At 34.7% G+C, this 144,179-nt stretch overlaps 1 protein-coding gene across 2 annotated transcripts; it reads left to right on the top strand.

The window, feature by feature from the left end:
• Nucleotides 1–23,316: 23,316 nt before the first annotated feature.
• On the top strand, nt 23,317–140,713 carry LOC149944020 (gamma-aminobutyric acid receptor alpha-like). Of its 2 annotated transcripts, XM_090174845.1 has the most exons (10): nt 23,317–23,694; nt 76,830–76,937; nt 82,807–82,925; nt 104,262–104,329; nt 116,665–116,885; nt 119,640–119,722; nt 121,953–122,087; nt 125,011–125,163; nt 128,889–129,292; nt 139,791–140,713. In XM_090174845.1, the coding sequence occupies exons 2-10, from the start codon at nt 76,861–76,863 to the stop codon at nt 140,112–140,114; spliced, it is 1,584 nt and encodes a 527-aa protein (XP_090030971.1). In that variant the 5' UTR covers nt 23,317–23,694; nt 76,830–76,860; the 3' UTR covers nt 140,115–140,713. The 2 variants fall into 2 exon arrangements, with proteins under 2 accessions (XP_090030971.1, XP_090030972.1); XM_090174846.1 differs by lacking the exons at nt 23,317–23,694; nt 76,830–76,937 and adding an exon at nt 80,421–80,739.
• The last annotated feature ends 3,466 nt before the right edge of the window (nt 140,714–144,179 follow it).

The following is a 144,179-nucleotide window of genomic DNA, read 5'->3' as shown; positions in this document are numbered from 1 at the left end:
GTGGATATGTCTTAGGTATTTCTTTGGGATAACGTGTAAATATCTTGGGAATTTCATGGGAAAAACGTATGATTTTATTTGGAAAACCATGGGAACACCTAGGGGATTTCTTGGGAATACTCTGGGAATTTCTTGGAAAAACCATGGGAACACCTAGGGCATTTCTTGAGGGTACTTTGGGAATGTCTTTGCCAAACCTTGCAAATACCTTTGAAAAACCTTGGTAATTTCTTGAGAATTTCTGTACGAAACCGTGGAAATATCTTTGGAAAACCTTGGGAATATCTTTGGAAAACCTTGGGAATATCTTTGGAAAACCTTGGGAATATCTTTGGAAAACCTTGGGAATATCTTTGGAAAACCTTGGGAATATCTTTGGAAAACCTTGGGAATATCTTTGGAAAACCTTGGGAATATCTTTGGAAAACCTTGGGAATATCTTTGGGATTTTCTCGGGTATTTGTCTTAAGAATATCTTAATAAGTGCTTAGGAAAAAAGTGCCAAACTTCCCAATATTTCCCAAAACAATATCTTACGAAATTCCATAGAATTTCCCTTTACAAATTATTAAGAATTCTTAAGAAAGTTTTTGTTAGGGTTATTGAGAGAGGGCTACTTTCAAACACCCTAGTTAAAAGCTGGTTCCTAATTAACTGTTTTTCGATGCGACCTCGGCTTTTAAAGTCACTGAAACGATAGGAACGCCACTTTAATTGATATAATAAAAAGTCACCTACCAGTATTTGTTTACAATAAGCTTGTTTGTTATTTTAGAATAATATTTAATAATAAAAGTATATTAATTGTTATTAACTTTCGCATAAAGTAATTCTTTGGGAAATACTAACAATCACCAAAGAAAGTATTTCACACATTTATCTGAAAATCTCAAGGAATCTCTCCCAAGTCATTCCGTAAACGTTCTGTAGTATCCTAAACGAAAACTTTAACCATATTCATTAGAAAACCTTAAGGTATGCCTCCAAACCAATTCTTAAGACACTCTTAATAAAATTGTTGGTTCATTTTTACCTTAAAAACGTTAAAGAATTGCTGTTTAAGGAAGCTGAAGAATTGCTTAAGAAACTCTAACGAGCATATTCCCTTCAAAAACGTAGGAAACCATACTGGGTATTTTTCCTTAAATATTTTAGAGGATTTATCTGTATAGTTTCTCAAGGATTCTTTCAGAAAATGTATGTGAATATTCTCTTTAAAAATTCAAATAATTGAATTTATTATTATTTAAACTTTCTTAAGAATATTTTAAAGATTTCTTTCGAATATTTCCTTTGATTAAGGTTCCTTAGACCCTCCTAAATCTCCATACGGTTTTCTTAAGAGGTCTTAAGAACGTTTTTGTGAGGGCTAAATTAAGAAGTGATATCTTTTCCCCCTTACCAGAATAAAGAAGGGGAATGTTTTCCACCTTACATGGTTAAAGAAGGGAAATGTTTCCCCTTACCTGTATAAAGAAGGGAAATGTTTAACCCCTTACCTGGATAAAGAAAGAAAATGATTTCCCCTTACCTGGATAAGGACTTCAGGGAAATGTTTTTCCCTTACCTGGATATAAATTTAAATGTTTTCCACCTTAACTGGATAAAGAAGTGAAATATTTTCCCCTTACCTGGATAAGGACTTCAGGGAAATGTTTTTCCCTTACCTGGATATAAATTTAAATGTTTTCCACCTTACCTGGATAAAGAAGTGAAATATTTTCCCCTTACCCGGATAAAGACGAGAAATGTTTTCCCCCTTACCTGGATAAACAAGGGAAATGTTTCCCTCTTACCTGGATAAAGAAGGGAAATGTTTCCCCTCACCTGGATAAAGAAGGGAAATGTTTTCCCCCTTACGTAGATTAAGAATTTAAATGTTTTCCACCTTACCTGGATAAAGAAGGGAAATGTTTTCCCCCTTACCTGGATAAAGAAGGGAAATAATTTCCCCTTACCTGGATAAAGAAGGGAAATGTTTTCCCCTTACCTGGATAAAGAAGGGAAATGTTTTCCCCTTACCTGGATAAGAACGCATTGTAACCCGGCCACCTTAATTAATGGCTTCAAAAAGTCGCTTGATGACTTAGGCCTAGGGTGGTGCCTTGGGTATTAGCCTAGCTGATTATTATTATTATTATTATTATGTTTTACCCCTGGAAAAAAGAGAGAAATGTAGAAAATATGTTACCATTACCGCCCATTCCCGACCACAAAAATTCTATTCTCTTCCCATTTCCATCCAAATCTCCTCATTACCGACCATTCCATTCCCGTGAATTTTCAATTAAATCCATTCTCATTCCATTCCTGTCAACATTTTATCATTCATTCCCATTTCCATTCCATTAAAATTCGCTAGATGACTTTGGCCTAAGGTGGTGCCTTAGGTATTAGCCTAGCTCATTATTTTTTCCCCTTAATTCCCAATTTTCCCGTTCCCTAAGCAAATAATTTCGAAACGAAACGGGAAATGAAATGAAACCTTTTCCCTCTGCCTGCCATCTCTCACCTCTGGACTTTGCCAGTCGCACGCAAAGAAGACTTCGCCACCGTGGGGAAAGAGGGGAAGTCAGTGAGTGTCACACGAGAGCCTCTATGAGTTAACGGCGCAAAGATCCTATGAAAAAAGAATCACTCCCGTATTAATGGAATATTTACATTGGATTCGCCCATTACTCTCATAACAAAATTATATTAAGGGGGACGAAAACTCACAAGGAGAGTACCCGAGGTGTTTGTCGCCGATTTGGTTAGAGGTCGGCGTTCTGTTAACTTTTATCCGTGGATGAAATAAGCTCGGCGATGTTTAAATAATAATAACCAATTGTTGAATAATAATTGTAAAATGTTTAAATAATCGAAAGTGGATAAAGCCTATTATTTAAACAAAACAAACAATTATTTAAATAAATACCACTTTTATTCAAATAAATGCCTGGTTGCGTAAAAAACATAATTAAATAAGTTAAAATGATATTCTTTTTACCAACTTTTGTTAAATAAATCGGAAATTTTGTGGATAATGAATAAACAATTACGAGCACTAGATTTGATTCAAAGTCGGGCGTAATGTAGACCTATATGAGATATGAAATTTCCCAAAAGGAGACGTTGCACTACCCATTCGATTTACCATGGCCACCGAAAACGTTTTTGACCACTTAAAACAAAAATTTTCCATTTAAAAAAGCATGGGATTTTCCCGGTATCACCTACGAATTTTTTTTTTTAAATTGAAAATCACAAAATGGGTAATTTCTAAAATGTTTGTGTAGAATAAATAAAAAATCATATTTTGGTTTTAAGTGGTCAAAAAGAGTGCAAATTCAAATTTTAAATCTGAATGTATTTTACCCGATGCAAAGCACCATGATGAAAACCTTTCAAATTGGAAACATTTCTTTAAATCCATTGACCCTCGAGATAAACTTTGATTAACCTTGTACCATGAGTTAAAGGTCATCCGAGTTTACAAATTATTTGAGTGATTAGCCCTTCAACCATGTTTTCATCACGACCTTCATGTTTTGTCTAAAGGGGAAACCGTTTTCTAATTGAAAGCAAGTTTGTATCTCTAATGGTTCTCGAGATAAATTTCAAATAACCTTGAAGATATGGTTCAAGGTCATGGAAATTTCCGTTTTCAAGTGACCCCTGCACGTTCTACGTATCCTGCAGGTTTCAATTTCCCAACTTAAATACATTTGGAGTTATTGGTATTGCATCGTTTTTTTAGTTAACACCCTGTATAGTAAGCTTCTGAGGATAATAAAGATTCAAACATAAGGTGGAATGAAAAGTTATCCAAGAATTTCTAAATTTACGTTTTTAATCTCAAATTCAAAAAGTTTTAATCCAGACAGTGTTACTTGTTTCCATAAATGAACATAATAAACTTTTATTCGAAGTAACCCCTAAAGATTTGAACGTCGCCCTTAAATCTTAACCTTTGACCGCCATCCTTTCGCTGTTGGAGGAGGGAGATGGCGCACCCTTTTAGGCTTTTATTAAATCCTCGGCACCCATTTGAGGCGCCAGCTTAGTTCTCGGCGGGTTTAATTTGGGAAAAGAGACAGCTTGGGAAATCATCAGCGACTCTTATTTCATTCGATCTACGGTTCCCAACTGGCCCAGTTGAATAGGAGAACGCCGAAAATTGGAGCGGCTACAATACGTCCCAGATTCCAAATATAATGCACTTTTTAACACTTCACTAACTTCCGGAAAATCAGAGAATGGTATTAAGCTCTTCAATGAAAGTTCCCTGCTAATAGGATTAAACTGACTAATTTTAGCAATAATTCCAGTTGAAAGATTATACAGAGAGAAATTAAAGTAAGAAATTTTAGTTGTAGTATTACGCCAATGATCCTTTTTACTTTCAGCATAAGTACCATAAGTATGACACTACTGTTAATTGGAATATGATAAAATTATAAATAGAAATGAAATTACATTTTTAATATTTTCTTCGTAGTTTTTCCTTACAGAATAAGTAACATACTACCATCAAGTATAACACTATTGTTAATTGGAAGATGATAAAATTATAAATAGAAATGAAAATTATATTTAAAATATGTTTTGTAGTTTTTCCTTTCAGCATCAGGTAACACAAGTATGACACTACTGTTAATTGGAATATGATAAAATTATCAATAAAAATAAAAATTACATTTTGAACTTTTTCTTCATAGTTTTTCCTTACAGCATAAGTACCACACTACCATCAAGTATGACACTAGTTTTAATTGTGAGAGGATAAAATAATCAATAGAAATATCAATTACATTTTAAATATTTTTGTAGATTTTCCTTACAGCATAAGTAACATAAGTATGACACTAGTGTTAATTGGAATATGATAAAATTATAAATAGTAATTAAAATAACATTTTAGTTAGTAGATATATACAATACAATATAATAAAAAGTATATATATATATATATATATATATTTAGAATAGAATAGAATGTTGTTTATTGTGCTATAAGACAGTACATAATTATACCAACAAGTTACAACACATTATATAATATACACTTTAGAAGTAAAAAATAACATTAACATTAAAATTTAAATTACGAATTATTTTTCAACAGGTCATTAAAAATAGGTATATTGAGTGTTAAAAAAAACAATTATAATAATAATAATACAGTTGCACCACGTCTTCCAGAACAATAAATGTACACAAAAGTCGTATAATTATAAAACTGAAAAAAAAAAAAAAATATATATATATATATATATATATATACATTTTAACAAATACATTTTTAAGCTTTAATAATAATACTGATAATCAGCTAAGCTAATACCCAAGGTACCACACAGGCCTAAGTGCACTAGGGACTGTGAATCCAATTACCGGTGGCCGGATTATCTTGAGTAGGAGGGAGGGTGGTGGAAAGCAAGGCAAGCCACGCCAAGCTTTCGCCAAGTTAGGAGGAATAGAAGCTCCTACTGACTATTCACCCTAAAAAAACCATCATCAGCACTCCTAGTGGCGAGAAAATGAACTTCGTTGATCGACCACCGAACGCCCTACTTTAAACTCCCATTAAATCCGTAGGTGGGAAAAAATACCTGTTTATATGGCACCGGCATTTGAAACTGCACTGTCTCATAGAAGCGACTACATCGAGCCCACTATTAGGCTAAATTGGAATTTAAACGCGTTTCTCTACCCTACTTTGATATGGAGCGACAGAATAAGCCTAAAGCGAGGTGTCGTTATGGAAAGCTACGAAATTTTATGAGCCGTTTGTAAAGGCGGGCTAGCGCCGTTGATTTATTCGCTTATACGGAAAATTCTCCATATAGTTTCCCAGAAACTTTTTCATTAAGAGGGGGCGTTTATTTGGTGCTTGGAATAGCCCCCCCCCCCATACACCCACGCCACTATCTTAGGACTCTTTCTATTGGTCGTCCAACTTTTCTAGAAGCTTCGAATGGTTTTGCATATATAAACGTATTTGGCAACGTGGGATGAATTGGCTATGAAAACTACCTATTGACAAGTGTGAGTGACTCGAAATATATTGTAAACCGGTTGGTGTCAGTTGTAGTTGGTCAGGAAGTTTTAATCTTTTCACGATGAATGTCTATATTTAAAGGTAATTTATTTTTTGATTTGAAGCAGTTCTCTTGATATTTTATATTTTTTCTATGTTTTTTAAAGTTTTTTATTGCTTTAAACGTAGAATTCTTTTTATTGCCTATTCGAATAATTTTTGATCTTATCTTTAATGTAAACTAAAATTTAAATTAAATCAAAAGTTCTGAAATTTAATTTTAAATTAAGTTGATGCACCTTACATTAGCATTGCTAGGGTATCTATTTTATACATTTTATAAATTGATTGAGGTACGATTTAAATTAATGATTTTTCTAATCAGGTGATTTCCAATCAAATCAAATTAATTTAAAAATTTGATATAGTTTGCCTTAAATCTCCATTGCTACAGAATCTATTTTATACATTTCATAAATTGATTGCAGTATGATTTAAATTAAAGATTTTTAAATCAAGTGATATTTAAAACAAATCAAATTCAAATAATATTAATTTAAATATTTGATAAATTTGGTCTGCCTTAAATTCAAATTCAAAACCAATTAATTTAAATATTTGATAACTTTCGTCTGCCTTAAATTTAAATTCCAATCAAATTAATTTAGATATTTGATACATTACTTCTGCCCTATATTTAAATTCAAATAAAATTAATTTCATTATTTGATATATTTCTTTTGCCCTAAATTTAAATTCAAATAAAATAAATTTAAATATTTAATATATTTCCTCAAACCAAATTAATAGGAATGTTAGAAAGAATGCTTTGAGTAATCGACGACTGCACACCGTAAGTAATTAGAAGGTAAAAGGAAGTCAATAACAAGCCTAATTCCGAAACTGACAAGAAGAGGTGTTTCCAAACATTTTGTTTTTCGTAAACATTTAAACACACAAAAAATACTTTGATATAAAAATAGTACTTGTACCTTTCCAGGAACTCCAAACTTCGAGGACGCGTGAAAATAAAATGTCCCTGGAAAAAGAAATTTCAAGCGATTCCCTGTTCATCGGAGCACTCCATAAAGCAGTCACTATTCAATTTTATCGAAGTAGAAATTCTTTCTATTCCCGGACGGAAAAAGATGTCCCAAACACCATCATAGGGTCCCTCTCCGGCAGTGGTTTTAATTGGCTATAGCCGGTTTTTTTCGGTTAAAACTGGCTAAAATATAAACAGTACCTTTTACTTATGTGAGTAGAAATTGTCTGCAGTTATTGTCGTAAATAAGAAACTAAACCAATAAAGCGAAATAACTATATAAAATAACTTAATTCTTTTGATTTCCTCGGGAAATTCCCCCTAGTTTTTGTGTATGACAGAAACGAGGCAACGAACTTTGGAACTTTAAAGCTACTGAAAAACTGGTAAAAGTAAACCGGTTTCTAAATATGAAACAAAAAATAAACTAAATTTCTATATACAAACTTAATTTACTAAATTATTCATATTGTAATTTTAAAAAAAAAAAGCCACAAAAATCTGTATTTTTTCAAGTGGCTATAACCGGATTTAAACAGGTGGCTATAACCGGTATGGCTGGTTCTATGCCCACCCTGCTCTCCGGGACAGTTTGATCTGACGCCAGCCATAGTATCCCCAAGAAATAAGGGTCCTTCTACCGAAAGGTCTTCATCTTCCATTTGTTGCTAAGTTAAGATGCGCCACGACACACTCGTCGGCCCCTTATCGCGGCTGGGGTCCTCTAGCGGTAACCCGAGGTAATAAACTAGCTGGCTAGTGGGAGGCGTGTGAAATGTGTCCATTGTCCGAGTTTGACCACTGGTCGTATTTTGGAAGCGCTTCATCGCTTTCCTACAATCATCCCATCCGTGTCCAACTTCGGTTTCGCCTTTTTAGATGTATATTGTAGATAAAGATATAATGTGTGGGTCGAACTCGCGGTTGATATCGGAAAATGTGATATCTTTGGACGAGTTATTTTTCACAGGTCTAGGGTAGTCTCCATTTCGAAAATTTATTTCTTAAATTCAATATTTAATAATAATTATAATACGTTTATTCAGCTGTTTTTTTTTTTTACTTTTTGCATACTATTCCGGTTGGCCAAGTCGGAATGTCGACTTTCAGCCTTGCTTGTTTATACATTTACAATACTTATCATACCATTAAAAGATCAAAAATAAATAATAAAAATACAATGTATAATTACAGAACTAGTTAAAGAAGAAAAGAGAACAACGATTACCGATTTACATCAATATGTTAGTGAAGTAGAATTTTCCGTAATTAATGTTCTAGGCATTGTTTTAAAACTCATTAAAAGTAATATTTGAGGGCGGATTGAGTGCATTATATAATTTGGGGGCAATATAAAATACAGAGTTTAGTTTTGAAGTTGTTCGCGCACTAGGTACTGTACTTCCAAAATATATATTTTCCGCGTGAAATACCTCGATAGATGACCAAATACAAATGGGTTATACATATACGATTTATAAAGCATTTGTATATTAATATTAAGCACTGAAATTTGTAGATGTGGTAAATATTTAGAATATTATTTTCAAACCATATAGCTGTATGAGTTAGTGGAGGTCTATTTTCAATACTCTTTTTTGAAGAATATGTAATATATTTAGATTACTTACTGATACTTACTTACTAATAATAAATGGGAGTAAATAAAGGCATAGTAAAATTGTTTGCAGGCTACGCCCTATTATATAATTACCAAAGGCCATTTTTTTAGAGATGCTATTAACATGAATGGTCCATTTTAGGTGAGGGCATAAGTGGTGAGGGTCATACTGGACTATACTCGAGGTTAACGGAAATAGAGAGTGTAGGGAGCTGTTGGCTCCCGTGGCATCCTCCTACGCATTGTAACCCGGCCACCTGAATTAATGGCTTTAAAAGTCGCTTGATGACTTGGGCCTAAGCTGGTGCTTTACGTATTAGCCTAGCTGCTTATTATCAATGTTACCCGAGACAACTAATGCATTTAACATTAATAACCATCCGAGTAACTTCATGATCTGCTCAATAGATGTCCTTAGTGTTCTTCCGTTTTTTAAAGACGCAATTTTCAAATAAGAGCACCGCAGATAACAAAATTATCTCGCAACTTACGGACTCAAGCTCGCGCCGAAAAATCATCGTGTTAATTTACGTAGAAAAATTAAACGTTTTCTGACCAATCGTTACTCCTTGGTTGTAAAATATTTTGAAACAGGGTTGCCATGATCTTTTAATGTAGAAGCGGTTGTTATTACAAATGACGGTGGTTAAGGTTATGTTTTAAGTTTTAGGGTAAGTTAAGTTAGAAGAAACCACCTATGGACTATGAGAAGGATGATAAAATACGTGAAAAAGTAGATAAGTCCATAATTAAAAGGGATAATATAGCTAAATCCTAAACAAATTTGAAGAAAATTAAAAACTTACTAATAACTCGTACCGATAGGTCTTCGAGCAACGCGAAACTCGGATCAAATAGATCTTCGAGTAATAAACTAAATTAAAAATAAATAAAATAGCCAGAAATTCCAACGGTAGACCGGTTTCGTTCTATTTGGAACTCATCAGTACCGTGCGGGAAATCTGGCTGGCAACTATCAAATCGAAAAGAGAAACTAAGCCTAAACATTAAAATTTAATTTTCTTCAAATTTGTTTAGGATTTAGCTATATTATCCCTTTTAATTATGGACTTATCTACTTTTTCACGTATTTTAAGTTTTAGGGAATTGTTTTACAATCCCTTTCAAGCTCTAACTTCATTTTAGTGGCAGACATTAAATTTCACCTAACTCTAATCTAATAATATTTCTCACAGACTATATTTCGGGCGGAGGCCGAGAAATCTCCGCCTTTGGTAGTGGTCGAAGCATAGATAAAATAACTTCGTATATAGATAGGAAACGTCAATGGGGCAAACTGACTCTCACGAGATTGCCAGTTGACTGTGTTCTCAAGAGCGTAGAACGTATTGAGGAATTTGAGGTCTTCAAATATATAAGAAATAGCGTTTAAAACAAACTTGAAATCATTACTGAATGCTATTTCTTTAAATTTGCTCTCAGTTCAAGAAAAAAGTACCTTGAATACATATAGCTCGCTTAAGCCTTTGCAATTGGGATTGCGCTACACCAAGGTTCTAGTACGGACTTCGTGTAGTGCGAACTTCACCAAATAATATTATTCAGGTGCCGCCACCAGATGTCGGCCAAAATTCTGGCGTCACTTCTATAACATGAAGTTTCCTATCTATATACGAAGTTATTTTATCTATGGGTCGAAGGTAACAGTCACTTGAGAAGAACAGATCATGGCTGCGTTCAGTAACTCTCAACGAAGTATCTGAAAAATTATTTTCGTTGTGACCGTTTCTAGTGACGTAGGATCTTGTTGAAACTTGAACGCTTTTTACGCTTGTTGTAAATTTTTTTTAATACTGTCTGTTGCGGCGTTTGCAGCTAGCCTTACTCCGTGCTGCGACGTCACGTGACCGTTGAGCAACGGATAAACCTGCTCGAAAAACGATGACTCAACGGACAGGTAACATGACATCAAAACCGGAAGTCAAAAAACCCGTTCAGTAAAAAACTGCTGACCGTTGAGCTCAGCGCTGAGCTTTTTTAGAGTTACTGAACGCAGCCATTGATATACTGAACTAGGGTGTTTTTTTAAAGGATTTATTTTTATTTTAAGGGAGATTCTACTAGAGTTAAAATTATATTGTCAAGCACACGACTGTAGGGGTTAATTCGACCATTCCAACGTCGTCGTTATCCTGACAGCTAGGAGCAACAAACACAGCACCCCACCTAAAAAGAACGCTACCCATCAAAGGTCGTGCATTTTCTTGTGTACATTTTTCATTGGCTAGACGCTTTAGTATCTGCTGTCGTCCCCCCCCCCCCGCCCGTAAAACGTTCAGCGTAGAGGCTCGTCCAATGAAATTTGTACACAACACCAGTGCTTCCACTTTGAGGGTATTTTACCACGAGAGGGATTTTTTTCGAGATTGAGGGTAATTTGTAAAATGAGGGTATTTTGAACATTTCATGGGAAATTTAAGGGTATTTAAAAATTTTTTAAATAATCTACCATGAAATATAATTTCCCTTTTTGACAAAGTGTTACTAAGCTGGCCGTAAGTGGAAAACTGGTTTTGCTTATGTCGAGACCTTTTTAAGTTATTTCTCTGTTGTCAGCTTTGCCGATTGGAGCAGACAAAAATATTGTTTTCATCCCTTAGTAAGCGAATTAATATGAGTGTCTTTTTCTTTGTAAAAAATAAAGAAAAAACTGCGATAATTTAACTACATTTTTTAAATCGTTGTTTTTTATAGGAATTTTCAGGGTATTTTTAAATTTAAAATGGGTAAAAGTGGGTATTTTATTGTTTGATTCTTGTGGGAATTTTAAGGGTATTTTTGAAATTTGGAACGGGTAAAAGTGGGTATTTTTCAGCTTATGTCTAGGTAAAATAATCTTTGGGAAGTGGAAGCACTGCACAACACTGCGTTAGCGTGTTTACAAGCTAGCTGCGCTTTCCTTGTGTTTGTTGCTCCTAACTGACAGTACAAACTAGGATAAATAATAGTAGTTCCTACCTGGATATATCACTATATAGTCCCGCGTGCTAAGTTTGTTTGTTACGGGTTCTGCCTTGTAGAAGGCTACGTGTTACGGGAGTTTCGGAAATTCTCTGTTAACTTCGCCGAAGCGGTGCTGCTGTCGCTAAAGCTATTTGCTGGTCAGATTTTTTTCCAAGCGATATATCCAGGTAGAAACTACTATTATTAATCCCAGGTACAAATAAATACATTCTTGATAGATAATTTTACGTAAAGTTTCCAAAAATTCAAATACTTAAACGTGTAATTCTAACCGAATTCTTAAAAACTAGCTGAGAAAATTCCTCATTTTGGATGCTTAAAAATTGGTTTATTTCCTTATTTAAAATACGGTATAATCTGCGACTCAGCCATTAGTTTAAGTGGAATTTTAGAACATAATTTTCCAAGGTAATGGGCATCAGTGGCGACTACGTTTCCAATCTTTTTCTTCTTTGATATGTCTTTAACTTATAGCTAGATATCCTTCGTGTCTAATGTCTTGGAAAACTTTTAAATATTTATGGGAAAAGGGTTCGCATTTTATTTAGCATAATACGTAGATTACCTCTTCGAACTATAATCATTGGATTAAATAGCAAGCTATAACTATAAGCCATTAGGATATCTCGCATTTGCTTAATAGCGAGGCTTTGCACCCCACGTTACGAATGGGAAAGTCTTTACTTTATGTAAATTTAACTTGACAGTGCTGGAAAAGTATCTATAAAGTTCGGGTACAAACTTCGACACAGCTTTACTTAACCTCTCTTATATTTAACTATATTTTGTTTTGTATTTTTAGAATTTGACATATTTTATTTTGTCTATCTATAATAATAACAATTAGCTAGGTTAATATACCCCAGGCACCACCCTAGGCCCAAGTCAGCTATAGCGGTTTTAATGTATTTAATTTAGGTGGCCGGGTTACAATGCGTAGCAGGGTGGTGGCAAGCCCTTCATGCCACGTGAGCCAACAGCTTCCTACACTAACTATTACCGTTAACCTCAACAAGTTTTTATGGAAAGAGGAAATCAAAGAACTTGGGGGGAAACACCTTTGACCAAAGCGACGCACTAACAATGTAAAATAATTATCCCTAGTTACTGGAATATAATAGGCGCTAGCATAAATTCTTCATGTCTTGTTCAACTTGTTAAAAAGTTCCACGCGCGCTTTAATATTTTAGCGTAAAAGGCTCGCGCATTTTTTTTATTTCAGGGAGCACGCGCGAAATCGCTCGAGCCCATTTACGCTAAAATATCAAGACGCGCGTGGAACTTTTAAACAAGTTGAATAAGACATAAATAGAGTAATATGTTAGTGTCTAATTAAGATGACTCTTTAATGACTGATTTCAAAATTCCGTTTTTGCTCTTGATAGTACCTTTACTTTAAGAGGTACAGTAGGCATATTTACCTATTTTCATACCCTAAAATGGCGGCATATTTTCACGCTCAAAATTAATTTTAATATCCACCAATTTTGAGCTTAACACAATAAGCGAGTTTCAATAACCGCAAGACCATCTATCGGATTTAAAAATATCTATTAGAATGGTACTTGCCACAACAAAGAGAACCTTAGCTGACGTCATAGGTCAACGAGGTCCCGCTGAGGTATAACGTCCAAGCATGGACCAAGAATGTAAGGGGACTCACTGTTCCCGATATTTGGACACGGTAAGCGTGGCCTAAATCTGAAGGCTTACTGAGGTACACCAGCCATTTTGTAGCGCCTCAAGAATTCTGTTCTACTATCAACTAAGATAGGAATCCATACATTTACTTCGAATGCTTATCGCGGCAGATTTTCGTCACTATGTTAACTTAACAAACAACAACGTGAGAGGGGAGCGCGCGCAGAGGGGATTATTTATCTCGTAGGCGGGGCCAAAGCCGTCAGAGTGATCTTACCATACGCGATACGCTAGGATAAGCATTCCAAGTAGAGGTATGGATTCCTGACTACGAGGATCTAAGTCGGGGCTTAGGCGACAGTACGCGCGAGAAAGTTACGTTAGGCTTAGTTCATTATTTTTTTTAAGTTTAAGAATTATATGGATTAAAGTGAATTTGATTAAAAAATAAGCCATATGCGGCTCACTGTTTATATTTATTTAACACAATGTTTAATTACCACTACTTAAACTTTTAAAGAACCAATTTAAAAAAAGGTCTAAGTCTAACTAAGCCTAATCATTTAACCTCCAACAACGGCGCCATTTTGTCAAAATTGAACGTGAACGATCCAGCTTCTCTACGAAACTACGTCGGAAATCGACTTCAGCGACGCCAAGTTTGTCCACATTGAACTAAAATAAAACGTGATTTTCCTATTCCCAGTATTCACGCGTGCTTTTTAAAGCCCGAACAATTAATACCCTTAGTATCTTGGTCCATGGTCAAAGTTTAGTTGCGCGTGTGTCAGATATTATTGGAACTCGCTTAAATATTTCAATTATTATAATTGTATTATTAAAATAAAGCGCTACTGAAAAGGGCAACTTGATCATTTCAATAGAAGTAAGCTCTGTAAAATCCGATAAACAATAGGGGGAAACGGTGAAACAAGCGATAGAAGAAAAAACAATCACCCCACTAATGAGTGCAAACCGAATTTGAGAGAAACGTGCTTCGCCAACCTAAGTCCCGGTAGGAATTCCACGTAATATCCTTTATATCCGACTTTGAAAGTTACCCTACTTTCCACGCGTTCGTTTGTGTTCTTTTTCTCAACCGGAGTTGACTCTTTTTATTCCTTTTCGTTCCTTTAAAAGGAATCTTTTATTTCATCGATACCCGAGAATTTTCTCAACAGAATTGAGACCTAAGGTTGAAAGAGATGGGAAACGCGTGAGTATACTGTGAGTGTATTTCGCGAGTTTCGTAGGTTAAGGCCTAGTTTTCACTAGGCCAAAAACGTCACCATGGTTAGCTTCGACGCAAAAAATCCCCGTTAGGCCTAATACAATATTTTTGCGTCCGCCCTCACCGTCTTCGCGTTTCTGTACTAGTGAAAACCAGCCCTTATCCGCCAGTAGCGGAAGAATCAATTTCAAAGCTATATTCAAAAACGCCACGACGGTTATCTTCGACGCAAAAAATTCCCGTTAGGCCTAATACTTTATTTTTGCGTCCGCCCTCGTCGTCTTCGCGTTTCTGTACTAGTGAAAACCAGCCCTTATCCGCCAGTAGCGGAAGAATCAATTTCATAGCTATATTAAAAAACGCCATGGCGGTTAGCTTCGACGCAAAAAAATCCCCGTTAGGCCTAATACAATATTTTTGCGTCCGCCCTCACCGTCTTCGCGTTTCTGTACTAGTGAAAACCAGCCCTTATCCGCCAGTAGCGGAAGAATCAATTTCAAAGCTATATTCAAAAACGCCACGACGGTTATCTTCGGCGCAAAAAATTCCCGTTAGGCCTAATACTTTATTTTTGCGTCCGCCCTCTCCGTTTTCGGTTTTCTGTCCTAGTGAAAACCAGCCCTTATCCGCCAGTAGCGGAAGAATCAATTTCATAGCTATATTAAAAAACGCCATGGCGGTTAGCTTCGACGCAAAAAAATCCCCGTTAGGCCTAATACAATATTTTTGCGTCCGCCCTCACCGTCTTCGCGTTTCTGTACTAGTGAAAACCAGCCCTTATCCGCCAGTAGCGGAAGAATCAATTTCAAAGCTATATTCAAAAACGCCACGACGGTTATCTTCGGCGCAAAAAATCCCCGTTAGGCCTAATACAATATTTTTGCGTCCGCCCTCACCGTCTTCGCGTTTCTGTACTAGTGAAAACCAGACCTTATCCGCCAGTAGCGGAAGAATTAATTTCATAGCTATATTCAAAAACGCCATGGCTGGCGGTTAGCTTCGCCGCAAAAAAACACCGTTAGGCCTAATACAATATTTTCGCGTCCGCCCTCTCCGTTTTCGGTTTTCTCTCCTTGTGAAAACCAGACCTTATCCGCCAGTAGCGGAAGAATCAATTTCATAGCTATATTCAAAAACGTATTTAGGATACTGAAAACATTCGAGTCTACCCAAACATTAACAAAGGCCTCAAGAGGGGTCCGAAAGCTCTCTTTCATACGGGCATTTTACTCTAGACTCAAAATCAATGTTAGCTGAGACAACTAAATTTGTCGGCATTTAAAATTAACTTCATTATCTGATCAATAGATAGCCTCAGTCCGTGGCTGCGTTCAATAACTATCAACGAAGTATCAGAAAAAATATTTTCGTTGAGACCGTAGGATCTTGTTGAACACTATTTACCTTGTTGTAAATTTTGTAAAATATCGTCTGTGGCGGTGTCTGCAGCTAGCCTTACTCCGAGCTGCGACGTCACGTGACCGTTGAGCAATGGAAAACCTGCTCGACAGCCGATGACTTTGTTGCTCAACGGACGGGCAACGTGATGTCAAAACCGGAAGTCAAAGAACCCGTTCAGTAAAAAACCGTTGACCGTTGAGCTCAGCGATAAGTCAGCGCTGGGATTTTTTAGAGTTACTGAACGCATCCCGAAACAGCTATCATTAGTTGGTGGCGTCATCTACCGCAAGCTAGCGGTGACAATAATTTAACTAGAGGCGCTATCTACCACTAGCGTGAACAGAGTATAAGCAGACGATATTTAAAAATATATTTTCTTTATAATATAGATGACGCCACCGACTAATAGTAGATGTGAGCGTCGATACATGATTTCAAGAATGTGTTCCTCGAGACCCAAGCCACAGCCGATGAAAATTGTGGCTCTAGAAGTACCGTATTCCCAACTCAATGGTTGAAACATTAGCTGTTTTCTGTCAAATCTTTACACAGTGTTCCAGAGACCCCAAATTTTGGAATAGATTCCACGATTGATAATGCTGAGATATTTTTACATATTATGGTTCAGTACACTGCGACCCCTGGTGGTGGAACTAGCTTACGTGAAGGTAATTTCAGCTTCTTAGGTATATTCAATCCCACTGCACAAACCTCTTTCGTTTTTTAAAGGCGCAATGGACACTTCAATAAAAGATACTCGGTTTTTACTCCCCTCTCCAAATTCATCTGGGAAGGAACTATTTCCGGTCGGTCGGTTAAACGGTTAGAATGGCTATCCAAAAAGTCATATTTAAGCCAATTGGAGACGCGTTTTTGCCCTCATGAGAATTTTAAGAAACGCGTCGGCTCACATACCAATGTTAATTTTCGATAACATATTTTAAGGTAAAATATATAATGTTACTAAATCTAAGAATAAGAAGATACTATTATTATTATTATCATCCTCTTATGGTATAAATAATTAAAATTATACGGAATATTTTTATATTACCAGGCAATTTTAAGGCTTCTCGTGCTTCTCGTGGAGGCAGAGTTAATTCATTTCGTATAAAATTATCTTTCGGAAAAAGATGAAAACTAAACGTATTACTTTTGCAGTACGGTATGCAACAAGTGTTTCCTTTTAACCAGGTAACCATTTTTGGCATGTTAAGGCTTAGCAAAAAACCGATGTTACGTTCGAGAAAAGTTTCCAGCTTTCTAATATTTCAACAAGCACTATTTAAAGGCCTAGGTTTTCTTCTGCCTGTCACCCTTTAAATTAGGCCAACATGTTCAGCGGTTGGCCTACCACCAGGGTATTTGTACTCCACTAAGTTAATTTAAAGGGTGACAGGCAGAAGAAAACCTAGGCCTTTAAATAGTAACATATGAGTCCTGGCTGTCGGAAATATTACTTCTTGGCAATTTCTGGGAAGATGTTTTATTTAAGCGCCTATTTTCAAATAAGAGCATCCACATATAAAACATTATCTCGAAACTTACGGACTTTACACTAAAGCTATAAAATGATCATCAATAATGAAGACAGTCTGCTACCAGGTTACCCATTTCACTGCGGATAGATTTAGATTTCTAATTAATAAAGAGTTTAATCTGGTTTATTGTTTGTTCGGAACGAAATGGAATGGTAACAATTAAGATAGATACAAGGTTTTCCCACCTACTCTGATTTCAGTTGAAATCTATAGTAAATCGACTATCGTCATCTGTTGAAACGTAGCCAAACCACAATATCACAGATGACAATCTTTAGTGTCGCGAAAGCCTTAGGCCTTTGGTTTTATTGGTACAGAAGGTAAACAGTGGGAGCAGCCAATATCCGAAAACTAATTTCGGTTGTATACAAATGTCTAAATGTTTAACAACGATCTCTCCAATTACATACTCTAACTATACTTAGTAAGCAAAAATCAGCGTGTTAAATTAACATTAAAATTAACCGTTTAAAATTTATGAAACATTTACGAGTCAAGTTTCCGTCTAGGTTCGAGGTAGATTTCAGAACGGACGAGTTTCGCTCCAAAGCGCGGATTGGAACACCGCTTCAAAATGTGCCTTGCGATTTTATATAGAAAATCCATATTTTCACAATGTGATAGTTCCACTATTTTGTTCAGCGATTCTGCACAATTGCCACCACGAACACGCTTATCAATTTGATTATTCAAATTTAATTAGATTACCGACCAACTTCCGTCGAAACTAAGACAGTTCACTTTTAATTTTTACATTCGAAGTGCATTTATCTTAAAGATATAATATTTCCTACTAACTTTGTTAGAAAGCCTCCTAAGATTGAGCATAATTTGGCCAAGTTTGAAAAGCATTCGGCCAAGTTTGAACAGAAATGGACCAACGTTGATTAGAAACTCTCCTATAACTAAGCAGCAATTGGCAAAGTTTGAACAGAAGCCGATCAACTTTGGTTAGAAACTCTCCTAAAACTGAGCAGCAATTGGCCAAGTTTGAACAGAAGCCGATCAACTTTGGTTAGAAACTCTCCTAAAACTAAGCAGCAATTGGCAAAGTTTGAACAGAAGCCGATCAACTTTGGTTAGAAACTCTCCTAAAACTGAGCAGCAATTGGCCAAGTTTGAACAGAAGCCGATCAACTTTGGTTAGAAACTCTCCTAAAACTGAGTAGTAAATGGCCAAGTTTGAGCAGAAGCCGATAAACTTTGGTTAGAAACTCTCCTATAACTGAGTAGTAAATGGCCAAGTTTGAACAGAAGCCGATCAACTTTGGTTAGAAACTCTCCTATAACTGAGTAGTAAATGGCCAAGTTTGAACAGAAGCCGATCAACTTTGGTTAGAAACTCTCCTAAAACTAAGCAGCAATTGGCAAAGTTTGAACAGAAGCCGATCAACTTTGGTTAGAAACTCTCCTAAAACTGAGCAGCAATTGGCCAAGTTTGAACAGAAGCCGATCAACTTTGGTTAGAAACTCTCCTAAAACTGAGTAGTAAATGGCCAAGTTTGAGCAGAAGCCGATAAACTTTGGTTAGAAACTCTCCTATAACTGAGTAGTAAATGGCCAAGTTTGAACAGAAGCCGATCAACTTTGGTTAGAAACTCTCCTATAACTGAGTAGTAAATGGCCAAGTTTGAACAGAAGCCGATCAACTTTGGTTAGAAACTCTCCTAAAACTGAGCAGCAATTGGCCAAGTTTGAACAGAAGCCGATCAACTTTGGTTAGAAACTCTCCTATAACTAAGCAGCAATTGGCCAAGTTTGGACAGAAGCCGATCAACTTTTATCAATAAGTGTTCGAAGAATGAGAATAATTTTTATTATCAAACTTGAATAGAACACTAAAACTACTGATCACTAAGGTCTTGTTGGGAGAGTTTGTCGATAGCAATTATAACGTTATAGTGTTCTTTAAATGATGGTTAGCCAATCGTCAAGAGCGAGGGTTCCGAAAATTTCGAGATTTCTTTTGAGATTAGATATTTCGAAGATATGCCACATCTTCCACACTATTTACATGATAGTAAAATGATAAAATGAGGGATTATAATAACGTGATAATTAATATTGGTTATCGCACGTAGCAGTGCTTCCACCTGTAGGGAATTTCTCCCTTTTGTAGGGAATTTTCGACTTTCAAAATTTAAGAATGGAATAGATACTTAAATTAAACATCTTCAAGGAAATTGCCAAGAAGTAGTATTTCCAAAAGTCAGGACCTGCAAGTCACTGTTTATATAGTGTTTGTTGAAATAATGGAAACTTTACACTCTTAAAAAAGGGTGTTTTAATGGTATATTAAGGGTGTAATATCTGTAAAAAAACACTCTTTAATGTTAATTTAATCGCCCTAAAGGGATTTTTATTGTCCCAAATTAAAAACTTGAAAAGGTGTATAAAGGGTGTTATATTACCCCGTAAATTGAGTGATTTAACATCTGGTAAGGGTGTAGCTCCCTTAAGGCAGTAGTTTAGAACCTTAAAGGGAGTAGTTATAAAACTTTAAAGGGAGTATTATAGAACCCTTAAGGGAGTATTGTAGAACCCTGAAGGGAGTCGTTTGGTACCCTAAAAGGAGTAGTCTTGTACCCTAGAGGGAGTAGATAATAACCCTGAAGGGAATAGTTTTATACCACAAACTGTTAACAAAGGAACCAAAACGGAGGACATAAGCACCCCAAACAGTGTAAATAAACACCCTAGCAGGAAAACTGCTTTTTAAGGTGTAGAATAACATCCTTTATAAACCTCTTAAGGTGTTAAATATGGGACAAGAAAACACCCTTAAAGGTTTGAAAAGAAACTTTTTTTTAAGAGTGTACACTTGTACAGTATGCAACAAGTGTTTCTTATTAACCAGGTAGCTTTTTTTCGCATATTAAGCCTTAGAGATTTGTGTGTAATGCGCCCACGTACAGTGTAGCCGATGCCGCCGCTGCCATATTCGAGGGGTAAGACACTCTGCGAACTCGGTGTACACTGCCGTACGTTTGACAGTGCTAAATGGAACTCGCGAACTCTTGAAAATATGTACCTTTAACCAAAGATAATTTAAACTCGTACCCTAGATTCGAAATCACTCTCTCGCGCGTTGCCGATAGCGTTTACCCACTTCCCGCCGGAACTCAGAAAAAATTCGCTCCATGGTTTGCGCCTTACCGCAACCAATGGAGCCCGATTTTTCTGAGGTCACGTGCCGGAAAAGGGTAAACGCTTCGTAACAAAACCGTCAATGGGAAAGCTCTCAGTATTCGAATCTAAGGTACGAGATTAAATTATCTTTGCTTTAATAGTGCTCTATGCACGAACTCGGTGTACAGATTATCTGAGACTGTCTTACCTCTCGGCCATATTCTACATGTTTAACTCTTCAATAATTTAGTCTAGAATGGTCAGTGATATGTCAATCAAATCATAATTATAAATGGTTAAAATCGAAACCCAAGAAGATAATTATATTCCCTTTTTTGTGGATTTTGACGTGTTTCGCCTTAAAATCTACATACGTTTTTTAAATTTAGACCGATTTGGTTGAATATTATATTTTTAGTTAGTACTGATCATTTCTGAACAACGTTTTCGTTTGTATTAAGAAATTTTAATTTAAAGTGAGATTTCTGGCCAATTCGCGGGACCCCACAACCAGCGTACACACTATTGTCATATTTGAATTTCATGCCAATTGATACAGGCGCCATCTAGTGAGGCCCGGACTGGCCAGGTCGGCTGGTCGGCGATTTCCGAAGGAACCCGGTTCAAAGGGGCCCCAAATTGCTTATAATAAATTTATCCTTAAGGTCCTTCAGACGCATTTGACCTTTCAAATTAATATGCACGTACAATCTAGTACACTGTAAACGTTATTTGTTGTCCTAAAAACCATTTAGATTTTTATTCCATACCCCCACACCACCCGGTAAGGGGGCCCCTCTTCAGTCTCTAGTCGAGGGCTCCCAAAGGAGCCAGTCTGGGCCTGCATCCAGCTCGTTCACGTTTCGCTACCTTATTTCCAAAACCAGTTAACTTGAAAAATTCATTTTCGATAAAATTTCTCTTGGATTTATTAAGTTAATGCACAAGATGATTGGAAATTGGTTCAAATTGAAATTTAATATTTAAAATATAGTTAATACATCCGAGGGTATTGTGTGCACTTTAATGAACCTCACTACGTCACTGCCGTGACATCTGGTTTTGGTACAGAGCCGGATACAACTGCAATATAAGCGAATATAACATCCATCACGTTGAATTATAGCAGATTTTTTTATGTACTATATAGTTTAATCTTTGAGTTTTTCGTAATATAAGAAAATATGAATGCTATGGAATAGGTTATTTCAATATTTCGAATTTACCGTTTTTTAATAGATTAAATTACAATTATCTTTCTAGACTCAGATCAGTGATTTTTTCGTCTGTTAGGATATGAAAAATGGAATACATTAAGATGAGTGTTTGTTTGTATATATTTATGTTTGTCCGATATAGGAATCTACAGATTTCAACTTAGGTCGACTACATTTGGCATACTATCTCAGGGTACCCTAACTGCGGTTTTCGACGGTTACGGTCGGCAAAACAACTTTAATTAATTAAATTCATTTAATAATTAGGTATATCCGCTATATACAAGATACCACACTTTGGTCTTATCCAAAATACCGAGTTACTTTATTCTTTAGGTATACACACGCAAAAAGCTTAAATTATTGCAATTGTTTTTAAAAGCCTTCTTCTATAGACACTAGGCCGTATAATAAAAGGCAAATTATTATGTAATCAACGTATAATTGGTTAATATTGTCATTAACCCGTTGGTTATATTGGGTACGGTGACATGCGTGGAGACACTTATTGTATCGTTCTATTAATGTGGTTAACGTGCTGTAAAATCCTCGTTGGCATTGGTTCTATAGTTAACAAGATACATGTAGCTATATTTCCACGGGTAATATCAGAGATTCATTACTGGTGCTGTTATCCTGAGTATATGAATTATAATTATAAATAATTATTCCACGTGAAATATCGGATACCTCTGCTACGCGGCTAAACAACTTTATTTAATTGCTTTAGTTTATTAATTAGGTATATCCACTACATGCTAGATACTATACTTTGGTCTTACTTGTTAGTCAAAAGACCGTGTTTGTTAATTTGATGTAGGCTTTATCCCTATTAATACAAATAGCCATATTTCCCCGGAAATTTCGGGGTACCCCAGCTAGTATTGTGTAAAATACAAAAGAAAAGACACGTTTGTGTTAGTCGAGTTCCTCAATAACTAGATCGGTCTATCTCCAGGGTAACATTGAACATATGGATACCAATCTCGCGGTGAATCATAACGTTTCTGGAAAAATTGAGTTTTAAAATAGTCCCAAATCCTCTAGTTTCGGTCGTCTTGACAACACGTCCGTAAATCAAAATTTGTTCTTGAAATTCCCACTTTCGTATTAAGATTACGGACGATTCGACATAAATAATCATTCTCCGTTGATCGCTCCCCCCAAATAACGTTTATTTCCATCCTTTTCGTCGCAAGAATAAGAATATATACGCTTTCCTTTTGTCAACTTGTAGAATGGAGAATCCGACGCGCGGGTGGGACGGCTCTATCGTTCACCCCCTCCTATTGGAAAGTAAGGAGAGTAGTGGCACGCGGGGCTCCCCCTAGAAACTGATCAATCGGACGGAGCGTTACGAAACGCCGCCTGTCGGGATCGGGGAGTACTATTTTCTCCTCCCCGCTTCCGGACCACCCCCCCCGCGGCTCTCTTGGTCGCTTAGCGTAGTTGTTTAGTTTTAACCCCCGGTGCAGACCAACGTCCGAAACGGGGGCTCTGTCGCCGCTAGACCCAAATTATTCCACATTTCTCGAATAAACACTAGTTGAACGCGGCTCAGTTCGGGAAGTCTCCACTCTCGTTCGAGACTCATTAAGAAGGAACCTTCTCCGAGTTTTGACAACTGGGCGAAAAGATCGCGACAGGGCTGCGAAAGGGGGAAGGAACGTGCCAATATTCTTTGCTCGGACACTGTTTCGGAGATGAGTTCCAGTTATTCGCGGCTTTCCATTCCGATACGCCAGAACGACTCAGTCACGATGATAAATTGTCAGCGACCGCGGAAGAGTTTGAGCGACGAATTGCACGAGCGACGGATTAAATGTCCTTGTTTCTAACCTCACGTTCGTCTTACAGAAAGGTAAAGTAGCTTGTTTTGGTTTTGGGTGACAATTAATTACTTTCAAGCGTAACTACAAAATGATAGCTTTCTCTTACTTTCTTTAATTGGACTTTAGATCTTTATTAGAACTTTGAACCAACGTATGGTGGGTAAATTAGACGTTAGGGGCGGGAAAATACGGTTTTTTCGTGCAGAGTTCCCGTCCTGTTATTTTGGTGTAATGAGTGTGCTAACATGGCGCGTTCACAAATAAGAAATTGATTAAAATATGATAGGAAGATCAATAATTATATGGATTTCTAAATTTTAACAACTTTTATGATTGGTAAAATATAATAACTTTAAAAGTAAATCTTCACAAATAAGAAATTCATTAAAATATGCTAGTAAAAAGAATGATTATATGGACTACTAAATTAAATAACTTTTTTGACTGATAAATTTTAACAAATTTTATGACTGATAAAATATAATAACTTTAAAAGTAATTGTATTTAACTAGCCACAAGTGTATGTCATTGTAAATCTTCACAAATAAGAAATTGATTAAAATATGATAGGAAGATCAATGATAATAATAATATCTTTATTTACGTTGTCTACCTTCAGACATCTAGTTATTATATTTTCATTGGCCAAGTCAGAGATGACTTTTAGGCCCCATACCACCTTTGGTAGTTAAAAAATAAAAAACTTGAACAAACAAGAAAAACTTAAAAACTTAATAACTTAATAAAGGAAAAAAAAAGAAAAAAAATTATAGATACAAAGATATACAGTTTTATATATGTATTAGATATTCATTAGTTAGCCGTTATATGGATTGCTAAATTTTAACAACTTTTATGACTGATAAAATATAATAACTTTAAAAGTAATTGCATTTAACCAGCCACGAGTTTCTGTCATTGTAAATCTTCACAAATAAGAAATTGATTAAAATATGCCAGTAAAAACAATGATTATATGGACTACTAAATTAAATAACTTTTATGACTGATAAATTTTAACATCTTTTAGGACTGGTAAAATATAATAACTTTAAAAGTAATTACATTTAACCAGCCACGAGTTTCTGTCATTGTAAATCTTCACAAATAAGAAATGCATTAAAATATGCTAGTAAAAACAATGATTATATGGACTACTAAATTAAATAACTTTTTTTGACTGATAAATTTTAACATCTTTTATGACTAGCAAAATATAATAGCTTTAAAAGTAATTACATTTAACCATCCACAAGTTTCTGTCATTGTAAATCTTCACAAATAAGAAATTCATTAAAATATGCTAGTAAAAACAATGATTATATGAACTACTAAATTAAATAACTTTTTTGACTGATAAATTTTAACATCTTTTAGGACTGGTAAAATATAATAACTTTAAAAGTAATTGCATTTAACTAGCGATAAGTTTCTGTCATTATAAATCTTCCTTTCATTGGTTTATTATCAAAATAACGATTTATGGAACTGAATAAACTATGGAAGCTTGTATTGCAAAACAATTTCTATTTTAATTTACCGCAATTATCCTTAAGATTAGGAATTACGAGCACTAATATTCCTCGCGTATAAAACCAGTCGGGCAAACCCATAAACTCCCGCTTAAATTATAGCCAATAAAACCGTTACGTTAAGGACATAAAACGGAAGACAATAAAACGTATCATACACAAGTTCATTATGCAAATAACCCCCGCGATCCGATTTAAAACAATCTCTCCATTAAACTTCCCCCGTTACAAAATCGATACGGTATTTCTCCGGAACGATAAATATTAAATTCCAGATACTAATTCGCGAAACAAACATTGCTGTTATACTTTCCCCGAGTGAAGACTAATGTTTAAGAAGTCATAAAAGTACTGGCAATATCGCACGCGACACCCATAGGCCTATAGTAAGTCCCAAAAGTAATTCGCCGTGCTGGATTTCTTATTAGAATCCGTTTCTTTTTCGGAACTATTCTTTCTCTGAGAAAAGGAAATATACGCTCGAAAATGAAATACCTCTATTGTCCGCCGAATAGGTGACAAAAAAAGTGGGAGAAATAAAACTTAGACGCGGTTTTTTTACTAGCGCTAACACTTGGACTTTTGTCGGTGGTAGGGAATGGAGGGTTTCTAGAAGGGGCAGTGCTACCGTACAATCAATTTCGTATTTATTTGAAAGGAATTGTTTTTTTTTCGATTAAAGGTTTGCTTTCACTGGGACAAAGTGTCGACACAAAAAATTGTATTAGTCCTCACAGAGATTTTTTGCGTCGATGCAAAAAATATATTAGGTATAAGCCTTGGTTTTTACTAGCACGCGAAACGGCACGTCAGTGACGTCACTTAACTTTGGGGCGTACCAACGTTTCAAAGACCGTAAAGAAAAATGCCTTATGACGCTCACTAGTGGAAACCAAGCATTAGGCCTAACGAAGTTTTTTTACGTCGACGCAAAACAAATGTGTTAAGCTTGCTTTGCACTAGCGCTTAACGAAGTGTCGCTCTACTTTGGGACGTACAAACGTTTTTAGGCGCGATAAAAAAATAACATTATTACGTGCACTAGTGGAAACTAAGGCTTAGGTCTAAGCCTTGGTTTCCACTAGCACGCGGAACGGCACGTCACTCAACTTTCGGGCGTACTAACGTTTCAAAGACCGTAAAGAAAAATGCATTTGGACGCTCGCTAGTGGAAACCAAGCTCAACAGAGATTTTTGCGTCGACGAAAAAAGATGTATTAAGGCTAAAGCTTGGATCTCACTAGCGCGCACAATGGCTAATATTACTAGCGATTTAACGAGTGTAAAGAAAAATACATTATTAAGGGCGATAGTGGAAGCCAAGGCTAAAGCTTATATTCCATCGAGCACATTACAGTGCGTTACTCAACTTTGTCATGCACAAATGTTTTTACACACGTTAAGAAGAATATATTACTGATCGCTAAGTGGAATCTAAGTTTTAAGGGACTACGATAGAATGTACAACCAATCACCTTCCACTAAACTCGGAACAACACCCGCAGGACAGGCGCACGCATCGGAATTTGGCCTAAAACAGTACGAATAGAAGCTTCTACAGAATTTTCATCCTAAAAGCGAATCAACAGCGCTCCTGGTGCCAAAAACATGAAATTATTTGATCCAACATCGACCTTTATACAGGGTGGAAGCCTGAGCCGTGGTCCAGCCTTGGTACTTCTCCTAGTACACCAGAGTGCTGCGGGTCGAACACGTCTACAGGCGCTGGTAGGCCAAAAATAGACCAATGGGATAATTGGAAGCGCATCTTTATCCAATCGCCCGAAAAAGCATTGGGAAGATTATCTCATTGGTCTATTTTTAGACTAGGAAAAGTACCGAGGGTGGACCACGGCTGAGGCTTCCAATTATCCCTTTGGTCTATTTTTGGCCTACCAGCGCCTGTAGAAGTGTTCCACCCGCAGCACTCTGGTGTACTAGGAGAAGTACTGAGGCTAGACCACGGCTGAGGCTTCCACCCTGTATTCCTTTTAAAGGCACGACGAACTGACGTCACGTGCTACCTCTCCGTGGAAGAGTGTTTAATATCGACCGTTAAATAATGATCAGAATGACAGGATCGAAGGGTGGGGAGAAGGACCTTACAGAACTATTTCGTGTATATCTCGCCTTCGTTTAATACTGAAAAAAGGTCTGGGCTGTCCTTCCGTCTTACATCGGTTTCTTGTAAAAAGGGGAGGAGTCCTTTTCTTCATTTTGGACTTTTTCTTTCTGAACCCTGCCTGGAACTTTTGCCTACTCCGCATTTTTTCCGCTTTTGGGATGACGATGAAGAGATGAACTTCTTTTAATAACGAAGCTTCCTACTGGCCCTCTTTTCTTACTTTCCTTTTTAAAGGACGAAAGTAAAGAGGAATTTTTTAATTCATAGGACCTTGTCTGCTTTCTAAATTGTACACGATAATCGTAAAATAATATGGTGATCTTTTGGGGGGAGTTCATCCACTTTACTTTATTGAACCGAAATTCCAAATTGTTTCCGGGTTGTTTCTAATTAAAATATAAACTTGGTTTCGCGCCAAAATGTGCCACATTTTGTACAAATCATGACTGGAAATATTGACATCATGTTTCTTTTTAACTAAAGCCCAGTTCACACTATACAATTAATTGGGCCACTCATGGACAGTAAATTAAGAGGACAGGTTTTCGATACCCTTCCACAGAGCATTTTATTTCTCGCCGCGTATCAATCAGCTCGAGAGACTCCGAGGGAGTCTTGCAAGGTCGTTTGTACCACGTGATCTTAAAATTTCAAAATGGCAATCTAATGCAGTTGATATTGTTACGTAATTTTTTGCGCTTTATATTTTAGTTATTTTTAATTTTAGTTTTTTAATTAAAAAAACTATCAACTGATATTTATTATATCATATTTAATCTATAAAAACGAGAAAAAATACCCTTTGGCGTAAAAATGTACTTCGTGTTTATCCTTTTTCTTTTTTCGAACAGTATCGTCCACTCTTAGCGATACTTGTTTTTTTCAAATAACCTTGGCCGACTCCCTTAGTGTGATTGGTTTACGGGGGCTAAAAACCAGGTATTTTACCGATCCTCTAAAATCTACTATCCATGGGCCACTTAATTGAAACCAACTGATTGTAAGCAAGAAAATTGTACAAGTTTGAACAGAAAAAGTTGGAACAATGGTGACAATTTTTCTGTTCACACTATTCAATTTTCTCGCTTACAATTAGTTGGATTCAATTAAGTGGCCCAAGTAATTATATAGTGTGAACTGGGCTTTAGTTACTATTTTAGGCAGGAATCCATACCTCTACTTTGAATGCTTATCCTACCGTAGCACGTAAGGTAATATTACTCTGACGGCTTTGGCCCCGCCTACGAGAAAACAAATCCCCTCTGTGTGAAAATCTATCACGATTAGCAATTCAAGTAGAAGTATGGATTCCTGTTTTTAGTTATAGTCCGGAAAGTGGTAGTGTTTATTATAATTTGTTGTCAGTTTTTGAGTTTTTTGTATTTAGCTAAGGTAATCTATATGAAAATTTCCGATTTATTTAACAAAAGTTGGTAAAAAGAATATCATTTTAACTTATCAAAAGTCAAAATTTCAGCCAGAGATTCCAACAGTAGACCGGTTTCGCCGTTTTGGGGCTCATTAGTACTGTGTAGGAACTCTGGCTTTACTCGGAAATCTGCCGATATCAGTAAAACTAATATACATTCAGAGTGCCCTATATGTGAGCAGTCCATTGCAACTTATAGTGAAATTCTTCACCAGTTATAGCAAGGTGGTCGCTACTCTTTTGATATAATTATCTTAACGTTGGAATTCAACGGAAGCCCGAGCGTAAAAGATGTCTGCTGAATAGCGACCGCCATGCAATAATATTCACTATAAGTTGCAATGGACTGCTCATATATAGGGCACTCTGAATGTATATTTCATTTTAACTTATTTAATTATGTTTTTTTACGCAACTAAGTATTTATTTGAATAAAAATGGCATTTATTTAAATAATTGTTTGTTTTGTTTAAATAATAGGCTTATCCACTTTCGATTATTTAAACATTTTACAATTATTATTCAACAATTGGTTATTTAATTAAATATTATTTAAACATCGCCGCACTTATTTCATCCACGGATAAAAGTTAACCGAACGCCGACCTCTACAAGTTTCGTTGGTGATTTTTGAAGAACGGTATGTTTTTGTAACTCCAAATATTTGCGTTCAATAATTTTTGTATATATCCTTTTTATTACACGACACTAAACATGTCAAAATGAAGTATTGGAAATCACGTAAAATGATAATGGAAATTATATTGAACAATTACTGGACATATTGTCGAAATGCTTCTAGAAATCACGACGTTAAATGTCTAAAATAACATCGAAAGATTATGGAAGATCACGTCAAAAAATTACTTCAAATAACGCCAAAAAATGCCTTTAAATAACGCCGCAAAATAACTTCAAATAACGCCAAAAATAATTTTAAAAAATGCCTAAAAATGACTCCAAATAATGTTGGAAAAAACGACTTCGAATAACGTTAAAAAATGACTTTAAAAAACGCCTAAAAATTACTTAACAAATAAAGTCGGAAAAAACGACTTCGAATAACGTTAAATATATGTGGGGTGGCGGAGTGGTTAGCACTTTCACCTCGCAGCAAGAAGAGCCGGGTTCGATCCCAGCTTGTGGTGAAAATTCGGAACAACTCCTAGTTTGGGGGTTTTCCCTCGAGTTCTTCGGTTTCCCCTTTGATAAAAACTTGTTTATGTTAACGTTAATAGTGAGTGTAGGGAGCTGTTGGCTCGCGTGGCTTGAAGGGCTCTCCACTACCCTCCTACGCATTGTAACCCGGCCACCTGAATTAATGGCTTTAAAAGTCGCTTGATGACTTAGGCCTAAGGTGGTGCCTTGGGTATTAGCATAGCTGATTGCTATTTACTTAAAAAAACCCGAAAAATTACTTCAAATAACGTCGGAAAAACGAATCTCTTCCATTGCGCTGAATCCCATTCGACCGAACCCAATCCCATTCGACCGAAGAAGCCGCACTTTGGCGGATTTAGGATTCGGTCTAATGGCATTTTCCCATTCGACCGAAAAACTCGCACTTCTCCGGGTTTCAGCACCGCATGCAGTGTTACCTAACCTAACCAGGCAATTTTTAAAGTGGTCAACTCATTTGCCCACTACCACCACAATTTCCTTTCCTTTCCTAAGACTAAAAAATACAAAACCCGCCTGTGGGCCAATTTCATCAAAAACATTGCCGGAATTCGGTCGAATGGGATTCGGCGCAATGGGAAGATACCAGAAAACCGACTTTGAACAACGTCAAAAAAGTACTTCAAAAAACGTCGAAAAATGACTTTAAAAAACGTCGAAAAATGACTTCGAATAACACCGAAAAATGACTTCAAATAACGTCGAATGGTTACTGGAAATAATTTGGAAAAATGACTTCGAATAACACCGAAAAATGACTTCAAATAACGTCGAATGGTTACTGGAAATAATTTGGAAAAATGACTTCGAATAACGTCGAATGGTTACTGGAAATAATTTGGAAAAGTTACTTCGAATAACGTCGAATGGTTACTGGAAATAATTTGGAAAAATGACTTCAAATAACGTCGAATGGTTACTGGAAATAATTTGGAAAAATGACTTCAAATAACGTCGAATGGTTACTGGAAATAATTTGGAAAAATGACTTCGAATAACGTCGAATGGTTACTGGAAATAATTTGGAAAAATGACTTCGAATAACGTCGAATGGTTACTGGAAATAATTTGGAAAAATGACTTCGAATAACGTCGAATGGTTACTGGAAATAATTTGGAAAAATGACTTCGAATAACGTCGAATGGTTTCTGGAAATAATTTGGAAAAATGACTTCGAATAACGTCGAATGGTTACTGGAAATAATTTGGAAAAATGACTTCAAATAACGTCGAATGGTTACTGGAAATAATTTGGAAAAATGACTTCGAATAACGTCGAATGGTTACTGGAAATAATTTGGAAAAATGACTTCGAATAACGTCGAATGGTTACTGGAAATAAAGTGGAAAATGACTTCGAATAACGTCGAATGGTTACTGGAAATAAAGTGGAAAAATGACTTCAAATAACACCGAAAAATGACTTCAAATAACGTCGAATGGTTACTGGAAATAAAGTGGAAAAATGACTTCGAATAACACCGAAAATGACTTCAAATAACGTGACTTAACGTCGAATGGTTACTGGAAATAAAGTGGAAAAATAACTTCAAATAACACCGAAAAATGACTTCAAATAATGTCGAATGGTTACTGGAAATAAAGTGGAAAAATGACTTCAAATAACACCGAATTATGACTTCAAATAACGTTGAATGGTTACTGGAAATAATTTGAAAAAATGACTTCAAATAACACCGAAAAATGACTTCAAATAACGTCGAAAGACGACTTCAAATAACGTTGAAATTTATTGGAAATAACACCGAAAAATTATAGGAAAACACGTCCAAACATCTTTGGAAATTATATCGAAAAATTGTGATAAATTAATGGAAAGCACATAATGTTTCAAAGCTCTTCAATCTGGTGCCCAAATTGTTTCGTTACTCGATAATAAGAACGTTCTAAGTTGCTGTCCTATATCGATATACAACCAGTCCAACGATTTTAAATATAAGGCACGAGTTTTAATTCCTTTTGGGAGATAAACTTGGCGGTTCTACAGCTCGCAGGAGAAGCTCCCCCTTATTAACTCCCAATAACCGTGACATAGCTGGGGCTATTTTTAAACCCGTTCCGCCGACGTCAAACACAGCCTCCCACCTCCCCGTCTTGTCGTCAAGTAGACTGCTATCCGATATCTGTCTATAATCTGGCCAATCAACGGGCGTCTTAAATTCCAACAAACTGTTTAAAAGTACAACCATCGAGACTATTTGCATATTTCGAAGCTTCTATTTCGACGTATTATATTACGCGAAAGTTGGACCGAGGCTTAGGGTATCTTGGAAGACGCAAAAAATATCGCTTAACAACTCACGATAATCCGGGCATTTTTTACCAAATCGCGCTTATATCAGGCTCGTCAGTTTAGGTTGGCGTAGCTTTTACCAACTGTCCACCTTTGGGCGTTAGTGTCGACCAGCGGACCAAGGCTTAGGACGTCCTAGACGTTTGGAGAGCGCTGATGTGACACGCCCTTAGACGAGGATCCTTAAGGTTGTTGGAACCACCTTCCTCGAGGTCTTAAAGCCCGATTAAGTGTAGATGGCGGCACTACGCCTATCGTTCTCGCTTAGGCAAAAAGATTCTTCCGGGGTATTATGGCTGGATATCGGACCGGGTTTTGGATTCCCGTATTTGCTCAATATTAGCCATATTTAAGACCCGGGCTTTGTAATATTTTCGCACTACTTTTACGTGTCGAAAGATTTATGACGTGGGTGTTTCTTAGATTGCACGAGAGAGGGCGGGGCTTAAGCAACTGACAAAAATACAAATGGAAATAAGCGAGTTTCAATAACCTCACCGCCATCTTTCGGCTTTAAACGTAACTATTAGGATAGTACTTGTCACAACAATGGGAAGCTTAAACTGAAGTCATAGGTCACAGAGGTCACGCTGAGGTTTGACGCCCATCCTCGTCTGCAATTTCGCCTAACTGTGCAGGAGTCAGATATTTTTGAAACTCGCCTATTCAATGCGTTTTTCGTGCACGTTTAAGGTGCATGTTTAATTTGAAGGTGCAGTGTCGTTTGAATTTAAGTAATTTCTAGTGTTGTAAGTCGGAAAAGTTTCCGGCAAATGACCGAGGTCTTTTTTCCGGAAATTTTCCGTATTTTTCCGAAAAAATGAAAAAAGGTTTCATTCCATGATTAGACTAATATATTGTTTGCAATTTTAAATACAGCGGCATTTTCGCCTCATTGTTTCGAATCTAATAGTAAAACTAAACATCTAGACTAGTTTAAACTGATTAACAATGTAACACTATTAATGTTTTGTAGTATGTTTACTGTTATTAGACATTTTATATCGATAAAAAGTTTAAAATATTAAAAACACTTAAAAAGTAATTTATGTTTAAATTTTTTATTTTTCCGATTTGCGGAAAATTTTCCGCATTTTATTTTTCCGGAAAATTAAAAAAACTAGTAATTTCCCATGGAAGTCACCAGTATTTGATTAGTTGGATCAGTTATCATTTGAAAGTCGGTCGAGTTTTACAAATGATTCTGCGGCCCTAAACGTTTTCCCAAAAAGTATGTTACAGAATTTAACAGCAAACAATGGTATATTAATTCTTGGCTACAAAATGGCTCTGTGTTCTACTCCACCAAGAATGTATGTATATTATATCAACTAGGCTAGGATAGGCTAATACCCAAGGCACCACCCTAGCGCCAAGTCATCTGGTGACTTTTATTGTGTTTAATTCAGGTGGCCGGTTTACAACGCGTAGGAGGGTGGTGGCAAGCCCTTCATGCCACGCGAGCCAACAGCTATATATTAACTATTACCGTTAACCTCTCAGCCTACACAGAGAGAGAGAGCCTTTCGATCGTATCGGAGTGTCTGCCAGACCCCTTTACCAGAAAAAGGGAGAAAAGATTAAACCAGGTGGGCGTGGTTTTTCTTCCAGAGAGGTCACGTGTTTGTGTTAGTTTTATTGTACTCTTAAGGGGGAAGACTAAGTGGCCATTGTCTACTTTCGCGCTATTTCAAGCTGAGCTCTTTTAATTTTGTATTTTAACTTATAAAATTAATATTTAAGTGTAGAACAGCTTCTTGTTTAGTGACTAAAATAATTTGTACAATTTTAAATTTAAAAGTAATTAAGTTATTACGTTTTAATTCAAACCCCCGGAGCTAATCAAGTTGGGCAAGCGCCCAAACTACCCTTTAGTTAGGACCTTATATCTCGTTAACTATAAATATTAGAATTATCAAAATTATTTTAAGCACTAGAGGAAGGTTTAGCCTAATAAGAAAAATATAATTCAATTATGTAATTGTTAAAACAGAAACGTTCAGCTTGAACGAAAAAGAGGCTTTTACGGTATTCTTCCCCCTTAAAGACAAGAGCGCTTGATTTATTTTAATTTTAGAAGCAATTTATATTAAAGAATTGAACAGCGCGTGCGAACTAAAATACCACTTTTATAATGTTTTACTACATATTATATTATAGAAAGAGCTATTCTCTGTTCTCGTGTATACATTCTTGACTCCAACTAACTATGCGAAATATAAAAATTGAGCTGCGTATGGATATTTACCGCATTTTCTAGATGTAATATGTTTTGTTCTTACGAAAAATATTTTCAAAAATCAGGCGGATTCTGATTCAAGCAAATAGCGTTAAGCTGGACAAGGTCAGTTCTCTTACCCAAGAAATATGTTATTAATTACTGGTCTAATATATTAAAGGCCTGCTATAATGAAATTAGAAGTGATAATCGATTGATATGATTAATTTTTTTTTAATCATTTATAATTGTATCTGGTAATACCCCCGTAGTTAATATAAGCATGTGTCAGAATTTATAGCCCGGTGTACCGGTAAGATTTAAACCACACCACCGGAGGTCTATCATCAGAATGCCCTACGCCAGCGTCCACAAGCCCGGACAGGTGACAAAACCAGCATGGGTAGTAGAACCCTACTACAGACGGTCGCACCCTCGACGCAAGCCGCTCAACCCAGCAGAAGGTGCAGCAATGGTTCGACCAGCTCGCCACTTCACACACAGCAGTGGGATAGAGAGCGGATGCTCTAGCAACTCCGGCCAACACCCCACCTAGAAAGGCAGGGAGCCAAGCCCATTGGAAAGAGCTCCTAAAGGGGAACAACGAGCACACAGCAGCCCAAGTAACCCGGCACAGCTGGCACCGGAGATCCCGGTGGACTCCAAAAGGCCGGGAAACAGGGCCGCCGTGCCCTCATACGGAGGCTCGCCGCCCCAGTATCCAGCCCACACCTGACCGAAGTCGGAGGTGGAGATAGGACCATTTGGACGGAGCTAACATCTCCCAGTGCGCCACCGCCCTTATGGGTGACAAGAGCCGGACCCCGACTCCCCGGTAAAGCCACCAGTTATTGCACACCCCGACCCCTGGAGGGCCAGTTAATATACGCAGCAAACGCAATAGCATCAGAGATTAAATAGAGCTTCATTTAACGCCATTAGAGGTAGATTTTTAAATACCCAAATACCAGATGACGCCAACAGTGTGAAACGTCAAAATTTTCTATTAGCTAAAAATATTAATATGTTCGTGTTCCTTTTCGAGCAGATTTTCGTTCTGATTTGATCGTTTAAGATAGTGTTGAAAGTTTTTTAAAAAAAAGCAAATAATAATAATTTATTCCCTTCTCAACAAAAGATTTAAACTGCCGCCATCTATCATAAATAACAGCATGAAACTATAACCTCTAATTAATGCACTATCAACGTTACTTAACACAATAAATGGTAACTGTAAATCGAGGGATCGGTCTTTAAAAATATATAAATCCGGCAAGAAATCCAGAAATCCGGCAAGAAATCCGACGGAAAATCTCGAAATTCGGCAAGAAATCCAGAAATCCAACGGAAAATCTTGAAATCCCACAAGAAATCCGACGGAAAATCTCGAAATTCGGCAAGAAATCCAGAAATCCAACGGAAAATCTCAAAATCCAGCCATAAATCCAGAAATCCGACGGAAAGTCTCGAAATCCGGCCAGAAATCCAGAAATTCCACTGAAAATCTCGAAATCCGGCCAGAAATCCAAAAATCCGACCGAAAATCTCGAAATCCGGCAAGAAATCCAGAAATCCGACGGAAAACCTCGAAATCCGGCCAGAAATCCAGAAATCCAAAAATCCGATGGAAAATCTCGAAATCGGCAAGAAATCCAGAAATCCGACGGAAAACCTCGAAATCCGGCCAGAAATCCAGAAATCCAAAAATCCGACGGAAAATCTCGAAATCCGGCAAGAAATCCAGAAATCCAAAAATCCGACGGAAAACCTCGAAATCCGGCCAGAAATCCAGAAATCCAAAAATCCGACGGAATATCTCGAAATCCGGCAAGAATTCCAGAAATCCGACGGAAAATCTCGATATCCGGCCATAAATCCAGAAATTCGATGCCAAATCTCGAAATCCGAAGGTAAATTTTGAAATCCGTAAAGAAATCCAGAAATCTGAAGGGAAATCTCAAAATAACTAAATCCCGAAATCCGGGACAAAAGTTAAGAAAATCGAAATCCAGCAAGAAATCTTGAAATCAAGCGTAAAATCCCGGATTCCAAAATCCCGTACACATTTTGTTGTGATTGCCAGACCTATCGCTGTAAACGTAGATCAGAATTGTTAACGCATAACCAAATGTAATCGATCTAAATTTAAGAAAACTTGTTACGCAAAAAGTTGTAAGCCACAAAAATGGACAATACCCAAGTTTTAGGTTCTCGATCGCCAAATTAAATATTGTGATATCGATGACATTTACTTTATTATCGATAATACCATAAGCTTATCATTAGGTCCCCATAAGTAAAGGTCTACCATAGGGGCCCATGGTAACGGCGTCAGTAGCCTAGCCAGGATTTCATTTCGGAGAGGGCACACAATGAAACAAGTGGGTCACGTGACCCAAATAATAGTCTTACACGATTCCCGCGTCCTCTCCCCAGCCATTTCGCGGTACAGCTCTACCCCAGCGCCAGTCTAGACGTAGTGACGATTCCCGCGTCCTCTCTTTCTCTCTACCGTGCCGTGTCATGCCTACGGCGGCGGCGGCGGCGGCGGCGGACGCCGGACAACGGAGCGAGACCAGGAGTATTACTAAGAGCCTATACGGCTAGTGTAAGACTAAAAAAGGAAAACAAAAAATAAAAAATTGTACATACAACCATACGTTTCGGGGGGGGGCACTTGCCCCCTGTGATCCCCCGAAACATATGGTTGTATGAGCCCCCCCTGGCTACGCCACTGAACGGCGTTGTCATGGAGAGAAGAAAATGAACGTACGACGATAGGGCAGTAGCGACATCTTCTTTTTTTAAATTTCTACTTCTAAAATATTCTCTTATTTGGTAGAGCAGCCACGCTCGGGTTGATAAATGCCACACAAAACGCGTCTAAATCTCACATTTGGAAAATAAATACCTTCAGAAACACCACTCTTATTTCTAAAAACCAGTTTTCTATTCTGATGAATCATTTTGCAAAGATCGGTGTTAATTTTAAGTTTGAAAGTTATAAAATTGCGAATAAGCCTTGGCTACGGTGCTAAGGGCTCGCGGCGCAGATTTATCCCGCGTGGTTCTAAGTTTAAAAACGGCTTGCGTGCGTTCATAATGTATTTCGCGAAATTATTTTCAGAAATGCATAGTTGAGGACGTAGCCACTAGGAGGGGCAGATTTTGAATACCTACCTTTTAATAACGGGTATGTGGTCGTCAAAAATTTGGCCTAGACCTTTGCTTATGGGGACCTTATGATAGGCTTATGATAATACCATTTTAACAATAGCTGTTGAAGATATGTGTACAATACGACAGCGGTGAGTTACGTTGGGATTGTGTAAAATTAATATCGAACAAAGTTTTACGGTTTCTAAGATAATTGAATTTGGGGAAAGCGTTCTCCAATCTTTTTTTTTTTGCTAGCGTAACCGAAACACTAAAGGCTGGTTCACACGGGCAGTGTTTTCCTGATTTTCTCAATTTTCTCGTTTTACCACCTTTTTCCGTTGTTCTGGCGCTCGGGAACACGACTGTACACACGGACAAAATTAAACGGATTTTATCACAGCGAGCGCTGCCGGGGAATGATAAAACGGATAACCTTTTTTTGAGGGGCGTTGGGCTCGACCAGTCAGCGAGCGTTATGCCGTCACGTGGTAGACGCAAAAATTCTTAAGCCTATTTTTAAAGAATTTCAAAATCCCGTGACAGCGAAACGCTCGCTGATTAGTCGAGCTCAAAGTGCTTCAGAAAACCGGGAAAAAAAGTAGAGATATTTCAACATTTTTTTCTCCGTTTTCTCGTTTACCGGCAGCGCTGACGGCGGAAAAATCCGTTAAATTTTGTCCGTGTGTACAGTCGTTTTCCCGTGCGCCAGAACAACGGGAAAGGGTGGTAAAACGAGAAAATAGAGAAAATCAGGAAAACACTGCCCGTGTGAACCAGCCTTAACACCCCAGAACAAGAGTTTTTTGTCACTTGAACTGGTCTCGAATTTTTTTGCGATGTTCTTCAAAAACGTTCTTGAAGTTGTAGTAATTCGTGGCGTTCCACCAGAGGGGGCGTCAATCCAGCGCGCGTTGCGAGATGAGTATTTTTTCTGTTGACTTCTTTCTTGATAAATGTCGAGGGGATTTCGGGGAGATTTTGTCCCGGATTTCGACTTAAATTCTCTTCGATTGCTCCTTGACTAGTTTCGGCCGTTCGCCCCAAATGAAAACTGCTTATGTTGCCTTTGAAGGGCCAAAATGAAGAAAAAAATGGAAGAGGCTAAGAACTCTCGAAATTAGTTGAGTCTTTTGATATTTTTTACAATCAAATTGTTCAACTTGGGATTCTTTAAGTGACCAAAGTTTTTTTTATGTAAAATGTTCTTTTTATTAATTAAATTTCGGAATTTTTTGATGAGATATATTTTGGGGTATTCCATATTTATTGAACGGAAGCCACTAATAAACTTGATAAAAGTTTGGTTTAACCATTAAAAAAGTTTCTATCCAATCTCTCTGAAATCGTTTAAAGCTCCAAATAGGATTAATGGGGTTCTAAAGCCTTTAAAGTGTTCTATAGAAAAATTGGTATTAGCTTAAATTTGAAATGAAATAATTAAAAAATTCTGATTAAATTCTATTAAATTCTCAAAGAGCCATTAAGAAAATATTACTTTAGAAATTAAGAAAATATTATTTTAGAAATTAGGAAAATATTACTTTAGAAATTAAGAAAATATTACTTTATAAATTAAGAAAATATTACTTTAGAAATTAAGAAAGTATTACTTTAGAAATTAAGAAAGTATTACTTTAGAAATTAAGAAAGTATTACTTTAGAAATTAAGAAAGTATTACTTTAGAAATTAAGAAAGTATTACTTTAGAAATTAAGAAAGTATTACTTTAGAAATTAAGAAAGTATTACTTTAGAAATTAAGAAAGTATTACTTTAGAAATTAAGAAAGTATTACTTTAGAAATTAAGAAAGTATTACTTTAGAAATTAAGAAAGTATTACTTTAGAAATTAAGAAAATATTACTTTAGAAATTAAGAAAATATTACTTTGAAATTAAGAAAGTATTACTTTAGAAATTAAGAAAGTATTACTTTAGAAATTAAGAAAGTATTACTTTAGAAATTAAGAAAGTATTACTTTAGAAATTAAGAAAGTATTACTTTAGAAATTAAGAAAATATGACTTTAGAAATTAAGAAAGTATTACTTTAGAAATTAAGAAAGTATTACTTTAGAAATTAAGAAAGTATTACTTTAGAAATTAAGAAAGTATTACTTTAGAAATTAAGAAAAGATCTACAAGAATTTTAAAGAAAATAAATTAAATGTTTATATAAACTCTTCTTTACGACTAAAAGAAAACTTTCAAGACTTTTATAGAAACTATGCTATGGAATCTATAGAAACATCTTAAACTTTTCTAAAGATATTCTAAAAACCTTTTTTAGAAAAAAAAAATCCCATTTGCTAAAGGCAAAATGTTGACTATACATCCTAAAGAATTTTATCACAATTTATCTACTAACGTCCTATAAAATCGCTTTATACAAAAGTCTGTGGAAAGGTTTTGTAATGGAACTTTCCCCAATTTTAAAGAAAATAGTTTATTTCAAAATTTAATCCCAAAAAAAGACAAATTCGTATTTTAAATGTTTATTTTTTTTAAAGTAATGGTTTCTTGTAAATTTATCAAAACTTTCGTAAAGCTCAATTCCACATTTGAATTAAAGTATAATTATTCATTTTAGAAGTACATAATTTCAAAATACACTTCGATGAAAAAAAATTGTTTTTTAAATTAGTATATCAGTACAAAACAAGTTTAATTTTTAAATATTTCATCAAATGGCTTAGTAATAAACTCGCCAAATAAATGATGCGGTGTACCATAAGTCTATAACATTGTTCCATAAGTTTGTCACTTTGGATAATATTTCACTGGGAGCTAGTAACGGAGGGACGTCATCACAAGGAGAAAATCTCCCCCTAACGAGGCGCTGTCAAAGGCAAGCAAGCGGACGCAAAACAGCGACGAAGCCCGTAATGCAGTCTGTCTTGTGAATAGCTCTCAGTAAAACTTTTACATGGGAAGAATAGGAAGTGTCACACTTATGTAAAAATATTATACACTTATGGGTGTACTCAAAGATCTTCCTGCAAAGAAACTTGGCCTTTATTTTTTTAATGATTCTGTTACGGCGCTGTCTCTTACTTTGACAAGGCTAAAAGCTCGTAGCTAGGAGCAACAAACACAGCACCCCCCACACAAGGAGAACTCAACCCGTCAAAAGTCGTGTATTTTCTTGTGTACAGTTTTCATTAGTTAGATGCTTTAGCGCCTGCTGCCGTCGGAAGGAGTAAATCCGGAAATGGTCTTCCCCCCGCCCGTAAAACATTCAGCGTAAAGGCTCGTCCAATGAAATTTGTACACAACACTGCATTAGCGTGTTTAAAGGTTAGCTGCGTTCTCCTTGTGTTTGGGGCTCCAAGGTGATAGAGTCACGAGGGATTTAGGATTTTCTAGCGCGTGTAAATCGCGCGTGCTAAGATTGTATTATTTGAGCTCTGATTTGTTGACGTAAGAGAAACATTTTATACTTATATTTTTTGTTAAATTTCTGTTATAGAAATGTCTATTACAGCTAGGAGCAACAAACACAAAAAGAACGCAGCTAGCCTTTAAACACGCTAACGCAGTGTTGAGTACAATTTTCATTGGACGAGCCTTTACGCTGAACGTTTTACGGAAATGGGGAAGACAATTTCCGAATTTTCCCCTTCCGACGGCAGCAGGCGCTGAAACGTCTAACCAATGAAAATTGTACACTAGAAAATCCTCGACTTTTGAAGGGTTGTGTTCTCCTTGTGTGGGGTGCTGTGTTTGTTGCACCTAAATTACAATTTGACTGTAAATTTTCGTCTATTGGAAACTTTATAAAGCTTACGAAAGTAGACGTTTCACGTTTTACGCTTACTTATCTCGTAAGATATAGTGTACAAATTTCTGATTCTAGTTAATATAGAACCTTATTTGGGTTCATTGTTATCTAGTAAATCATTGCCGTTTTTGGGTAAATATGACTTTGGGTGAATTAGTGGAAAATTAATTCCCAGTCTTTAATTGGAAATAGGGCAATTTCTCCACGTAAATTCAAAGATGGTCATTTTCAGCTTGAGTGTATTGAACTATAAACAGCGAAATACGGCCCCAAAGATATACTTGCCGAAGTAAGCAGTAACTTTGATCGCGCCCTTGTTAACACTTGTCATTAAAATCCTCTGTATTGGAAACTATGCGGGTGCCGTTTAGTCTATTGGCAAGCGGGAATTCACTACTCATTCCCTGTCCAGGTGCTTTCTCCAAATAGAATTATCTATTCCGACTATTCGGGCGCTAGCTACCTCGTTAACGGTCGCCGCCTGTGGACAAATTGGCTTATGAAACTTCGCGTGACAGTTCGTATTACGCGATATTGTTCCAGGCTATTCCCGTTTTGGACAAGGCCCGGTTACGCAGTCATCCTTCTACGACATTAACATAAAGGCGAGCCCCCGAAATGAATTCTTGTCGCTGACAGTAGTCGGTTAGCCCGATGCACGCGTAAAAACGCATTAACAAAAGATTTTCCTGAAGGAGTATTTTTTATAACTTTGCATTGCAAATACAACGCAAAATTTTGTCGGCGGGTAATAGGAGCTCGTATTCAACAAATATTTGGGGAATTCGCCATTTTGGATTCCTATGCTAATTCAAGCTCTTTAGTTAAGCCTTTGCTATCAACTCAACGCTTTGTAGAAAATTTTATTCGACTTCTCGCTGACATTCGGTAAAGAAATCGCATTTCGAAGTTTATTTGTCGGCGCTTTTCGGGGGTGTTTGTTTGCGTTGATTTTGTTTATTTATTTGGCTCTATTTTGTTATAGTGTCGACTGGCTATTAAGTATTTCTGATATAAATTAAAACTGTATAGATGTGTTTGGAAAACGACGATTTTGGATGACAGATCCTTATTCACTGGAGATTTTATTCTGAACCATTTTATAAAAGTTTGTTTTGTGCTTTGACAAAACCCCCAGTGGACAGTGTTGTTAAAAACGTTATGTCCGTGCCAAAATTTAAGTCGCTACTAACTAAGATTTATTTCTGTTTCGAGTCCCAAATTATCTTAAAATGGGGTATTCATTCTGAATCTAGTAACGTCAATTTATTAAGCATTTATTGTTGTAAGATTTTACTTCTAGGTGGCACTTCTATCTCACGCTCGGTAGCACGTTTTAAGTCGGAGAAACGTTTCTAATGAAATTTTAATTTAAAAAACGAGATTAATGCGGGGCCCTCAGAAGTTCTATAATTCCTATAAAATCCAATATTTTCAAAAATGTCCTATAACCGCGGGGCAGCTCACACCCCCGTATGATTAAATCGTGATTGGATTAGATTAAAAATAAATCTGTAGCTTTGGCTGTACAAAGATTAAAAATGATTTAATCATGATTATTATTTTTATTAACATCTTATATTTTTAGCCAATTCCCAAAAAGTCCTATAAAATCCTATAATTTTGATATTTTGCCCAATTCAAATCCCACCACTCAAAATTGCTAGATTTAGCTATAGGATAAATTCCTATACAAAGTCATTAAAGTTTATACTTTTGTTATTGTTAACATGGTTAGCTACTAGTATATTTTTGCGATAAAATAGTTAAACAGTTTCTATTTATCAAGTGAAAACCTAAGATTTATTTCACTAAATATAGGCTTTGTTTTTAAATGCATAAAGTTAGTAAATGAAATAGCATAAATAGTCCTATAAAATCCTATAATTTTGAAAAAATATTCCTATAAAATCCTATAATTTTGAAAAAATATTCCTATAAAATCCTATAATTTTGAAAAAATATTCCTATAAAATCCAATAATTTTGAAAAAATATTCCTATAAAATCCTTTAATTTTGAAAAAATATTCCTATAAAATCCTATAATTTTGAAAAAATAGTCCTATAAAATCCAATAATTTTGAAAAAATATTCCTATAAAATCCTATAATTTTGAAAAAATAGTCCTATAAAATCCTATATTTTTAGAAATATAATCCTATTTTTCCCATAAAAAATTGAAGATTTGAGTGGTGGCTATGTTAATGTTTTATGAACCGTTCAGGCTAGGGATTTTGGTTAATGCCTTCCAAAAGCGCCACTATTAATTAAAATAGTAATAGTAATAATAGGATGCTCCAGCTAGATTAACTAAACTACTTAATAATAAAAATAGTTTAAATCAACATAGCTCCGCTATAGGGCAAAAAGTAAAAACAACACTAAACAATTTAAATTACAGTATGTCCGAAATAAAATGATAAAACAAGTGATAAAACAACGATAAAATTGGTAAGCAAATGATAATAATAATAATAACCAGCTAGGCTAATACCCAAGGCACCACCTTAGGCCTAAGTCATCAAGCGACTTTAAAAGCCATTAACTCAGGCGGCTGGTTTAACCCAAAATAATATTAAACTCACTTGGCAATCAAATGCACGTGAAGAACAATGGTGATTTTAGACTCACAGCACAGTGGCGTAGCCAGGATTTTGTTTCGGGGGGGAGGGGCACATCATTGAAAAAAAAAGTAAAAAAATAAAAATATTTGAACGTACGAACCTACGTTTCGGGGGGGGGCTGGGCCCCCTGTGCCCCCCCCCCTGGCTACTCCACTGTCACAGCCTGTCTTGGATATTCTCGGAGCCTACTTGTCTATATCGAGGTGGTGCAACTCTGTGTTAATTCGATGGAGAAGGTGAACACGTGTCTGCCGTCGAGTTTAAGACTTAAAAAGGCCACTTCGGTCGCGAAGTCTGTTTTTAAACATGAAGAACTTTTATGAGTTTCCGGGAAAACGGTGCAGCCCTTACTGGTTACCCGTACGTTCTATTTTTGAATGCACAATAATAGTATCATCGATTTAAGATTCACCCGCACACTTTACGAGGAGTCATAAACTAGCCAGGGTTCAATCATATGGTAGCCTTACAACCAGGGTTTTTTTTAAGAAATTCGTAGACCCTCAGCGCTAAGACCTTTGTAGGCCCTATTTCTAAGAAGAAATTTATTAAATAATTTTTTTTTTCATTCTCATAGAATTTCGTAGGCCCATTCAAACCTTCATAGGCCCATTGTGCCCATTGGATAAAACGGCCCTGCCTACAACATTGTTTTCAGAAGTAAATGAATAGGCAAAAGTACAAGTGGAACGAGGCGAGCGTGCGTCGCGCACCGTTATTAAATAGAAACATGAAACCCCATAGTGTCAGCGCCGGCCCTAGGGTAGAGCAAGTGGAGCGGTCGCTCTAGGCGCCACGACAGCGGCCAGGTGGAAAGGGGCGCCAAAATTCCCTTTGAGAATTTAAATATCGCCGAACTTATTTTATCCATGGATAAAAGCAGAAGAAAATAGGGGAAGTACGTATCTGTAGCTTTGAGCCGTAGAAGTCGTCGTGTGACCCACGAAAACGCCTTTTTACGCATAATAAACCAAACTGAAAAAGTAGTCCTACTTTTGTTTTGATTCAACACGGCTATAATCGACGAAAGCAAATACGCCTTAGCTCAAATAGCAGAGAATGAGAAGGGCAATATGTTACAATTGTTCAATTTAAGAAAAATGACTTTTTAAACGATGTATTCATCCGCGATTTCCCGCCAAACCGTTTTGGCGCGAAAATTCGTGAAAAGTGACGCCTTTCCAAAGCTGACTAGAAGCGTACTTCCCCCTATTTTCTTCTGATAAAAGTTAATCGAACGCCGACCTCTAATTGTAGAGTTGTAAGTCGGAAAAAATTTCCCGAAAATGACCGAGGTATTATTACGAAAAAATTAAAAAAGGTTTCATTCCATGATTAGACTAATATATTGTTTGCAAATTTAAATAAAGCGGCATTTTCACCTAATTTTCTCGGATCCAAATGTAAAACTAAACCTCTAGACTAGTTTAAACTGATTAACAATGTAACACTATTTATGTTATGTAGTATGTTTACTGATATTAGACATTTTATATCGAAAAAAAGTTTGAAACATTAAAAACCGTTAAAAAGTAATTTATGTTTAAATTTTTTTTTTCCGATTTTCGGAAAATTTTCTGGAAATTTTTCGGCATTTTATTTTTCCGGAAAATTAACAACTCTATCGTATTGTAAGCCATTTACTTGAATTCAGTGGCGTAGCCAAGGGGGGCACAGGGGGCACGTTCCCCCCCGAAACGTATGGTTGTATGTACAATTTGTTTATTTTTTGTTTTACTTTTTTGCATTGTGTGCCCTCCCCGAAACCAAATCCTGGCTACGCTACTGCTTGAATTACTGACAACCAAGTTTGAAAACAGATTCCTTAGGCTTAAACTTATGAAAAGATAATTTATTTCTTTAGAGGCACTTGCTTTATTATTACAATGAAACATAAAGGAATTTATTTTTGAAATTTTTCTCTATTTTGCTTATGGAAGACGCTACACTGACGCCATACATAAGCAGTGGCGAACGCCATCTAGACTCTTTTTGGTCAATAGTATAAATATTATATCATTTACTACATCTATATAAAAGCACTGGGAGCAGCCGTAGAATTCAACTAGCCGGGACTACCCAGTTAATACTATATATAATTTTATAGTATATACGATATTATATTAGTTTACTATTTACTATATGCTATATAATTTTATTATGATGATTATATTACCTTCCATAAAATTGGCCAATTTTCTAGTTCGTTATTTTAGACTAAAGGCCCCGAACAGCCTTTTTATATAGGGTTAAATTCCATAAAAATAGAACAGAGTTTCGTACAAAACCTGTCAACTTGAACGGGCTTCACAAATCGAACTCGAGGCTTCAACGGCCTTATACATACTTTAAGAGGCCTTCTCAAAATCTACGTCACCTTCCGAAAACCCCGCCCACATTTTGAAACCTTTCAAATAAGGCGTCATTCCATCTCCAAACACCTTTAAGAGGAGGGCCTGACCGGCAATTTTTCTCTCAAAACCCGTTCATTTTCCGCCGCCAACGAAAGAAGAACTCTTTTAATTTAAGGACCAACTAGTCACGGAAGGGAACCAGAGGGGGGCTGTATTTCCCCCCGAAATTACCCATAAGGCAAATTGGGCCGTTATTTTTATAAACGGGCGCAAAAAAGCGCTTTCGATCGCTAGAAGGCGCTTTCTCTTAAGCCGCGTTCACACTTGCCCCTTAAATCGCTTCGCTTAGATAACTAGTTTTCGAAACCAGCGTGAGAAATCGCTTCGTGTTGGTTCGGGAAGCAACTCGTCCAAGTCGGTTCGCTTAGAATCGCTTTCAAAACAACAAGTCAAATTTATCGTATTTTCCAAAATAATGGGAATAAAACTCTAAATAATGTCCAATAATATTACTGTATGTATAGTAATTGAGTGGCTTGCGTCGGGGGTGCGACCATCAGTAGTAGGGGACTACTACCCATGCTGGCTTTGTCACCTGTCCGGGCTTGTGGACGTCGGCGTAGGGCATAATGATGATAGACCTCCGGTGGTGTGGTTTCAATCTTACCGGTACACCGGGCTATAAATCTGATGCATGTATGTATAGTAAAACATGATTAACTAATTGTTTTGGGATACATTTTAGTATTTTCAAAATTCTAGTCATAATTTGAAATGGCGTTAAGCCTTGGCTATAAGCGAACCGGGGTGAAGCGTTTTCGCACCTGTGAACCCAGAGTTATCGTCGGCGGCCAAAACTGGCATATAAATCGACCTAAACTGGGTTTTAGGCTCTAGTGTGAACGTGGCTTTCTCGACCCGTCCATTACGTCAGAGTTCTTACCTTCTGTCCGCTGAGTCTGCGGCGCGGGGAAAAACGCGTCTTCGGCAATGAACCCGCTATCATTTTGACACCATAATGAGCGGCAGATCGAGCAAAAAAGGTTTTCGTGGGAGGATGATGCCAATCCTGAAAAGTACTTTCACCCCTTCTCCGATAAGACTCTGAGAGGCTGTAATCTTCTCTTTACATCTCTTTCTGCCGCCCCGATCCCACCCTCGTTCCCCCGGTCCTAGTTGGCAGCGTCATCCACGGGGGGTTACCCTTAACCTCGCATCGTAAGGTACTGTTAGTTGGTCCTGTCAATGGATCAGCCGTTTTTGTTATGGTTGCGGGATCTACGGAGCATCATCTTCGACGTAACTCGTATTAAAAGCTAACGCTACCTGTCATAAGAGAATCTAGGGGCACATTTATTAAGGGAATGACTCTAAGTTTATAACTGGTCGTTTTAAATTTAAAACTGATTATTAATATTACTAAATCTGTAGAAATAATAATAACCAGTTAGGATGATACCAAGGTACCGTTTTAGGCCTAGGTCATCAAGCGACTTTTTATGCCATTAAAGGGGAACGGTCAAGCTTTAACAAGTTAAATAGCCCTATAACCCATTAAAAACTAAAATATATGGCGAAAACCGCATAAAAAAATATTGAGTAGTTAATTTTTAATAAAATAAAGAAATTTCGGGAAATCGAAAAGCGCGCGTCTGCCGCGACACCTGGTGAGAAGTCGGCGAGACAGAAAAACAACGTAAAAGCGCGCGCTACTGAAGACTAGAAAAATATGTTTCGCACGCGTGGCGCGTTCCAGTTATAAGAGACCTAAGCTTAAATTGCGCGATTTTAAAAGTTAGGGTTGTTCGCAAATCGTTCATACGGGGTTAGGGGCGCTGGCGGCAGCCCCTAAGATGGCGGCGAAAATTCAAACCCAAACACCTGGCGTTATTTTTCGTTTCAACTTTTTGGGCCAAAAGCTATTTTTTCAAGACAAAAAAAAGGTACGTTTTAGTATATTGATCGTCTATTAATCTTTTGATACGGAAATAAGACCATTTTTGGAAAAGCTTGGCCGTTCCACTTTAATTCAGCTGGCCGGGTTACAATGCGTAGGAGGGTGGTGGCAAGCCCTGCATGCCACGCGCCACAACAGCTCCCTACACTCACTATTACCATTAACCTCAAAATGTTTTTAAGCTATTACTTTTTCAAGACTTTTGAAGGGTCACATCTGAGTTTCAATTTTACTAATTTATCGCGTTAGCTTTTCTTTTTTTCTTTTTTTAATTTATTGATGCACATTTTGGTTACAGAAATTTAGTTTTTACATATTGCATCATCTCAAGTCCACATGAACAATATTGTTCGTGCGTGGTTGAGATCTATTACTTTTTATTATTAGGTTATATATTAACACAAGTTACATCAACATAATACTATATCTGAGGTATCCAGCAAAATATACAAATTATCTATGCCTATATCGATTAACCATTGAATAATCTTGGATTTAAAAATTGTTAATGAGTGAGGTTATACATTTCTGACCTATTGTTTTATTTAATCTTTCATAGCTAACATTTCCCGTTTATTCCCATTCGACCGAAATCCCATTCGACCGAATCCCATTCGACCGAAAGAATTTTAAAATGTAGGTATTTTATTTATAAGGTATGTACTATCGAAGATCCATGTTTATGTTAGGTTAGGTTAGGTTAGGTTATGTTAGGTTAGGTTAGGTTAGGTTAGGTTAGAGTTGGTTAAGTTTACTATTTCAGTTTTGGTTCAGTTACTTTTCTTGACTAGGTGAAGATAAAAATATAATTCATGCTCATTACAAAAGACAATTTATATAGCAGCGTTCGGTCGAATGGGACACATAAAAACCGCACGTTTCGGCGGAATTCGGTCGACTGGGACACCTCAAAAACCGCCTTCGGTCGAATGGGATTTCGGTCGAATGGGACTAAAGCAACATTTCCTATTTCAACGTTTCTAGTATTATAAGGGTTTGTATATAATATCGAGTTTCTATTTTTATATACATAAATTAATATTTCCTTAGCGTACAGTTGTCTGACCGAAAAAACTTCAAATTTAATATATAATGTCAGGCGATTCTCCATAGGGTTAGTTTTAAGGCAGATACGTATAATTTTTCTTTGCATAATTTCTAATGGTTCTACTATTGAAATATACGTGCCTCCCCAACTTAAAAATCCATAAAATAATACTGATTGAACTAAAGCGTAATACACTATCTTTAACCAGTGTATCGTTAGAAAATTACGCGATGAATAGAATTTGTAAAGACATCTCCTAAGTTTTGTAATACGAAAATTTATATGACTTTTCCACTTTAAGTAACGATCTATAGTTATACCTAAATATCTTATTTCATATACTCTCTCTAATTTCACGCAATTATTTGAACAAGTAATACAATCATCGGTATCATGAATTAAAATCTCGCAATTTACATTATTTACAGTGATACTTGCGAAATAAATATATTTCGTTTTATTTATGTTTAGTGTCAACAAGTTTGTATTCAATATTTTATGTATAATTGATATACTATTTTGGGCTTTGGTAAATACCTCAGTCCAGGAATTGCCTTCACACAGTATAGATGTATCGTCAGTGAAAGATATCAACAAGCCCTGGAGATCTATGTTACATACGTCGTTCATATACAGGGTGTTAACTAAAAAACGATACAGAGCCAATTACTCCAAATGTGTTTTATGTAAGAATTTGAAATTTGCAGGTTACATAGAGGGTGCAGGGGGACAAATGACAATGAAAATTTCCATGACCTTGAGCCAGGTCTTCAAGGTCATTCAAATTTTATCTCGAGAACCATTAGGATAAGAAGAATGGTTCCAATTTGAAACGTGTTCTACGTTTCATTTTAAGTCTAAACAGTTTGACCCAATCTAATGTAACCAATGGGAAGCCGAGAAACGTTAGACCAAAAACCATAAGGTCGTGTGTGGTATTCTAATAAAGACACGACATTTAAGGGCTTATAAATCGAAAACTACCAGATCTAATGGATTAAAATTAGTCGTGACTGAGTGGGGGAATTAGAAATTTGCATTTTATGATGACCTTGAAACATTAGTTCAAGGTCATTAAAATTTTATCTCGAGAACGATTAGGATTAGGAGAATGGTTCCAATTAGAAAAATGCCCGAGGTAAATAAACCAATAAAACTCAAAAATAAACGTTAATTAACTGATTTAAGACGTTCCAAGTATTTTATTAACTTTTTTTAGTTAAATGTTTTAAACACAAAAGAAAATAAATAAGTAGTTGAAATAAATAATCAACTAATAAACGTAAGAATTATTTACAAATAATTTAAATAAATAAATAATGAAAAAACTGAAGATTAACTTTCAAATAATAATGAACATAACAATGATAATGTAGTGTTTTAAGCTGCCTTAAATTCTAGACTTATTTATGAAGTGTTCAAAAATAGCTCCATTGGTTACTACGCATGCTTGCGCTCGTGTGACCACTGAGTTCATCGTATTTACCTCGGGTAAAAGGTAATTTGACTTAAAAAACATTGGCGGGCATTTTTATAATGGAACCATTCTCCTAATCCAAATGGTTCTCGAGATAAATTTTGAATGACCTTGAACTAATAAGTAACAAATTTCTAACTCCCTCACTCAGTTTAGAGTGTCACGACAATTTTGATCCATTAGATCTGGTAGTTTTCGATTTATAAGCCCTTAAATATTGTGTCTTTATTAGAATACCACACACGACCTTATGGATTTTGGTCTAACATTTTTCAGCTTCCCATTGGTCACATTAGATCGGGTCAAAACGGTTTAGACTTAAAATTAAACGTAGAACACATTTCTAATTGGAACCATTCTTCTAATCCTAATGGTTCTCGAGATAAAATTTGAATGACCTTGAAGACCTGGTTCAAAGTCATTAAAATTTTCATTGTCATTTGTCCCCCTGCACCCTCTATGTAACCTGCAAATTTCAAATTGTTACATAAAACACATTTTGAGTAATTGGCTCTGTATCGTTTTTTAGTTAGCACCCTGTATACCAGAAATAGTATAGGACCAAGTACAGTTCCTCGAGGAATTCCGTAGGTTAATAATCTAGGGTCACTTAAAGTGTTGGATACCTTAACAACCATTTCTCTATTCCTTAAATAAGATTCAAACCATTTCAAAGGAATACCCCTCACACCAGCTTTCTCTAATTTTTGTAATAATATAGGGTGACTAACCGTATCAAATGCCTTCTTCAAGTCTAAAAAAATCCCAATAGCTTTCTTACTTTTATCTATTGAATTATATAAATATCTTGTAACTTCTAACATTGCATCATTTGTGTTTAAATTTTTCCTAAAGCCATATTGGTTTTTTGAAAAAAAGTTAATATTATCTAGAAATTTTATCAATTGTTTTTTAATATGTTTTTCAATAATTTTAGATAAATTACTCAATATAGTTATCGGCCTATAGTTCTCATATTTAGTTTTATTTCCGGATTTAAAAATAGGTACTATTATGGATTTTTTTAAGATATTAGGAAATATTCCCGGTGATAGAGATAGGTTAGTAATATGGGCTATAGGTTTAGATATAAAATGTTTCAAATTTTTTAAAGTTTTAATTCTAATATCATCATGAAATTTCGATGTTAGATTTTTAAGACTCAAAATACATTCTTCGATGTCCTTCGCTATAACTGGTGTGAAAAATAAACTTTTATCCTGGTTTGGTATACTCTTACTCCGGAAACAGTGCTGGGGAAAATGCCAGGATATGATTGGAAGCTAGGAGCAACAAACACAAGGAGAACGCAGCTAGCCTTTAAACACGCTAACGAAGGGTTGTGTACGAATTTCATTGGACGAGTGTCACGAGCCTTTACGATGAACGTTTTACGGGCGGGGGGAAGACAATTTCCGAATTTTCCCCTTCCGACGGCAGCAGGCGCTAAAGCGTCTAGCGAATGAAAAACGTACACAAGAAAATCCACGACTTTTGACGGGTTGCGTTCTCCTTGTGTGGGGTGCTGTGTTTGTTGCTCCTAGTTGGAAGTATCTGCTATCAAGGTCGAGATTTCCATATTTTTACTAGTTATTTTTATTTGAAGATTTTAGAATATTTTGGGGATCACCCTTTTGAATGTTGATATCACAATTTACTAAAATCGACCATTTGGGCACCTCTGCCTTGTACAGTTCCAGTTGGTGTAGAAGTTCTTTTATTTTTCTGTTTACACTCTCAATGCTAATTTTCAATAGAATACAATCTTTTTATTTATGTTTCAATTTTTTATTTTTCTGATAAAAACAAATATTAGCATTCCATTTAGTTTCTACTCCATTTAATGTTGTATTTGAAATTAGTCATTTTTAAAAAATGTACTCATTTTGTTTTAAATTTAAATTTCATAATATCACTTTGAATTTTTTTATCTTGATTAGTGTTAGTAAATCAAGTTTATTATTATTTTCAGTGCATTGATTAAATTGAGCGGCAAACACAATAAAATATTTTAATTGAAATGTGTTGAGTTTTGTGTCAACGCACACTGAGCAGAGCCACTAAAGAGTGAATAAACTGACTACGTAATACAATTCCAACTAGTAATTTATTATTGAAGTTAAAAACATTATGTACAAAATTATTTACAATAATTAAGTTAATAAGTGAGCGACATTACTATTGAAAATGCAGAAGCTGAATGACCCTCCGACTATTACGGCGGTGACGTTTTATAGTAATGCCTTATCTTGTTAAAAAACAAACTAAACATATTAGATAAGATAACGCATGTTATGAAAACAATATATCTTCATTGTTTACTTCAACAAAATGCAAAGTATTATGCAAGTATTATTCTAAGAGTAGTGAAATAAATAAATTAAAATCTTATTAAATAAATCAAGTGATTAAAAAAAGAATTATCAATAATGTAATTTATATTAATAATGTAATTATTATCAATAATGTAATTTATATTAATTATGTATTTTAAAACTAATTTGAGCACATAATATTTCCTTTACAGAACTTTAATCGATTAAATTGAAAAGCAAGTACAATAATTTAAGTATTAACAGTATGTTAAATTGTTCTTTTGAAATCATATTAAATATATCAGATATATATGCATTTTACATTTTAATATCTGGAATAAAGGTGTATTGTGGTGATACCAAACAATATTTAATAAATGAATTTATTATTATTATCAATCATACATCCAATTAAAATCAATCAAAAACATCAATTATATTTCCTTTACAGAATTAAAATCCAAGTTGTGGGTGTCCCGGACGGACCCCCAAAAAACGCACTCTGTGTTGTTATTTGATCTACTAGCTCCTATTAATATTTAAATAGGGAGTACTTGATTAAACCCCATCCAGATCCTTACACACAAAGGACCCGGAACATCCCCTTTCACCTAGTCTAATATAATGCGGAAATAACAAAGAAAAAGAACATAACGGAACTATAGTGTTCGCAATGCGTAGTGTTTTTGCAGCAAATAACGGAGGTTGCTTGCTTCTAAGCTGCTTAGCTTTTCTTATGAATAATGGAAATCTATAATTACTCGAAGAATATCTTTTTTCGCGGACCATCAAACAATTTGATTGAATATATGGCAAGCCCTTACTATTGTATCGTGGACACCTTTAGTTTGTAGTTTTGATTAAGGCGGGGATGGTGGTACATTCAGCGGCCATTATATTAGAGTATTGAACTGACGCTGGACTATAAAGGAAGAAATGAATAGGTTCAGGTGCCATTTTCTCTTTATGGCGATATGACAAATGAATTGTACTACCAATACAATGGATTTCAAACTTGTACGCGTATATTCCGGGGTTACTGACCAGACAATACTTTTACAGGTAATTCATTACTATCGTAAGTCGATAATTTATTTATAATTAATTTCAGTAATTAGCCTATACTAAAATGAATATTAGCACGTGATTAACGTGTTGCCACAACCTACCGAGACAATACTTCTACTATCATTAGAAATCTTTAAAATAATAATTTATCTGAACGATAAATATTTTCCGTAATTTTCTAATATTAAATTGAATATTAGCACGTAGTTAAAGTGTTGCAAAGTTTCACATAATGACAAAATAAATAAACAACAAACTAAAAATATTGAAGTAGTCCGTATATTTCCAATAGAAAACGTTTCTTTGAACTTTCTAGTAACGTTTATCAAGGCTTCACAAGTCATTAGCTTAGCTAATTATTATTATTATTATTATTATTAGCATTATCATTATTAGTGTACTTAAAGTTATCTTATAAAGTTCCACCAAAATATTTCTATAGAAAAAAACCAGACTTTTCTAACGTTTTAAATTTCTATAGCAAATTTTAAGATTATTCTATAGAAATATTACATAAAAATCTATAGCAAATGTTAGGATTATTCTTAGTATTCTGTAAAAATATTACATACATTTCTATAGCAAATATTAAGATTATTCAATTAGAATTTTTATAGCAAATATTAAGATTATTCAATTAGAATTTTTATAGCAAATATTAAGATTATTCAATTAGAATTTTTATAGCAAATATTAAGATTATTCAATTAGAATGTTTATAGCAAATATTAAGATTATTCAATTAGAATTTTTATAGCAAATATTAAGATTATTCAATTAGAATTTTTATAGCAAATATTAAGATTATTCAATTAGAATTTTTATAGCAAATATTAAGATTATTCAATTAGAATTTTTATAGCAAATATTAAGATTATTCAATTAGAATTTTTATAGCAAATATTAAGATTATTCAATTAGAATTTTTATAGCAAATATTAAGATTATTCGATTAGAATTTCTATAGCAATCATACAGGGGTTAAATTTTAATACCATTTTATCGTATTTATATTATGTCCAAAGATATTCGCAATTTCAGTCACAATATTCAAATAAATATTTATTTAGTTATAGTTAGGGATAATAAACTTTAAAGCAATTTTATAACCAGGTGACTATTTTTAAAGGTTTCTGCCGTTTGATGGCGCTCAAATGTTTCCCGAAAGAAAATTTACCCAGTATACCTTGCAATTTATGCTATCGCCTATTCCTTCTCTTTGAAATTCCTATAGAAAATAAAGAATTTATTCTATAGAATTTCTATATAAATTTCTCAATCCGTTACCTTCAAATAACTCTATATTAAAAATTTCAATATTATATAGAATAGATTGAACAAAAACAAAGTTTCTATAGAATTTTTACGCTACTTTGGTCTCCCGGCGCATCCAAATTCGATACCTCTCTCGGACTTCTCCCAAATCCTTTACATAAAGATTAAAGCTTCAAAATGGGCCATTTTGGGGATCTTGGGCGCCTTGGGGGGTGCGTGGCGAGTATGTAGCCCCTCGGGACCGGCACTGGCGCACCAACACCGGCGTGGACACTAGAACGTTCGTCTTCAGTACGCGATATCATAAAGTTGAGATGGAATATCGGTTATATTTCCCGGCAAACTGCCATATTTCTTAACATTTATTACACGTTTTCGATTTGGGTTGCGAGCCCAAAAATATACAGAAAAAAAATCCTTTAAAGATACGAAATCGAAATATAGACCTATTTTCTTTTGAAGAAGAGCTAAGCCTTGTATGATAAATATATCTAAATTTCCCTTTGCGAAACCTTATTTTACGTCACTTTTTACCATAGGAAATTTAAGTTGAGAGGAGTGACCCTTCCAAGTAACATCCATTAGCGAAAGAGCGGGGACTTTTGGAACTGTCAAAAGTTTATATTTTTATTCATTGATGGAATTATTAAATTAATTTGTATCCCTTTCCTTTGGGTATTATTTATGAAATTTTAAGAGACTGATAAATGGACTGCTGATATAATTGTTTCTGTGCTAACGAAGGCTATATTTCTAGGTTTAAGAGTTGTATATTCTGTGCTTTTGTTTACTTGTCATAAATTATCAGCTTGGAACGTCTTGAAATAAATGGTTTTGTGACATATATCTTGGAATATAAGGAATGTTTTGACACGATTTGGGGAAGAATTTCTAATAAAGTTATGACCAGATTATATTTTGAATATTAGTTTTGGGAAATTTAATTTTTACATATTTCTTAATAAACTCTCACGTAAAGAGCAAAACCTAGATTTATTGTGATTTTCAAAATCTTTGTTTAGAACAGAGTGTTTTTTAAACTTCTATAAACTAAATCGATTCTGATAATAATTTTTATTTAAATATTTTTTATTTTAAAAGGCATATTCTTATATTATTAACTAACCTGAAATCCATTAATTTCCAAATGTGAAAATCTAAGAAAATAAAAATCTAAGCTATTATAATTTTATATAACTTTTCTTTCAAAAAATTTCTTTTGTACGTAATATTCCGTATGTTGGTAAATTTTCTAATTAAAAAATCATCAATCCTAACCAGAAAATCATGAATTTTAAGAAAATAACCAATGAAATAAACTCTAATTATTATAAAAGTACATTTATCCAAAAACAATGTTTTTGTTCGTAATATATTGCTACATTTTTCGAATGAAAATAGCATATTATTTTATAATATTAGCTAAAAATTAAGGAAACAAATTGAATAATATCTTGTAATTTTAAAATTAAATCTTTTAAAAAATACAATATTTGTACGTAATATACTATTGGTTGATAATTTTTAAATTAAAAAGCGTGTTTATCATCGTTATTCATAAAAATTTATTAATTTAGATATATTTAAGTATAGGGAAAAAATCATAAGATTCTAGACTATTTAAATAATTTATCATTTTAATACTTAAACTGACTGTAGATTTCTTTCCATTACAACGTTAAGCCAGGTAAACAATCGTTGCTAGAGTGGTTAATTTTCCGGAAAAATTAAATGCGGAAAAATTTCCTTAAAATTATGGAAAATTTTCCACAAATCGGAAAAATATAAAATTGAAACATATATTAATTTTATTCTAGACTAGACTGGATTTTGGATTCGACAAAAGGAGGCGAAAAGGCCTCGAAATTTAAATTTGCTATCAATATTAGGCTAATCATGGAATGAAAACCCATTTTTCTTTTTTGTTTTCGGAAAAATACGGAAATTTTCTGTAAAAAAGGCCCCAGTAATTTTCCGAAAACTTTCCGACTTACATAATTGTGGTTTCCTTAGAGGAAATACAATCGCCAAATAAACCATTAAACAAATCCGATGGAACGATATTGCATCATTAATAGTCCGTCTAAAAATAGGGGCTTTTAGAGGCGCTAATCACAGGATAGTAATCCAAAGTTAACAAGCCAAGGAACCCCCGAGAGCGTATTTAAAATCTCCCAAATGAAGATATTAGAAATTCTCGAACGTGTATCGCGTCTTATTAAGCATGAATACAACGTCGGTTCAGATGACCTATCACGTATACCTGCCTTTATTAAGTCTGCTCGTCTAAAGAATTAAGAAGCTTCTCCTGGCTGCAGTATCGTGTGATGGGAAAATTTGCCATATTGATTCGTCTGGCCGTATAATTTTAACGAGCCTAGCTATCGGATCATTTAGCGTGTAGTTTTCTTCCGCAGTCTTCCCCGTAATTAGGTGCAGCTATAAAATGTCAGGGAGCTCATAGCCAGCGATAATAAACTAGATATAAGCCTTGCTTAGGATTTATTTTTGCGTATGCCTGTTTTTACGAGCCATTTGACGCTTCATTGGTTTAAATTAATTTATATCACCCGTTTAGGGTTTTACATTTTAAACCCGTGAAGATATTTTCATATTTTGTTAATGTGTTTGTTTCATTTTGACACTTTTTTTTAAAGTGATGGGCATTTTTTGTAAAACTGGCGTTCAAGCTCGATCGTTTTTTAAGTTTTCGCTCTTTTTTTGAGCGGTAAAATTTTCGCTCATCTCTTGTCGCTCTTTTTTGAGCGGTAACATTTTCGCTCATCTCTTGTCGCTCTTTTTTGAGCGGTAAAATTTTCGCTCATTTCTCGTCGCTCTTTTTTGAGCGGTAACATTTTCGCTCATCTCTTGTCGCTCTTTTTTGAGCGGTAAAATTTTCGCTCATTTCTCATCGCTCTTTTTTGAGCGGTAAAATATTCGCTCATCTCTTGTCGCTCTTTTTTGAGCGGTAAAATTTTCGCTCATTTCTGGTCGCTCATTTTGAGCGCTAAAATTTCCGTTCATCTCATTTTCGTTTTTAGCTCAATTGAAATTTAGTTAAAAAGGGGTACACTTTTAGGTTCAGAACAGGCTAAAGTATACAGTACTATTTTTCGGAAAGCATTTCACACCAAATATGTGTTACATCAAGCCGACTTATGCACTAAGACAGAACTGGAGTAAAAATGACTTCATATGACTCTACACTTGCTACTCTACCTCGAAAAGTATCTAGCTGTTGTATTTTCATATTTTCGTAAATTACCCATATCTACCGAATAAGTCGATTTCTTTATGTACATGTACAGAATTTAAATAAGTTATTGAAAATAATTTTTGGAATGTCAAATACCGAATTTTCCGTATTTTCCGAAAAAAAAGGTTTCATTCCATCATTAGTCTAATATTGTTTGCAAATTTAAATAAAGCGGAATTTTCGCCTCTTTTTTCGAATCTAAAAGTAAAACTTAACCTTTAGACTAGTTTAAACTGATTAACAATGTAACACTATTAATGTTTTGTAATATGTTTACTGTTAATAGACATTTTATATCGATAAAAAGTCTTAAAAAAAATTAAAAACCCTTTAAAAGGAATTTGTGTTTAGTTTTTTCATTTTTCTGATTTGCGGAAAAGTTTCCGCAATTTGGAAAATTTTCCGGAAATTTTTCCGCATTCTATTATCCGGAAAATTAACAACACTAATTTGTTTTGGAAATATATGTAAACTGGTTTTTAACGTAATTAGTGCCAATCACGGCAGCTTCTATTCAACATAGTGGTAGGAATACGAAGTTCGTGGATCCGCCAGAACTAAACGAAACTTTTATACTCCCTTTAAAGCCAAGTAATTCGACACATGTTACACCCGTACTCAACCATCGTAACTAACGAGAAATATCTTCAAATCTGAGGAAACTTTGAACGTTTTCAACCCTTAGGCGTCCTCAGAATATACCGTGTATCGGATACGGTCTCATTTAAGAAGAGTTTTTAAAAGTGGATACTCCTCCAGAACAACTTTCAGTTTTCTATCATTTCGAAGTTGGAAGCTGCAAACCTACGTCCATTTCAACTTTAAAGCACACAAAGTATGGCGATAAGAATTTGCGCGAACCTTAGGAGGAAAATTTATCTATATATATATATATATATATATATAGGATTCGCAAACTCTTTTTTGAAACCGAAAAGGAAAATAACTTGTTAGTCGAGACTTCCTTTTGGCATATCCCAGAGGGACATTTTACTCTTCACGTATAGAAGGGGAAATATCTTATATAGAGGAGAGGTTACCAATTTACAATTTCGGGGTTTTCCGAAACGCGGAGGAGAAGCTAGCGACTTCATTAACTAAATCTGTGATAGCGAATAGGCTTAAATCTTTCGAGAATGCATTACCTTACCGGTTTGCCATCTATAACGTCGAGAAGCGAAACACGCAACTACAAATCCAATTATTCGATTTCGAAAGAAAATGAAAGAAATAAGGAAAAACAACAAACGAAATAAACGGAAGAAGATAAGATAAAATAGCAACAATGGCGGGCTAGTCTCGATGTTGGGCGAATTTGGGAAATGAATGAAAAAGAAATAAGAAATAAATTTAGGGGACCCATTTCTTGACGTTTCCCCGCAAACCGTTATCTTATTATTTTTAAAAGTAAAACGAACTTTCGATTCCTCCGAGTATTGCGTTTTTAAATGTCACGAATTCTGATAAGTTTTATCATTGCTTCTTCCCTTATTTTTCGCTGTTAACCCACATTTATATCCCGAAGGAAATAATTTTAATTATTTTTTGCATATCGGTGTCTCTAGGGTTAAGACGATAATTCGTAATTTTTAATTTCACTTGTAGTTGATTATACACAAAGTTTAATTTGATTAATATCCGAAGGGCTAGCCGCTTAAGAACTGTGGTGTACAAAAAAAAGCGAAAAAAAATAAATAATTAGTTTTGAGAATCTAGAAATTGAAGAAATCTTGAGAAATAAGAAAAATATAGAAAATATTTCTGCTTATTCTGTACATCCTAAATATCGGAAATGCTACGTATATTGAAAAATCGTAAATATCAGATATTTTGAAAAACATCAGAAATATTTGGTAAATATTGGAAATATCACATATATTGAAAAACATCGGAAATATTTGGGAAATATTGGAAATATCACATATATTGAAAAACATCAGAAATGTTTGGGAAATATTGGAAATATCACATATATTGAAAAACATCAGAAATATTTGGGAAATATTGGAAATATCACATATATTGAAAAACATCAGAAATATTTGGGAAATATTGGAAATATCACATATATTGAAAAACATCAGAAATATTTGGGAAATATTGGAAATATCACATATATTGAAAAACATCAGAAATATTTGGGAAATATTGGAAATATCACATATATTGAAAAACATCAGAAATATTTGGGAAATATTGGAAATATCACATATATTGAAAAACATCAGAAATGTTTGGGAAATATTGGAAATATCACATATATTGAAAAACATCGGAAATGTTTGGGAAATATTGGAAATATCACATATATTGAAAAACATCCGAAATGTTTGGGAAATATTGGAAATATCACATATATTGAAAAACATCAGAAATGTTTGGGAAATATTGGAAATATCACATATATTGAAAAACAACAGAAATATTTGGGAAATATTGGAAATATCACATATATTGAAAAACATCAGAAATATTTGGGAAATATTGGAAATATCACATATATTGAAAAACATCAGAAATATTTGGGAAATATTGGAAATATCACATATATTGAAAAACATCAGAAATGTTTGGGAAATATTGGAAATATCACATATATTGAAAAACATCGGAAATGTTTGGGAAATATTGGAAATATCACATATATTGAAAAACATCCGAAATGTTTGGGAAATATTGGAAATATCACATATATTGAAAAACATCAGAAATGTTTGGGAAATATTGGAAATATCACATATATTGAAAAACATCAGAAATATTTGGTAAATATCGGAAATATCGACAGCATTTGTGAAATATCGGAAATATCGACAGCATTTGGGAAATATCGGAAATATCGACAGCATTTGGGAAATATCGGAAATATCGACAGCATTTGGGAAATATCGGAAATATCGACAGCATTTGGGAAATATCGGAAATATCGACAGCATTTGGGAAATATCGACAGCATTTGTGAAATATCGGAAATATCGACAGCATTTGGGAAATATCTGAAATATCGACAGCATTTCAGAAATATCGGAAGCATTTAAGAATATTTGAAAAATATTGGAAATATTTGAGATATATTGTAATATATCTCAGGAAAACCAATGGAATATTAAAAATATTAATAAATAAGAAATCTGGTGTCCATTTTTCGAAGTCACTAACACCTCAGTAATATGAATTAACCGGTGCGTTTTTATATAAACCATATGTATTTTATTTAAACTATTTAAACCGTAAAAATTGTGTAATGTATGAAATAGATATAATTGAAATAAAGTTTCAAATGACATTTCAAAATTAAAATTACCCAAAAGTGATACGACCTTGATTGATTGAATGAGCCTAAATTTTCCCGTCGTATTAAATTTTCGCCTTTTTTTTATAAAATTGAGCATTTCCTATTCGTGCATTTGAGTCGGCGGAAATCGCGTTGAATGGTGAAATTGGCAGCTAGGGTTCTTTTGAAAATGCTGTTTACGATTGAAACCTTTTGCTAGGCGCGTAAAATAGCAGCTAGACGAAGTTCCCAACGCAAACACGGAAATAGCTCCTACATCGCTTTATCAAAACCGTTCACTCCGCGTGAAAGCTTTAAGATTTCAATGCCGTTTATACCTGTACACTCATTTCAAAGGCCTTTAAATAAGTATATTATGACATTTTCCACCGGCAGATTTGGCTTATACATTGCGAATCTTACTGGGATGGATTTTCCAGGAATGGAAAATGTTATTTAATTTTAATTGAGTCGAGCGATGACTTGGTTCTTTAACGCCACTGTAAAACTATCGAATACTAATATTTCAATTTCAATTTTAAATAGTCAGTATAAATTTAACAAGGAGACATCCCGAAGTGTAACCCACCGATTGGGTTCAAACTCGGGGGATTGGTAGACCTTCATATAACTTGAAAAATCCTAAAGGGAATTTATTCAATGGGCAACCGTTTTGCCATGGCAACGAAAAAAAAATTTGACAACACAAAATATAAAATTTTCCCGTTGAAAATAGCATGGTATTTTGACCTCACATTGATCAAAAGTTGATCAGTTTTGATGTTATTTTTTTGTAAATTTTTATCTATTTTTTCTATTTTTTGGCTTTTTCGAAATTTTGAAATTTGTTAAAATTTTTCACAGGGGGGTCCTAGGAATCGGTCAGAATCCCATGTTATTTTCAATTGGAAAATTTCTATTTGTTGTTGTCAAAACATTTTTCGTTGCCATGGCAAAACGGTTGCCCATTGAATAAATTCCCTTTAGGATTTTTCAAGTTACATGAAGGTCTACCAATCCCCCGAGTTTGAACCAAATCGGTGGGTTACACTTCGGGATGTCTCCTTGTAAGTGTTGTCGATAATGTATTTCTTTCTACTTACTGAGAATTTGTCCCCTAGAGGGCAGGAAATACGTCACCGGAGGGCGCTTCAATCGCGTCGGAAGAATTCAGTTTTAAGGAACCAATGAAATACCGGGATGGCTTGATTTTTCTTTTTTGGGAAGCAGCTGATGTTTGGAGTATCAGGAGGGATGGGGGCAACGTTAAAATCGTCGAAAATTTTATCCTCAAGTTTAAATATAATCTTGATATTATTTTAAAGCAAACGTTATATTTTCTTTAGCACTGTAATAGTTTTGCTTGTCTCCCCATACCGCCGATTTCCCATTTGACTGAATCCTACAATTTTGGGGGATTTAAAATAAATTTACGTGGAACTTTTAATATGCAATAATTAAATATCATTTTATTCACCCTAATCTAACCTAACCCAACCTAACCTAACCCCACCCAACTTAACCAAACCTTAGACAACCCAACTTAACCCAACCCTACCCCACCAAATCTTACCTTACCTAAACAAACCTAACCTTACCCAATCAAACCCAACCCCACCTAACCTAACCAAACCCAACAACCAAATTAACCAACCTTACACAACTTTACCCAACCTAACTCAACCCAAAACACCCAACTTAACCCAACCTAACTCAACCCAAACCCCAACCTAACCCAACCTTACCCAACCTAACCCAACCCAACACCCAAATTAACCAAATCTAACCGAATCTTACCCAACCTTACCTAATAAAAACCACCCGAACCCAACCGAACCATACACAACCTAACCAGACAAAACCCAACCCAACCTAGACCAACCTAACCCAACCCAACCCAACCCAACCTTACCTAATAAAAACCAACCCAACCCAACCGAACTATACCCAACCTTACCCAACAAAACCCAACCCAACCTAGACCAACCTAACCAAAGCTAAATCAACCTTACCTAATCCAACCCAACACGCAACTTAACCGAACCTTACCTAAACCTAACCCAACCCAACCCAATCTAACCTAACCTAACCCAACCTACTTCAACCTTAGCAAACCTAACCCAACCCAACACCCAACTAAACCCAACCTTACCCCACCCTAGCAAACCTAACCTAAAACAACACCCAACTCAACCCAATCTTACCCAACCTTACTCAACCAAACCTAACCCAACCCAACCCAACCTAACCTAACATTACCTTACAATATACCCTAAACCAAACCCATATCCTAACCCTAACTAATAGGGATATTTTATCTTTAAAATATTGGATATTTATTCATTCGGTTGAATGGGACCACGCCAACTTCGTGCTACGCCACTAGGGAGAACACCAATAGTTTTAGAAAATCAATAAATAACGTTTTTCGGGCCGTACTATTTTTTCTTGAAAAATCACAGGGAGCCTGTGAAGTTACACAGAGAATAACATAAGCAAAGCGAGGAATTGGATACCGAGGCAGTGTCATAATTTTGTACACCTGTTACTGATTCTGTAATTTTAAGTTATTAATCTATTATATTTTTTGGGGATTTCCGTTGATTTAGCACCATTTTTCGGTATTATATCAACTGATTTAATTCAATTTTTCGGTAATATATCAACTGAATTAGCCCACTTTTTCGGTATTATATCAATTTATTTAGGCCAATTTTATCAATTGCTATCTGTACACTTTCTAGTTATATATCAACTGATATCTATAAATATATCAAAACAGTTTTGGTATTATTCATTGATTTCTCCAAAACGTTAGCTAATATCCACGGTTTTTTTTCAGTATTGGGTAATATTCAATGATTTATCCCAATTTTGGGTAATATTTAATATATTTTCCTATTTTAGGCAATGCATTTATCCCAATTTTAGGAAAAATTCATAGATTTATTCCAATTTTGGGTAATATTTAATATATTTTCCTATTTTAGGCAATGCATTTATCCCAATTTTAGGAAAAATTCATAAATTTATTCCAATTTTGGGTAATATTTAATGATTTATCCCAATTTTTGGTAGTTTCCAATGATTTTCCCAATTTTTGGTAATATCCAATGATTTTCCCAAATTTACGTAATATCCAGTGATTTATCCCAATTTTAAGTATTATTCATTGATGTATCCCAATTTTAAGAAATATCCAGTGATTTATTCCAATTTTCAGTGATTTCCACTTTTTAAATTCAGTATTTCGTTGATTAACACGGATTTATCCTAATTTTTCCTTGAATTTCATTGATTACCTACGTATTCCACATGGGATTTTATAAATGTTTACCCTTTCGATGGATGAATTTTAAATAAGAAATCCCTTAACAAAACCAAATGGTCTTAGCCAAAACCGAAGCTATATTTATTAATATAAAAACATACTCCGTTTAAACTGTCACAGTTCCTAATACATCCCCGTTCTTAATTGGAGTGAAAATCGAGACTTATTTAAGGTTGCTATATTTTAGTTTTAGTTTTAAATAGGTTAGCAAAAATAAGACTTTTTTGAAACTTCCACAGTCCCAAATTCAGCTTTATTTTAGATTTATTTAAGCTATGTGAGATTCAGATCTTTAAATAAGACTCCTTATAGCAATTAATTAAGTTTAATTTAAGTCTGATATTCCTCCGCTAAATTTAGTCTTATTTAAGATGGAAAATAAGGCTTGTTGAAAATTTAATTTAAGCGTATATTACTAATGTGATTTTAAACTTATTGCTAACTGCAAATATAATATTAATTTTAGTCTCAATTTAAACTGCGAAATAATGCATATTGTATTCTCAATTTGAACTGCGAAATAATGCATATTGTATTCTCAATTTGAACTGCAAAAATAATACATATTTTAGTATCAATATAAACTGCAAAAATAATAGTAATCCTGATCTTAATTTAACTTGTAGAGGTTAACGCTAATAGTTAGTGTAGGGAGCTGTTGGCTCGCGTGGCATGAGGGCTTGCCACCACCCTCCTACGTATTGTAACCCGGCCACCTGTTTAAGGCATTAAAAGTCGCTAGATGACTTGGGCCTAAGGTGGTGCCTTGGGTATTAGCCTAGCTGATTATTATTATTATTATTATTATTATTTAAACTGTAATTAAATTTTAATCTTTTTTAGATTTTAGCTTTAAATCTATAGAGTGCTAGCAGTTGATGCGTTTTTAAAAGTTAGTGACGTCACAGCCGTAGCTTCCGTAGTGGTTGTCATGAAAACTCACGTTTTTTCTCAATAGACATTTAACATTGGTGACGTCGCAGGGTTTCAAGCTGCTGGCACTCTATAGATGTGTGTGTTAACAACTAGAAAGTATTATTTTAAGGTTTATAAGGATATTTTACACTGCGTATTTAATTTCATCTAGGTTATTAAGGCTGTATTTTTAAACCGAATTCGAGACTCGTTTTGATCTTAATTTTTAAGATGTATGATTTCATGAAATATTAATTTTACAGTCATATAGGCCTACAAGTCTTATTTTACACTTGATTTGAACGGAAATGTAGTTGAAAACCAGTCATATTACAAAGCTAATTAAGTTTTTTTTTAGAGTAAAAGTTGGTCTTTAAAATTATGACTTATTTAAGACTTAAATAAACCTAATATAAGTTATATTTAAATATTACAAAAATTTTGTGTTGATATTTTACCTCTACTACTTTTTGTCTTAAATAAAACTTAATCCTATTTTATCGTTACTACAGCATAGTGCTCGGCATTCGATTAATTTGTATCCATGAATAAAATAAGCTCGGCGATATTTAAATAATATTTATTTAAATAACCAATAGTTGAATAAAAATTGTATAATGTTTAAATAATCGAAAGTGAATAAGCCTATTAATTAAATAAAATAAACAATTATTTAAATAAATGCCACTTTTATTCAAACAAATGCTTGGTTGCGTAAAAAACGTAATTAAATAAGTTAAAATGATATTCTTTTTACCGACGTTTTTTAAATAAATCGGAAATTTTTTGGATAATGAATAAACAATTCCGAGCACTACTACAGCCTAAAATAAGTATCATGTTTTTGTAATTAGCGATACATCATATTATCCTTGTAATATTAATATGTTTGTAGCTGGGTAATGATAGTACTGACCTAATATAGTTTGAGCAAACATTTGAAAGGCAAAGCAATCACGAATCTCGTCTCATCCCATTAAAAGCCATTCGAACGAAATCAACAAGCGTCTATAAGCGTTCGCGAAGAATGGGATCGTTGAGAATGATGTACGGGCAATACGTCACTCGTGCATTAAATCGTCGCGCCCCCACGCGGATAATGTCGGAGATAGATAACGGTGGGCGTTGGAATTTCCACCTCCCTTTAAACAATTAAAGCTCGGCCAGGGTAATTCCGAAATCCTGTCCGGAATTCCTCGTTTTTTCCGCTTCCTTAGAACCAGACACGGCGGCCGAGGCTTAGGCAAAGGCCCGGGTTATTTAGCTATCCCGACCAAGGGTTAACTTCAACGCTAGCCTTACGTCGAAACACGCGGACGGTACCGGGTTTCCCGGCTTCGATCGTAGCGTGGGCTGAGTCGAAAGCATTACGCGGAACACAGTCGTCTTTCAAAGTCAAATATATTAGGCGGCGCGACTTCTCTGGACGGATGCAATCACGGCGGTTCGCGGGCTTTCTGTTTGTAATTAGGACGCGTCGACCGATGACCACCAGGCCCTCTTCAATATCGTTTGAAAGTCAAATTTCCCTTCTCCCCCGTTCTCCGATTCCGTTTTCATTCTACGGTCGAGTGGCTATACAGGGGCAGTTTCTTGGCAGGAAATGACTTTATTTGGTTTTAACTAAAAGCACCATCGCTCCGACACCCTTTATTTGGCCCGCCTTCTTAGACAACTTCGATACTCTTCCCTCTGGTTTCTCTTCAAACGCCTTCTATCAGTCGCGTGTCGTCTTTTTAATGGCTCCATCTGACGGGGTCTTTTGCTAATGTGTCTCGCCAATTTTCGTTTCAACTTTATGTAAATTGTTGTGGAAAGTAACCAAAAAAAGTGGTTTTATTCATGGGGTTTATTTTATTTTAATTAGGGTAATGACTTTTATACTGTCTTTTTTTGGGTTACTTTAAGTTATGCAAGGGTTTGGCTCTAGTGCCCCCCCCCCCCACCCTCACCAATCCACCACCCGTTTACCTCTAGATCCCCACCCACTAACGACTCGTCCCCAACAATTAAAGACAGGTCGCCTGCCAATTTAACCCTAACCTCCGAACAATAAAATATTGGTGCCCCACCACTTTCGCTTTATAGCCAGTGCCGGCCCAAGGCAGGTTTTGGGATGGCACCCCCTTGCTTGTCCCTAAAATATATTTTTTCTCCTTTATTTTCAGTTCGCCCTACATGATAGGGCCGGCCAGTGGCGTAAACAAGGCGGGGGGGGTTTCCGGGTCCAGACCCCTTCTTGGACCTACCTTTGACTGTACTAAATTTTCACCCCCTTCTCGACCCCCCTATTAACATTCACATACTTCTACCCCTCCCTTGACGATTTATTGGCTACGCCACTGGGGTCAGCCCTGTTTATAGCCTCACCCATGAAATTCTGTTGCGTCCCCAACTTAACCCTAATCTCCTATACCCATGAAATACAAGTGCCCCACACAATAAATTTTAATCCCACCTATGTAATCCTGTTCCCTTACCCGTTTAACTCTATGGCCCCACCCAGGAAGTACTGATCCACATTATTTTAACGCTAATCTCCCACCCATAACATACTGGTGCCCCACCCGTTTAACCCTAATCTCCCACAAATTAAATACTGGTCCCCCACCCGTTTAACTCTAATCTCCCAACAATTAAATACAGGTGCCCCAAATGTTTTTACCTTAATCTCCCACCCATGAAAAATGGTTTTCTCCCGTTTCACTTTATAGCCTCACCCATGAAATGCTGGTCCCGCATCCGTTTAACCTTAATCTTCCACCTCACCCATGAAATACTGGTTCCCCACCCGTTTAACATTAATCTCCCACCTCACCCATGAAATACTGGTCCCCACCCGTTTGACATTAATATCCCACCTCACCCATGAAATACTGGTTCCCCACCCGTTTAACCTTAATCTTCCACCTCACCCATAAAATACTGGTTCTCCACCCGTTTAACCTTAATCTCCCACCTCACCCATGAAATACTGGTTCCCCACCCGTTTAACCTTAATATCCCACCTCACCCATGAAATACTGGTTCCCCACCCGTTTAACCTTAATCTTCCAACTCACCCATGAAATACTGGTTCCCCACCCGTTTAACCTTAATCTTCCACCTCACCCATGAAATACTGGTTCCCTACCCGTTTAACCTTAATCTTCCACCTCACCCATAAAATACTGGTTCCCCACCCGTTTAACCTTAATCTCCCACCTCCCCCATGAAATACTGGTTCCCCACCCGTTTAACCTTAATCTTCCACCTCCCCCATGAAATACTGGTTCCCCACCCGTTTAACCTTAATCTTCCACCTCCCCCATGAAATACTGGTTCCCCACCCGTTTAACCTTAATCTTCCACCTCACCCATGAAATACTGGTTCCCCACCCGTTTAACCTTAATCTTCCACCTCACCCATGAAATACTGGTTCCCCACCCGTTTAACCTTAATCTTCCACCTCACCCATAAAATACTGGTCCCAACCCGTTTAACCTTAATCTTCCACCTCACCCATGAAATACTGGTTCCCCACCCGTTTAACCTTAATCTTCCACCTCACCCATGAAATACTGGTTCCCCACCCGTTTAACCTTAATCTTCCACCTCACCCATGAAATACTGGTTCCCCACCCGTTTAACCTTAATCTTCCACCTCACCCATAAAATACTGGTTCCCCACCTGTTAAACCTTAATCTCCCACCTCACCCTAGAAATACTGGTTTCCCACCCGCTTAACCTTAATCTTCCACCTCACCCATGAAATACTGGTTCCCCACCCGTTTAACCTTAATCTTCCACCTCACCCATGAAATACTGGTTCCCCACCTGTTAAACCTTAATCTCCCACCTCGCCCATGAAATACTGGTTCCCCACCCGTTTAACCTTAATCTTCCACCTCACCCATTTAACTCTAGTTCCCCACCCGTTAAAGACTGGTTTCCCACCTGTTTAACTCTAGCCCCCCACCCAGGAAATACTGGTTCTTCCGCCTGTTAAATATTGGTCCTAACCCTTTAACTCTAATCGCGACCCATATAACTCTAATCTCCCACCCGTCCCCACCCACTTAACTCTAGCCCCCACCCATGAAATATTGGTCCCCCACCCATTTAACTCAAATCGCCACGCGTGTAACTCTAATCGCCACCAGTGTAGCTCTAGTCCCGAACGCATTTAAAACAATCCCACCACTTTTACACTTACAAGATGCAGAAATCTGAATTTCAACATATAAAAAGGGGAAACTTATTTTTTATATAATTGATTTTTTTTTTCGCTTGTACTTTAAAAAAATCTGCGAAATAAAAAGTGTTTTCACGCATCAATCCATTTTCTCGAAATTTCCGGCGAATTTCTTATTTTTCACCACCTTTGAGGTCGAACACTGGTCAACAGCTTCGGCGACAGTGGTTGGGTTTTTGGCCGTTTCTTTCAGTGTCCGAAAATCCCTTGACCAGCAGCTGGTCGCTTTGGATTGACAATACATACACTGGTTGGCCCTCCGAGCTAGCAACAAAATCGGGAAATCCATTTGCGACTTCCTAGAGAATCTTTCCCCTTTTCTTGCCCACTTTTTTCGCGTCTCCTTTTACGCGAAGAAAAGGATGTGCTACTTGGTAAACGATGCAGTAGCGCCATCTATGGAGTAATAATTCCATTAGAAAACCCATATGAACAGCGACTGGACCAGTACGCTTTAGAGAATGGATGTTATTCCGATGCTCTCGCCTGCTTGAACGAAAATAACGTCAATAGTGAACCATATTGGGAAAAATGTTTGTAGCTTATATTTTGTGTTAAGTTCAATTGTATCTTGAAAGAAATTATTTTACCACCTCTTCTTCTAGATGGCGTTAGTAGTAGCATATGTAGCATATCATAAAATATGTATAGAGGAATTTCTTAAAATTAGGTAATGCTCATGACGATGGAAAAATTTATTAACAATTTTTACAATTTAAAATTAAGGCATAATAGTTGAAACGTTGTGTCTTAAGCCTGTATTATGGCTTAATTTTAAATTTTAAAAAATGTTAATAAATTTTCCAATCGTAACGAGTATTACCTAATTTTATTTAATTCCTCTATACATATGTTATGATATGCTACATATGCTACTACTAACGCCATCTAGAAGAAAAGCTGGTAAAAGTGTTCCTTACAAGATACAGCTGAACTTAACACAAAATATAAGCAGCAAAAATATTTCCCAATATGGTTCACAATTTACGGAACACATAATAAATGGACTGCAAATATAAAATTATTATATTACATGCGCTATTGAAAAGGTTACCATGGAAACAAAATCAAAAGGTACGAGCTAAACTACAGATTGTCAACGTGTGCAAAATCCATTTCACTAACTTCCGTTTAACTTCTATAAAGTTGATGACGTAATTTACGTCATATCCCGCGGACAAGGTTTCATTAAAGACAATATACTTATGGCAAACTTATGTGTATTTATGTTACATTTGGTAGTAGCCAAACACTGGTAGTTGATTTCTCCTTGAACTTCAGTGCTTTGCATGTGGATCCCTCCAGGCGCAGAGTAAATGTTAGTCGGTCATAACAAGTTGGGCAGGCCAAATTACACTTTGGAGAACATTATATATATCTAACCTGTAAAATAAATGTTACTTCTACAATATATCAATTTATATTGTAAGATAACAAAGCGTAAAATAAATTTTTCATATGTAGTAAAAATCTAGTTTTATCTACAATAGGCTTCTTGCGTAGTCTAAATTTTGGTCATAAGTATCGCCTGGAATTGAATATATGAAAGATGTCTGCTACTTCAAAATTATCTCTTCGCAACAGCTGAAAGTTCAACCGGAAAACATCGCAGATGACTTCTGAATTTATCTCCATACACATATTAAGTTGACGGATATTACGGCAGATGGCGTTATATTTCCTAAGCTCGAACCTTATACGTAACTGACCATTTAAACGTTGTAGTATATTCTTAATAATATTCTAATTTAGCACTTCATTGTTGGAAACGTTATTCTTCATTTTAGTTGATTACGTGCTACAAATCTTATAAATTTAAAAAACGCGTAAACTTCAAATTATGAATTGAAGGATTTTTTGGGGTTCGCTTAGCACCGATAAAAAAATCAAAAAAGCAAAAGTTGAGATCAGGCAAAAAATATAAGTCGAAATTAATGAATAATTTATAACGGGGATCCGTTTCTATTTCCGATAAGATTTCCTTCGGAAAACTTGGTTCTTGTCCTACTTTTGCAGAGCGAGTGGGATAGAAGCAATTTAGGCCTAATATATCGAGGTCAGGGGTCTTTCGCTCCACCCCCCTTCCCCCTCTAATTCTCTTTCTCGTTGTTGCCTTAAGAATAGAATTTGGAGACTGATAGAGATATGTTTGACTAGAAGTGGAATATTCCTGCAAATTCTCGCTCCGTTCCGGATGTCGCTATAAGCGGGACAATGTATCTGAGTTGGGTCTTTGTGTGATAGATTGGCGCGGGTTTCGATTGGCGTATAAACGTGATCCGTGGGACGATTGAACAGGGATTGCTTTCATTGTTAAGGACATTAATTGCTTTACTATATAGCTAAGGGTTCATAATACCAAGTATGTATTCAGCTGGTGAAGTGATTCCCGGAAGAAAAACCACGCCCCTCCTAATCATTCGTCCCTTTCTCCCGATAAGGGGCGGGGCAGATGGCGAGTTCACTCTCCGTGTAGGTCACATATTATTCGGTTTCCCCTTCCATAAAAACTTGTTGAGGTTAACGGTAATAGTGAGTGTACTGAGCTGTCGGTTCGCGTGGCATGAAGGGCTTGCCACCACCCTCCTACGCATTGTAACCCGGCCACCTGAATTAATGGATTTAAAAGTCACTTGATGACTTAGGCTTAAGGTTGGGCCTTGGGTATTAGCCTAGCTGATTATTATTATTATTATTATTATTATTATTATTATTATTATTATTATTATTATTATTATTATTAATAATAATAATTTACGAAAACCACCTTTTCCTTAAAGAGTAAGTTGCATATAGATTTTCGGAATATAAAGTAAAAAACTTTATATTTTCTTGTTCATTTGATCATCGGCTTTCCGAAAATGTAACTCACTTGATCAAATACCGTCGTTATGTTTTATAATATTAAAATGAAATTTACGTGCAGCGCCCCGTTGCGGCTTTTATTCTGAACGATAATTTTACCGTGCCTAGTTTGTGACGTCATTGACTACGGTTTTTTCAGAATTTTTCCCACTGCTTCTGGTAGATTACATAGTTCCCACTATCATACCAAGATCATTCTTGTAATCACCACGCTGAAATTCAAATTGTTTGGCCGTTCTACTAATTACTTCTAATTAACTACGAATCGGAGAGCAACGAAACTTTACATTTGGGTGTTTTAAACATACGCGCTTCGTTTAATAACAAAATTAACGGTAGCGATTAATTTTCAACTTACTCTTTAAGCGTAACCTAAGCGCAAGCAAGTAAAAAAATAATCATTTTAAGAAAAGCGTAATTTTTACTTTTAATATCTAAAGCAATAGCAATAATAATCTAATAATTGAAATATAATAAAAAAAAATAAATACAACCCTAAAAAACTAAGTAATGAATCGGTCTAATGTAGATATTATTTTTCTCTTATTTCGAATTTTATTCAAAAGTAACTTGCTAGATTTTGGCTCTCAGATAGTCCTATATACTCGAGATATATTTCCTAATTAAAATCGCCGAAGCCCGAGCTCTTCAAACGACAAATCGGATCAAAATTTCTCATCCACTTTCCACTAAAACATTTAATATTTCTGGAAACAATTTCAATAATTTTTTTAAATGTTTTTCGGTGCGGATAAAAACATTGAAATGTAAAAAGTTGGTGGTATTAAAATTACAAAATTTCCTCCGTAAAATGAAATCCGTTGCAGATTTCGACGGTATATAGCGCTTTAATCCGCTTAGCTTGACGAGATTCTACCCCTTCAACTTAATTTTCTAAGTCTTAAATTGAGAAAGTCGAGCGAGAAAAGGTAGTTACCAGATCATCAGACCCGGGAAAAAATGTTCTCGGAAGAAGCCCCCCTCGCGGTAGTCTTGGCGGCTTCATCCCGGGAGACTTTTCAATCAAATAACGTCAACTTAGAGACTCCTCCCTGCAGTACTTGCCCGAAAAGATGGGAACCTAGGCTTAGCTATTGGAGTTGGGCACTGCCGCTGCAGATTGAACTACTTTTCGTTTCAACAAACTTTGCGATAAGTTCCCAGACTTTCGCAACTTGTAGGATACCATTGGCATCGGCAGGGTTTTAAGTTTGGGGGCGCTTATGCATCCTTGCATCGCAAAACATGAAATAATTTCCTTACGCTCCGAAGGGGCGTTTTCAGGGAATCAGTAATTAAATGTATTTAACGAAACATGACCCTATTGTAACAATTATTTTAGTAATATTTAATTTTTATTCACGCTGAAACTTTTTAGAACATTACTCTCCTTACTAAACCTTTATTAGACATTTCTATATAAAGCGATTTTATAGAATGTTTGTAAATAAACTGCGAAATAGGTCTTTAAGATATTTAGTGGAGATTTCATCGGTTGTCTTTAGCAAATGGGACATTTTTCTAAAATATATTTTAAAAATATCTTTGTATTCTATAGAATAGTTTTCTTTAAAAATCTTGGAGGTTTTCTCTTCGTCGTAAAGAACAGTTTAGGGCATTTCCTTTAAACTTCTTATAGGTTTTTCTTAACTTTTAAAGTTACCTGTTACTCAGATCTTTTTAAGAATTTAATAGAATTTTTTTCAAATTTAAGCTAATACTTAGTAAAAAATTTATACTGACCTTTCTACCAGTTTTTCTATAGAACACTCTATAGGTTATAGAACTCCATTCACCCTCTATAGAGCTCTTAACGATTTCCGAGAGATAGTACAGAAAACTTTTTTACGAGAATAGAAAATATTTTATTCAGAAAATATTTGAAAACCGTCTGGGAATTTAATCAGTATATATCAAATTATGTAATTTTATTTCCCATATTTCTCCACGAAGTACGATTTCTGTTAGGACTGCATGCGGGGCTCCGTTTCTAGAACTCTTCTTAAGGAAGGCTCGAGGGAAATTTTAGGAGTGATTTCAGATAGGTTTTAGGCGAACCCTAAAACAACCTAGCAAAGCCACTGATAGGTACACTGGCGGTATTTACGGTACCTGTGGAATTATTTATTAAGTTATTAAATCTTGTAAAGTAATTAGCTGGAAATTGTAATTGAAAATTATATTTAAGTGACGGACAATAAATTTACTTAAGTGATTCAAAATAAAAATTACTTAAAAGTGACGGACAATAAAATTACTTAAAAGTGACGGACAATAAAATTGCTTAAGTGACTAAAAATAAAATTACTTAAGTGATTCAAAATAAAAATTACTTAAAAGTGACAGACAATAAAATTACTTAAAAGTGACGGACAATAAAATTGCTTAAGTGACTAAAAATAAAATTACTTAAGTGATTCAAAATAAAAATTACTTAAAAGTGACGGACAATAAAATTACTTAAAAGTGACGGACAATAAAATTACTTAAAAGTGACGGACAATAAAATTACTTAAAAGTGACGGACAATAAAATTACTTAAAAGTGACGGACAATAAAATTGCTTAAGTGACTAAAAATAAAATTACTTAAGTGATTCAAAATAAAAATTACTTAAAAAAGACGGACAATAAAATTACTTAAAAGTGACTAAAAATAAAATTACTTAAGTTACTAAAAATGAAATTACTTAAGTGACTCAAAATAAAATTACTTTAGTGACTCAAAATAAAATTACTTTAGTAACTCAAAATAAAATTAGTTGAAAAATATTCATATATTATTATAAGTAACATATTAATATAAGTATGGCAAATTGCCTAGATTATCACCGTACTGATTCTCACAGTTATTGCGAATTTGAATAATCAACAGCATCTCGGGAAGGTACATATTTCCAGCGAATATTATTAGCGGGAGAGGTAAATGAATACATCACTCGTCAGAGTTATATTATATACTTTTGGTGTAAGCGTAAACTTTTACAATTTGTCGGATAACCAGCCGGTGGAAATTCTTTTCGGGTTAAGTAATCTTAATATTTTCTTATTTACTTGGAATAAAAAGGTTGAAAAATAGTGAAAGTTAGCTTTTCCCAAGGGGACATTTTTATATGAGATAGAGCATTCATTGATGCTCAAACTTCTTAAGAGGGTCCGAACGTATCTGTGGAAGGCGCATTATTTTTTCATAGTCTTCCCCGCGATGGAGCTGCGGAACTTTTAGCCGAGATTAAAAGAGTCCGTGACAAGCATTAATCATTTTTAATAAATGGAGGCTTCCCCTCGCTCTCTCTCGCGCAGTGAGCGACGGTGTCTCCCTCTTTCTTTCACTCACTCATTCTTTTATTTTGTTTTCGTGCGTTTTCTTTCTAGCCCGGGATCTTCTCTAATATATTAATTTCTCTCTTTTTCCTTTTGCGCTCGCGCCTAGATGAACCCTGGCATCTAGATGACTTCTGGGTATGCCTCTTCCACTGCTGTTCTTCATACTTTTGGACTATTTGACTGTTAAGTTTGCCCACACCATGAGCTTCACCAAGTAAGTAATCACCTTGCATTTTAAAACTTTTCGATTTGTCCATGGAAAGAGTTAATTTTTATTTTTATATTTACTTAAAATGGGTGTAAATTAAAATATTGTATAATTAATAACCCCCTCAATATTAAATATATCGATTCACATATAGCGTAACGGAGAAACAAAAATTTTAATGGAAGTCATTAGAGGTTCGATTTGAATTATTTTCTCTATACTAGATGGCGCTATTATTATTTATTACAAAAACAACTTATAACACTATTTAAATTGATTTTTTATGTGAAAAATATAAATCAGAAAAATAATTTCCATACGGAGAAATAAACATGAACATAAACTAGATGGGGCTAATTTACATTTCTTGGGGGCAATGGATTAAATACTTACTGATTTATTACCAAAATAAATTGTAATGCTACTCTTAAGTGGTGTTGTAAAAAGATGCACGAATTGATTAAAATGTTTGGTGTTTTTTAGAGAAAGTAATATATTTCGCGATTTTTAGACAAAGTAATATATTTCGCGATTTTTAGACAAAGTAATATATTTCGCGATTTTTAGACAAAGTAATATATTTCGCGATTTTTAGACAAAGTAATATATTTCGCGATTTTTAGACAAAGTAATATATTTCGCGATTTAATTAAAAAATTAATATATTTCGCGATTTAATTAGAAAAATTATTATATTTCGCTATTTAATTATATAAATTAAAATATTTCGCGATTTAATTAGATAAATTAATATATTTAGCGATTTAATTACACAAATTAATACATTTTGAGATTTTTAGACCAATTAAAATATTTCACTATTCAATTAGACAAATTAATATATTTCACGATTTAATTAGCCAAATTAATATATTTCACAATTTAATTAGATAAATTAAAATGTTTGGGGATTTAATTAGATAAATTAAAATATTCCACGACGTAATTAGACAAATTAAAATATTTTGGGATTTAATTAGATAATTTATTATATTTCGCGATTTAATTGTATAAATTAAAATATTTCGGGATTTAATTGTATAAATTAAAATATTTCGGGATTTAATTGTATAAATTAATATATTTCGGGATTTAATTGTATAAATTAATATATTTCGAGATATAATTGTATAAAGTAAAATAAAACGGGATTTAATTGTATAAATTAAAATATTTCGGGACTTAATTGTATAAATTAAATTATTTCGGGATTTAATTAGATAAGTTATTATATTTCGCGATTTAATTAGATAAGTTGTTATATTTCGCGATTTAATTAGATAAATGAATATATTTGTCTATTTTATTAGATAAGTGAATATATTTGTCTATTTTATTAGATAAATGAATATATTTGGCTATTTTATTAGATAAAGGAATATGTTTGGCTATTTTATTAGATAAATGAATATATTTGTCTATTTTATTAGATAAATGAATATATTTGTCTATTTTATTAGATAAATGAATATATTTGGCTATTTTATTAGATAAATGAATATATTTGGCTATTTTATTAGATAAAGGAATATGTTTGGCTATTTTATTAGATAAATGAATATATTTGTCTATTTTATTAGATAAATGAATATATTTGTCTATTTTATTAGATAAATGAATATATTTGGCTATTTTATTATATAAATGAATATATTTGTCTATATTTTTAGATAAATGAATATATTTGTCTATTTTATTAGATAAATGAATATATTTGTCTATATTTTAAGATAAATGAATATATTTGTCTATTTTATTAGATAAATTAATATATTTGTCTATTTTATTAGATAAATTAATATTTTTAGCACAAAAAGTAAGTAGTAATCCCTAGATTCAATAGTTCATTTCACATATTACGTGCCAAAGCGATTTTTCATCCTATAATCTAATGTCCGTTTAGCTGATAAAAGTAGGAAAACTGAATTGGCACGTATCGAATTCGTGCATAGATGAATTTGCACATTCTGTACCGAGATTTTTTCAGGAGAATTTCACAAACTTACTTCGAAACTCCAACCGTAGATGAGGATACTAACGGCCAAAATTTAAAATACGCGTGAAATATTTAAGAGTTTATAGTACTGGAGGTGTTAATTAGAAACTTCTAATACATACTTTGGGCCTTGTGTTATCAAGCCTTACTATATTTTTTTTTAAAAATTTTGCAGCAATGTTTTTCAAAATTGCGATGACGTTAACATCTGAGGGGAAGTTAAGATTAAAATAAGCTCTGTATAACTTTTAAGATTTTTATTCAAACTATCTGCTTTTATAAATTTTAATTTTCTATCATAAATAACGTTAGGGGCCAACAGTTTTATCAATACCTCAATAACCATTGGATTGAATATTCTCATAAAGTTTCATTTACATAGGTTCAGTTATTTTTGCTCTAGAGCGGTCTGCAAAAATAATAAGAAGAAAATAAAATTGTGTTTCCCTAACTTCGGCTACTTACTATAATTAAATAAACAATCTTAGAGTAATGGTTTTCAGACATGTTTTTAATGTTAGAGTGGACTATCGAATGACATACGTGGTTAAAAAACTACAATGGGGCTTCGAGATAGTATATATAGAAAATACTAATCTACCTGGACCTTGCTACGGGGACTATCGTCAAGAGATATTTCAATTTTAACGCTTTTTTCTACACTAGATGGCGCTAATTAAGCTATTTTGGTGGGGATGAAATAAATACTGATTTATTACAAAAAATAAAACAGTTTTAAAATGTGTTTTATCTGAAAACTATAATCGAAAATCCAATTCAGGAAAGAAAAGGTAAAAAAAGTGATATTTTTTATGGTTTTTAGACGAAGTCAATTTTTAGCGGCGCCATCTGGTGGAATTTCGTTTACTTAAAAATCAACCTCTAATGGCGTAACCGTGTGAAAGAATCTTCACTATCAACAAAAGTATCGAAACTGTGTTGGATTCTCTACGAAGGATTTAAAGAAATGGCAACGTTTAGAAAAGCTTTGTAGAAAGTCCGTTCTTGATCGAAACTTGGGGGTTATGTAATGCGAAATATCAAATTAATAAGAAATATACCATCCCCTTTCCCCCGAAATAATTGCTGGTCGAATATTTTGGCGATTGGGTGATTCGGTTGTTTGTGTTTTACCCCAGGTAAGGGAAGGGCCCGTCCTTTTACCGGGAGATCTTTGTTTTTGTGGGATAGCGAGGAGATCACAGCGCCCCTTTGACCCCTTATTGATATGCCGACGTGTCTAAGACCAGTTGTTTGATAGTCATTTATATTTCTTATACATTATATATATTATAAATTATTTATTGTGTTAAAATATGCTTACATGTATTATACATATTTTTACGTTTATATTTATTCTCAAAATTGAAGAGTTGGAAAATAATACGCGAGATAAATAACGCGAGTTTTTTTAATAACGCGCGCTCGGACGCGAGCTAAAAAAAAAGAAATAGTAACGGTTCGGATTTTGATTTGAAAAGGACTCCATTTTATGATCGGAGCAAAATAATTGATATTTCAACTAATTTTGGACGTTAAAGTCGTGTTTTGTTTAACCTTCGAGCTGTAAACGTGTTGACTTCAAGATAAGGACAGGAACAATCTATATTGGCCAATTCGTTATGCCCAACCATCCAGCGGTTACATTCAACATATTGTACGAGATACCATCGCCACCAACATAAATTCTGTGTTCCGCTGTTCCGAAACGTCAACAACGTCGCTCAGATTCTTCCACGGCTCCAACCGGACTCTGCCACTTCGATAAAGTTTCCGCAGTTCAACTGAACATTTCGGGATGAACTTTGTTAAGTAATGGTTGCAACCGAGATTTTACATTTCGTTAATGCCGCGAGCACTGGCCAGTTGCTTAGTTTGATAATATTTCATTTAGTTTAATTAGTGTTTAGGTAGTTTTAAGTTAGCTTAAATGTTTGGTTAGGATATTGAGTTTAAATTAAATCAATTAGTGTTTGGCAATCTAACAACTGGCTTGATACGTTTAATAACAAATTTCTCCTAGACACCAATTTAATACTGAGGACCCTCGCTAACCCCACCATATCACGTTACGCGAGTAGTCCCGGGCGTATTCAGTCATTATTATTAATTGTAGACGGGTACCTTAGGGGTTCGCTTAAGTCGATTGTCCCTAGGTTGAGATCTCCAACATTCGACACCCGCGCTACAATTTTAACGCTTTTTTCTACACTAGATGGCGCTAATTAAGCTATTTTGGTGGGGATGAAATAAATACTGATTTATTACAAAAAATAAAACAGTTTTAAAATGTGTTTTATCTGAAAACTATAATCGAAAATCCAATTCAGGAAAGAAAAGGTAAAAAAAGTGATATTTTTTATGGTTTTTAGACGAAGTCAATTTTTAGCGGCGCCATCTGGTGGAATTTCGTTTACTTAAAAATCAACCTCTAATGGCGTAACCGTGTGAAAGAATCTTCACTATCAACAAAAGTATCGAAACTGTGTTGGATTCTCTACGAAGGATTTAAAGAAATGGCAACGTTTAGAAAAGCTTTGTAGAAAGTCCGTTCTTGATCGAAACTTGGGGGTTAATATCATAAACGTTTTAACTTGTAGAGAAAAAAGCGGATGTTGGCTAGTGGCTACTTCCGGTTTAACTTATAGACTCTTTCGCCTTTTTTTTTTCAAACCATAAAGTTTGTTCCAGCAGCCGCAACGAGAAGCGGGTTTTTAGAATACCCTCTTCTAAAGGACACTATGGCTGTTCCTAGCAAATTTTGTGATAAAAGAATCTGTAGAGAAAAGAGCCATAGATATGTTATTTACGTTATTTCCGGTTTGAATTATAGGTAAAAGAAGGGTGGTTTTATTTCCGGTGTTGGTATCCCATATGAACGAAAGTAGAATTTTGTTTACCCTGATGGATGAAATATAGTGTATATCGAGATATTCGCGTCAGTAAGGTCCCTAATATCGCGTTTTCTGCGTCAACAAAAGATTGCGTTTTATTTAGGCGGCGGTTGTGCTCAGACTCGATTTTGAAAACGGATTTTGTCCAGAGTGTAGTTGGGAAGTTCCCCCTAACTTTGTCCCTCGCTAGGAGGACTTGTTCACCTGTAAAATTGCTTCTAACCATTTCCCGCGTTTATCGCAATCTTTGTAAGCCGCTTGGCCTTACCAAGTATTCTTTTATGTTAAAAAATACCAGTTTAAGGTTGAACAAGGTCGAAAGCCACCACTAACTTAGCCTTTTGTATAAACCCTCTTCGAAGTTAACCTGACGCCATTCTGTCCTGGGAGTGTAGCTTCCGTTCTGAAGCTCTGAACGAGTGAATTACTTAAGCCTCGGCGTGCCGAAAAGTATCAAAAATCGAGTCCGGGTAAGCACGCTATCGTCGATACGTTTCGGTTCTTGGGCAACGGCCCATGTAATGAAATACGCGTCCCATCCAGAAAAGCCGCCATTATTTTGTTATTTCATTTAGCGGCGATAGGTAGCGCTGGTGGTCTTAATTTTTAGCTTCCGTCTTCACCGAATAAACCGGCTGATTATCGTCGCCGTATTAGATTAGAGAAGTATGCGAGTATTTTTTCATCCGGCCATCACACTGAAACAACTCGAGAAAGAGTTTTGGGGGGCTCAATTCAATTAGGCGCGTATGTGGCAACCTCGATTATGGTTTTTGCGTCCTTCGTTAGGATGAACTCGGAAGGAATTAGCTACGCGGATATATACATCTCGGGTTTTGCGTCCGTCTATTTTAAGCGTGGCCAACGATATTAATTAGGCTCTATAGGGCTCCTCTTCTCACTGCAGATCCTCTTTAAAAGACAATGACTTATTCTAAGGTTTATAACTGCAGGGATTTCATACATATTTTTTTTTATTTTACAGTTACAGTATCGACATTTCGGAGCCCACGGGTGTCAACCAATCCCTCAATCAAAATGTTTCCCGTTTGTTGAACAATCTTCTCAAGGGATACGATCAACACATCAGACCCGATTTGGGCAGTAAGTGTTTCAAATTATCTCTTATTTTATACTCTAATCTCTCTAATGGATAGTAGAATTATACTTGTAGGAGTTTTTGTTAGGATTCTTGTAGAAGCTTAAATTGTTACATGGTTTACGATGCTTGTAGGTGCCTTTTTTTCGCGGTTTACGATGCTTGTAACAGCTTAAAATTTTACATGGCTTAGGGTACTTGTAAGAGCTTAAAATGTTCCATGGTTTACGATGCTTGTAGGGGCTTAAAATGTTCCATAGTTTAGGCTGCTTGTAGGGGCTTAAAATAGTCCATGGCTTACGATGCTTGTAGGGGCTTAAAATGTTCCATGGTTTACGATGCTTGTAGGGATTTAAAATGTTCCATGGTTTACGATGCTTGTAGGGGCTTAAAATGTTCCATGTTTTACGATGCTTGTAGGGGCTTAAAATATACCATGGTTTACGATGCTTGTAGGGGCTTAAAATGTTCCATGGTTTACGATGCTTGTAGGGACTTAAAATGTTCCATGGTTTACTATAATTTGAAGAACATAAAATGTTCCATGGTTTACTATAATTTGAAGAACTTAAAATGTTCCATGGTTTACGATGCTTGTAGGGGCTTAAAATGTTCCATGGTTTACGATGCTTGTAAGAGCTTAAAATATTCCATGGTTTACGATGCTTGTAGGGGCTTAAAATATTCCATGGTTTACGATGCTTATAGGAGCTTAAAATGTTCCATGGTTTACGATGCTTGTATGGGCTTAAAATATTCCATGATTTACGATGCTTGTAGGAGCTTAAAATATTCCATGGTTTACGATGCTTGTAGGGGCTTAAAATGTTCCATGGTTTACGATGCTTGTAGGGACTTAAAATGTTCCATGGTTTACGATGCTTGTAGGGACTTAAAATGTTCCATGGTTTACGATGCTTGTAGGGGCTTAAAATGTTCCATGGTTTACGATGCTTGTAGGGACTTAAAATGTTCCATGGTTTACGATGCTTGTAGGGGCTTAAAATGTTCCATGGTTTACTATAATTTGAAGAACATAAAATGTTCCATGGTTTACTATAATTTGAAGAACTTAAAATGTTCCATGGTTTACTATAATTTGAAGAACATAAAATGTTCCATGGTTTACTATAATTTGAAGAACTTAAAATGTTCCATGGTTTACTATAATTTCAAGAACTAAAAATGTTCCATGGTTTACTCTAATTTGAAGAACTTAAAATGTTCCATGGTTTACTATAATTTGAAGAACTTACAATGTTCCATGGTTTACTATAATTTGAAGAACTTAAATGTTTCATGGTTTACGATGCTTTTAGGAGCCTTTGTTCCACGGTTTACGATGCTTATAGGGGCTTTTATTTCACTTTTTACGATACTGGTATTGTTCTACATTTTCTATATAATTGTATGAGAATTTGTTCCACGGTTTACTAAAATTGTAGGAGCATTTGTTCCACGGTTTACTAAAATTGTAGGAGCATTTGTTCCACGGTTTACTAAAATTGAAGGAGCATTTGTTCCGCAGTTTACTTTAATTATAGGAGCATTTGTTCCACGGTTTACTATAATTGTAGGAGCGTTTGTTCGACGGTTTACTAAAATTATAGGAGCATTTGTTCCGCAGTTTACTTTAATTTCAGGAGCATTTGTTCCACGGTTTACTATAATTGTAGGAGCGTTTGTTCCACGGTTTACTATAATTGTAGGAGCGTTTGTTCCACGGTTTACTATAATTGTAGGAGCGTTTGTTCCACGGTTTACTATAAATGTAGGAGCGTTTTTTCCGCAGTTTACTTTTATTATAGGAGCATTTGTTCCACGGTTTACTATAAATGTAGGAGCGTTTCTTCTGCAGTTTACTTTAATTAAAGGAGCATTTGTTCCACGGTTTACTATAATTCTTTCAGCTTTGGCTCTCCGGCTTACGATACCTAAAGGAGGTTTTGCTCGGTGTTTTACGGCAATTGCAAGAGCTTTTGCTCCGTGGTTTATAATACTTGTATTTTGTTCCATATTTCCGACAATTGTAAAACCTTAAATTGTTACATGGAAACTTGAGGTGCCTTTTGTTCCATAGCTTACAGCACGTTTTCTACATTTATATGTTTAACATTTTGCAGTCACTACACAAATTTATAATCCTAAATAATTAATTTTTCTAAAAGTATATTTTTAGCCTTTTTTCCCTATTGTAACAATTATTTTAGTAATGTTATTTTATATATTTATAATTTATAAACGCTTAGATAATTCATGAAATCTGAATTCTTCCTTTACAAAACTTTTCTATAAAGCCATATTATAAAATGTAAACTTTTAGATAAATTGTGAAAAAGGTCTTTAGAATATTTAGTATAGATTCCACAGATTGTCTTTAACAAATGGGACATTTTTCTAAAATATGTTTTAAAAAAATCTGTAGAAAAGTGTAAGATTTATTCCATAGAATAGTTTGTATAAAAATCTTGAACGTTTTCTCTACGTCTAAAATAGGTTTTTAAAATATCTTAAGAAACGTTTCAGATGTTTCTATAAGCCGCGTTCACACTAGACACTTTGGAACCGTTTTAAAACGATTTCTAAAGTACAAATTGTAAAATTTTGCTGTCGAATGTATTTATCGTATGGCTATTAATACAGTTGACTCCGAAAATGTTCAATTTTAGCTTTCGAAACCGTCTAAAAACGGTTCCAAAGTGGATTTTGTCTTAATTGCTAAAGTACTATTTTCTTAATGCCTCTTTAAGGGTTTAGTAGAATTTCATAAGAATTTGTTAATTATTTTATTTAAAATTTCTATAAAACACTATTCGAGACCGAAACGAGTCTAGGTGGCGTAACGGCGCTAGCTTCTCCAAGGCTGCATCTACGATCTAGCGTCTGCTACAGACCAATTAAAAAGTCATAAGAATGTTTTTTCTTAAATAAACTTATCAAAATATAAGCCAATGATGCAAAAATTATTTTAAAATTCAAGTATCATTATTTATAAAGTTAAATTTACGATGAGGAAAAACTAGTAGCGTCTGCTGTAGCCGCTACCTATCTAGCTTTCAATGGCGAACCAAAGGGGGCGTAGCGATAGTTTTTGGTCACGAATAGGCTATAGAACCCCGTTAACCGTCTTTAAAGATCTAAACGATTTCATAGATAATAATAATACGTTTATTCAGCTGTTTTTTTTTAATTCTTTTAACACACTATTTCAGTTGGCCAAGTCGGAATTTCGACTTTTTATAATTATCATACATTTAATGAGCTAGGCTAATAATAATAATAATTAGGCCTAAGTTATCAATCGACTTTTAACGCCATTAATCTAGGTGCCTAGCTTACAATGCGTAGGAGGGTGGTGGCAAGCCCTTCATGCCACGCGAGCCAACAGCTCCCTACACTCACTATTACCGTTAACCTCTACAAGTTTTTATGGAAGGGGAAACCGAAGAACTTGGGGGAAACCCCCTTAAACCAGCGGGGAGATAACTTGCAAACTGTAATATATAATTACAAACTAGTTAAAGAAAAAAACGTTTATAGGATTACATCAATATGTTAATGGAGTAAAATTTTACGTAATTAATGTTCGAGCCATTATTTTAAACTCATTAAAACTAATATTTGAGGGCGGATTGAGTTCATTAAATAATTTGGGGGCTATTGGATAGAAAGTATTTTAGGGTGACGTAAATAAAATAAGAGTTGGTGAGCGGGCAAAATAGTCCAAGTGGATAAAAAAGCATCCTCTAAAGACTTGACTCTTGAGAGGTGGCGCTGATTTTCATTTGCCGGAGCGAGTGAAGAACCCAAAACAAAAGAAACGTCCAAAAACCGCGGTCTTAAGAACTTGGCGAGCCTGATACGGGAGGCAGATCCATTCTAAGTATCTGAAACCTGACGTTGACGATAATCTCATAAGCCACTTAACCGCGAGGCCAGATTTTCCGCTACGTATACGATAAATAGGTAGACCCTCCGCCTCACCGCGCGCTCTTATTAAAACCCGAAGAAAGGGTAAAGTCGATAGACGTCGAACGTATATATCGGAAATAACTACTTTCGTATTACTTCTTCACCCTCGACCTACACTCGCTATCGGAATTCTCAGCTTGAACGGATCCGCCAAACAATTGCCCAATCAGCGCCTTTCGATTTCCTCTATACGATCACGTGACCGCCTGTTTGGAGTTAGCCGGGTTTCGTTCGCACTGCGGGGGTGTTTTTTATCCATTTCTACCGCCGCCATCGAGAGGGGCAGATATAGATATAGGCTAAATGATGTCTAATGAGACGGAAAGCCCTTTTCCGCTCGTATTCATCCGCTAGATGTCGCGTTTTTACTCTTCTTTTCGGCCCACTTCATTCGCCTTAGAACGGATAGAATTCGATGCCAGGATTAAAACGTAATCAAGGAAAAATATCGTTCTATTTATATCTCCATCCTTTGGGTGAATTCTGTTTTGGAACGACCTGAAGTAGACTACTCACAAGGAGACATCCCGAAGTGTAACCCACCGATTTTGTTCAATCTCGGGGGATTGTAACTTGAAAAATCCTAAAGGGAATGTATTCAATGGGCAACCGTTTTGCCATGGCAACTAAAAATGTTTTTGACAACAAACAATGGAAATTTTCCTATTGAAAATAACATGGGATTCTGACCGATTCCTAGGACCCCCCTGTGAAAAATTTGAACAAATTTCAAAATTTCGAAAATGCCAAAAATAGAAAAAATAGATAAAAATTAACAAAAAAAACATCAAAATTGATCAACTTTTGATCAATTTGAGGTCAAAATCCCATATTATTTTCAATGGGAAAATTTAATATTTTGTGTTGTCAAAAACATTTTTCGTTGCCATGGCAAAACGGTTGCCCATTGAATAATTTCAATTTAGGATTTTTCATGATACATGAAGGTCTACCAATCCCCCGAGTTTGAACCAAATCGGTGGGTAACACTTTGGGATGTCTCCTTGTCAGTTGCAGGTTAAGAAAGGCCAAATATCTAGTCCATTTGGCGGAACGATGCTAGCATGAATTTCCGGTAAATCGGCGGCGGGAAATCAGAATTTGACCTGTTTACGGTTGAATTTTTAAGTATACCCGCGCGTGTTATATAATTTTGGAAGATAACGTCTATTGCGTTGTATTTTAAAGTGCTAATTCATTAATTAACATAGATAAGACTTGGAAACAATTGGAATAATTTATTTTTAGTACTACAAGTGAGGTATACCTATAAAAATTCCGATTGGCGATTCCAGGGTAAGTATAGAACGGGTAATGCCGAGACTACCACGTTGACGTACATAAACGCGCGATTTGATGATTATTTAGAAGCATAATACTATAATGAAGCTTAAAAATAATATTTAATGATCATTTTGAAATTTACGGAATTGACATTATTAAAATGGATTAATATAACACGCGTAGGAATTCAACGGTTACCGTAAATAGGCGTAATTCGAAATTCACCCCGCCGATTTACCGGAAATTCGTGCTTGTATCTTTCCGCCAAATGCACTAGATAATTTGCCTTTCTTAACCTGCAACTGAGTATACCATTTTATATGTTTTGTTTTTTGGACTGTTTAGGAATCGATTAATAAATATCTTTTTGATGGTATTTATACGCGTATAAGCAACGTAACTGGAAGTAATGTTTTCCTGATTTCATTATATGATACTTAAAAGTCAATATAAATCGGATAGAATTGTTAGATATTTTTTGTTAGTCTCTTACTTTCTTCCCGTCGATTTACCAAGAATGTATTTGTATAAGGTGAGGGTGAAAAAGTTGCGCAGAAAAAACCGGGTTCAATCCTAGCTTGTGGCACTGAGTGTAAATTCGGAACAACTCCTTCTGGGTAGAGTTTGAAAGTTCTCTCCACTGTAGTTAAAGGAGTTTTCCCTCGAGTTCTTTGGTTTCCCCTTTCCATAAAAACTTGTAGATGTAAATAGGGATTGTAGGGAGCTGTTGGTATCAAAGGCTTGCCACCACCCTCCTATACGCTTTGTAACCCGGCCACCTGAATTTATGGCAATAAAAGTCGCATGATGACTTAGGCCTAGTGTGGTACCTTGGGTATAAGCCTAACTGATTATTATACTTCAGACAAATTATAGCTTTCCAACCAATCTTCCTCGTGGTCTGCTTGTAAGCACCTCCTCTCAATAGTCAATCAAATCGGTCCTATATCTTATTGGTTCCCTAAAACATGCGTTTTCGACATGATTGGAACACACGAGGGTGACGTTTTTCGTTATATTATAAGATTAACCACAAATCCTACGAAAGTGAGTTAAAATATTTTGATCATAACTTTAAAATTCTACTAAAATTTATGAAACACCATATTTTGATCATAACTTTTAAATTCTTTAAAATTCTACTAAAATTTATGAAACACCATATTTTGATCATAACTTTTAAAATCTTTAAAATTCTACTAAAATTTATGAAACACCATATTTTGATCATAACTTTTAAAATCTTTAAAATTCTACTAAAATTTATGAAACACCATATTTTGATCATAACTTTTAAAATCTTTAAAATTCTACTAAAATTTATGAAACACCATATTTTGATCATAACTTTTAAAATCTTTAAAATTCTACTAAAATTTATGAAACACCATATTTTGATCATAACTTTTAAAATCTTTAAAATTCTACTAAAATTTATGAAACACCATATTTTGATCATAACTTTTCAATTCTTTAAAATTCTACTAAAATTTATGAAACACCATATTTTGATCATAATTTTTCAATTCTTTAAAATTCTACTAAAATTTATGAAACACCATATTTTGATCATAACTTTTAAATTCTTTAAAATTCTACTAAAATTTATGAAACACCATATTTTGATCATAACTTTTAAAATCTTTAAAATTCTACTAAAATTTATGAAACACCATATTTTGATCATAACTTTTAAAATCTTTAAAATTCTACTAAAATTTATGAAACACCATATTTTGATCATAACTTTTAAAATCTTTAAAATTCTACTAAAATTTATGAAACACCATATTTTGATCATAACTTTTCAATTCTTTAAAATTCTACTAAAATTTATGAAACACCATATTTTGATCATAATTTTTCAATTCTTTAAAATTCTACTAAAATTTATGAAACACCATATTTTGATCATAACTTTTAAATTCTTTAAAATTCTACTAAAATTTATGAAACACCATATTTTGATCATAACTTTTAAAATCTTTAAAATTCTACTAAAATTTATGAAACACCATATTTTGATCATAACTTTTAAAATCTTTAAAATTCTACTAAAATTTATGAAACACCATATTTTGATCATAACTTTTCAATTCTTTAAAATTCTACTAAAATTTATGAAACACCATATTTTGATCATAATTTTTCAATTCTTTAAAATTCTACTAAAATTTATGAAACACCATATTTTGATCATAACTTTTAAATTCTTTAAAATTCTACTAAAATTTATGAAACACCATATTTTGATCATAACTTTTAAAATCTTTAAAATTCTACTAAAATTTATGAAACACCATATTTTGATCATAACTTTTAAAATCTTTAAAATTCTACTAAAATTTATGAAACACCATATTTTGATCATAACTTTTCAATTCTTTAAAATTCTACTAAAATTTATGAAACACCATATTTTGATCATAATTTTTCAATTCTTTAAAATTCTACTAAAATTTATGAAACACCATATTTTGATCATAACTTTTAAATTCTTTAAAATTCTACTAAAATTTATGAAACACCATATTTTGATCATAACTTTTAAAATCTTTAAAATTCTACTAAAATTTATGAAACACCATATTTTGATCATAACTTTTAAAATCTTTAAAATTCTACTAAAATTTATGAAACACCATATTTTGATCATAACTTTTCAATTCTTTAAAATTCTACTAAAATTTATGAAACACCATATTTTGATCATAATTTTTCAATTCTTTAAAATTCTACTAAAATTTATGAAACACCATATTTTGATCATAACTTTTAAATTCTTTAAAATTCTACTAAAATTTATGAAACACCATATTTTGATCATAACTTTTAAAATCTTTAAAATTCTACTAAAATTTATGAAACACCATATTTTTATCATAACTTATACCATATTTGGGTATTTGTTTGGAAGGAAAGTAAATTTAAAGGGTGACAGGCAGAAGAAAACCTAGGCCTTTAAGGATAAATAAATACATAATTAAATTTATTTATAACTCCACATTTTGAATATTTATTAAAAAAAAATTACGGAAAGTTTGATTCAAACCTTTTATTATTATTTAAAATAAAACGGGATAAATTATTTGGGCGGGGAATAAATAACCAAATACCCAACCTATGAATGATAACAACTACAAAAATAGGTCATATTCTTTGGGCGTTTTTCGGCGGGACAAAACTTCTATTGAAAACGTGTCTATATTTGTGATTTGACAAGAGACGCGCCAAATGAAGTTGACGTTTCGGACACGTAGTTTTGCGGAGCTGCGGCAATTCGGAACAGAGCCCAAGGCTCCGAAAGTCGCCGTGTGAAAGCGACGAAGAGCAAACTCGGGAGAGAGATGGAGAGGATGGTCGAAGACATTGAAAGAATTCGCAAACTCGGCACAGAACCCGATTGAGAAGGATTGCAGATGGGACGACCTCCGTCGGCTCGATTGATAAATATCTTTTACCGCCTACTTTCTCTTTGCTTTTGTCTCTCCGCACTCTGTCCTTTATCGAAGAGGATTGAGGGGTCGGGGGGGTATAAACCGATTGTTTTAAAAGACGCGATTTCCGATTTCGTTTTTGGCCGCAGATTGAACTCTCTCATTCGTTTTCGGTTCGCTCTCAAGCCCGATTTCACGGTGGTTTGTTCAAAAAAGAAGGAGAGAGGCTAGCTTGAAATCTCTTCGCTTCGAGAAACAAGGTTGGCCAGTCGTCATGCCACGTTGATGCCCTTCGCTGTCCGGGGTGGAATATTCATTTGATCTGCGGGTAATGTTTTGGAATTGTCGTTTGAATTAACAGTATAGCTTTTCGGTATCCTGCTTATAGAGATCAAGAAGTACCCAGTAGCTTAAAGAAGATCAAGTATCATATAGCTTAAAGGAGATCAAGTGTCCAGTAGCTTAAAGACGCTCAAGTACCTTAGACCTTAAAGAGATTAAGCTTAAAGGATATCAAGTACCTTAGATCTTAGAGGGATCAAGCATCCCATAACTTAAAGAGATTAAGTACCCTATAGCTCAAAGGGTTCAAGTACCGAATAGCTTAAAGATATCAAGTACATATGGAAGATTTTCGGTAAATTTAGATTTTATAGAAAATAAATAGATTTTTGTTAAAAATATTATTTCTATAAAGTCTATAGATTTTTGCTAATAAACTTTTTTGTAAAGTCTATAGATTTTTCTTAGTAAAAATATTTTTTTATAAAGTATAGAATTTTGATAAAAAAATATTTTTTATAAAGTATAGAATTTTGATAAAAAAATATTTTTTATAAAGTGTACATTTTTGTTAAAAAAATATTTTTTATAAAGTGTACATTTTTGTTAAAAAAATAAATTTTCTAATAAGTCTATTATGTCAACGGATTCTAAAGTATCCGTTAAAAGTGTGTTCAAATAATTGTTAATGAAATGTTACGTTTAAAAACAAAAGTTCGTAAGCTTTTTTGGTGATCGACAAAACAAATTAGCTAATTGACCAAATTAATTTTTGGTTTAATTTTTTTTGCCGCATACAGCAATTTTGATTTCAATTTACATAGATATTTCGTGACATTAAAGCAACCTTTTTTCAAACTATACAACTTTTAATTAGTTTGGCCACCAAAGTTGTCCAACTAATTGGCAGTTAATTAACCGATTTTTGGAAGTACAATTTGTTTGAGATATAGAGCTTTTTGAAATTCAACCAATTAAAATAAGCTGTTTCGTAAATAGAAGACAAATAATTTTGACAGGCTAAAACTTAATTTCTAAATTTCATCCAGGTAACCATCAATGGGTACTTGGAATATGAACCCCTAATTTGCACCAGTAAAATTGCATAGTCTGAACGGTACTTAAGAAGCCAAGAGTGACCAACTAATGGGTTTCAAAGAAATTGTACAGCCTGAATAGCTCTTCAGTGGCGTAGCTAGGAGCCTAGGAGGTGGGTCGAATTTGTTAACAAAACAGAAGTTAAAATAACGGCAAAGAGCAAAAATTTATAGCTAGGCAACTGCACCACCTTAAATTATTTGTTTCAAATAATTAAATTAAAAGCGTAAGACGACTCATAATTCATAATCACTCTTAAGTATGTCAAAAAAATCATTTTCGCTAATGAAACCTTGTTCCCGGGTTATGACGTAAATTACGTCACTTCCAACTCCGTGACGAAAAATGAGTCATCAACTTTATAGAAAGGAAAAGTTAGTGGAGCCTAGGTAACATAAGTATATGTATTTGTACCCCGCTGCTCCGCCTTAAGCACTACAGCGGCCACCTAAAACAACCAGCCCCGGACCAGATATTTCGGCTAAGCGGAAGTCTCGCATATTTTAGACACTAGAGGGCTCTGTGCTGAGAAAACATCTTGATTACGCAATAACTATCAAAACCATTTTGGTTGTAAAACTCGGTAATTGTCATACTTATTGTTATAATGTTACTTACGATATTATTCACGTCTATTATACGATTTAATACGCAACAATTAAGTTTTTTTTCGAATAATTTTCGGATATGGATATAAAAAAAATGAACGTCAAATTTTCTATCCGAGCGCCGAGCCACATCTACAAGGAGGTAGTATTGTATAAGTTTCGTTCGTCCATCCGGAGATTGTCCGGGACGTTGGGTCAAAAGTTGAAAAGAGGCTTAAAACCCTCTCGGGGATTGAGAGATACCGGGATTAGAGGCGCCCACTTCCGCGCCCACTTCTGCGCCCACTACTGCGCCCACTAGCCTATCCTTTATTCCGAGTCCTCTCGTACAGTTTGCAGCCTACTCCCCTCCGTCGCCTGTATAAATATACCCTTCAGCAGCTTTGTCCCGTTCGCCAAGATAATCGATTCGGGAATAATTCAATGATAGATTCCTTCAAAAAATGTACATATACGGAATAGAAAAGAGATTCCGTTCCTATTTTTAACCCATTTATAAAGAACTCGTTTTATTTTCACGAAATTCAACTTGGATTAGCGTGAATTAAATCCGAATGAGAGAGGAGAACTTAGTTAATATTTTAAATATGAAGCTTTACTACATTTTCAAAGCCTGGTTCACAATATCTAGAATTTTCGGTCTTTTATCGTCAGAGAAGAAATAAAAATCTGAAAACTCTGCTGAAATAGACCAAAATTGGATGAAACCTTGGACGAATAATTAGTGGACCCGAAACCAGATGGCGCGCTTGGTGCTTTTACGGCAGCGCCGCTTGTAGCGCCGTAGTGTCAAGTATTGGAAGGATTTCTATCCCAATACTAAACACGTGCCCAATATAACCGGACGATGTTAGGCCTAGCGTTCTTAGCTCGTCACTGTCGTCAAAGCTTACATCATGGTCTATGCTTACACTTTTATTTCCATTTTGACTAGGCACTATCAAATTTATTTATCTATTTAAATCTTCACAAAGACTATACATGCAAAAACATTAAAGTTAACTTCCTATTTAAATATTCCAATACAATTATTACTGAATAATCTAAAGTCTATTAAAATTCCAAAAGCCTAACTTCTACTAAATACAGCGGAGCAGACGACGAAATGCGGGTCATCTGACATTTTTACGCACGTGTTTTGTATTTGGATATAAATAATTCGCGATTCTCTCGGTAGAAGCGCTGACGGGTGATGCAAATTTTGGAACCGGGGATTTTGCTTAGGTTTCGAGTCCATTAATTATTCGTCCAAGATGCAACTCATGCTGATAGTTTTGCGCTAAAATCAGAGATAATTATTAATTTTATTTTTAGTCTAGTCGAGTTATTTTTCCCAAATTAATTTTCTTGTCTTTTTATACAACGTATATTATAATATAATAATTATAAAATAAATATTATAATATAATTATAAAATAAATATTATAATATAATTATAAAATAAATATTATAATATAATTATAAAATAAATATTATAATATAATTATAAAATAAATATTATAATATAATTATAAAATAAATATTATAATATAATTATAAAATAAATATTATAATATAATTATAAAATAAATATTGTAATATAATTATAAAATTAATATTATAATATAATAATTATAAAATAAATATTATAATATAATAATTATAAAATAAATATTATAATATAATAATTATAAAATAAATATTATAATACAATAATTATAAAATTAATATTATAATATAATAATTATAAAATAAATATTATAATATAATAATTATAAAATTAATATTATAATATAATAATACAACGAGAACCTTATTTCTTAAGAAAACACCCTCTGGTATCTAAGATTATTATTTTCATTATTATTTAATTATCTAATTATTATTATTATTATTAATTCATAATAATATTAAATATAATTAGAGAGGTTAAGCAGGGCACTCTAGAAGTTTGAACATTTTACTTTTCCCGTTTGTATTTCGGAGTCGAATATTGAACAACTTCAATGTTTTATGTCGGGCTTACGTGACACGTCATAATATATTTATAGTGTTTAAAAACCAATACTGATAATTATCATTTTCCAACTCAACAATTCTTTGTGTAACATGGGTTAGCGAAAGGTGTGCAAATTTGTTAAAATACTATGTCAAATACTTATCAAAATGAGCTGACATTGCACACAAACCAAACAAATCAGTTACTCTCATTATGTTTCCAATTCATGACGACAGAATGAACGAGCTCTACTCTAACCTCGACGGTGCTCAACGTAATGCTAAACTTGATGTCCAGCGATTAGTGGTTTTAGTTAATCGAGTCGGTTATCGAGTATCACATTTTATTTCATCGAGTATTCGAGTCGAGTAATATTGAAGTAGAGTCGAGTAATCGAGAACTTAAAAAGGAGGAATTTTCTCTTATTCGAGTCGAATAACTAAAAAAACAACGAATAATATTTTAACGAGTCGGGTTATTGAATACTTGATTAGGGGCTGTTTTTATTCAAGAAATTATGAAATTAAATTTAAAGGGAGTTTAAAGTAACTTTCAGTGCTGAAAAATATTCTTTTAATTTAAATGAAACCCAGTTTCCACAACTTTGTAGGTACCATTTATTGCCCCCCAAAAAGTTGTAAAAAACTCTCTTTGAACCTTGAAGCAACGAGGATAGAAAAAACAAATACTCATTTTATTCGAGTAATCGGATACCAGACTATGCAATTTTTTGTAACTCGGTAATCGACCTAAAAAAGAAGCGAGTACTCGATGATATACGAATACTCACACAGCCCTACCAGCACACCTAAATTCAAATCGAAATTAATGAAATATCAAGAATTGTAGTGGTAATAAAAACGCAAAAGCTCTTTACAGATTTCCGTTCGGCCAATGGACGCTTCAATAAAAGATACTCGGTTTTTACTCCCCTCTCCAAATTCATCTGGGAAGGAATATTTCCGGTCGGTCGGTTAAACGGTTAGAATGGCTCGCCAAAAAGTCATATTTAAGCCAATTGGAGACGCGTTTTTGCCCTCATGAGAATTTTGCGTCAGATAAGAAATGCGTCGGCTCACGTGTATAAGGAGCATACTAATGTTAATTTCCGATAATATATTTTAAGGTAAAATATATAATGTTACTAAAACTAAGTATAAGAAGATAATATTATTATTATTATCATCCTCTTATGGTATAAATTATGAAAATTATATGTAATATTTTTATAATACCGGGCAATTTTAAAGCTTCTCATGGAGGCAGAGTTAATTCATTTCGTATAATATTATCTTTCGGAAAAAGGTGAAAACTCATTCCTTTAGAAGTAAACATATTATTTTTGCAGTACGGTATGTAACAAGTGTTTCCTTTTAACCAGGTAACTTTTTTTGGCATGTTAAGGCTTTGCAAAACACCGATGTTACGTTCGAGAAAGTTTCCAGCTTTCTAATATTTCAACAAGCACTATATAAATAATAACTTATGAGTCCTGGCTGTCGGAAATATTATTTCTTGGAAATTTCTGGGAAGATGTTTTATTTAAGCGCCTATTACTCTGGCCTGAGATGCGTTACTATGAAGTGACGTCACTGTTTGGTAACACGTTGAAGCTGATGAGCTAAGCAAACCTGAGCAGAACTACAGCTAATTTGAATAAGATACTTTCATACTTATCTGGGAATTACCAAGTTCCATGAGTATATTCTTGGAAGAAAATACGAGACCCTAACTGAGCACATGCACCTTTCTACTGAAACCTGAATCCTGAAAAAAAAACAAATGCTTACCACAACGGCACTAAATCACAGACTAAAGACCTTTAAGAATTTATCAATGCCTGTACGAAACTGTGGCCAAATTCTCAGGCCCTTAACTAGCCGCCAAAACTCGGAAGGCACCAATGCCTTGATACTAGAAATCGTAATTTTTAACTCCCACTCTTGAAATTAGTAAAAATACCGAAACGGGCTTCATTTTGGTTTTCTTAAAATTGAAATATTTAAACTTTTAATGCAGTGAAACGAGCGAAACAACATTTTTCAAAACTATAGTAAAAACGTTTGAAATATTTACTGAAATTAAATTGTGATGTAGCTCTCCTTTTTGATTAATATACTAATATTTTAGATCATATCTTTTTGTAGTTGAGTAATCGAATTTTCTTTCGGGTCGGGTCGGTTGGGTTGGGGATGATCAAGTATTCATTTGGGGGCGCTGAGCATCCCCGGGCACCCCCCCCTATACGGGCCTGTTAATTCTGCATGGTATAAAGTATTTAGACAGAAAGAAACTATTACTCGAGGCAAGGTTTAAATACTAATACGCACCTAGTTTAATGTAACACAGCGTGATCCAAGATATAAACCCCACCTATTTCTATGGAAATCATTAGAGCCTTATACATTCCAAGTCTAAATATATAGACTTGGAATATACATATATATAATTTGCTGGTATCTGCATAATCACCGCAGGCAATCAGGAGATAAGCGTTTGTCTTTCCCTCAGGCGATGAAACGTTTCTGGGATTTCTCTGTTTCTAATTATTATAAAAGTACCGATACTACTACAAGATCTATTTTTGTTTTAAATGTGTTTCTATTTTTTCAAATTATTTGGTAAATCGAAAAGATAAATAAAAGGCATAAATAAATACAATAATGTGCATGCTAAGCATAAATAAATACATTTATGTGCATGCTAAGCATAAATAAATGCATACATTAATGTACATGCTAAGCATAAATAAATGCATACATTAATGTAAATGCTAAGCATAAATAAATAAATACATACATTATTGCACATGCTAAGATTAAATAAATACATACATTAATGTACATGCTAAGCATAAATAAATGCATACATTAATGTACATGCTAAGCATAAATAAATGCATACATTAATGTAAATGCTAAGCATAAATAAATAAATACATACATTATTGCACATGCTAAGATTAAATAAATACATACATTAATGTACATGCTAAGCATAAATAAATGCATACATTAATGTACATGCTAAGCATAAATAAATAAATACATACATTATTGCACATGCTAAGATTAAATAAATACATACATTAATGTACATGCTAAGATTAAATAAATACATACATTAATGTACATGCTAAGCATAAATAAATGCATACATTAATGTACATGCTAAGCATAAATAAATAAATAAATAAATAAATACATTATTGCACATGCTAAGCTTAAATAAATACATACATTAATGTACATGCTAAGCATAAATAAATGCATACATTAATGTAAATGCTAAGCATAAATAAATAAATACATACATTATTGCACATGCTAAGATTAAATAAATACATACATTAATGTACATGCTAAGCATAAATAAATGCATACATTAATGTACATGCTAAGCATAAATAAATGCATACATTAATGTACCTGCTAAGCATAAATAAATGCATACATTAATGTACATGCTAAGCATAAATAAATGCATACATTAATGTGCATGCTAAGCATAAATAAATAAATAAATAAATAAATACATTATTGCACATGCTAAGCATAAATAAATGCATACATTAATGTACATGCTAAGCATAAATAAATAAATACATACATTATTGCACATGCTAAGATTAAATAAATACATACATTAATGTACATGCTAAGATTAAATAAATACATACATTAATGTACATGCTAAGCATAAATAAATGCATACATTAATGTACATGCTAAGCATAAATAAATAAATAAATAAATAAATACATTATTGCACATGCTAAGCTTAAATAAATACATACATTAATGTACATGCTAAGCATAAATAAATGCATACATTAATGTAAATGCTAAGCATAAATAAATACATACATTATTGCACATGCTAAGATTAAATAAATAAATACATTTATGTGCATGCTAAGCATAAATAAATGCATACATTAATGTACATGCTAAGCATAAATAAATGCATACATTAATGTAAATGCTAAGCATAAATAAATAAATACATACATTATTGCACATGCTAAGATTAAATAAATACATACATTAATGTACATGCTAAGCATAAATAAATGCATACATTAATGTACATGCTAAGCATAAATAAATGCATACATTAATGTACATGCTAAGCATAAATAAATGCATACATTAATGTAAATGCTAAGCATAAATAAATAAATACATACATTATTGCACATGCTAAGATTAAATAAATACATACATTATTACACGTGCTAAGATTAAATAAATACATACATTAATGTACATGCTAAGCATAAATAAATGCATACATTAATGTACATGCTAAGCATAAATAAATGCATACATTAATGTACATGCTAAGCATAAATAAATGCATACATTAATGTACATGCTAAGCATAAATAAATAAATAAATAAATAAATACATTATTGCACATGCTAAGCTTAAATAAATACATACATTAATGTACATGCTAAGCATAAATAAATGCATACATTAATGTAAATGCTAAGCATAAATAAATAAATACATACATTATTGCACATGCTAAGATTAAATAAATACATACATTATTGCACATGCTAAGCTTAAATAAATGCATACATTAATATACATGCTAAGCATAAATAAATGCATACATTAATGTAAATGCTAAGCATAAATAAATAAATACATACATTATTGCACATGCTAAGCTTAAATAAATACATACATTAATGTACATGCTAAGCATAAATACATAAATAAATAAATACATTACTGTGCATGCTAAGCATAAATAAATAAATACGTGCTTGTTTATGCTACGCATAGATAAATACATTAATGTGCATACTAAGCATAAACAAATACATGCTTGTTTATGCTAAGCAGTTATAATACATGCTTGTTTATGCTAAGCAGTTATAATACATGCTTGTTTATGCTAAGCATATATAACAAATGCTTGTTTATGCAAAAAAAATAATTGTTACATACTTGTTTATACTAAGCATAAATAATAAATGCTGTTATACTAAGCCTAACTAAGTACATTATTGTTTATGCTAAGTATTAATAATACATGCTTTTTATGCTAAGTATTAATAATACATGCTTGTTTATGCTAAGTATTAATAATACATGCTTGTTTATGCTAAGTATTAATAATACATGCTTGTTTATGCTAAGCATAAATAAATACATTATCGTTTATGCTAAGCATAAATAAATACATTATCTTTTATGCTAAGCATAAATAAATACATTATTGTTTATGCTAAGCATAAATAAATACATTATTGTTTATGCTAAGCATAAATAAATACATTATTGTTTATGCTAAGCATACGTAAATACATTATTGTGTATTATAAGCATAAATAAATACATTATTGTGTATTATAAGCATAGATAAATACATGCTTGGAATTATCAATTGTAAAAATTGCTTAGGCCGAAGTCCGACAAAAACATTCAGAATGAAGCACATAAAAAGAAATCAAATTCTTATGAAAGCTATCAAACTGCCAATCAAAGGCAAGGCAATATATTTTTTCGTCCACATTTTAATAAGCTCAGTCTTGACACGTCATATATTTTTCTATGCCCATTGCCAAAGCTTCTCAACGCGTGTCTTTAAAAAAAGGGGGGGGGGTAGTGAATGCGATATAAGTGAGCCCCTTGTACCTCGCTTCCTTACCATAAAAACCTATTTCAGTTTTCCTTTAACGCCCGATCCGGTAACAGATGGCGTGGTTCAGGTGTCGCGAAAAATATACAACTCTTTCTCCGCCCCGCCCTCCTCCCCATGTTGTCCACCCCCCGAAACAAAAGCGAGCCGAGGCCCGAAAATAAGCCTCGGCTAAATTGTACCCAAAATACGCGTCGGATCGAAGTTTTGGCAAGCGTGGTGCTTTTTTGCTGCCGTTTTCTCAGCTTCGGGACTTTCGATTTAACTAAGCGAAGCGTTTAGGGAGACAGTCTCGATAATGGTTATAAGTATTAGGGTTTTCCAGCTCGTGTCAGCTTCTTAGCGAAGCAAGTTTGCGCGTTTCGGCGCGGCGTCTGCTACAGCTTCTTCCTCTAGTCAAATTTATTCGCGAGAGGGGGAGAGTGGAGAGATACGTGGGGGTGTAAAAGGGGAAGAAGCGCTTCCTTGTTAGCGGCTTACTAGAAGCGTTTTCTTTTTCTTGGCCAACAACTCGGGAGATGCTGCTCTAATGGATTTCTTCCCCGCCTTCGAATCATCGATTTCGAAGCTCTTCTTCGGCCCCGTTTTACACCGATAATTAAAAGTTTTGCGTCCTCGTTTTTACGCCTTACAACTTTGAGTGTACGCGAAATATGAACGGCAGTGTAGGGTTACCCTGACGCTGGACGTACCACGAAACTTTTGAACGTTGAATAAATAAAAAAATCCACAACGTACCGCGAAAACTCTCGATATGGATGAAATTGAAAATTGTCCGTTTTCGTTCATCAATAATGAATTGAAAAATAATTGTTCGAAAAATAGGATTGTAATAGCATGAGTTTATAATATTTCTTTAACGAGAGAAGAATCCATCAAGGATCCATCCTAAAAATTTAGGCTGGGCGAATAGCACTTTTAGCCTATCTTGACGAATATTGAATACCCAAACCTTTTCTAATCGAATAACGAGACGAATAGTAGTTTTCGAACCAAATACCGAATAGTTAGGCTTAATGCAAATACTGCCTTATCGAATATTCGTCGAATAATAGGCCCGAATTTTTGTCGAATTATATGCCCGAATAATAGGCCCAAATTTTTGCGAATTATATGCCCAAATATTCGTCGGATAAAGGCCCAAATATTATTCAAATAACAGGTTTAATAGTCCGAATATTTTAAATTTTATTATCTAAATGGTAGAACTTAATTATATAATGACGTCATAGGGGATCTATGACGTAAATAAAAAACTAAAACTATCACTGCGTATAGCACTTTTAGCCTATCTTGACGAATATCGAATACCCAAACCTTTTCTAATCGAAAACCGAGACGATTAGTAGTATTCGAACCAAATACCGAATAGTTAGGCTTAATGCAAATACTAACTTACCGAATTTTCGTCGAATAATATGCCTGAATATTCGCGAATATAGTACCAAATATTAGTCGAATAACAGGTTTAATAGTTGAAATAATTTAAATTTTAATATCTAAATGGTAGAACTGAATTATATAATAAGGTCATAGGTGACCTATGACGTAAATAAAAAACTGAAACTATCTGTACACACAAAAAAAGTATCTGCTGAGAGCCAACTGACGTCCGTTCTTTTTTTATATAATTGACCTTTAGCTCTACCATAGAAATTTCTTTTACCCAAAACAGGTTTTGGCTTCACCCTCCCCATGGCCAGCTATAAGGTGGCGCAGGCCGATTTCATAGCCGTAAATAAGAGTATATTTTCCGAATATTCGATGAATATTTACCGAATAATAAAGACAGAATAATAGAAATGTTATTCGATATTCGATCATATACCAAAAGAGGTGTGAAGCGAATATCGAGACGGTTATTCGTCCCGATATTCGACCAAATAATTCGGTTATTCACTCAGCCTTACAAAATTGATGAAAAAAACTTCAAATGTTGCGTATTTCCCGTCATATCGTGTGGAATAATTGATAAACCATCTACAATTGTTACACCGCATTACGGTTCAAAATTTCTGTAAAATGCTAAAAATATTATAACAAAAACAGTTCTTCGAACTGAAAAAAAACAGTTTAGAGCTCGTTAAATGTGCAGCCTTAAAGGGACATATATTATTTTTATTGTTGATTAATATGTCAAATTCATTTAAAGTATTAAAAAATATACCTGTGAACAACAGAATGACGTCATTCCGCCTTTCAAATCACATTCCACTGCTCCTCCAATTTTTAACACAAAATCTTTGATCGAATTTTGCCCACAAAGGTATCCATATTTATATTTATTTTCTTCCCTACACATTTAACATTAAAATTTTAAAATTTATTATTATTATTATTTTATTTTTTGTTGCAGATTACTGCAATAAATAAATAATACATAATAATAATAATAAATTTTAAAATTTTAAGGTTAAATGTGTAGGGAAGAAAATAAATATAAAAATACCTCAGAGGGGTCGAGAAGGGGATTAAATTTTAGTACAGCCAAAGTTACACCCAATGGGGGGGTTTGTACATGGAAACCCTCCCCTTGTCTACGCCACTGGCCAGCGAAGGTACGTGTTTCAAGCGACTACCATTACTTATACTAATTTTTTAAGATATATATTATATATTATATATTTCAAAAAGATCCGTTGTATGACCTAAATTACTTGGGAAAATCCTTGGATTTAAAATTTGGGTTATTGCCCCGAGTCGTTCTTTCTTAAGCAAACTCAATTTTATTTTAAGAAAACTTACGTTCTAATTTTACGTTATGAAGTAGCGACCGACGGCTGAGCACCCGGCACAGTTTTTATCCTTTATTAAAGAAAAGTTTGTACCCATTGATTTCCAATATCAATGAATAAATGCGGCTCACTCCATTTTATTAGTTTACTTTTTGGGATTTTAAAGGCTCCAGGGATGGTTTCTTATGTAAATGCGCTTAAAATTGCCCCCTGGGTAATCTATATTCTTTTAACAATGTTAAATTGCGGGAATGTCATTTAATGGTTGACTATTTTTGTTTGTTGAAGATGGACCGACGGTTGTCTATATCGATATCGAAGTTCGCAGTATGGGACCCATATCAGACGGAGACATGGTAAGTACAATTCGTTTGTTGCTCAGGACAGTAACCACCATAGATATATGAAATAGTATAGATCCACAATTCTACGAGGGACTGATACGGAAGTGACAGCTAGCAGACAACGCGTATTTTCTGGATGCACTACGTTATAGCGCCATCTTTCAACTAAAAGCAAAAATATTTACACGTGACTTCAACTCCACGTTACTCTAGGGCTATCAACATTATTAGGCCTAATCTACCACGTTTTGTTTACAAATACTAATTGTGGTCACCGATAGATGGCACTATTACGTAGCGCATCCAGAAAATATTTTTCAAATACTAATTTTGGTCACCAATAGATGGCACTATTACGTAGCGCATCCAGAAAATATTTTCCAAATACCAATTGTGGTCACCGATAGATGGCACTATTACGTAGCGCACCCTGAAAATATTTTCCAAATACCAATTGTGGTCACCGATAGATGGCACTATTACGTAGCGAACCCTGAAAATATTTTCCAAATACTAGTTTTGGTCACCGATAGATGGCACTATTACGTAGCGCATCTAGAAAATATTTTCCAAATACTAATTTTGGTCACCATAGATGGCACTATTAGGTAGCGCATCAGAAAATATTTTCCAAATACTAGTTTAGTCACCGATAGATGGCACTATTACGTAGCGAACCCTGAAAATATTTTCCAAATACTAGTTTTGGTCACCGATAGATGGCACTATTACGTAGCGCATCTAGAAAATATTTTCCAAATACTAATTTTGGTCACCATAGATGGCACTATTACGTAGCGCATCAGAAAATATTTTCCAAATACTAGTTTAGTCACCGATAGATGGCACTATTACGTAGCGCATCTAGAAAATATTTTCCAAATACTAATTTTGGTCACCATAGATGGCACTATTACGTAGCGCATCAGAAAATATTTTCCAAATACTAGTTTAGGTCACCGATAGATGGCACTATTACGAAAATATGGGTCTTCTGCTAGCTGTCTCTTCCTTGTTCTTCCCACGGGCCCGTTTGCCGCGTAAGGTATCTATGCTTTTTCATATATCTATGGTTACCACACAGTTAATTAAGTACGCTATCTTCTTTATTATCAAGAATGTATTTATTTGACTATGTTTTCAGTTTCTTTAAACTTTGAAGTTGCTTCTAAAATTATATTCTAGTTTAAAAATTAAATATTTAACACATTATTACGAATGTGAGCTTCGAAGGACTTATTAAATTAACAGTTAGTTATAATTTTAAATAATTTACGAATTATTAGGAATAGTTATATTTTTAAGGTACATTAAAAGTTTACCTTAACGGGCAATTGATGGCGCCACCGAATTTATACGCTAATATTGTTAGTGTGGCGTTAAGAGCTATATTTAATTAAATTGTATCTTAAAATTCATTCATTAAATTGCAAATAATAAATATAGTCGTAAATAGTTGTAAATAATGGCAAATAATGTCAAATATTTGATATATTGTATGATAATAGTGAAATAAAGAAAATACTTTAAAAAAAACTTTATAAATATATCAACTTTAGAAGATCTTAAACTTTATTTTCATTACTCTACAAGTCTGTTCTAAATCTTAAAGGTTTTATCTCCATAAATGTAGGTTTAAGTTTTAAATACTGTATAATTAATGGGAATATATTATTTACCATTATCTACCATTATTTACCACTTTTCCAATTTTATATCACAACAATAATTACCATTATTTACCACATTATTTACCATTTTCCAATTTTATATCATAAAGTTATTTACCATTTTCCAATTTTATATCATAAAGTTATTTACCATTTTCAAATTTTATATTATAAAGATATTTACCATTTTCCAATTTTATATCATAAATTTATTTACCATTTTCCAATTTTATATCATAAAGTTATTTACCATTTTCCAATTTTATATCATAAAGTTATTTACCATTTTCCAATTTTATACTATAAAGTCATTTACCATTTTCCAATTTTATATCATAAAGTTATTTACCATTTTCCAATTTTATATCATAAAGATATTTACAATTATTAACCACTTTCCAATTTTATATCTTAACAATAATTACCATTATTTACCACATTATTTACCACTTTTCCAATTTTATATCATAACAATAAATACCATTATTTACCACTTTCCAATTTTATATCTTAAAGTTATTGACCATTATTTACCACTTTTCCAATTATATATCATAACGATATTTACCATTATTTACCACTTTTCCAATTTTATATCATAACGTTGTTAACCACCTGTTAAATATCACGTTGGAACCCTGAAAATTGGGCTCATAGACTTTACATTACAACTTTTCTTCAAGTTTGGAATAAAAGCAATGACTCACGTCTTAGTTCAGAAAAACTTGATCCATCTGAAATTTATCTCGAAAAATAGCAAAACACTTTTTAGCGCGATTCTTTTTTCTTTAACCGGGACAAAAACCGTAAAAGGGGCTCTTTGTAAAAAGGTGCAAAAATAAAATGTTTCGACAAGTATGAAAAATAAAAAATGTGGTAGCCTAACTGGAACATTTCACTCCCGTAATGCACCTCTTTTTTCGTGGGCCCCCCTTTCCGAAAACGTCGGATATCGTCGAGAGAGTGGCGAGTATTAAAAATTATTCTCGCTAGAGAGGTGATCCCCCGCATATATCTTTCACTTTTTAATCGCATTCTTTTTCGCGTCGGCCCACAATGGGTTAAGCCTCGGCTCGGGCCTTGGTCTGTCTCTGCGGTTTAAATCGACTCTCAAATTCGATCACCCGTAAAAAATTACGGCCGATCTTCTCATCCATCATCCCTCGATTTTCTCCGGCGTGAAGTGGGACGTGCGAGAGCGAAACGAACGCCCTCAAAAACTCCACCAAAAATAGCTCATCTTCGTCTTAATTAATGAAAGTCCGATGGACGGAGTTAAGCCACCGCTATCGTTCGTACATCGGAACCCATCATTGAGTGGAACCGGTTGGAATTTTGATACTAACAGCCGCTACCGTAGCTTTTTTTTATAATTCTGCTTTATGAAATAAGATGTTAACAGTTTTGAGAGGTAGAAGATATTTAACAATAAGCCTATCATAGAGTCCCCATAAGCAAAGGTCTAGGCCAAATTTTGGACGATCACATACCCGTTATTAAGAGGTAGGTATTCAAAATATGCACCTCCTAGTGGCTACGTCCTCAACTATGTATTTCTGAAATGAATTTCGCGAAATGCATTATGAATGCGCGCAAGCCGTGAGCGAATGTTTTTAAACTTAGAACCACGCGGGATAAATTTCCCCCGCGAGCCCTTAGCACCGTAGCCAAGGTTTATGCGCTATTTTATCGCTTAAAAACTTAAAATTAACACTTATCTTTGCAAAATGATTCATCAGAACCTAAAACTGGCTATTAGAAATTAGAGTTGCGTTTCTGTCACCGATAGATGGCACTATTACGTAGCGCATCTAGAAAATATATTCCAAATACTAATTTTGGTCACCGATAGATGGCACTATTACGTAGCACATCTAGAAAATATATTCCAAATACTAATTTTGGTCACCGATAGATGGCACTATTACGTAGTGCATCAAATCAATTTCAAATGTGAGATTTAAAGGTGTTTTGGATGGCTGCTCTACCAATTAGAGAATATTTCAGATGTAGAAATTTGGAAAAAGAAGATGTCGCTACTGAACTTTCGTCGTACCTTCATTTTCTTCTCTCCAGGACAATGCCGTAAACATGGAGCTCTATGCTAGACCTTTACTTAAGCTATGATAGGCTTATGATTAAACTTATTTTTAATAAGTGAAATATAAAAATTAAACTACGGGGAAACCCCCTCTTTTTCTAAATTCCAGACTTTGACTTTAGGGTAAATACCAATTTCAATTTCTTTTTTTGTGTGGCTCAGACGAGTTATATAAATGGCCTTTGTTTTTGCTGATACCGGATCTCGAGTCTAATGGATTTCTTTTGGTCGCGGTTTTTTCCTTGTAAGAGTTTGTTCGGTATAACGGCTAAACTTTTATTGTCTCTATTTATAAGCGTTTTCTGGCTATTTTTGGATCTCGTGTTATGCTCTTCAAATCTGTTTATCGTTGGATTAAAGTTAATAAAAACAACCTATGGACTAAAATGCGGTTAAATTACTCGAAAAGGTGGAAAAGTCCATAATTAAAAGGAAGCAAAAAAAGCTAAACACTAACCAATTTATAGCAATGATAAAACTTACAAAATACTCGGAACAATTAGGTCTTCGAGGACAAAATTAAAACGCGAAACCCGCACCAAATAGATCTTGAGTCAAAAACGATTTAAAAAGTTTAAATTAAAATAGCCAGAATTTACAGCGGTAGAGGGGTTTCGCCCTATTTGCGACTAAACCGAAAAGAGAAGCTAACACTAAACATTAAAAATTTCAAAACGCGTTGCGTAGCAACGGAAAGCCGAATTGGTAATATTGGTGGATAATGAAATATACGATAAGTTAAAGCATAAGTCTATAATATTGTTCCATAAGTTTGTCACTTTGGGGAATATTTTACTGAAAGCTAGTAACGGAGTGACGTCATCACAAGAAGTAAATCTCCTCCTAGCGAGGCGCTGTCAAAGGCAATTTGTGACGCGTTAGCAAACGGACGCAAAACGGTGACGAAGCCCGTAATGCAGTCTGTCTTGTGTCACAGTGTCTCAGTAAAACTTTTGCATGTGATACATAAGAAGTGTCACACTTATGTAAAACCACCTTTGGACTATAATGGAGTTAAACTTCGAGAAAAGGTAGAAAAGTCCATAGCCAAAAGGGGGGGGGAGTTAAACACTAACTAACTAACTAACTAACTAACTTAACTAAACCATAATTAATATTAATTTAAAAACTTAGGCTTAAACTTCACCATTGAGACAAAATAACAATTTATATTAAAACCATTGAAATTAATAAAATGTGTCCAGATTATTCTTTTCCTTAAATTATTGTATTTAAACCTTTTTAAAGAAGCTAAAAAATAAAATTACATTAAATGTTTTTATAACTCAACAATTTGCATTTTAAAATCCATATTTTTTGTGGGTTTTGGCTCTTGAAAGTTGAAATCTGTCTGTTTCCCAGGCAACGATGTTTAGGTACGAGAGAAACTAGTGATTAAAATTTTCGAACTAAAATGTCAGAAAAATTAATTTAATAAATCTTTCGTGTACAAGCCTTTATAATAACGTAGGCAACGACTCCCCTGGAAGTGGGTTACTGGGGCGAACGGCAGCGCAACCAGCGGATTTTCAAGAAAACTCTGATAACGTGAAGTTCTGTTGATTTTTTTTAAAAAAGGCTTAATATATTGTTTAGAGTTGCCATGAGATAGTGCAATATTTCAAAGAGTTTTAAGCATAGAATAGCTAATTAATACTTAATTACCACTGGAAAATCTAATTTTAAAAATTAGTACATACCGTTAAAAATCCAAATTATGTAAATTCATTTTCCTTTAATAATAATAATCATCAGCTAGGCTAATACCCAAGGCACCGGGTTACAATGCGTGTACAGGAGGGTGGTGGAAAGCTCTTCAAGACACGCGAGCCAACAGCGCCCTAAACTTACTATTACCGTTAGCCTCTACGAGTTTTTATAACAAGGGTAAACCGAAGAACTAGGTGGAAAACCCCTTTAACCATATTTTCAAAGACGGTTACACATTCTGAATCTTTAGAAGCCTGAAACCAGTCCATATATTAAATTCGCCGATTGATGAAACGTTGCAAACCAGTAGCCCAACCCGGATTTTTTCGCGAGTAGGCACTGCGTGATAAAAAGCCCCCTATCAAGAACTTCTTTGTCATTTTCGTTGATATTTAACGGACCAAATTATTGTATTTAATTATTTAAACAATTTAATTATTTAAACAATTTAATTAATAAAAATTTAATTATTTAAACAATTTAATTAATAAAAATTTAATTATTTAAACAATATAATTAATAAAAATTTAAATATTTAAACAATTTAATTAATAAAAATTTAATTATTTAAACAATATCATTAATAAAAATTTAATTATTTAAACAATATCATTAATAAAAATTTAATTATTTAAACAATATCATTAATAAAAATTTAATTATTTAAACAATATTATTAATAAAAATTTAACTATTTAAACAATTTAATTAATAAAAATTTAATTATTTAAACAATTTAATTAATAAAAATTTCATTATTTAAACAATTTAATTATTAAAAATTTAATTATTTAAACAATAAAATTAATAAAAATTTAATTATTTAAACAATTTAATTAATAAAAATTTCATTATTTAAACAATATCATTAATAAAAATTTAATTATTTAAACAATTTAATTAATAAAAATTTAATTATTTAAACAATATCATTAATAAAAATTTAATTATTTAAACAATTTAATTAATAAAAATTTAATTATTTAAACAATTTAATTAATAAAAATTTAAATATTAAATAAATTAATAGAATTCCACCCTCCTCTTGCTGCGAGGCGAAAGTGCTAACCACTTCGCCACTCCACTTTCAATTATTGTAACGGCTTAAAATCAGAAGAATATGGCTCACCACCGTATTTTATAACACCTGGCGCCATCTAGTGGTGAGTCATTTCAGGAACAAAATCTTTCCATCCGGGATGTCGTTGTGAAGCATTTCTAAGTCTGTGGTTAAAACAAGAACCGATTTACGGAAGAGGAATCTTGGAACCAGCTCAGTTTTCATTTCCATGTAGTTCTACTTTTGGTTTATTTTTACCGCCATCTATTGACCGCCACACAAATTCCATGATTTTACTTCTAAATGTATCTTTTCAAAATACTGTTACGATTATGTTAAATCTAAAATGAGTACCTTTTATTAATTAATAATGATTAAAATTACATTACATAAAATAAAAAACAAAATTAAGCAAAATGAATTAAATGTAATTAATATATTACGTAATAATATTAAACGTTTTCATAAAAATAGTATATTTATCGTGAATAATTAATATTATATAATACTAATGAATATTGTTTCGTATTCCTTTTTCGAGATGGCGCTATAAACCTACAATCATGATGGAGCCTGAAATGGGGTGGGGCTCTGGTATGGTAGCTTAACACCGGAGCTATAACCTGTAGTCCCAGGTTCCTCCTGACGTAAATTAGTTCTTGGCTAATTTTAAGGAACTGAGATAGCATCTACAAAACGCTGTAAATTAACTTATCCCTGTACACAAAAGTATTGCGTGCATAACACTTCTACAGGCGCCAGTAGGCCAAAATTAGGCTAAACCTTTCTCCGAATTTCGAAACGATGTTTACGATTCTACCGTTATAAGAGTTTCGTTTATAGTTATGTACCCGGTTACCAATTCTCTCTCTATGTCATTACTCGTTGGTGTATACCAAAATAATACTACGGGTTCAATAAAACTGCAATCCAAAAATGAAACTTCGTGAAATATATTCGTAACCACAATTTCAGCACGGCGAATAGTGACAACCGAACTATAGCGGACTGAATTTTCAACCCTTTATATATACGAGGCTTAGCGTTGGCTGTCATAATGTTTTAAAGCAGACCCAACAACGGCGTTCCCTCTTTAAAGGTATATATATATTTGAGTCCTCCTGGAGGAGTCCTTTTGCGTAAAATACGGGGAAGCTCCCGTTCTTTATCGAGAAATAAGTACAGTTATAAATCATAGAAGGCTCCCTCCATTTCTGATTCGAAATTTCGCTGACGTTTACATCCCCAGTGGCAAGGGGGCGCTACGGTAGCCCGCATTTCCAACTTGTTTATTTCTCGTCTTCCGAACGTTTATATTTTATTTTTGTTAGAAAGCCCTTTACAAATCTCTAGTCTTTTCCCGGAGACATTTTTTTTTCAGCATCTAATCTTTTAAACTTGGAAATAATGCCGCTAGTCTTTGGGGTGTCGCTTTTTTTTTAAGGTTTTACGCGATAACGTTTGCGGTACTATCTTGGCGCGGGATTCTCATCTTCAACCAGCTCGATTTTTCACCAATGTAGCTTTTTCCTCCTTTTTTTCTATCCCTGTTTACGCGTTTTTGAGTGTAACTCGATTTGTAGAAGGACCTTTCTCCTAATCAGGTTTGAAAAACTTGGTTGTCAGTATTTCTTTTATTTGGGGGGAAATAATATTATTGAATAAGGAGTGGTTTTAATTTATAAACGAAGCCGAAGAGGAGGGGGTTTCATTTGAAGGTCGTACGACTATGATAACGTAATACCATAAGCCTATAGCTATATTTCACTTAAGTTTGTCAGTTCCATATTGTAGTGTAACACCAATCGCACTCTTTTAACTATTAAAATATAATTTTAGCTCGAGGTAATATTATGACTTAGGTAGGTTTTGTAAGTTCAATATGCTGATAACGTTTATAAAAAATTAGATACTTCGTTTAATCTGCATATTTACTTAAAATCAATTATATTTACAATGACTTAGTCTAATTGTAAATATAATTGATTTTAGTGAAATATGCAAATTTAACGAAGTATCTTCTTCTTAATAATCAGGTAATACTATAGCACGGAAAAATATAAATATTTTGAAATAAATTCAAATTTAAACTAAGGAAACACGTTGATATTTATAAAAGTATGTTTATTTAAAATAAACAAACATACTTTTATAAATATCCGCTTGTTTCCTCGGTTCAAATTTGAATTAATTTCAATATATTTATATTTTCCGGTGCCACACTAAAGTATTATCTCGAGCTAAAATAATATTTATTTAAAATAAACACATTTTAATTTTAATTTTATATTTATCCATGGATCTACCAAATAATTTTAATATTTATATGGAAAATTATTTGAAATATCACAAATTCTATTTCCATAGATTTATATGGTTTTGACATCAAATATCTCAGATTGCAGTTTACGACCTAAACCAGGTGGATTATCATTATGATCAAAATGTCATTTGTGTATGATGAAAACATTACATAACCAATTAAAATATATATAAATTAATAAAATGTTCTATATAATTAATACAGATATATAGTTAATGTATATATTCATTATTAATTTATAAATTTTTTTCTTAATTTGTTAATTTATTGAAATTAGCACTAGGTTATTTTGTCTATAAATAAAACTTAAATTAAATATAACCTGAATGTTCTTGATTTATTCTTATTAAATCCATTATTAATTTATAAAAAATATATAAATTTTTTAATTATTTCAAATTACCCCTAAGTCATTTAGTTTACAAATAAAACTTAAATAAATTATAACCTAGATGATCTTGAGCTATTCTTAATATATCTATTAATTATTTATTTAAAATCTTAATTTGTTAATTTATTCAAATTAGCACTAGGTCATTTAGTCTGCAAATAAAATTAAATATAATCTGGATGTTCATCAGTTATTCTTATTATATCCATAATTAATTTATTAATTTTTTTCTTAATTTTCTAATTTATTAAAATTAGCCCTAGATCATTTAGTCTACAAATAAAACTTAAATTAAATATAACCTGGATGTTCTTTAACTATTCTTGTTATATCTATTAAATTTTTATTTAAAATCTTAATTTGTTAATTTATTCAAATTAGCACTAGGTCATTTAGTCTGCAAATAAAATTAAATATAATCTGGATGTTCATCAGTTATTCTTATTATATCCATAATTAATTTATTAATTTTTTTCTTAATTTGCTAATTTATTCAAATTAGCCCTAGATCATTTAGTCTGCAAATAAAATTAAATATAATCTGGATGTTCTTCAGTTATTATTATTATATCCATTATTAATTTATTAATTTTTTTCTTTATTTGCTAATTTATTCAAATTAGCACTAGGTCATTTAGTCTGCAAATAAAATTAAATATAATCTGGATGTTCATCAGTTATTCTTATTATATCCATAATTAATTTATTAATTTTTTTCTTAATTTGCTAATTTATTCAAATTAGCCCTAGATCATTTAGTCTGCAAATAAAATTAAATATAATCTGGATGTTCTTCAGTTATTATTATTATATCCATTATTAATTTATTAATTTTTTTCTTTATTTGCTAATTTATTCAAATTAGCACTAGGTCATTTAGTCTGCAAATAAAATTAAATATAATCTGGATGTTCATCAGTTATTCTTATTATATCCATTATTAATTTATTAATTTTTTTCTTAATTTGCTAATTTATTCAAATTAGCCCTAGGTCATTTAGTCTACAAATAAAACTTAAATTAAATATAACCCGGATGTTCTTGAGTTAAACTCTTATTTAATTTACTTATAAATTACGTGCACTTTTGACTTTTAAGATAAAGCGGTATTTTTAGGGCAAAGCGTGAAAGTGAAAATTTCGCTTTTATTAAAGAGTGATAGCGGCTCTTTTTCGAATCTTTTCAATAATTCACTGTCGGACAATAGAAGGGGTTTAAATCATTGAAGTGTAGACAGAAATGCGACTCCGACGAAAGGCCCGAAAGGGGGTACAATCGGTCTTTACCGAGATATCAACTTCTTTTCAGCCCAGAAGAATTGAAGAAGTGGAAAAAAAAACATTCCACGGTTATTTCAATAAGAATACATTATTCGTTGCGCTTTTATTTTTTGTAAAACGGACAAGAGAATTGAAATGTTAGTTTTAGAAGACGATTGCTCCAATCGGAAACTGTTTTTACGCTCGAGTACTCTTCATTCCGTTTTTGTTGTTTATTTTAAACAGATATTCGTTTGGCTTTTGTTTATTTAACTGAAATTGAAAAAATAAGAGAAGATAAATCGAAATAACTATGCCTATAAGTGTACAGGGTGTTTCTATTAGCGGCGTTTAAACTGTTTTTTAATAGAAAATGGGATCAGATTCGTATCTTGTTTTCGGTTAGGGAATGGATAGAAAAGGTATTTTTCAGTTCGGGAATGGATGGAAAAGGTATTTTTCAGTTCGGGAATGGATGGAAAAGGTATTTTTCAGTTCGGGAATGGATGGAAAAGGTATTTTCAGTTCGGGAATGGATGGAAAAGGTATTTTTCAGTTCGGGAATGGATGGAAAAGGTATTTTTCAGTTCGGGAATGGATGGAAAAGATATTTTTCAGTTCGGGAATGGATGGAAAAGATATTTTTCAGTTCAGGAATGGATTTACCCTCGAGACGCGATACTTTGAATCGGGAATGCAATTTCTGGAATGGTATGAAATGGATGGGAATGATGCAATTTATATGAAATAGAATGGGAATGGATGGGAATGATGCAATTTATATGAAATAGAATGGGAATGGATGGGAATGATGCAATTTATGTGAAATAGAATGGGAATGGATGGGAATGATGCAATTTATATGAAATAGAATGGGAATGGATGGGAATGATGCAATTTATATGAAATAGAATGGGAATGGATGGGAATGATGCAATTTATATGAAATATAATGGGAATGGATGGGAATGATGCAATTTATATGAAATTGAATGGGAATGGATGGGAATGATGCAATTTTTATGAAATGGAATGGGAATGATAAAATATATGTCAAATGGAATGGGAATGGATGGAAATGATAAAATATATGTCAAATGGAATGGGAATGGATGGAAATGATAAAATATATGTCAAATGGAATGGGAATGGATGGAAATGATAAAATATATGTCAAATGGAATGGGAATGGATGGAAATGATAAAATATATGTCAAATGGAATGGGAATGGATGGAAATGATAAAATATATGTCAAATGGAATGGGAATGGATGGAAATGATAAAATATATGTCAAATGGAATGGGAATGGATGGAAATGATAAAATATATGTCAAATGGAATGGGAATGGATGGAAATGATAAAATATATGTCAAATGGAATGGGAATGGATGGAAATGATAAAATATATGTCAAATGGAATGGGAATGGATGGAAATGATAAAATATATGTCAAATGGAATGGGAATGGATGGAAATGATAAAATATATGTCAAATGGGATGGGAATGGATGGAAATGATAAAATATATGTGAAATAGGGCGGAAATGATGAAATTTTTGTGAAATGGAATAGGAATGATAAAATATATGTCAAATGGAATGGGAATGATAAAATTGATGTGAAATATGGCGGAAATGATGAAATTTATGTGAAATGGAATGGGAATGGACGGGAATGATAAAATTTATGTAAAATGGAATTTGAATGGGCGGGAATGATGAAATTTAAGTGAAATGGAATGGGAATGGACGGTAATGACCAATATTTGAACGGAATGGAATCTGCTTGTTTTTACAATTATAACAATAAAGCTTTATCATTGTTTCCAGTCCTATTCAATGGATTGCTACTTCCGTCAGTCGTGGATGGACAAGAGATTGTCCTTCCAAGGGACCATGCCCACCATGTCCTTGTCCATATCCATGTTGGAGAAGATCTGGAAACCCGACACTTATTTCTACAACGGTAAACATTCTTCCTTGCATTCCATCACCACGCCCAATAAGTTCGTCCGACTCACGCAAGATGGCACGGTGCTCTACTCGTCCAGGTAATTATGTTACTCTGTTTTACCGGTGGCCATAACCACAAGTTATAAAATATAAACCCATATAGGCTTTAAGGATTCTTGCCAACATGAACAAAGATATCAAAGTTACATTACAATAGGCGAAACTATAAAGTCCAGGGGGGGGGGGGGGCTGAAAAGATGGTAGCCACGTGACTTTGTGGAGAACTGCAGCGCCATCTATCTTAAGAAATACGAACTATTATTCGTTTTAGTTTTTTAATGGTGGTTTAAATTTTAATCGATTCGTCTAAATTATCTATTTATTATTATTATTATTAAAAACATTTTGTAATCGAAAAGTGTAAGTTAATTAGCTGTCTGCAGTATCTGGAAGCTAGGAGCAACAAACACAACACCCCACACAAGGAGAACGCAACCCGTCAAAAGTCGTGGATTTTCTTGTGTACGTTTTTCATTGGATAGACGCTTTAGCGCCTGCTGCCGTCGGAAGGGTCCCCCCCCCCCCGCCCGTAAAATGTTCAGCGTAAAGGCTCGTCCAATGAAATTCGTACATAACCCTTCGTTAGCGTGTTTAAAGGCTAGCTGCGTTCTCCTTGTGTTGCTCCTAGCTGGAAAGAATAATTTTTTTTCTTTTAACGTCACACGGCCAACTATTTATACGAGTCACGGAATCGAAGTTGACTGTGAAAAGGTAGTCACGTGATTTTATTTTCCCCTTTTAACAAGTTGGTTAAGACCAAATTTACTTTTTAGTTTCGCATATTTTCTTAAATTGTTTCCCCCCCTTACAGCCGATGGGGTAGTCACTCGTAGAATCTTTATTTTCGGAAACATTCGGTAATTTCCATTGGTTTCTAACAATTTCTTGGTGATTTCCAATGATTTTCTTATGAGACTTCCGTGATTACCTACGATTTGTACACCTGATTACTAAAGTGACTACCCCCTTTCCATAGAAATTGTTGATTTAACGGTAATAGTAAGTGTAGTTAAATGTTGGCTCGTGAGGCATGAAGGGCTTGCCACCACCCTCCTACGCAATAGATGCTTCAAAAAATCATCCTCCTAGGATTATATTTACACCTAAAATGAAACCAACTTTGTATCTCTAATTGTTCTCGAGATCAATTTTAAATGACCTTGAAGACATGGTTCAAGGTCATGGAAATTTCACACGTTCTATCTGTCCTTAAAGTTTCAAATTCCTGGCTAAAACACATTGTGAGTTATTGGCCCTGTATCGTTTTGTAGTTAACACCCTGTATAGTGCTAGTTAAAATAATGACAATTTTTAACCTTTACGGCAGCAACAAGCGTTCCCGGAAGCTTTTTTGACACATTGAAGCTTGCCAAAAACACGACGTTCTGTTTACAGGTGAAAAGTTTCCATTATTTCCACAAGCACTTTATAAACAATACCTTGCGATTTCCTGGGAGGATGAATTATTTAAGCGCCTATTTAACTAGGCCACCTTAATTAAAGGCATTAGAATTCGCTAGATGAATTGTGCCTACGGTGGTGCTTTGGGTATTAGCCTAGCTGATTCTAATTATTACCCCTGAATAAATAAGGTCATTTTTTCAGAAATTATTTCATAAATATCTATCTTTAACAATACAATATTCCTACAAGTGAACCATGAGGAATTTTAATTATATTAACTATGTTAGTTAACTAGAATTGCGGCCCTTTTTAACAAATTATGTTCAGATGATCCTCGCGCCTCATGGTCTAGTTTTCCCCCTACATGAGGGGGGCAGGAAACACGTCACCCGAGTGTCTTATAATCACGTGGGATGACGTAGGTTTTACGGAACCAATGAGAAACCGGATCCATTTCATAGAATTTTGAAAGGATGAGGAACGAGGATTAGGACAAACGCTAAAAATCGTGAAGAAATAGTTATTCTTCCTAACTATAAATAAATATATTATTGATTATATAAAAAGGAAAATATTAATTTAATGAGTTTATATAAGAATATAGGTTCTAACATAAGTAACTTAATAACAATGAGTATGACACTTCCTATGGTTTTAATGCTAATTTCCTCACCAAACCTTTTTTCGACACTGATTCGATTGTACAGTCTCAAGTTGGACTTGCAACCTAGCTGAGTAACGTGTTATCATCCTTGCTAGTAGTATATTTCGCCTTATTTAGACACTAGGGGGCTCTGTACTGTGCACTAAACCTAGATTGCGCAATTGCTCTGAAAATCAGTTCGGTGATAACTTTTTCTAATTGACATACTTATTTTTATTATTTTACTTATGGTTCCAATTCCAAAACATAAACTGGAAAATATCAATATTGATTAGGTGGAAAATATCAATATTGATTGGGTTTATGTATGAATATATATACAAATTAAATTAGCATTTCCCGTCGTATTGGGTATTGATTTTTATGTCAAAACTGAACTACTATACCTATGGATTAAGATTTATTACCGTTAGGATAAATTTCATTCCTCTGAAAACTAATGAGCTTTCTAGAACGGAGTGAAGTACAAGTCCAACGAATACCTGGATTAGGAAAATTATTTGCGGATGGGTTCCCGGAAGCATTTCTACTCATTTCTTTGTAATTAGCAAAATGGGAATTCTTTCTTAACTGAGTTGCGGTTTCCTGCGAAAAAAAATCGAAAACCTAACGTCAGTTTCAGACTCGTTCGCTTTATCGGGCTAGAAATGTCGCGACCGGTAACGATACGACCCTAATTGCGTGTCTCCTTTGTGTTCTCTTCTTTGACAATGTTGTCTCTTAGGCTGACAATCCAGGCGCAGTGCCCGATGAACTTGGAGAATTTCCCGATGGACACTCAAAGATGCCCGCTGAAAATTGGAAGTTGTACGTATCATATCACTTTTGTTTCACACTTCAAACCTTTTACAAGCTTCAATTTCGAAAAGAGATGGCGCCAATGTCTTGTACAGAGTGCTGTCACTCTTTCGATATATTGACCAAACGTACAAAATTTTCGGAATTAAATTCCCGGACATTTCCAGGTTTTCCCTGACCAAATTGTCAAATTTTCCTTGATCATTTTTGTAGAATAAATGAATGGTTTGAGATAAAAAATCTTGAAAAATATTTTATTTCAAAGATTTATTTGCTGGATTTTTTTAGGGCCATTTTAAAATTCCCTTACTTTTTTGGGACCATTTTCAAATTCCTTGACTCTTCCCTGACATTTTGGAATTATTTTCATATTCCCTGTCTTTTCCTTTAATTTTTTGACCATTTTAAAATTCCCTAACTTTTCCCTGACCTTTTGTAAACATTTTAAAATTCCCTGTCTTTTCCAGGTTTTCCAGGTGTTCCACGTAGTGTACGAACCGTGAAAAAGAAATATTAAATATTAACATTTACGAAAAGTATCCTGCTAGTTATTTGTTTGAAAATTCATAAAGGGTGACACTGACCTTTGAAAAAAATCTAGGTGATATGAGATCTGACCAATCATATTTTTTCATTTCCGGAGTCTTCACGCTAAACTAGCGAAATTTGTTTTAAAATGGGCCTTTATTATTGGCTAGAATTGTTTTCCAAAACAACATAATATTTAGCAAGAAAGTCGTCAGAGTATTTAAAAATTAATTCCAAATTATGAAGTGATAAATATCGCTACGCGGCACAGTTTTTATATAGTTAGGCAGAGTACCTACTAGTGTTTATATTTTGAGCCGTTATTCGATTAATGCTTCCACGTTTTAAAGCTCATTCAAACTTGCGAATTTACTTAGATACGTTTATCGTGTAAATCTATATTATATACTTTTGCTATAAATGCAAATGGCGGCTCTAGTGTGGTACCTGGATGGTACGATAGATGTCGTTATCGGCAGCGCCTCCGATCTAGTGTGTTACCTGGATGGTACGATAGATGTCGTTATCGGCAGCGCCTCCGATCTAGTGTGTTAGGCCCGATTGGCGTATATTTGCAAAGTGACGCAAGGCTATTCAAGTAACTAGTCTCTCGAATTTAATCTTACGACCGAAGCTTAAAGTAAAATCATAAATTTTAATAAATATCCTTTTGATTTCACTAAAATAGGTTATAATATGAAAAGGTACACATCTACATTACGTTTATCAGAAGTATATTAAGTATTTTTCCAAAAGTTACGATTACAATATTTCGTGTTGTTTCTACGATAGGGGCGATACTTTACAGGCATCCACTTTCCCCACTCTCCCCACATTTTTAAAAAAGTTCGAACAAATTGCTAACAAATGAAACCAAGACGCCATAGAAATATTTAAGAACTATGTAAATGTTAAATGCTGGTACGATGAAGTTATACTTCTCAAACTAGGGGAATTGACTAGCGCCCTCTAGTGCTTACATTTTCATATAGTCTTAAAAATGGAGTCTATTAATTATAATTTATTATTTACTGTTATTATTTTATAATTATTAATTATACCAAGAATGTATTTATTTATACTCAGGGAGAATGATTATGTCGAGATAATTTTTAGCGTTTCTCCAATTCCACCCGTTGGGGCCCCCGGTATGCTCCTCCGCTTTAATAAAATCAAATAATACTGCAATCTCATTGGTTCTTAAAAATTACGTTTTTCGACGCGATTAACTCTGCTGCGAGGACGCAAAAAATAAGACCGCCTCCTTTTTCCCTCCCCCCCCCCCCTTAGCGTGACGGAGCTAGGGCCTCAACGTGTCCGTCGATAGTCTCGACATATTCATTCTCCCTGAGTATAAATAAATACATTCTTGATTATACTTATAAAAATAATAACAGTAAATAATATATAATTATAACTATAAAAGAAAATATCTTCCCATTTCGGAATTTTCAATCATAGTGGGTGGGAAATATCGCATTTTCCAGATGGCGCTGCAGACAGATGTTTAGGGCGTTTCCATTTGAGAAGTATGAGATCATGGAAGCATGGGACAATGTTATCGTACATAGTTCATAGCTACTTCTACGCGTTATTTTCAATAGTAAACTGCATTAAATGTTAATCAATCTTGCGTATGTCTTTCGAACACCCTGTAGTACTTGGTAATAAATGTTTTTTTGGCATTGGTCTTTTTGTCGTCGCCTTGTAGTCGGTTACGTCAACACGGATTTGATCTTCAAATGGAACCCGAAGAGAAGGGTGGTCATCGCGTCAGATATGAAACTGTCCCAATTCGATCTCATCTCGACTCCATCCGGAAATATGACCGAAGTTTGGAATAAAGGTATAATCTTCCTAATCAGCCCTCATTAGTCAAATTAGATAACATTGCCTAGGACTTTGTGGTTACCTAGTCATATCAATTCCATCAGGCTTCAAAGGAATACGTTTAAAAGTTGCAAATCGCGCAATTTCAATTCATTGTAATTAATTGCAATAAAGATAGGCTTCATAAATCGTCTCGTGAAGGCTACGCTTTTTTTACGAGCTTTCAGAGATTAGAAAGATGTCTTTTACAATTTACAGGAAACGTAATTTGAGTATTTTCATTGATTTTTTATCTTAGAGAAAAAGAAACCTGAAGTTCAGTTGATTTTGTAAGAAAAAGTATTTAATCTTAGACACAAAGAAACCTTAAGTTAAGTTGATTTAATCTTAGAGACAAAGAAACCTGAAGTTATGTTGATTTAATCTTAGAGACAAAGAAAACTGAAGTTGAGTTGATTTAATCTTAGAGACAAAGAAACCTGAAGTTGAGTTGATTTAATCTTAGAAACAAAGAAACCTGAAGTTATGTTGATTTAATATTTGATGAAGTTAAGTTGATTTAATTTTAGAGATACAGATAGCTTAAGTTAAGTTGATTTCGTAAGAAAAACCATAAATAACTTTTAAACAATAGTAAAAATAATTAAGATTTTTACGGTTAACCATTTCCGATAATTCAATTCGCCAAGTCTGTAATATTTAAATTTAAATTTTGTATTTTCTTTCTTACGAAGTCAATAACTTATGAGTACATAAATTTCAGAATTTTCTAAATGTTAATAAAGAGCGTTGTTTTTAGCACGTTTTCGAAAGTTACTACATCAAAAAATTAAACGTAATACGTGTGACAAAATACAATAAAAGTGTCCTTAGAAATTTCTGTATGAAAATGACGCGATTCAAATCGAATTGAACGGTAATTTGAAAAGCAGTCTCCGAATTTATCGAGTGCGTCGAATAGAAAAGGAGGGTAGCGCGGAATGACAATAGAGGACAGCAAACAACGAATCCAAACGGCAAACACTCCTCAATAGAATTCGGAAGAAAAAAGATGGAAAGTCTTAGACCGAAACTAAAAAAAAGGAAGTTCGCGTTTTTGCACGACTTCTCCCGCGAATGTTTCTATCTGATTGTTGACACTGTCAAAGGCCCAGCAAAGGCCCGAGCAAAGGCCCGGCGTTCTGAGAACTTCGGACGCCCTAAATATCAGGAAAAAGTAAAATGGGTGAGCGGAGAGATGCTATTGGCGTATAATGGTTCTTCTTAACGTCACCCTTTCACCTTCCGGCCATGTCTAGTGGAAGGTGGAGAGTATACGTCAGGGAACCCCAGTAGGAGCTTAGCTCGAGAGAACAATGACTTGTATTTTCCCCTCCCTACTGCAAATATTAAGAACCTTGTTAGTCAGGAAATTTGATGGGGAATAATATTTACTTTGATACTTGATTGCTGTTTCGTTTTTGTATAAAATTTGTTTTATAATAGATGGTCTCTCACAATGGATTTGTCTGTCTATTAGGGCGGTGCGATTAGTGGTTTTAGGCCATCGAGTCGGTTATCGAGTATTCGAGTCGAGTAATATGGAAGTCGAGTCGAGTAATCGAGTACTTGATTAAGGGGAAACTTTCTCTTATTCGGGTACAGTAACTAAAAAAAAATCGAGTTAAATTTTTAAAGAATCGGGTTATCGAGTACTTGATTAGGAGCTGGGTTCATTCAGGTATTTATGAAATTAAATTTAAAAGGAGTATAAACTAACTTTCAATGCTGAAAAATATTCCTTTAATTTAATTGAACCACAGGTACCGTTTACCCCCCCCCCCCCCCAAGTTGTAAAAACCCCTCTTTGAACTTTGATAGAAAAAATAAATACTCGACGAATAAAAAAAAACCATTCAAATATTGTAAACGTCGAAAACTCGGTCTAGTCGAGGGAAGGGGCACCGTGATTGGTTTGCTCTAGATCGTAGTACACGCATGCGCATTTATTTTATTTTTTTTTAAACATGGCTGCCTTTCAAACCATCTTCACGAAAGGATCTTAGTCATTGATCTCTTATATTTGTTTGTAAACTTCAATGGATTATTAATCATTATTTTCAATAAACTAAAATAGACAGAAATGCATCATGCATCAAAATAATTCAGTTAAAAGGTAATAATAGCTTTATTTTGGTTAACGTTGTAGGTCTAATTTGAAACTAAGCCAAAATGAACGTTTAAAAGAGCTCTAAGCTTTTGGATTTGTTATAGCTGACGAACTTTCAAAGAGCGAATTTTAACGGAAAAAATCTTGAAATTAAATATTTATTTTGGACATAGGTGGCACTAGCGTTGGGTCTACGTCACATCCCCCCCTCCCTTCTCGAACAAAACCTTCCTTTGGGAAGAGGACTGGTGAGCTTGTTTATTTTTTAAACCGTCTATAGCTGGGATATTTCAAACGAGGATACAATTCAAATTAATTTCCATTGAAACCCCCTTTCTTGCTTCGTTCATGTATTGAGTGGTTGACTTACCCGGTGTATATTTAATACGCGCACTCTTTTAGATCCTTATCGTCAAACCCACCTAATCAAATTCGGGTAATCGGGGGCAACCAGAGAGTCTTTTGTCTGACTGAGAAGAATGGAAAACATTCTGCTTTAGCCATCACTTCTAACAGTGACGAAAAAGCTTTTTGAAAAGCTAGTTTAATTGTCTTCGGAAAAGAAAGAACTCCTCTATAAGCAACAGCTCGAAACATCTGTTTCAGTCAGAATCTCTTTTTATTTACCACGAAGGGAGAATGAATACCAGTTTATTCAACCCACAATTCTCCTTTTTATTCCTCAACTTCGCGTATAGGATATGATAGGTATAGCTAGCTATTAAAGGAGTGGTTTAAGATACGCGTAGATCATTGTGTGAGGTTTTAATGAATTTTCGTGCTTTCTCAGGTACGGTGTCGGTGTTGGCCGTGAGTTTTCATTTGGAGCGGCACATGGGCTACTTTCTGATTGAGGTGTACGCGCCGTGCACCATGCTGGTCGTGCTCTCTTGGGTGTCGTTTTGGATCAACAGGGAAGCCACAGCCGACAGAGTCGCTCTTGGTAAAAACATTACTCTCTCTAGAGGGGCTTTTTAAATACAATTATTATATCATAAGTCTATAATATTGTTCCATAAGTTTGTCACTTTGGGGAATATTTTACTGACAATGAGACTACCCGAGGTGTTACACACCGATTTTGTTCAAACTCGGGGGATTGATAGACCTTCATGTAACTTGAAAAATTCCAAAGGGATTTTATTCAATGGGCAACGGGTTTGCCATGGCAACGAAAAATGTTTTTGACAACATAAAATGGAAATTTTCCCATTGAAAATTACATGGGATTTTGACCGATTCCTGTGAAACATTTTACAAAATTGAAAAAAAAAATTAAAGTACCAAAATTATGAAAATTTACGAAAAAAATTTATCACATTTTGATCAATTTTTTTATTTTTTTTCACAGGGAAACCGGTCAAAATCCCATGTTATTTTCAATGGGAAAATTTCAATATTAAGTTGTCAAAAACATTTTTCGTTGCCATGGCAAACCCGTTGCCCATTAAATAAAATCCCTTTGGAGGTCTACCAATCCCCGAGTTTGAACAAAATCGGTGTGTAACACCTCGGGTAGTCTCCTTGTGTGAGCTAGTAACGGAGTGACGTCATCGCAAGAAGAAAATCTCCCCCTAGCGAGGCGCTGTCAAAGGCTACGTGTGACGCGTTAGCAAGCGGACGCAAAACGGCGACGAAGAGCGTAACGCAGTCTGTCTTGTGAATTCAGGTGGCCGGGTTAATTACTCCCCCTAGTAAATATTACACTTCCTAGGGATATTTTATATATTTTCACTGTTAAAGAGAATTTTAAAATCAAAATATGATGTATTTGGACACGTACTACTTTCATAACCATAAGTAACATTATAACAAGAAGTATGACACTTCCTATTGCTTTAATGCTAATTTTCTAACCGAACCTTTTTTCGGCACTGATACTCTCTTCAAGCTGTGACTTGGACTCGCGGCTTACCGTTTTGGATGACTACTTTTTGATAAAAATTTAAGATATTTCGGCTTAGCGGAAGTCTCGCATATTTTAGACACTAGAGGGCTCTGTGCTGATAAAACATTTTGATTGCGCAATAACTATATGAAAATCAGTTTATTTGTAAATCTCGTTAATTGTCATACTTATTATTATTATGTTACTTATGATAAAACGTATTTGGACAAATCCGAGAGAGCCTGCGAAGTTACATATGGTTCAACCAAATAACAAGCAAGATCGGCTAACTAATAAGATGATTGGGTTTGCCATGGAATTAAAAGGAGCTGGCACGTTGGTCACCGTCAGATGAAGGTCATACTAAAGTTCAGTCCAGGGCCCCGGGTGGTAGTTAGTCCGCCACTAAGTATAAGAAGATTTAAACCAAAAATTATTCCGCAACCAAAGTTAGTTCTCAGCACAAAGCCACCTAATGTCTAGATATGCCTAAGGCGAAATATACTGCTACCCCGAACTATAATTTACTTCTCAGTTCGAGTGCGAGTCCAATTCGGAGCTTGGTCCAGAATGTCAGCGTCAGTGGCATAGCCAGAAATCCTTCAAGGGAGGGGTTCAAACTATGTAGAGTACCTGAGAGGGGTCAAGAAGGGGGTTAAATTTTACTACAAACAAAGTTACGCTCAAGGGGGGACACGGAAACCCTCCCCTTGTCTACGCCACTGGTCAGCGTCGAAAATAGGTTTGAAGGTTGGCCCAGAATGTCAGTGTCGAAAATAGGTTTGGAGGTTGACCCAGAATTTCAGTGTCGTAATTGTTGGCTCAGAATGTCAGCGTCGAATATAGGTTCGAAGGTTGTCCCCAGAATGTCAGCGTCGAATATAGGTTTGAAGGCTGTCCCAGAATGTCAGCGTCGAAAATAGGTTTGGAGGTTGACCCAGAATTTCAGTGTCGTAATTGTTGGCTCAGAATGTCAGCGTCGAATATAGGTTCGAAGGTTGTCCCCAGAATGTCAGCGTCGAATATAGGTTTGAAGGCTGTCCCAGAATGTCAGCGTCGAAAATAGGTTTGGAGGTTGACCCAGAATTTCAGTGTCGTAATTGTTGGCTCAGAATGTCAGCGTCGAATATAGGTTCGAAGGTTGTCCCCAGAATGTCAGCGTCGAATATAGGTTTGAAGGTTGTCCCAGAATGTCAGCGTCGAAAATAGGTTTGGAGGTTGACCCAGAATTTCAGTGTCGTAATTGTTGGCTCAGAATGTCAGCGTCGAATATAGGTTCGAAGGTTGTCCCCAGAATGTCAGCGTCGAATATAGGTTTGAAGGTTGTCCCAGAATGTCAGCGTCGAAAATAGGTTTGGAGGTTGACCCAGAATTTCAGTGTCGTAATTGTTGGCTCAGAATGTCAGCGTCGAATATAGGTTCGAAGGTTGTCCCCAGAATGTCAGCGTCGAATATAGGTTTGAAGGTTGTCCCAGAATGTCAGCGTCGAAAATAGGTTTGGAGGTTGACCCAGAATTTCAGTGTCGTAATTGTTGGCTCAGAATGTCAGCGTCGAATATGGGTTTGAAGGTTGTCCCCAGAATGTCAGCGTCGAATATAGGTTTGAAGGTTGTCCCAGAATGTCAGCGTCGAAAATAGGTTTGGAGGTGAACCCAGAATTTCAGTGTCGTAAATGTTGGCTCAGAATGTCAGCGTCGAATATAGGTTTGAAGGTTATCCCAGAATGTCAGCGTCGAATATAGGTTCGAAGGTTGTCCCCAGAATGTCAGCGTCGAATATAGGTTTGAAGGCTGTCCCAGAATGTCAGCGTCGAAAATAGGTTTGGAGGTTGACCCAGAATTTCAGTGTCGTAATTGTTGGCTCAGAATGTCAGCGTCGAATATAGGTTCGAAGGTTGTCCCCAGAATGTCAGCGTCGAATATAGGTTTGAAGGCTGTCCCAGAATGTCAGCGTCGAAAATAGGTTTGGAGGTTGACCCAGAATTTCAGTGTCGTAATTGTTGGCTCAGAATGTCAGCGTCGAATATAGGTTCGAAGGTTGTCCCCAGAATGTCAGCGTCGAATATAGGTTTGAAGGCTGTCCCAGAATGTCAGCGTCGAAAATAGGTTTGGAGGTTGACCCAGAATTTCAGTGTCGTAATTGTTGGCTCAGAATGTCAGCGTCGAATATAGGTTCGAAGGTTGTCCCCAGAATGTCAGCGTCGAATATAGGTTCGAAGGTTGTCCCCAGAATGTCAGCGTCGAATATAGGTTTGAAGGTTGTCCCAGAATGTCAGCGTCGAAAATAGGTTTGGAGGTTGACCCAGAATTTCAGTGTCGTAATTGTTGGCTCAGAATGTCAGCGTCGAATATGGGTTTGAAGGTTGTCCCCAGAATGTCAGCGTCGAATATAGGTTTGAAGGTTGTCCCAGAATGTCAGCGTCGAAAATAGGTTTGGAGGTGAACCCAGAATTTCAGTGTCGTAAATGTTGGCTCAGAATGTCAGCGTCGAATATAGGTTTGAAGGTTATCCCAGAATGTCAGCGTCGAATATAGGTTCGAAGGTTGTCCCAGAATGTCAGCGTCGAAAATAGGTTTGGAGGTTGACCCAGAATTTCAGTGTCGTAATTGTTGGCTCAGAATGTCAGCGTCGAATATAGGTTTGAAGGTTGGCCCAGAATGTCAGTGTCGAATATAGGTTCGTTCAGGAAATTAGCATTAAAACAAAAGGAAGTATCATACTAATAGTTATTATGTTACTTATGGATATATAGTGATACTCATATTTGTTTCGGCGGACAGGGGTGATGACAGTGCTGACGATGACCTTTTTGGGGTTGGAGAGCCGGAACGACCTCCCCAAAGTGCCTTATTGCACTGCCCTGGACTTCTTCGTGGCTATCAGTTTCAGTTTCATTTTCGCCACCATCGGGGAGTTCGCGATCGTCCATTACTACACGAAAGTGGGGAGCGGCGAGTACTACTTCCCCCCTCCCACCTCGGAGGACAGCTCCGAGTGGTCTTCCAGCGACGACGACGACGAGGACCACCCTCGCCAGCAGACGGACAACCCGGATGGCGATCTAATGAACACTGGGGCCGCCGCCCTCGAAGAAGACGCGCTCCACCATCACTGCACCGGACTGGACACCACCGGAATGGAACACCTCGACAACGAGTCGCATCTCGTCGACCACATGCACGCCGTAAGTAGTTCCCAAAGAACGCCTTCGTGTACTTGAGAATATGGAGCGATGTTTGGGGTGGCGGAGTGGCTAGCAATTTCGCCTCGCAGCAAGAGGAGCCGGGTTCGATCCCAGCTTGTGGCTCTGGGTGAAAACTCGGAATAACTCTTTCCGCGTTGATTTTGCAAGTTTTCTCCCCACTGGTTTAAGGGGTTCTAGAGGTCGGCGGAACAAATAAATTAACCGCAAAAATTTCAATTAATCATTAAAATTAGTATTATTTGTTTTATACGAATAAATTATACGATTAAACAACGATTTAACATGCAAAATTAATAATTTTTTCGAATATTTCTGAATAATTCTCGGTTATGGATAAATATAAACAATCGTATAATTTCTTATTCAAACGCCAACCTCTGGGGGTTTCCACCTAGTTCTTCGGTTCCCCCTTGCCATAAAAACTTGTAGAGGTTAACGGTAATAGTTAGTGTAGGGAGCTGTTGGCTCGTGTGACATGCAGGGCTTGCCACCACCCTCCTACGCGTTGTAACCCGGCCACCTGAATTAATGGCTTTAAAAGTCGTTTGATGGCTTGGGCCTAAGGTGGTGCCTTGGGTATTAGCCTAGCTGATTATTATTATTATTTATATAACATTAGTCTTCGGTACTAGACAAATGCGGACTGGCCAAGTGGCGAGGTGAGGCAAATCTCTACTTGCGTTTGAAAGTGGTTTGAAATAGTTATTCTTATAAATTCAGCTACGCTTGCCGAACTTGTTTTTATGTTGCTCTTACGTCACGATGTCATAGCTTTATTAGAATAGTTTTGACACGCGCTGTTTGCACACGCAAGTGAAAATCGGAGGTTTTCCGCGTCCTAAGCAGGCGCTCGTAATATTACCGAAGTTAAAGTTGTGACCTAGTAGCTAGATTTAATTTATAAAAACACCTACTCGAATAGTGGTTTTGGACTGTATTTTCGATGGACTTCAGACTTACAAGGAGACGACCCAAGGTGATAATCACCGATTTGGTTCAAACTTGGGCATAGTGTACACCTCCATGTGCCTTAAAAATCCTGCAAGGGAAAAGTTGCGACAGGCTTTCGTTTTGCCATGGCAACCGAAAACGTTTTTGACAACGTGATTTGGGATTTTTCCATTGAAAATAACATGGGAATCTGAAGGATTTAGAGGGTCCCCCCTGTGAAACCTTTAAAAAATTAAAAAATTTCAAAATTTCAAAAACGTTAAAAAAAATTCAAATTGATTTTAAAAATTAAATTTAATCAAGTTTAAATGCAATTTGGTCAATTGGAGGACCCTTAAAATCCTTCAGATTCCCATGTTATTTTCAATGTAAATAATTCCAAATCATGTTGTCAAAAACGTTTTCGCTTGCCAAAACGAAAGCCCGTCGCAACTTTTCCCTTGCTGATTTTTCAAGTTACATGGAGGTGTACATTATACCCGACTTTGAACAAAATCTGTGATTATCACCTCGGGTCGTCTCCTTGTTAGTCATTAGGCCGTATAATAACTTTTTGCCCCGTCTTCATGGGTGCGCGAAGTCAAGGTGTAGGACAGACGCGTCACAATTTGTTTATAAGTTGCGTATTTTGGTGGCAATAGTGGTTTCTACAAAATAAAATTATTAAAAAGTAAAAAAAAATATAATACGTTGCTCTTGCGTCACAAGACATAGCTTTATTAATATATTCTTCAGGAGGGCGGCGGGTCGACCCCATAGGAAATGGTCTTATTTATTTTTTCAGGGATGGTAAAACTTTAATAAATGAACTTTTGGAAAAAAAATCTGGTGACAGACGGTCGATGCCAGTCTATCGCATATTTAGTCGACTTTTTTTAAAAAAAGCTTTTATTTAGTAATATAACAGCACAGCTCCGACTTCTAAGCTGAATTTGGGGATATTCGGGCACAGCTTAGTTCCAGGGAACAAAGTAATAGCATTGAGTTTGGAATATAGTACTTCTACTGTTCTTGAGGAACACTTTATTGAAATCATGTACGAACTAAAACCAAGTTAGCGCACGAGCAACGTGTGTAACCGGCTCAAAGTTTTTGAAACTACGCATGCGTGCGCGCTCAAAATTCGCTTGCCTGCTTTATGTGTGCAGCCGGCTTAAGAGACTGTGATGTAAGAGCCAAATTAAAACCAGAAGGCCACGTTACTTTATAAAAAGAACTATTGCCTTTTGCTGTTAACTTGTTAAGTCAATAAGGATTGATTAATTGGAAAGTGCCATTGAGCGTGCGACGCGCGCCATTACTAAATAGAAACGGCCAACCTAATGCTGAGTATCCCCATTCCACGTTACTCCATACATACCGATCAGTAATTATTTCAATTAACGGATACACTTATGGTGGATAAACTAATTTCGTATTTGCCACCAGATTTATCAGAAGCTAGGTGTAAATGGCGCTAGTTACGTTAAAACACGTCTCAGCACGTATTAGCAGATGGTTTAGAAAAATACTCTATTTTTAATTGTGAATTCTTAACGCTTATTGTTTTTCGATATCACCTAATTACTCAGTTCAAACATAGAATAATTTGACGAACCCTAAAATCTTGATATTCAATATGTTTAAAATCTGCCCACATTTTTCTTATACAGGGTGTTTCAATGGGTTATGCAAAAATCTTAAGGAGTTGTAGGGTGTGAGTTGAGAAGTATGCCTGTTTTTCCCCATTTTCCTACGATGAGTTAAAAGAGCGCCAGAGAGCTTCAAAGTGTGGCCTACTAGCCTCTGGAAGTAGGCTGCAACAAGCGCAAAACCCAGCAGGAGGGAAACGCGAACATTAAGGTTTGGGTTCGTGTGATAGGTGAAAAAGGACTTTGTAAACAAATAGACGTAACCAGCGTAAAAAAGTAAACTTAAACAGTATTTAAAGTCCCTGCTGCTTGGTTTTGCGCTGGTTGCAGCCTACTTCCAGTAGGCCACACTTTGAAGCTCTCTGGCGCTCTTCTAACTCATCGTAGGAAAATGGGGAAAAACAGGCATACTTCTCAAAAAAAGGTTGTACAAAAATTTTAAGGAGTTGTAGACATCCTACAACTCCTTAAAAATTTTGCACAACCTTTAGAAACACCATGTATAAGAAAATTTATCTATTTAAAAAGAAAATTAATATTACAATTTGTACCATGTAAATCTACTGCGATATATTTACAAATTTAATGAAACATTTCAACAATCTCTTCCCGAAATATCTAATATCAGATAATAAATCTCTAAGGTTTGGAGAGCGAGTTCTTAGATCGAATCCGAAGTTTTATATAGCAATTCCGTGCTAGAAAAGAGCCCTACTAACCAAGATATTATTAAAGAAAAAGTTGCATTTCCCGCCACCGAGGACTTATATGTAGCTGAGAATATAGACTTCTAGTAGGTGTCGAAAGAAAGAACTATAAGCACGGCTCTAACGCCGATTTGAGAATCTTTCATTTCCCTCAGACTCTATTTCGACGAGTCGAGTGCGAAGTCGTCGGTGTCTTCCGTCCCTTTACGAGACGCGTTTGGGGTCCTTGATCGATTCGGTACTTATTGCGAGCCTACGTCTGCCCCTGTTCTTATCTCTTCAACAGCGACCGAGGACCAAGGACACTCGAGAATTCGCCGACGACAACTTCTAACCGAGATTTAAGACTGGCGAAATTGAAAAATTCGCGTTCCTCCCAAGAGTGGTTACGAATGTTTTTATCTATTGTCGGTTGTTTCTCGTATATTTTAGTTGGAAGCTATTTTTTTCATGAATATGCCCAATTTACCATTTGGGGGTAACAAAGTCAAATATTAACCCACTATAACCAAGAACCCATAGACGTACCAAGAACATAGGAAAGGAAATTTTGCTGGATCGCCTCCTAATCGAATTTTTTTTTAAAGAGGCGGAACTTTTGAGTCTTCTTCCACTAGGCGCGAACCCTTACATATACAGAAAATTACATATTATTTTCAAGTTGGCTCTCAGTTGGCTTTAAGTGTCCTTCATTAAGCGAAATTAGAGTTGGTTTTAAGTGGTTTTTAAGTAGGTTTTTAGTTAGTTTAAGTAGTTCATAGACCGCTTATTTTTTTGGTTACTTAAGTTACTACAGGTGGAAAATATAAAAAGGCGGGGCTCATTTTGAAAATATAGATTAGGAGGCTCCACGACGGGCGAAAGCTATCATTACGTGTTCTTAGTACGTCTATGGGTTCTTGGTATAACTATATCGCTTTCCTAGTAATAATTAGATCAATTAAAACTCCTCAATTTTCTTTCAATATAATACAGGGTGTTTCAAAAGGTTATGCAAACATTTCAAGGAGTTGTAGGGTGTGAGTTGAGAAGTATGCCTGTTTTTTTCCCCATTTTCCTGCGATGAGTTAAAAGAGCACCAGAGAGCTTCAAAGTTTGGCCTACTAGCCTCTGGAAGTAGGCTGCAAAAGGCGCAAAACCAAGCAGCAGGGACTTTAAATACTGTTTAAGTTTACTTTTTTACGCTGGTTACCTCGATTTGTTTACAAAGTCCTTTTTTACGTATCACGCGAACCCAAACCTTAATGTTCGCATTTCCCTGCTGCTTGGTTTTGCTCTTGTTGCAGCCTACTTCCAGGGCTAATAGGCTACACTTTGAAGCTCTCTGGCGCTCTTTTAACTCATCGTAGGGAATAAAACAGGCATACATCTCAACTCACCCCCTACAGGTCCTTAAAAATTTCGCATAAACTTTTGAAACCCCCTGTATATCTCAGCTCTCAATCCAACAATTTCGTTCGATGGACTAGGAATACTTATTTGCTGATTTGATTATTCAAAATTCTTCATTTAATTTCTATTTTTTATTGATTGGTTTAAAAAAAATTAAAAAAGATCTTAACTTATTATTGTTATTTATGTAATATGTTTATAAATGTCCTGGTAACCGCCCACAACAGGCTTTGCCCCTGTGGTTGCCTGCAAAGTGTTATTACTATTATTTTTATTATATTGGTTTTCGTGTAGTTTGTCACTAAACCAAAATGCAATTAGCTAGCATAGAGGGAAGTGCTAAAGAGTTGCAAGTCTAGACACCAGATGGCGATTTCCGCACTTGCTTGTGGCTAAGACTGTACTTCTTTCCTACCCTTCTAAAATTAGGCCTAATGTCAAAAGACTGAAATTAATAGACCAACCAGTATATAGGATTGATAAATCTGGCCAATGAAAACTCAAAACATTTTACCAACTTGAAACAGTTTTAATACACCAATCAGTATATAGGATAGTTAAATCTATCCAATGAAAAATTTTACCAACTTGAAACAATTTTAATGCACCAATCAGTATATAGGAAAGTTAAATCTATCCAATGAAAATATTTTACCAACTTGAAACAATTTTAATACACCAATCAGTATATAGGATAGTTAAATCTATCCAATGAAAATATTTTACCAACTTGAAACAATTTAAATACACCAATCAGTATATATGATAGTTAATTCTATCCAATGAAAAATTTTACCAACTTGAAACAATTTTAATGCACCAATCAGTATATAGGATAGTTAAATCTATCCAATGAAAATATTTTACCAACTTGAAACAATTTTAATACACCAATCAGTATATAGGATAGTTAAATCTATCCAATGAAAACATCTTACCAACTTGAAACAATTTTAATACACCAATCAGTATATAGGATAGTTAAATCTATCCAATGAAAACATTTTACCAACTTGAAACAATTTTAATACACCAATCAGTATATAGGATAGTTAAATCTATCCAATGAAAACATTTTACCAACTTGAAACAATTTTAATACACCAATCAGTATATAGGATAGTTAAATCTATCCAATGAAAACATTTTACCAACTTGAAACAATTTTAATATACCAATCAGTATATAGGATAGTTAAATCTATCCAATGAAAACATCTTACCAACTTGAAACAATTTTAATACACCAATCAGTATATAGGATAGTTAAATCTATCCAATGAAAACATTTTACCAACTTGAAACAATTTTAATACACCAATCAGTATATAGGATAGTTAAATCTATCCAATGAAAACATTTTACCAACTTGAAACAATTTTAATATACCAATCAGTATATAGGATAGTTAAATCTATCCAATGAAAACATCTTACCAACTTGAAACAATTTTAATACACCAATCAGTATATAGGATAGTTAAATCTATCCAATGAAAACATTTTACCAACTTGAAACAATTTTAATACACCAATCAGTATATAGGATAGTTAAATCTATCCAATGAAAACATTTTACCAACTTGAAACAATTTTAATATACCAATCAGTATATAGGATAGATAAATCTATCCAATGAAAAATTTTACCAACTTGAAACAATTTTAATACACCAATCAGTATATAGGATAGTTAAATCTATCCAATGAAAACATTTTACCAACTTGAAACAATTTTAATATACCAATCAGTATATAGGATAGTTAAATCTATCCAATGAAAACATCTTACCAACTTGAAACAATTTTAATACACCAATCAGTATATAGGATAGTTAAATCTATCCAATGAAAACATTTTACCAACTTGAAACAATTTTAATACACCAATCAGTATATAGGATAGTTAAATCTATCCAATGAAAACATTTTACCAACTTGAAACAATTTTAATATACCAATCAGTATATAGGATAGATAAATCTATCCAATGAAAAATTTTACCAACTTGAAACAATTTTAATGCACCAATCAGTATATAGGATAGTTAAATCTATCCAATAAAAACATTTTACCAACTTGAAACAATTTTAACCTCGCCCCACCATAGGTTTTGTGAATATAACAATTTAATGGGGCGAAAGAAATACTAGAGGTTGTATTCCATATAAAATTAGAGGCAGTGTGTATGAACTTTCTTATTTATGATGGATCAACGAATTTCAGATTTCTGGCCCTGGGTTTAACAGAAGCTAGGGATGATTGGCGCCATCTGTCAACTAAATGTGTGAAAAATTGCAGATGACCTTTGGGTTTTAATATTTCAAAGGAACCAACCTTCCGCTGTTGTTCAAAGAGAATTTGAAGGGCAGACAACTTCCACACATTCAATTTAAAACTCAGTTTGGAAGGCGGATAAGCCTACCTAAAAATTTAAACTACGCACCATAGGCTTGGAGCTTAGAAAAGATAGCGCCATCTACTTTAATAACTGTCAACTAAATGTTCAGCTTTTATATCGAGATAATTTTGAATGAGCAGACAGCTTTCAGAAATTCTATTTAAAACTCAGTCGGTAGGCGGCGATACTTCTGACCAAAGTTTGAACTACGCAAGAAGCTTATAATTTTACACGAGCTTACCTGAAGCATAGACAAATTAATGTTTCTCCATTACGTACATTATCCCCGTACTAAAATTGTCGTCTGCTTAACGAAATGGTTAAACCGGAATTGGGTATAATATCCGGCCATTGAGTTGAGAGCCCCAGACCGGATTTTTCCCATAGGCTTTAAGCTTACCATTATTGGCAACGGGACTGAAAATCAAGGAACTTTATGAAAGTACGCCTGGCGCCATCTGTTGAAAATTTTAAACAGCCTTTGACAGAGCATTAAATTAAAGTCTCGTGAACTTGCACGCGCGCGTAGTCTGGCGCGAGACGAGACTGCATTGTAGAAGGTATATAAACCCCCCTGAAATATAATCCTGGTTACGCCCTTGCGGTCTGGGGCTCTATATTATTCTCAACTCATTGTATGCGATTTGGTTTTTCCGGTTGGTATTCGGCGGTCTATAAAATTCCTTAAAATTCCGCGTTTACAACATTTTTACCAAAAGGTGACGCTAGTTGTTGAGGGTTATGTTCAGAAGATGCAATTTAGAGGATATAGCTCTCCTGAAACATCATTATTTGTCTTTGCCTGTAGAGTATCGTTTATTACACACTCAAACAGGCATATATATTTTGATAAATTAATAAATTATGTTGAGCTCCTCTTTCTAACATTTTGAGTCGTTTTAGCAAATGGAGTAGCCACGATTTTGGTCCGAGAGAGTTAAAAATTAAAAAACACATTTGTACCAAAAGCGACATAAGACCCAAAAGTGTGTCAGTATGGTATAATGTTTAATGGGAGCTTGTCGCGAAGTAAAAAGAGGGAGTGGGAGAGGGGGTTGAAAATATGTCATCAAAATTTGAAATTTCCTCCACTTCAGCGCCGCCGAGTGAGCCGTTTTAGAACGTATGAATCGAAGAGAGAAAATCGCACCAGACCATAGACTAAATCAGGAATCCATACCTCTATTGGGAATGCTTATCGCGGCAGATTTTCGTCTCGATGTGGCTGACGGTTTTTTTGACGTCACTATGTTAACTTAACAAACAACAACGTGAGAGGGGAGCGCGCGCAGAGGGGATTTTTCCTCTCGTAGGCGGGGTCAAAGCCGTCAGAGTGATTTTACCATACGCGATATTGAAAGATGCTAAATATATGGTTTCTAGTACTATTCCAACTAGTTGGCTATGTCGTCTATTGTGAGACTAGCTCTCAGTAAATATTTTAAAGGGTGAATAAGTCACATACGTTTCAGGGGACACGTGCCCCTGTGCCCCCCTGTCTACGCCACTGCTTGTTTGTACCACCTAGGAGCAACAAACACAAGGAGAACGCAGCTAGCCTTAAACACGCTAACGCAGTGTTGTGTACAAATTTCATTGGACGAATCTTTACGCTGAACCTTTTACGGAAAGGGGGAAGACAATTTCAGAATTTTCCCCTTCCGAGGGCAGCAGGCGCTAAACCGTCTAGACAATGAAAACTTTATTAAAGAAAATGCATGACCTTTGACGGGTGGCGTTCTCCTTGTGTGTTTGTTGTTCCTAGGTAGCACACAATGATATCCGCACCGGGTGCTACCCATGCTAGCTACGCCACTGGTATAATTTATTTTTAAATTTGATTCACCATTTGCGTAAGAAAAGATGTAGGTTATTTTCAATGAACTCCATTTTCCCGCTAAACCGCTCAAAATTATTCAAATAATAATAATAATAATCAGCTAGGCTAATACCCAAGGCACCACCTTAGGCCCAAGTCGTCTAGCGACTTTTAAGGCCATTAAGGGGGAAGACTACAGTGGCCATTGTCTACTTTCGCGCTATTTCAAGCTGAACTCTTTTAATTTTGTATTTTAGCTAATAAACTTAATATTTAAGTGTAGAACAGTCTCTTTTTTAGTGCTTAAAATTATTTTGACAATTTAAAATTTAAAAGTAATTAAGTTATTACGTTTTAATTCGGACCCCCGGAGCTAAACAAGTTGGGCAAGCGTCCAAACTACCCTTTAGTTAGGACCTTATATCTCGTTAACTATTAATATTAGTATTATAAAAATAATTTAAGCACTAGAGGAAGGTTCAGCCTAAAAAAAAATATAATTCAATTGGGTAATTGTTAAAACAGAAACGTTCAGCTTGAACGAAAAAGAGGCTTTTACTGTATTCTTCCCCCTTAAGGTGGCTGGTTATACTTCCCAGATAATTACTCCCCCTAGTCAGGTATAGCGTAAATATTACACTTCCTAGGACTATTTTCTATATTTTCACTGTTAAATATAGTGATGTAAAATACCCGGGTATTTATAACGCAGGGTAAATACCTTGGGTACTTACCCGGGTAAATACCCAAAATACATAAATACCCAGGTGTTTATAAACACCTTTAATTTCTTTGTTAAATATTTTTTAATTTATTCAATTAAGAATATGGTAATTGAAAAACCCACAAACACATCAAATTATTCACATATTAAATATTAATTATGGTTTTTTCACTTTTTTTGCAAATTTTACATAGTAACATTACATATGAGATAACTATTAAATATTATTTATTCATTATCTGGATGATCACTTGAAAGTTCAGTCTCTGCTGCCCCTGGCTCTCTTCAGACTCCTCATCATGACTATTTTTTTACCAGGCTTAACACTAACAGTAACATGAGCAATTAAGGATTTTATTCATTTCATGTGGGCCATTAAAACATTTCCTGATATACTTTGTCATTTTGTTGACATTAGAATGTTTGTATTCCTTACAGCAATATACATATGAAAGCAACACCTTTATTTTTATCTTTGAATAACTCCCAGGCTAGAAATAAAATTGACTAATATAAAACTGCTTTTAAAAATGTAGTTTGCCCAAATTGCCCTACCTAATAAGCCCAAACCAAGCAAAAGATGTAGACAAGGAGGTTAACAGATAGCTCCACTCGACCCGATACTAACTAACGCCCTAATCATAAAAACCCTAGTTTTGGGTATTTACCCGTGCATGGGGTAAATACCCGGGTAAATACCTATTTAAAAATACCCTACCCACTGGGTATTTACCCGACTTACATCACTAGTTAAATAGAGTTAAAATTGTATCTACCACCCCTTCCAAGGATGGTAGAGAAAAATGTACAATTCTTCACATTAAAGAAAATTTTCTACTCTGTGTTATTTTTCAGGCGATTCTGATTGGTCGAGAGCAGGAAACACATCCGGGTGTCGACTCTTCCAGCCAATGGCGAGTGGGATTTCGGCAAACTCACAACGGGAAGCCGCTGGCATCGGCCGCGTCCTCTTCCACGTCCGTGAGCAGGCTACCGTCTCGACGACAACGCGCCCGCAAGCATCAGCGTAAACGAAGACGCTCTCAACACATTAGCCAATCGGAATGCAGACTCAACAGTGTCAGCAAAATAGACAAAGTGTCGCGAGTCGTGTTCCCGGTCATCTTCATCGTCATGAACTTGATCTATTGGAATACGTACTTGGGTAGGGAAGGCTAAACTCCGAAACAAACGAATTATATATATTTCTCTATAGGTGCACCGGTGTGTAAAACTCTCGTGTGAACGACACTATCCGTTATAGTTGCCAATATATAATGCGAACACGATTTTAACAACAAGCCCCTAAAACTTTATAATCTTCGTAGATTATTCGGTTTGACAAACAATCAAATTCTTTTGAGGGATAAAACAAATAACCAACGTAATATTATTGATATTTCTTAATACAACGTAACAAAATCAAATGTCAAGATATTTATTTAGGCATACTAGAGCACGCTGGTACAAAAAAAAATAAGAGATGGTTCAGATATAAATTTCATTCAAATTCTAGAGATGGTTAGTTTTTCCCAATCGCTGCCCTTTTTTTTTAAAATTATAAATTATATACAAAAGCGTCATATTTCTAACAAGTTGAGCTTTTAAAATTACGAGTTTTAATTCCGTTTTTGTTTGTGACGAATGATGGCGCCACAATCGATGGGCGTGGACTTAACCTCAACGATGTAATAATTGGTCTATTAAGTAATATGTCTTTAAACTTAATTTTGACACTGATAAAAAAGATGGTATTCTGGAATAACGTAAATTTGAGGCCAGTTCGTACTTTGCGTATAAAATTTGGTATTAAATGAAATCACGATTAAATTGTGAAATGGACTTAACCAAAATTGGGTACTACAACATATTAGAATTAACAGTATGAACCGGAAACTACATTTTTAGTCATTTAAGGTCATAATTATTTAATAAAATTTGTCCATGTAAAGCAATCGAAATGAGAATCGTAAGGATCTATGAGCCTATGACCCTTTGACCCTCACGCGTCTTTAGATGGACAAGGCATGACCTTCAATGACCTATAAAACTTTACGGAGTTTTTCTAATGTATAGGATAATATGTCATAAAAAACATATCTTAGTTTTCGTTTTATAATTTCGAGCGATATATTTTAATGTCACACACTGTAGACCTATTTATGCAAAAAAAACTATGGAATATAAGTCCAAAATAGACTTAAATGTTTTATAAAAATTTAGAACGGGCAGCGATTGGGAAAAATGTAAAAGATGTATTTTAAAAACCCCAAGAACAGAATTAGTAACTGTTAAATAATGAGCAAATAATTCTATAAAACGTTGTCCTTTTCCCCTTGTACATAAACTCTTCGCAACTCGGATCATAAAACGAATATCGTCATTATTGGAGATACTTAAATCTCCCGTTGAGAAAATAAAAGGAATAAAAACTTAAAAAAATATAGGCTATACCGACATGTTTTAGCAGTTTTCATAGGAATAAAAAAAATAAAAAATTTAAAGGAAAAACGTTCTATATACATATATATCGGTCATGTTAACCCAATATATCAAATTGTTACCGTTTAACCAAATGGAATAATTAAAAGCAGCTTGTAAATAATTGTGAATATTTTCTATGCGCAATGTGAATTAAAGTGTACCTCAGATTTATCCTCTCCCAAACCCTAGAATGTTTGCCAAAGATATTCTCAACCAAATTAGTGTTCGCAATAGAGGTCGGGAGCTATTAATCATTATCCATGTTTAAATTGATTTTTTTCGGGAAAAAGAAGTAAACAAAGAAATTTACCGGTTAAAATTTCGGAAAATGATTAAAAAACATGTAAAAATTCGTAAAATTTTAGCTTTTTATCGAAAAAAACGTCGTTTTTCCGATTAATTTTACAAATTTATAAAACAATTAATCGGATAATACAGAAATATAAATTACTTGATCAAAACGTTTTACGAATAATTTTGAGAGCTTTATCTATTGAATAAAAGTTAACCATCCCCGACCTCTAGATCGCAACGTAGCTACCTCTCGAAATATCTGAAGTCTTCTAAACTAACGCCTCTGGCACTTCAAGGTCTGTGTTCTTCCGTTGGTTTCAAAGGTCTGTTTGTTTTATTTAAAGAACATATTGCTTACATGAAGACAAATGTAAACCTTTTGGTGGTAAGGAAAAAAATTCTTTAAAGATTTATTACAAAACCAACTTCTAACACTATTTTAAACGATGTTTTATGTCAAAATTATTAACATAATATCAGCTTTCTACGTTACAGACGGCTGCCGCCATCTGGTAAGTTTTCGAATGGTTAAAAATGGATCGAAATGGACCTCTAATGGCATTACCCTTGTGAAATTATTTTCTCCCTTTTCAAATATGCATAAGCTTATTTTCCAAGGTGGGTTGTGTAATCGGGCTATTTTAAAATACTGGTAGTAATTGCAGTAAATACCATTGATATTGGTCTTATCCTAATACTTTCTTTTAGACCTGATAAATAATATTTGCCCTTTTTCAAATATGCATCAGCTTATTTTCCAAGGTGGTTTGTGTTTAATCGGGGTATTTTAAATTACTTTTAGTAATTGCAGTAAATACCATTGATATTGGTCTTATACTAATACTTTCTTTTAGACCTGTGAAATAATTTTATCCCTTTATCAAATACGCATCAGCTTATTTTCCAAGGTGGTTGTGTTTAAACAGGGTATTTTAAAATACTGGTAGTAATTGCAGTAAATACCATTGATAGTGGTCTTATACTAATACTTGTTTTTATACCTGTAAAATAATTTTATCCCTTTTTTCAAATATCTATCAGCTTATTTTCTAAGGTGAGTTGTGTTTAATCGGGGTATTTTAAAATACTGGTAGTAATTGCAGTAAACAGTGGCGTAGACAAGGGGGGTTTCCGGGTCCAGATCCCTATTGGGCTTATCTTTTACTGTACTAAATTCCCACCCCCTTTTCGACCGCCTCTTAACATTCACATATTTCGACCCCCCTTGACGAATTTCTGGCTACGACACTGGCAGTAAATACCATTGATATTGATGTTACCCTAATACTTTATATTCGAACAAGACCTTTATTTTTCGTCCTTCAATAGGTAATATTTACGTCATCGACTTCAATACCGCCAGGCAGTATTGGCTCAACTTTCTGAGATTTTGCACGTAGAAACTAGATACGAACTTAGCAATTACGGGTGGGGCCACCCATTCACAATGTTCTTCTCTTTTCTAGCTTTTGTTTCCGGGCAGCTTTTAGAGACGCCAATAGAGGTCGCCCTTCGACTCTTTTCTATTCGAATAAGCGACTGCCCTCTCCCTTTCCCTATTCCGCATTGAGTGCCATCCGCGCGATGGATGCCAATATCCAACAGACTACGCTCGCCGAGTCCTTACAAAAGTTTCGCTCTCCTTATGAGAGACGCATCCCCAATTTCTTATACAGTACCGGGTCGTAGCCCCCTCCGGACCCGCCCCTGGGCATTATAAGGTCCCCTTCTTCTCGTTGAATCTCCGAGTCTATGACCCACTAATAAAGTCCGGCTTTAGTCTCCAAAATATCCACTCTAAGCGGCCGGCTTAACCATTGAATCCCATTTCCTCTGAGATTGCTAAGTAGTTCTAGGCTCTCTTTTTTCTTGTCCGGGGTTCCGGGAAACAAACCAGGTGAAACGCATTTTCATTACGTGCTTATATTATGCCTTATCCAATATTTCGCTAACTAGGTTCGGCTAAAATAAAATACCCCAACGAATGTAAGGAACGTCATACAAGTATTACACTGAAAGCGCTCCGATAAAGGTAAATAATCGGCTACGCTAATACCACTGCCTTCTATAATACTAGGCCTAGAAATCGTAGCTACGTCGATTTTTTAAGTGACATTTTCAAACTGACATGATTTTCGCGCTAGATGTCGCTCTCTTGGGTTTTTTTTTGGTTTAGGGTAAAAAAGGTTAACCGGCTGCGGCCAATCAGCAGTCTCCTGACACTGGTGGCCATAGAAATCTCATAGGTAACTAGAATGCTACCGTGTAACTGGCAAATGGACCAAACGCCGTGGCAGACGATAGCCAGATCTCAGCCAATCAGAGCTCAAAGAGTGGTTCTGCCAATAATTTAATATCACCAGAGAGAATGACGTCTCCTAGCTCCCGCGATAGTTACGCGGAACCAAGGAGGATTATTATCCTCCTTGGCGGAACCACTCTACGGCCTCTCATTGGCTGTAGGTT

This window comes from Leiobunum rupestre, chromosome 5 (assembly GCF_980474605.1).
Source record: "Leiobunum rupestre chromosome 5, qqLeiRupe1.1.hap1, whole genome shotgun sequence".
NCBI classification, from domain to species: domain Eukaryota; kingdom Metazoa; phylum Arthropoda; class Arachnida; order Opiliones; family Sclerosomatidae; genus Leiobunum; species Leiobunum rupestre.
The sequence above is the reverse complement of the archived record's forward strand: the minus strand, read 5'-3'. Positions and strand labels throughout refer to the sequence as shown.

Coding starts and splice junctions, on each gene's coding strand:
- LOC149944020 (XM_090174845.1), top strand. CDS start 76,861: ATGCCTCTTCCACTGCTGTTCTTCATACTTTTGGACTATTTGACTGTT. Junction 116,886..119,639: donor ACGGTGCTCTACTCGTCCAG/GTAATTATGTTA, acceptor GTTGTCTCTTAG/GCTGACAATCCAGGCGCAGT. Junction 119,723..121,952: donor CCCGCTGAAAATTGGAAGTT/GTACGTATCATA, acceptor GTCGCCTTGTAG/TCGGTTACGTCAACACGGAT.